Source organism: Carcharodon carcharias, chromosome 1 (genome assembly GCF_017639515.1).
Source record: "Carcharodon carcharias isolate sCarCar2 chromosome 1, sCarCar2.pri, whole genome shotgun sequence".
Taxonomy (NCBI): domain Eukaryota; kingdom Metazoa; phylum Chordata; class Chondrichthyes; order Lamniformes; family Lamnidae; genus Carcharodon; species Carcharodon carcharias.
In genome coordinates, this window is record NC_054467.1 from 46,631,289 (window position 1) to 46,775,467 (window position 144,179).

Consider the following 144,179-nt stretch of genomic DNA (forward strand, 5'->3'; position numbering starts at 1 on the left):
AGTTTCACTCTTGTTGAGATGAACATTGCTTGGCAGTTGTGTGGTAGAAATGTTACTTGCCACTTATCAGTCCAAGCCTGAATGTTGTCCAGATCTTGCTGCATATAGACATGGACAGCTCCAGTATCTGAGATGTAAATAGTATTGAACACTGTGCAGTGAACATCCCCACTTCTGACCATATGATGGAGAGAAGGCCTTGATGAAACAGCTGAAGATGGTTGGACCTTGGACCCTACCCTGAGGAATTCCTGCAGCGATATCCTGGAGCTGAGATGATTGGCCTCCAACAACCACAACCATCTTCCTTTGTGCTCGGTATGACTCCAACCAGCAGAGATTTTTCACTCCAATTCTGCTGGTGCTCCTTGATGCCACACTCAGTCAAATGCTGCCTTGATGTCAAGGTAAATCACTCAGCAGAGCTGCCTCCTCCTTTTAGTTGTTTAATTGTCCACCACCATTCACAAATGTAGGTAGCAGAGCTTTGATCTGATTCATTGGTTGTGGGATCACTTAGCTCTACCAACAGTATGCTGCTTCCGCTGTTTCGCATGTTTTAGACTTGGGTTGCAGTTTCACCAGTTTGGTACCTTTTTTTTTTTAAGAATTGCCTGGTGCTGCTCCTGGCATACTGTCCTATATTCATTGAACCAGGGTTAGTCCCTGGCTTGATAGTAGTGGTAGAGTGAGGGATATGCTTGGCCATGAAGTCACATTTTACTTGAATACAATTCTTCTGCTGCTAATAAGCCCAGTGACTCATGGATGTCCAATCTGTTCTGAATCTATCCTATTTAGCACAGCAGTAATGCCACATGACATGACATAGGGTATCCTCAGTACGAAGATGGGATTTGTCTGCGTAAGTACTGTGTAGTGTTCATTCCTACCAATACAGTCATGGACAGATGCATCTAAGTAGGTTGATGAGGACAAGTTCGAGTATGTTTTTCCCTGGTGTTGGCTCTCTCACCACCTGCTGCATGCCCAATCTGCCATAAACATCCTTCAGTACTTAACCAGCTCAGTCAGCAGTGGTGCTGTCAAGCCACTCTTGGTGATAGGTATTGAATTCCCCCAACCACAAGTATCCCCATAACATGCTATACCTAGGAGGCAAACTACCCATCCCCCGCCCAAAAGAAACTAATTCAGAAATACTTTGGGAAATTATTCTGCCCTCTGAAGGCAATGAGGTAAAGCTCCAAAGTACACCATTACTGATTAGTTCAGCTAATTTAGTAGCTTAACTTATAACTGGATAATGTCCTCTTCACAGAGGAAGAAATCAACAACATATCCACCCAGCACACATCTCAGCAGTCTGCTTTCCAGGAAATTGTGTAAAACATGAATTTCTCAGATTTAGCCTAACTCTGCCTAAGGATTTAAAAATAATAGCTCCTACTATCCCCATCACTCCTTAAATAATCTAACCACTGGATTCAATCCAATTCTATCATTTTAAAATTCAAAATAATTTCCCTGTAAGCCTTCGGTTCTCTGAAGTAAACTCAGATATGGAGAGGAAGTCTTACATAGAAATATTCCTCCGAGTAATATCCCAAAATCCTATTTGTCTTCCTACAGCCACCTCTGACTGCTTGTGCGCTTTTAACAAGTTATTAACTCAAGTGTCTCCTAAAACTAAAAGGAATGTGCAGGACGATATGCTTTTTAATATTAAAATAGTTTTGAAGCATTACAGAATCTATTTTTCTAACACTAGCCACACATTGTTTAGGATAAAAACAGAATTACCTGGAAAAACTCAGCAGGTCTGGCAGCATCGGCGGAGAAGAGTTGAAGTTTCGAGTCCTCATGACCCTTCAACAGAACTAGGTGAATCCAAGGAAAGGGGTGAAATAAGGATGTTAGGATGTTTGACATTGAACATCTCATCTAGGCTTTTGATTTTCCTCTATGCTTCCCCACTATAACTTCTGTGTTGCTCTTCTGAGACACTAAATTAACTCCACTGTTTCCATGTTGTCAGTGCACCTGGACAAGTTGCACCATGTGATGTGATGTTGACATAAAAAAGCATGACTCAGAATTATAACATTGGAAGTAGGCTTAAAGTACCTAAAATGCATGCCACGTAAAATACTTAATATTGGGCTGTAACTTCCTCGGAGTGGCAATCAGCGTCAGATTGCCACTCCATGCCCACTCATCTATGCCAAATTCCTTCCGTGCCTATCTTGCCTGACTGTCCAACAAGGTCGGGCGAGATCCAGGCAGCACAACTGTATCCGAAGCCCAGTGTTGAAGTCCACCACCGTTGAATTGAAGGAGGACATGCCCCCTTTTTTATTGCACTACCTGCTGTAAAGCACAGGTCAGCTTAAAAGGTCCCAATGAAACTGACAGGCCAGGGAGAAGGCAAGTGAAAAGGATTTGAGGGGTGTGGGGGTCAGGGTGTGTCTGAAGTTTGGGGGGTGGGGGGTGAATAATGGAGGGCTCCCGTGGAGGGGGGGGTGGTCAGTGAGTCCTGTGGGGTCAGTCTGGACCTTTACAATAGTTACCCAGAAGTTAGAAGAAGCTCTAATTCTAACTTTTTCTGGGTAACTATTGGTATAACCCCAGCGGAACCATCTGAAGTTTGCAATTTAAATAACATTTTGGATGGTTCCCAGTGCAGCGCAATTGTCCAGAGAAAGTTAGCAAACCCTTACCTGGGAACTTGCCTGAGGAATTCCCCAGCACATCTTTGGGGTACCCCCCAAAACCAACACTGGGGAGCGCAGATGTTGATCTATTAAAACAATACACAGGTATATAATCCAATAGTTTATTGCACATAAAAGATCAGAAATAATACACTGAATATTTACATGAAAATATCTGCACAACTACTCTTTCTGACATTCTATTCAATCCTAGCACCACTGAACTGAATAGATAACAATGACAATGTAGCGCGTAATATAAAGTTCGCTGCACTTGCAAAGTCCATTGCATTTTACTTGGAAACCTCCAATTCTGTGGAACAGATTTTGTAATTACTTCCTTTTCTTAAAAATACACAGAAGCCCATAGCTCAGGACTCTGCCTCAAATTTTCTATACTGCAAAGTTGCTACTTAAAATAATTTGTCAGGAAATTTAAAAAGCTATTTCTGAGCAAATTAGACAAGTTTAACTCCTGTTTAATAAAATTATGATTCTGACAGTGCTAAAACACCGAAGTCAAAGATCAAAAATTTTATGTACCACAAAATGGCATCATGGCATGCATGCTGAGTGTTTCATACATCATGTGGCTTCCAGAACAAACTGCAAACCAACAGGCTTGGATTTATGTACACAATTCAAGTGTCCGAAGGAGATGGTGTGAGTAAAGGTAGTTTAATATTAACACTGAAATGGACAATAATGACAAATAAAAGATACCTGTGTCAGCTAGATCTATTATTCTAGAGTCACGTTCTAGAACTATTTCTCATGCAGAAGTGTTTTCAAAGTTCATTTTACAACAACTTTATTAGGTATTACAACAGGAAAGCTACTTACATAAAGTAATTATGCCGAGCATAATTAAAACTTGCTTTTCATTAACATGCTATTTATCAATTTAGGAATTTGTTTTTATAGCAAAATTCAAAAATACAGAAGGACAAATTTAGACAGCTAAGACATTAGAAACATAAACAAACTCGAGGTTTGAATTCCTGTCAGTCAACTGAGGTAGTTTTAACAAGCAACAGTTCTCAGAATTTGCCAAGTTTAAATTCCCACTTAAAATATAAACTTACTTCAGAGTTTTCTATTATTGAAAATAATAAACTTTGAGAATCTTTAGTTCTCAATTTTTCCACATTTAAAAATTTATGTACGAGACTACGCTTTAACAACGTGTAGAAAAACCCAGTAAATGTGCTAAATGCCAGGTACAAGAACTTAATAAACTGAGTTACTACAGAATTAAACTGCAGCATTTGTTTCACTTTCACTCAAAGGATGCAGAAGAGTGAATGAGAAAGCAATAATTTTAAGGTGCAAGCAAAAATCAACATAGTACAACAGTACTCTTCCTGGATCTGGCAATAATCTAGGTGGATAAGCAAGAAAACAAAATAAGTTGCTCAAGTTGTTCTTACCGAGACAGGTTACACAGAAGAGTTTTAAAAATGACCACATGCACTCTTAAAAGATTAGATTACAGATCAACAGACTGACTGAACAACGAGAACATCATGACCTGCTCCAACTACAGCATATTTTTAAAAGGGACAATCAAGGCACTGGTACACAAGTGTAATCATTGAGCAAGTACACTTGCTACTTCAGCTCTCTTTTCTCAATGCTACTGACAACTGAAAGCTAACCTTCAGGTTGAATGGTTTACTTCAAAAACACCAATATTATACTTTAGGACAATGTATTCCACTCAATGGTTGACATTCTGCATCAAATGATACAACAGTGGATTTATGCAGCTAATGGCCAAGGTGGATTGGTACCTCAAATAAAAACTGGGGTTAATTAAACATTAATACAAATTTAGAACTTAATGAATTAGTGCCATTTACCCCTACAATATTTAACCCTCCAAGTAATGAGAAAAACCTCTGAAGCTTGATTTGCATAGGTTTTGAATTAACCTTTCAATACATAGAGGATATTAGTGAGTAGCAGAGGTATGACCCCCAAGCTGTGGTTGACCTTGCCCTTTTGCAAAACCCATGTTCAGCTGGCCCGGCTAATAGTACCTGGAAGGGTCCTGTGCTCAGGTTTATGAGTGATCATTAACAGTAGGGGCAGAGGGGCCACAACCTCAGAGGACAATGGCTGGCTGCTGCCAGGTGCAGAATCCTCTTGGAAGAAAATTTCTATTCCCTTCAAACACAAGTGAAGAAGGCAACTTGAAACCACATCATGCTTCCCTTTTCCCTAGCCAAATATGGTCAATACAAACAGTTTTTACCAAGACAACAGCATGAATGGCTCCACTTGTGTCAACACCTATTCGATATGGACATCCATGAATTGCAGGTGGATCCCATCATGACTATTATGATGCTACTGCACACCCTCAACAGGCTCTAAGAGCAAGTATAAGAAAAGAAAAACAGACACCAAAAGAATTGCTGTTTGGAACGTTAGAACATTATCTCCAAGCAGGGGAAGCAGAAAATCATTCAAAAGATACACAGATTGTCAGTCAGTATTCTTGTTCTATGAAGCAAGGTGGACAGGAGCTGGGAAGTACCAACACAAAGATGAAGTCATTATCCACTCAGGTGGAGTGAATCATGAAAAAGGAGCCGCAGTGGCTCTTGATCAAAAACAATGCAAGCCTCTTTTAAGAGGGTGGGCTATTTCCATGAGAATTCTCAGTGTCAGAACAGCAGGTACACCTTCCAACTTGAGCATTATATAAGTATATACCCAACCCAAAGTGTGTTTGTTGAGGACCTTGAAGTTTTCTATGAACTAGATCAAGCAAGAAAACAATGTAGTTCTCAAGTTATCATTGACATGGGAGCTCTCAATGCAAAGGTAAGAAATTCTTGTGCACAAGATATTATTGGGCCAGATGGTCTCAGACAACTGAGTTGACATGTGGGTCGATTGTAAAAAGCAGATTGTTTTGACAGCACCAAAGCACCTGGTTTACGCATCACCCCAAGCAAAGCTGAACATGGAAAAGTCCAGGCGACCAAATAAGAAATCAAATCGACTTTATTACAATAAATGGACCTTTCAGAAACTCCATTAAACAGTCAAAATCATAACCTGGAGCAGACTATAACAGTGATCATGTGCCACAGGCTACCATAATGAACGTCAAATTGAAAATTCCTAGTGAAGTAAAAGGAAAGCCAAAGGCACTGGATTTTGAATGACTGAAAGACCCTGTCATTAAAGAAGAATTCTGAGTAGAGATAAAGAACTGCTTTACAGATGTAGGTGGAAGCAGCAATGAACAGAGAAGTGGAGTTTTAACATGTTCAAGGAGGTCTTAATAGAAAGTACGAAAGTTCAGGTTCTGACAAAAGCAAATCATTTCAAGTAAAAATGGATGACAGAAATAATCATGGAGTTGATGGGAGAAAAGAAAAGTGAAATGGTCAGAATTAGAACGTAATAGACTGAACCAAGAAATAAAACAGGAGTGAACTGAAGAAAAAGAAAAATGACTGGAAGTCTCAATTGAAATGTGTTTGTCACTGAAAATATTGCATCCTAAGGAAATTCACCAAGTTGTTAAATGAAAGTTTGGGAAAGAAAAGTTTGCAGTTCCACTGGATGTTTGAAAGTGAAGGATGGTTCAATTCTAATGGAAATGAAAAAAATCAGGGAAAAATGAAGTGGATACATAGAAGAACTGTATGACGATGACAGAGGACCTCAACCATCAATCAAAAATTACAACAGGCCCAGAAATTTTGCAAGAAGTGGGACTTGCACTGAAGAAGATGAAAGGGAAAGCACTGAGGCCAGAAGAAAGAAAAAAAAGATTATTGAAGCAACGGAAGAGCTAGGAACTGAAAAATCGACTATTATCGCCAACAAGATCTACAACACTGGCATTATCCCTAAAGATCTAAGTCAGTTTTTATCACTTATCCAAAGAAACCTGGTGCAATAGAATGCAAGAGACATTGAACAATCAACCTAATGAGTCATGTAGTAAAGATCATCCTCAGAATCCTAAAGGCTAGAGCTAGTGAGAAAATTAAATCAGATTTCAGACAGTGTGGATTTGTAAATAAAGGAACACGAAATACTTTTAAAAGCTCTTTTAAAAGCCTTGACAGAAAGGCAAAATGACCTCTGTGTTTTATTGATTATACTAAAGCATTTGAAAATCAAATATAATCAACTCACGCTGGAAGACATCAATGGGAAAGATCTTCGATTCATCAGGAATACTTACTGGAATCAAATAGCAATGAACAGGTATGAAAATGAGCTGAGTGATTGGAAAGCAATCAAGAGGCGCTAGACAAAGCTACGTTCTCTACCGGATTCCCTACACAGTAAATGTGTTCTGAGGAATTGAAGGGATGGAGGGTCATCAACATCCACTATACTAATGACACTGTACTTATAGCAACAAATGAAGGCTTGCAAAAATTAATCTATACAGTCATAAAAGGAATAGGTAGATATGGGCTTACACAACTGAAAGGCAATACTTGAAATCCAAAGAATGATTGGAAAAGCCAAAAGTGTTTTTACAAAATTAAGCAACATTCTAAGAAATGTCAGCTCGGATCTTGAAACAAGAATCTATGTACTAAAATGTTATATCTGGTCAGTAATGAATTATGGATGTGAAAATTGGAGCATCGGAAATGATGAAGAAAAGAAAATCTACAGAGCTTTGAAATGTGGTGCTTAAGAAGGATCCTAAGGGTAAGCTGAGGGGGGAGTGGAGGAGAACTAATAAAGAAATATTGCGTGAGGCCAGAAGAACAAGAGAATTCTTAAATAATAAAAGATGACAAATGGAGTTCTTCAGACACGCTATCTGTGCAGAAGGGTTGGAGTGCCTAAACACCACAGGAAAGGTTAATGGAAGAGCAAGAGGTCAACAGCTAAGGTTGCAGTTAAACAACATTAAAGACTGGCTTAACCAGAACTCCGACAAGATCATCCACTGTTCTATGATTGGAAAGTTTCAAAGGCCATGGTCGTCTAAGCCGCTCAGCCTGGCACTTAGATGATGGCATAGAGGACATTGAAGAAACTGCAAAATACAGTGTTCCAGCAAATAAAGCAGCCCAATAAATCAAGATGAACGCTTCAAAAGAAATATTTTGGCAATGTCAGAACATTCTAGATCAATTTTGATACTTCCAGTCAAATTCCACACTTGCCATGATCTACTGCAAAAGATGGTGAGGCAACATATCAGATCTCTTTCAGCGAGTGATTAGATCAACTGTAGCTCAAGTGTGCAGCTGCAACTAACTGAACTATAGCTTACCTGAAGTATTGGGTATGTCAGCAACTCAGGAGTATCTCTGTTCATATTTGAAATGAAACAATATTTTAAATTTGCTTTACACTTCTGAATTCTAATAACAGCAATTACATAATGCACTGTCACAAAATGTGACTAATTCAGCCTTTAAACTCCTTTAAGCGCACAATTAGGAAAATAAGAGAGCTTTAGTCAAAGCTGCTTTAATACTCCCAATAGGTTTGTGAGCTGCCTTTACAGAAAGGGGATGATCATATTAAGATCTATAATAGGAAAAAATCAAATACATTGGCTACTGCATTTCAAAACAGAATGTACTGGAGCAGTGAATGGTATAGTGACGAGATTTAGTTCCATGACTCAATGCAGACAAAATGCTTTTCATCTGAGTCCAGCCACTAAACAACAAGGAATCAAAGTATGGGGTTACTGGTCATCGAACTTAAGCAGCAACCAACGTCAATTCCATCTAGCAGCCAAATCCTGATCTTAATCTTTGAGTTAGGCAGCTGAAACCTCACCCTGGCTTCATACTGTGCAGTGGTATGTCCTATTTAGGGTTGACATGATCCATGCGTTTCATTTTCCATTGCAGCTAAGGTGGGTTTTCCAAATAGGAGTGGGCCTGCTTGCACAAGTAACAAAGGTAGGATCAAGGGCAATATTCAAACTATGGAGCATGGTTATGCATGTTGGATAACATATTCCTCACTGTCTTGATGCATATAAGTAATTATTGTGTAACAAATGAGTGATGCAAATATCCAGACCCAATTTAGCTTATAACAGTTTCTGTATCTGCTGAAGCAGAGGTTCCATGGAGTTAGGTATTTGGATTAAATTAAAAACTTAATGAGATGGAATATTAAAATAAGTCAATTTATGTTTGCTAGGTTTTAAGAAATGTTAGAAGTCGAGCCGTATTATCAGTAATCTATAATTGCTTGAGGCAAGAAAATCAAATGGTATGCTGCCCACAAAGTGGCACACCCAACATTTCTAGTTTTTAAATAATTTTAAAGTTTAAAGGACAAAACCTAAACAATCAAGTCTCCACTTTCTCCCAAACAATTAACAATCTATTTACTTTATATTAGAAATATTCTCATGCTCAGATATAGTATTTATTTATTGGAATGTTAAATTTAGGTTTAAAACTTGCTACATTTCTGGTTCCAGAGGCTCCCAAAAAAGTAACCCCTAAGAAAAACTGAAGTACAGCATTAGCTCATACACACAATGAAAATACCAAAATACCTAACAGCAAGATGAGCATCAACTTCAGACAAATGTTCATAGTGAATTTCACAACTTTTCCCACTTCATAATTCTCAGCATAAAATATGACCCCCTCTCTTTATGTGGCAATCAACTATAAGCTTAAATTAAAGTTTTGTATCAACAGAAGCCCTGCCCACAGCCTTTTCAGAACTAAAATAATCAGAAGAGTGAAAATATACCTGTCATTTTATGTAAAATATATAACCCTTAAGAGATGATTGTTCTATTAGTGAAGGCTGGATTAAGGGAGAGGGAGGACAGTGATATTTCTCCAGTTGATAATTTTATGAACAAAGTCAACATATGTACAAGATAGGGAACTCTAGCCTATTGTGCTAAAATTAATGGCAGAAAGATCATTTTCATGATTTTCTGTGCATTATTTCACAAAGGTGACTTATCAATGAGCTGACTATCCAGTTCCACAGGGAACACTATTGGCTTGAGTATACTATTGAACCTTTCCTGTCCCATCCACTCCATAAAGTATTAGCATATTCTGGGATAGTCATCGAACAAATTATTTGTAGCTTTTAATTGGAACATTCCCCCAGTTGGTTTTTGAAATGCTCTTGCGCCACTAGATAGATTTCTGATAAAGCAGCCTCTATGTGATTCTTACCAGCTGAGATTGTACCGCACTCATTTACACAAGAATACAGGTCTTGCTCCTCCCCACCCCAATTTTCATTATTTTTGTCATTCAACATCTCAGAATTCTCCACTAAAGTCAGTCTGGAGATTATTCAGCATGACTGCGTTGGTGACACCTAATAACCTTATTCATTAATTGCGAAATGGCAGTGTTACATTTTGTAAAAAGCTGATGTCACAAGATTAACCCCAATATTCCATATATGTTGCTTAACAGAAACTTGCATAAGTTGAGAAACCATTGTAAACAGCGCTCATTTAAAGAAGATACCCCGTAAAAGTTTTTAAAAAATATGATTCTGCCTTTGTCCCTTTACTTGGATAGACAACTAAACTCACAAAAAACTCATGTCAAACCATTTGTATAAAGTAAACTGCTAAATCTGATAGTTTTTTTGCTGTGCTTTTTTGCAGGATTGTACAGTATCCTAGCGATTCAGAAATGTAAAATCAATAGATGTAATTTCAAATTCTTCTGAATAGGAATGCTATGTATAATTTTTCTAATACTCAACTATGTACCAGTTAAGGCAACTGCTGAAGTGACTCAAAGTCAAAACACCACAGAAGCATTCAAGATGGCATGAGAGCCTGGTCAGTTCTTAAAGAGTCTGCCTCGTATGAAATACGTGCTTTTGTTGCAATCATATTTAGTGTTTAGTGAGTTTAGCAGATCTCATTTAAGTTCTGTTAAAAAAACAAACCTGAAGCACTCGTCGTTAAAATTTTTCACTGATGGATGGACATGTATCCCAGAAATTTTCTGAAAGATGATGAAACAGTTGCAGTTTGTAGGTAACCATTCATGTAGAAGATTACTGAACGCACAACATAGCTGGTCATCATTCTGCGTAATACTTGTTAATGTGTATAATTAAGTTTTCCAACTCCGTGCCATCCAATGCTCTCAGTTTGATTTTTTAAAAAATCCTTTCTGGACAAAGGCTGTTCTGAGGTTTTAGCTTATAAGAGTATCTGGGCAACATATGGAGAATGAGTACTTGCCACAGCAGCCAACAGAGGCAAGTCATTTGATTCAATCCTGCAAAAGAAAAGTAGAACTGCTCAGTTGTGTAAACAATATTCAGTATATAAAACTGTCTGCTGCAAGCCAAAAAGAAAATATATAATTTCAAAGAAAGTATAGCAATTCACGGGATGACATCTCCAATAATAGCCTTGAGTGACAATTACATACAAGTTACCTCTAGGGGCCTGTTTCCCCAAAATCAGTTAGTAGTTTGTGTAAGTACATATGGGACACCTTCTACGTGGCAAGACAACCTTCGCAGGACCACAGGCATTCTTTTTACACCTTTGGAGCGGATGTACGGCAGTCCCGAATTCATGTGAAATCGCATGAGAAGACATCGGGCGGGAGTCTCGATGTTGCTGCACTGTCACGCAAGGGTTGAAAGTGAGCCCACCAACAATTAAGGGGGCAATTAAGCCCATTAAAAAGATAACTGTCCAGAATTTTATGGGGCCCATTTGATTTAACGCTTGGCGAATGGACCACTCGGCCCGTCATCGTTTTTAATTGAAACTTGATACAGGGCAGGATAAAAGGCGGCCAGAACCGTGGCAATTTGACCAAGTGGGAGTTTAGGTGAGTTTGTTGGAGGTGTTTCTCACAGTTCATTGCATTTTCTATGTTTTCTGCATTACTCTTTGGGTTACAAGCTGAGAACCTCTCTGCCAAGTTCCCCCTTCAGCACACTATCCTATGCTATCTGTATTTCAGCAAATGGGGATTGGCTACTCTGCTGGAGGGACCTCCACTGAAGAAGAGGAAGCAGCCAGAAGGGAAAGGAGGCCTGTCTGTAGGCAGCATCCCACAGTGCAACCTGTGGGAAGACAGGTGCAGCCAGAGGTGGGCTGCAGGACCAGCAAGTGAAATACGGAAGGGTCTGCAGAAGGCACAATTATCCTGCAGCCAGAACTCCAGCTACCTGGACAGGTCTGGAGGTCCAGTGCCGAAGGAGGTTCCGCCTCTCTAAGGACACAGGTTACAGTGGCCCTGAACTTTAATGCCTCCAGTTCTTTCCAGGGCTTAGTGGGAGATCTACGCGGTGCTTCCCAATCTGCTGCATACAGATGCGTTAAGCTGGTCACTGACGCTCTGTTCAGACGGGTCAGCAACTTTATTCATTTCTGGACCAACAAAGCCAGCCAGGCTGAGTGAACCAGTGGCTTCACTGCAATTGCTGGGTTCCCCCGCATCCAGGATGTCATAGATTGCATGCATGCGTCCATAAAGGCGGGAGTGGATGAGCCAGGTGCCTTCGCCAACAGAAAGGGGTTTCACTCCCTGAACATCCAGATTGTTTGCAACCACAAGACTCGGATTTTGCAGGTCTGCGCCAGGTGCCCTGGCAGCTGCCATGATGTGTACATCCTGCGACACTCCCAGGTGCCAAGGCTCTTCGTCACTCTAGCTCGGTTGAATGGATTGGCACCTGGGCGAGAAAGGCTGTCCCCTGAAAAGGTGGCTTATGACTCCACTCAGACACCCAAGGGCAGAGGCTGATGAGAGGTACAATCAAAGTTGTGGCTCTACATGTGTGGTGATTGAGAGGAGCATTGGGCTGCTCAAGATGAAGTTCCGCTGCCTGGACTGATCAGGGGAGCACTGCAATATCCTCCTGAGCGTATCTCACTTATTGTCATTGTGCAGAGCGTAGCATACAATCTGGCTTTGTCGGGGGGCGGGGGGGCACTGGAGGATGAAGACAGTGAGGCAGCTCCACAGGCTGCAGGGGTTGACTCAAGTGATGGGTCTGAGGAGGAACCGGAGGTCGTCCAGGGTGAGGACGTGGATGGAGATGTCAGGATCGTTATGGGAGGCAGGGAGACCAGGAAGGCCTCGATTCTCTGTTCTTTCAGCTAGGCATCCAAAGCTTGAAAGTGAGGGCAAGGGTGACGCCTCCTTACTGAACGCTCCTGGTGAGGTCATCCTGTCACCCTCATGTCAAGTAACGACCTCTGAAATAAAAGTCTGCTGCCCTTCCAGTCCGTCGCAAGCCACTCTCCTGCCTAGCACTTATGAAAACAAAGCACAATCAGGCCATGACACATGAGATTTTTATATGGTGGTCCCGTTAACACATACTTTGTATGTAGTAGATATATGAAGTAAAGTTATATTGCCTGTGACAGCCCCTCTTGAGTTTACAGTGCCTTAAACTTCCACTTGTAAGTGCTGGTTCTTGGTGACCCCCAACTCCCTCACTGGCAGCGGTATTAGAGGCACCCCGCTGACTGTGATGTCCTGAAGCCCTTGACCTTGGCAGTTGTCCTCTGGCCAGCAGAGCCTGTGCAAGCACTGCCTAGGAGGGAGCATCCAGAGCCACATCTGGGCACTCCTTAGTTGGTGCGGTCTCATCAGATGCGAAGAGCACTGCCAGAGGGGCGGAGGAGCTGCTGCTTTCGTCCGGAACGCCGAGAAGAGCTCACAGATTCAACGTGCAGCTCGTCCGCCAGCATAAGGTTGGTTTAAACCTCCCTGCTCACCACTGATGGATGGGCACCTAGTATAGTAACTAGGTGACTCAACTACCTCACGCCTGTGCTGTTTTTAAACCCCACCCCTCCGGGTCCCCACTGAACATGGGGCTTACCATGCTCCTGTCCCTGCCGGCAGCACTGAGCCACTCTCAGTTTGCCGTCAGCTGCCCTAATTGGCCAGCTAGCGTGAAATCCAGTTTGGCTTACAATCCTGGGTGGGAATGGATCTTGCATCCGCTTCTGGGACAACCCATCCCACACACACAGCATGTGCAAAATTCAGGCCACAGATTCTAATCGAGGCCAACTGGAGGATTTGCTAATACAGTCCTGATCACATAAGCAAATCCTATTCTCATGCACCATATGTAGGATCATATTTTTGAAACAGTTTTAATCATTTTGCTAAACTGAAGTCATAGTTGGCCTTCCTCCTAAATTTGTGAAGGAAAATACCAACCTTTCTCAGTCCTAACAATTTTTGGGACCATTTATACACATTATGAACTAAAAAAAACTAGATCTGTATATTAAAAACAAAAGATGTAGGAACTAAATTTTCCCAATGTTAACCCTGAAACAAGCCTGTTATGAAAGATCGGCTCCAGGCTTGACAGAGTGTAATTATCATCTGCGTGCCAGGCTACAATTTGTGAAGCAATGGCCGACGCAGCAGGGCAAGCATTTTTTTTAAAAAAAACACAAAGGTAGTAAAGTACTGGAATTTGAAAATACAGTAATTTGGAAAACCAAAAATATGTCGTTTTCAAAAAAAAAAAATTGGTTGAGCACTTGAAGGAAAGAGACTTGCAGGGCTACAGGGATCGAGTGGGCCTGATTGAACTGCTTCGCAGGGAGCCAGCATAGACTCGAATGGCTGAATGAACTCCTTCAAATGACTCTATGACTATGTTCTTTTCAAAATAGCGAACATAGCGCAAAAAGAAAAACATTTTCATTAAGATACATAAATAATTTAAAACAAATTCAATCATAATACAATCTGCACAATTTTATAAATTACAACACCATAACTTCTACTGAAGTTTAGTGAATACTATTTAACAAAGACACAATATGTTTGAAGACAATGAGTATAATATACAGATTAATTCAAAGGCTCTGATTTACCCCAGCACTACTCCCAGTTCTTTTACATGCACTCTAGTGTGGCCTTTCAGGTATTCTGACAGCATCTTGCTTTTAAAATAAAGCTCTTGAAGTCTATCCTCAAGATGGATTACACACTGCAAAAGAAAGAAAAAGATGCCAGAAATTGCTTCAACTCTTTGGGACAAAAAATGTACTGGGAAATTAATCTAAACACTAACCAAGGTTTGATACAGGTTTAACATAATTTCCATACTTCTCAATTCTATCATTCTAAAACCTAGTGCTTGGTTTTTTTTTAAAAAGTGGCCTGTGGCTCAACTTTTAGTTATTAGTGTACATGTACTTCAAGATATCTTTGCTCCTCTACCCAACCTGGACTTGCACCTTGCAAGGAATAAGTGACCTTCCTTTTCTCCCTACCAAAAAGTACTACCTCACATTTACCATTGTTGAACTTCATTTGCCAATTATTTGCCCATTCTGCAAGTTTATTAATGTTCTCCTGCAATTTGTTGCAGTCCTCAGTGCTGACTATCCCCTCCAATTTGGTGTCGTCAGTAAATTTAGAAATTGTGTTTTCCGATTCCAAACTCCAAATTGTTGATGTAAATTATGAACAGCAACTGCACATTTCCTTGTGGGACACCACTTCCCACCAATTGCCACTCTGAATAACTACCCGTTACTCTCACTATCTGCTTTATCTCAAGGCCAGCTAGTAATCCATTCTGCCACTTGTCCCCCAACTCATTATTCTCTAATCTTATTCATCAGTCTATTATGGGACACCTTATTGAAGGCCTAATGAAAATCAAGATAAATTAGATTTACTGCATGACCATCGTCTACTTTCTGTCACCTTCCCAATACATTCAATAACACTAGTTAAGCAATATTTTTCCTTTTTGAAGTCCATGCTGACTATTCATTGTTGTATTTTTTTGTTTTTATAAGTCTTTCCTTCAGTTGGGTTTCCATTATTTTCCCCAGATTCTTCTGCGAGAATGCAACCTATCTGGACATGGACCTTCATCCTCAGAGATTGATTAGCTAATTCAATCCATTTCTTTTTATTTTAAATGTGCTTATTTCATTGCTCATCACATCATTCAATATCATGCCTGCCTGCGCTATCATACTGATAAATAATAAAGCAAAATAATTATTTAATATTTCTGTCATCTATCATTAGCTGTTGTAAGTATCTAGTTCATGGTTCATGTTAATATTTTAGAGGTGGTTTTTACTTCTGTTAACCATAAGGTGACTAAAATGCTGGGCTTTAGAGATTGCCCGAACACCTAAAGAAATGGCATTTCAAATATTACCCATGTTTGTTTAATAAAGTCAGAATAGAACAGAGGGTGCTATATAAACAGGTGGGCTTACTTAGCTAAAAGAACTGGAGACAATTCTTGCAAGAAGTGCATTCCAGAGATGTCTTTGTTTAAATAATTGGTTTAAAAGCATTCAATGAACCATGGAAAGTTGTAAAATCCATTTACTTTGCCAGATCAAAGATGAAATTGCAAATGAGGGATAATTATCCTAAAAGGTCAATTTGAAGACATCCCAAGGCAGGCAATGTAATCGTGGAGATGGGTGGAGCTTAGATAAGCTCTTGTTTAAATTTATCTGCGTGTTTGCTGAGTTAGCTTCAGCCTGGAACTGGTTTATGCCGTTTTCAGCCCACTGAGAGAAGATAGCCAAAGTAAATGACAGTAAGATAGACCTGTACTATAAGTAGAGCGGAAAAACTAGTTTCTTCATTCACCTCATGAATGAGGCAAGGCTTAATCTCACTTTGAATTTTGTGAGGGAACAGAAGCTGGAAGATTGCCTGGTTTTAAACTAGTGAAATAATCTACAGTGGTCTCCAGAGAGACTTGTGACGAAGAAAGCAACAAGCAGATTAGCTTGGAAGTATAGAAAAGTAACTAGAACAATGGACTGAGGGATCCACAATCAAGAGATGGTAAATGAAAGTTTTACCTGAGAATAGCTGGAGCTGAGGAGAATTCTCTAGAGGCCCGTGGTATACTTATGGGTGGTCCCTACAGAAGTAACTAACTTTTAAGATTGATAAGAGAATTCTTGGGAGAAATAAGTAAACCTGAGTGCATAACATACATAATTATAAGCCATATTGTTAATAGTACTTGAATTGTTCAATTCTTTTATGTACAATAAAGTTTGTGTTTTGTTAAAAGTGAAATCCGCGATGTAGGTCTATTGTTTAAAATAAGGTTCGGATTTCTCATTAAATGTTAATGGTCTTTAAATCGATCGTAACATTGTTTTTCCCTTAATGGTCCTATTTCCAAATCAGTCTCCTATTTTCATTGATGTGCGTGTAAAATCTTGTACTATTTTGTTTTATGTTCCTAGATAATTTAATTTCATAGTTCCTCTTTGCCTTCCTACTTGCTTCTTTGACTTCTCTCCTAATCTCTTTGAATTTGCTCTTGTCATCATGTATTCCTCTGCTGTCTATGTACTGCTACATACCCCTCCTTAACCATAAATTGTTTCCTTATGACTTTATTCATCCATGGAGTTCCACTAGTGTTTAGTTTGTTCTATTCTTGTAGCTTAATGTATTTTTTCTGCACTCTGATGAACACCATTTCAATTGTTGTTCTACATCATTTGCCAAAATTGTAGTACATTTTATTTTTCCCTAAGTTCTATCCTCAGCCCCTCAAAATCAGCTACTCTCCAAACTATTAACCTGGTTTTCATCAAACTTATGTCCTTCTCTATTATTGTAAAGCGCATTATATTATAGCTATTGTGTAGACGACCCAACTTTTACTTCTCTTACTTGCTTTGGTGTATTCCCCTTTGCTAGATCCAGTAGCAAACCTTCCCCTTGTTTGTCTTTTTACATGCTTGGTTTGAAAGAAGTCCTGTACACATTATAGGAACTCCATTTCCTTATCCCCTTTACCCATCTCTTCTGTCCAATTAAATCAGGACAGTTGAAATCTTCCATTAATTATTTTTTAAAAAAAAAACTCATTTCTCTAATTTGCATACTTTTCCGCCACCTTCTTTCCGCTATTAGACTTCACCTATGCATGTGATGGATCCTTTATTATCTTTTATTTCTATTCATGTGGATTCTATTTTTGCCTTGCTGATAGTTACGTCCTTTTTTCTATTGCCATTATTCTATCCCTAATAAGTACAACTATTTCATCTCCCCTTTTCCCCTCTTTTATAAAATTGTTATACCCTGCAATATTTAATTCCCAGTCCTGATTTTTCTGTAGCCATGTCTGAGTAATCGTTGGGAGTTCCTCCCAACTCGCAATTGCCTCTAGCTCCCCTGTTTTATTACAGACACTGTGCATTACTGTACAGACATTTTAACTCATTTTAATGGGATTTCCTTTCACTTTTTTTTAAACAATCTTTTAAACTCCTGTTTTATAACTATTCTCTTGCTATCAATGACCTCTGTTGCTTTATTCTTTCCTATGCTCTCCTGCTCTGCTTTGTTTACATTTAGTTTATTTACATGTCTTATACATTCCTCCCCATCACCAATCCCCACAAATTACTAGCTTTAAGACTTTGCCACCTCCCTATGTTCCCTTCCCACTAAAACACAGGCCCACCCCAGTTCAGGTAGAGCCCATCCCATTGGTACAGCTCCTTCTTGCCCCAGGATCCAGTGATAAGTAGCCTTTTAGCCATATGTTAATTCTCAAGATCTGTTTGCTCACATATCAATTTGCACATGGCTCGGGCAATAATCTAGAGGTTATTACCCGGTTTTTAAATTTGGAGCCTAACCCATAAGATAGCAACTGTATACTTAGAAGAGTCATTTAGCACTAGCTCTACCCTTTTGTCTCCAGACAAACCAATGCATGTTACGCAATGGGCCTCACCCTGTAGCATAGGTTGCCATGGTAATGCAGTGTAGACAAATTCCAACACATTATATAGCAGTAACTTGCTACTTACATAATCAGGTGGGAGTTGTAGTTTGTAGAGTTGAAGAATGGACTGGAGCAGGGAGGACACAAGGTTAGAGACCAATACCTCTTTGCCCAGTTTGTTGTCCATTACTTTCCTCTGGCTTGTAGCCACTTGGACTGACCACTTATCTGTGTCTGCAATAATACAGACAGATTCTGCAATGGGCTCATCTAAAACAGGGTTCTAAGGCAAAAAGAGTTGGAAGTTCATAAAACAGCATTTAATATTTTGATTTTGATAAATTGTTTTAAAACAATGTAAATTATAAAATTCCATTCAAAAATTGAGAATCAAAATCACAGATGGCTGGAAACCTTAAATCTGTAGTAACTGCTAGAATATTTGTAGAAATACAGCACCAGCATGAAATGAAACTGCCAAACTTTTATTACTTCACTGCTCTATATTATTCTGCATGATCAGCTAATCTGCTAGCTGAAAGCCCCTCACACACATATACAAATTATTCCAGCCCCTGAACTTCAACAGCTGCTAAAAATGCTCCCAATGCCAATCAATTCAGGCATCTATACACACAACTATGGGTGGGAGCTATAGGCAGTCTAAACTCATATCCAAAAATCCCACTGGCAGCCTCTGTAGTGCTCTCAACAAAACAGACAACTTTAAAGTTAACTGATTGCCTAGCATTGAGCTGACCAAATATTGAATTCTAAGATAACACCTGCAAATAGCCATTTGGCATTGAATTCATCATGTGCTCAGAAGAACACCAGCATGTTTTAAAACATGCTAGTTCTCTAATAATGTTGAAGTGATAAGTCAGCATAATTGCTGGGAAGATAGCTGAAAAGAAATGCACTCTAATAGTCATAGCTGGAGGGTCACTGGATGGCACTGGGTGGCATTTTTGGCTGGCTCTCAGTCTTGCAGCACATCAGGCAGCTGGAACAAGAGGTGGTTGGGTGGGTGGGGCGCGAGAGATTTGCAGCAAATTATCTGTTCTGGCACCAGTTTACTGGGAGGAATTCTGAAGAGAAATTATGTAGGCAGATGGGGAGAAGCAGCACATTTAAAATACTGCAATTTGCAACATAATTTGGGAACTTTTACCCGCCGAAGGGCCTGTTCCATTATGGTGTATAACTGAGGTTATAGGATATGAGATGTGCCCAGCGTACATTTGCTATTTCCCCTATATTTTGTACATCTAAGAGATAGATTTTTGGGCCTAATCCCATTTTTGATCATCATTTTATCTACTGGCACAGAATATAGATGCAACATTTTAAAATGCCCATAGTTTATTCTCAAATTTGTTTGCACATTTTGATACAGGCAATTTCTTCCTTTCAGAAGTTATCTATATAGAGGCTAGTAAGAAATAATCTGAAGAGCACAATATGTTGACAGATGGTAAAACAGCACTTGCTAGTGATATTACATCTAACACAACACTTACTTGCACAGCATGAGCTAAATCTGCCATTAGACACTGTTTCAGCTTCTCATCAGAGCTAGTTCCATGTAAGACCAAGTCTGGGACATACTGAGAACAATATCCGCCAAACAAAGATTTTCCAAAATTATTGATACTTGGCCTGCTGCTCATTTTGATGCTGTAATACAACCATGGGGGAAAAATTGTATTTAAAAGATATACATTTGATACATATGGACAGACATGTACACAGCACCATACACATCCTTTTGTAGGAACATCCTTGTTCAATATTTAATATGGCATTTTACCACACCGCAACTTTGAATTCAGATTGCCTTCTTTGGTTATTTTTGCACAATTTTCTGTCCTGCTGTCAAAGGCACACCCTCCCAGAGAGATGCCCGAGTTACTTATCCATGAGTTCTCTAAATGTGTGCAGCCTTTTCAATCCTATAGGATGTCAAAGCCCAAATGTATCTGCTCCTCACTCAATGTCCACATATATACTTTTGGAACTAAGCAATTATCAGCAAAGGCTAATTTTTTCCTTTCCTCAGTATGAATGGACTAATTATTGCACCTGAATTGTTGTTGCATCCGAGGTCAGCTATATGAGATACTGGGAATCAAATCTGGGGTTCTCTTGTCTGCAGGGCATATAAGCATGTAGGGAGATACCTTGAATCACAAGATGCTCTGATGATTTGTTTCATCAATAACAAATTTGAGTTTTAAGTTGCAAATTAACATAAGAGAGGATATAATGAGAGGCAAGCGGGCAGTGGGAATTTTATGGGTATTGTAGTGGCGGCTGTGCATAGGCCCCATGATGTGGTAGATCGCATTAGTGCAGATATTAGACAAGTATGTAAACAAAGTCAAAAACCTGGAACTCCCTCCCTAACAGCACTGTGGTGTACCTACACCACATGGACTACAGCGGTTCAAGAAGGCACCTCACCACCACCTTCTCAAGGGCAACTAGGGATGGGCAATAAATGCTGGCCCAGCCAGTGAAGCCCACATCCCATGAATGAATAAAAAAGTGTGGTTTCAGTGGGGGATTTATATATATGAAAATTAAGAGATGAGCATCTCAAAAAAGGTAGCTAATTTCATGTGTGTTCAGGTCAGTTTTCTGCGGCAGTATGTCCTAGAGCCAATAAAGGGGCAGGCCATATTAAATATATGAGTAATGCACCAGATTTTGTTAACAGCCTGAACATTTATCAAATAACATGATCATATTATTATTGCTATGTTTGAAAAGGAGAAAGCCAAGCAGCTAAGATTCTAGATTAGGTATGGCTGATTTTAATGGGATGAATCCAAGACTATCAACAGTAAACTCTAAGTGTGTTAATGGTTAAATTAACTGAAGATCAGAGGGATAGGTTAAAAAAATAACATGACAGGGAACCAGTTAATGCCCCAAAGGTGCATGAGTTATAGTTTGCACAAAAAACAACCATGGATCACTAAGAGGTAAGGAACAATATAAAACTAAATGACAAAGCATATAAGGATGCCAAAAAAGCACTGATTATGGTGAATTGCGGAGATACACAGAGCAGCAAAGGGTGACAAAATAGATAGTAAGAACTACAAAAAGGGAATAGGAAAAAAAACTTACTAGGGATATCAAAAATCAAACTTTTTATAATAACTAGGAAAAAAGAGATTAATTAAGAGCAATAGGGGCTCTTAAAAGCTTGAACATTGATCAGCATAGATTTTTAAAGGGTAGGTCATGCCTGACAAACCTGACTGAATAGAGAGTGAGTTTGTGTGTGGGGGCATGTGCAGTGAGAGAGAGTAATAGCAGGAGTAGGTCATTTGGCCCATCAAGCCTATTCCACCATTTAATAAGATCATGGCTGATCTGATTGGGCCTTAACTTCACTTTGCGACCTGCCCTCCATAACCCTCGATTCCCTTGTGCATCAAAAATCTACCTAACTCAGCCTAGAGTGTATGCAATGAGCCAGTCTCCACTGTTCTCTGGGGAAGAGAATTCCAAAGGCTCACAACCCCCAAAACAAATTCCTCCTTACCTCCATGTTAAATGGGAGACCCCTCATTTTTAAACTGTGTCTTCTAGTTCTAGATTCCCCAGGTGGATTATATATAACAGATAACTAAAGCTGAAGCTCCTGGAATTGAAGGCAAATTATTGATCAGTGTGGAGATTGATTGAGTTGCAGGAGGCAGTAGGGACAATGAGCAGGATGTGACTCATGTGGTCCACAAGGATGCACTGGGGTCTTTCAAAACATTAAAGGGGAACAGACAGGGTAGAGAAAGAGAAACTAATTCCACCAAATGGGGAATCTTGAACTAAGAAACATAGCCTAAAACTTAGAACCAGGTCTTTCAGGAACAAAGTTAGGAAACATTTCTACATCAAAAAATGGTGCAGATGTTTGGAACTTTCTTTCACAAACAGCAACTGACGTTAGGTGAGATTGATATATTTCTGTGGAATATAGGTGTTGGGGATATGGACAGAGATGGTTCAATGGAGCTCGGTGACAAATCAGCAGTGATTTCATCAACTGATGAACAAGTGGCTAAATGATCTGCTCCTGTTGCTATGTTCCTAACTTTTATTCAAATTCGCTCCTGAAGTTAGAGCTATGATTCTAAGGGCTGATAGTCTTCTGCCACTTAAGTGTGTACTCCTGAACTGTCAACCAAGACAGTATGGATCAAGTTGTTGAATTTGGGGAAGGGGTAGCTAAAATGGGCCATATCACAAAACCTGGTCGAGTCAGCTTAGTTAACTCACCACTGACCAAGAACCTTCCTTGACTGTATGGATCTACAACAGAAACAGTATATTAATTTGTAACTATCACAGAATCAAATTATGGCCTCTTCTGGAGGATTTTTTTCCAGCCAATCTTTTGTAACCATATTTTTATAAATGTTCTTGCCTTGGTGTTGGAAGTTCAAACTCCTCCATGACATCTTGTCTCTCATTCAAAAACTCAGGTCCATGAACAGGCGAATCATGGGTCACATCTTCATCATCACTATCTCCAAGAGCACTGTCAGAACTTTCATTCCTGGGAATATCACCATCTAACCTTAAGGTAACTTTCTTCCCAGAATCCTCATCCTCCTTACAGGGGATGGCATCGGAGGCTCTGTCCCCATAATCCTGATTGCCAGAACTAGTGTCAACTGATTCAGGAGGTGGTATTTCCATAATGTCACAGCACAAAGTCCTTATTGTTTCAGTATTCTCTGAGCGGTTTTCTTCTCTTGAGGATCCAGACGTTTTGAGTGTTTCCTTTGGAATGGTGATGCTAGCAACCTGCTTAGTTAGTTCATCCACTGTGTTTGCTTCAATGCCATTGTCCTCAGTGAAATATTCAAAGATATTTGTGCTTCCTTCGCAGGAAGGGATTCTTGCATAACAATGTTTCTGCTTTACCTGCACTCTGCCTACAACCTCAGTTAGCTCTGGTTGCTCCTCAGCAGGTTGATCTACTCCATCTGTTTCTGGGAAGTCAATGCCTTTCTGCATTTGACTATTGTTGTCATTTTTTCCACCTTGGTGGTCCCTGAAACGTTCTAGTTTTTCTTCCATTTCCTTCCTTCTAATCTCAATATCTGAATCAGGTGATAATGAAGACCCAATCTGAAACAGTACTCTGTCCTGCAGGTGTGGGCTCCTTTGGCGAAGCCTGTCTGGACACTTCATTCCAGACGTAACACTGGAAGCTGGAGACCTTTTCACTGGAGGACTAGTTGTAGTAGGTGATGCAGAATGAGAAGATCCTTCAGTTAACCTGACTGCCTCATGGACAAGCATTTGTATCTCTGCGTTACCCAATGCGGCCTCTTTCACAGTCGTCACTGCCTCTCTTTTGTTCTCCTGAACAAACACTGTGACTTTTCTGCAAGTGTTAGCAGCATCAAATTTGGCACCATTCAAAACAGAGGAAGATTCACTGCACTGTCCAGAAGTCCACTTCTCACAGCCATCTGATTCAGTCTTTCTGCTGCTGTCTGTCTTGGATTTGAAATCTACTTGCGTTGGTTTGTCTATAACGATGATGTTTCCTTTCCTAACATTTGTTGGTGGAGTCACGAAAGCAAGGTCATCTTTATGAACAGTGACCACTACATATTCAGATTCTTCCACTTCTCCCTTCTCCAATGCAGTGGAGATCTTGGTTCCCGTTTGCAAGTTCTCATCTTCTGGTAGTTTCCCCTTGCGCATTAGCTGGTTCTCTTGAAGATCTGAGCACCTTATAAAGTAACTAAGGACATAAAGTAGGCGTTGAACTAATTCCTTACGCTTTCCGATCACTACAGTCCTGGCGAGCCTCACTGGAGAACCAATTGCTCCGTACAGATCACCTTGAAGGAAAGGCACAGAATTGCTAAGAGTTATAAATACCAAAGCAGAAAATATTCTGAGATACTTTGAAAATATCATACAGCCTTTTGGAAAATAAACCTGCCTCATGTTAAATGCCAGGCACCAATGAAACACACACAAGGGGTTCTCCCATGTCCTGACCAAGTTAGCCCTCAACAGAACAGATTAATCCTTAATTTATCTCACTGGTGTTTGTGTGACAGGAAGGGACAGAGTGTACAAACATTAAAAAACAGTAGCAAATAGGGTCAAAGGGGGAAAAATGGTAAAATGAATCACTCTTTACTTAAATGCATGTAGTATTCGGAACAAAGTAAATGAATTAATGGCACAAATAGAGGTTAATGGCTATGATCTTATAGCCATTACAGAGACATGGTTACAAGGTGGTCAAAACTGGTATCTAAATATTCAGGGGTGAGACTTTTCTAAAGGGACAGACAGGAAGGAAAGGGTGGTGGGGTAGCTTTGTTAGTATGAGATGGCTACTTCCATAGCAAGAAATGATCTTGGATTGGAAGCAGAGGATTTAGGGATCCTTGTGCATGAATCACAAAAAGCTAGCATACAAGTTCAGCAGGTAATAAAGAAGGCAAATGGAATGATGGCCTTTATTTCAAAGGGAATGAATGGAGTATAAAAGTAGGGAAGTCTTGCTAAAATTATACAAGGCACTACTTAGACTACACCTAGAATACTGTGAACAGTTTTGGTCCCCTTATTTATCTAAGTCTGCATTGGAGTGGCTGTTTTTGGCTGCAGCCATATGTTTCAGTTGGAGTTTGGTGACTGTGGGGCTTCGGTGAGAAGGGAGGAGATGCTCCTTTCTTTTTCTACCTTTCCGCAGAAGAAAAGCAGCAGCCTTGGTAAGCAGGAACTGGTGAGTAAATTAGAAAAATGTAATATTTTTAAACAAGTTGCTATACTTGGATTTAACTGAGAAGCACCAGGAATAAAGGAAATTAAGGGCCAATATAATGAAGTAATATAAATAATGCCAGGTAGAATAAAGTTAACATAAGGGAAGTAGAGTTAAGACATAGCGGGGCAGCTTAGTCGAGTGGAAGGCGTGTCCTGTAATATTCACAAAGTCATGGACACTACCAGTGTCCTAGCTGACCACATCTGCAGGAAGTGCTGTCAGCTGCTGAAATTTGGGCTCCGGGTTTCTGAACTCAAATAGCAGCCAGAGTTACTGTGGCACATCCGCGAGGCTGAGAGCTACTTGGATAGCATGCTCAGAGAGGTTGTCACACCGCAGCTTAAAGGCTTGGAGACAGACAGGGAAAGGGTGACCACCAGGCAGTCCAAGAGAAGTAGGCATGTAGTGCAGGAGTCTCCTGGGGTTCCACTCACAAATCGGTTTTCCGTTTTGGAAGCTGGTGAGAGCACTGGTTCCTCAGAGGAGTGCAGTCAGAGCCAGGTTTGTGGACCACATGCAACTCAACAGTACTGGAGGAGGGGAGGAAGAAGAAAGGAAGAGCTATTGTGATAGGGGCTTCATTAGTTAGGGGAATACAGGCGTTTCTGTGGCTGTAGACTTAACTCCAGGATGGTATGTTGTCTCCCTGGTGTCAGGGTCAAGGATGTCACAGAGTGGCTACAGGGCATTCTTCTGGGGGAAGGTGATCAGCCAGGGGTCGTGATTCACATTGGTACCAATGACTTAGGCAGGAAGTGGGATGTAGTCCTGCAATCAGAACTTAGGGAGCTAGGTAGAAAATTAGCAAGCAGGACCTCAAATGTAGTAATCTCCAGATTACTCCCAGTACCACATGCAAGTGAGTACAGGAATAGGAGGATAAGGCAGATAAATACGTGGCTGGAAAGATGGCACAGGAGGGAGGGCTTTAGATTCCTGGGACAGGCTCTTGGGTAGATGGCATCTGTACAAGCTGGAACAGAGTTCCTTGCAGGGTGTTTGCTAGTGCTGTCGTGAGGGCTTTAAACTAACTTGGCAGGGGTGTGGGAATCTAGAGAAAATATTAGAGAGGAATACCAGGGTGCACAAAATACTGGGAGGGACAGATATAAAGAATACTAAGTTAACAGGTAAAGTCAGGGCATGGGAGAAGCTAAAAATCTAAATCAGGGTTACAATGTTTGTATGTGAATGCACAGAGTATAGTAAATAAGATCGGGGAATTATAGACGCAGGTTGCTATGTGGAAATATGATGTGGTGATAACAGAGACCTGGCTCAAGGAAGGGCAGAAATGGATGTTAAATATTCCTAGGTGCAAGGTGTTCAGGAGAGAAAGGAAAAGTAGGAGAGGAGGAGGGGTGGCAGTATTGGTTAAGGAGAGCATTGCAGTGCTGGAGAAAGAGGATGTCTCAGAGGGTTCAAGGACAGAATCAATTTGGCTAGAGCTATGGAACAAAAAGGGCATAATTACATTGCTCGGCGTAGTCGACAGACTGCCAAATTGTGAGAAGGACATAGAAGAACAAATCTGCAGGGAAATTATAGAGAGATGCAGGTATTATAGAATAGTTATAATGGGGGACTTTAATTACCTGAATGAAGACTGGGACAGTGGTAGTGTAAAGGGCAGAGAGGGGCAAAGTTCCTAGATTGTGTTCAGGAAAATTTTCTGCAGCAGTATGTGTCCAATCCAACAAGACGCACCGTTAGACCTGGTTCTTGGAAATGAGGTGGGCCAAGTAGATCAAGTGTCAGTGGGGGAACATTTAGGAGATAGTGATCATTTTATTGTACATTTTAGGCAATCCAGAGTAAGAATAATTAACTAGACAAGAGCCAATTGGGGCAAGAATGGAGCTGGGCTGGATAGGCTGGAATGATAGATTGGCAGGAAAAACTGTAGCTGAACAATGGGCTACCTGCAAAAATGAATTGGTTTGGGCACAGTCAAGGTATATTCCATCGAAAGGGAAAGATAGGGAAAACAAGTCCAGAGCTCTCTGGATGAATCAGGAGATTGAAATTAAGATAAAGAAGAAAAAGTGCGCTAATGACAGGTATCAGATAGAAAATACAATTGAGAACCAAGAGAAATACAGAAGGTTCAGAGGGGAGGTGAAAGAGCATATTAGAGAAGCGAAGAGGGATGAGAAAAGACAGGCAGCCAACATAAAGGGGAATCCCAAAGTCTTCCATAGACATATAAATAATAAAAGCAGGGTAAAAGGTGGAGTAGGGCAGGTTAGAAACCTAAAAAGGCATTAATACATGGACAAAGGGGCCACGACTGAGGTATTAAATGAATACTATGCATCCGTCTTTACCAAGGAGGTAGATGCTACCCAGGCCCTGTTGACAGACGTGGAAACTTTGTCGCTGGAATGGTTCAGAACTGACAAGGAGGAAGAGTTGAATAGACTGTCGGTACTTAAGGTTGACAAGGCACCAGGACTGGACGAGATGCAGCCATGGATATTGAAGGAAGCGAGTAGAAATTGCAGGGGCACAGACCATAATCTTTCAGTCTTCCCTAAACTCAGTGGGTGGTGCTAGAGGACTGGAGAATTACAAACACTACGCCCTTGTTCAAAAAAGACTGCAAAGATAAGCCCATCAATTACAGACCAATCAGTTTAACTTCAGTGGTGGGCAACATTCTAGAAACAAATTATTTGGGATAGAATTTGTAGTCACGTGGAAAAACATGGGTTGAAAAAGAGTCAGCATGGACTTCTAAAAGGGAAATCGTGTTTAACTAACTTGGAGTTTTTTGAAGATGCAACAGAAAAGGTTGATGAGGATAATGCTGTTGATGTGGTGTACATGGACTTTCAAAAGGCATTTGATACCATGCCACAAAACAGACTTGAGAAAGTTATTGTTCATGGAATAAAAGGGACAGCAGCAATGTGGATACAAAATTGGATGAAAAAGAGGAACCAGGGAGTAATGGTCAATGGATACTTTTCGGGTTGGAGGAAAGTTTGTAGTGGAGTTCCACAGGGGTCAGTATTGGGACCCTTGCTTTTCCTGATATATATCAACGATTTAGATCTTGGCGTGCAGAGGACAATTTCAAAGTTTGCAGATGATACAAAGCTTGGGAGGATGCTGTGGAACTTTAAACGGACATAGACAAGTTGTTGGTGTGGCCAGATAGGTGACAGATGAAGTTCAATGTGGAGAAGTGTGAAGCGATGCTTTTTGATAGGAAGAACATTGACAGGCAATATAAAATAAGGGGTGAAATTTTAAGGGGTGCAGGAGCAAAAAGACTTGGGTGTATATGCGCATAGATCATTGAAGGTGGCAAGGCAAGTGGAGAGAGCAGTTAATTAAGTACTCTGGGCTTTATTAATTGGAACAGAGTACAAGAGCAGGGAGGTTATGTTGAATGTATATAAGACCCTCGTTAGACTTCAGCTGAATATTGCGTACAGTTCTGGGCACCATAGTATAGGAAGGATGTGAACACATTGGAGCGTGTAGGAGAGGTTTAGAAGAATGGTTCCAGGGATAAGAAACTACAGCTATGAGGATAGATTGGAGAGGTTGGGACTATTCTCTTTGGAAAGGCGGCGGCTAAGAGGAGATTTGATAGAGATATTCAAAATCACGAGGGGGCTGAACAGAGTAGATAGAGGGAAGCTGTTCCTGCTTGTAAAAGGATCAAAAGCGAGAGGGCACAAATTTAAAGTGATTTGCAAAAGCAGCAAATGTGACGTGAGTAAAAAAACATCTCTCAACAAATGGTTCAGGTATGGAATATACTGCCTGGAAGTGTGGTGGAGGCAGGTTCAATCAAGAGAGCATGGGATGATTATTTGAATGGAAACAATGTGCAAGGGTACGGGGAAAAGGAAGGGCAATGGCACTAGATCATAATGCTCATTTGGAGAGCTGGTGCACATGATGGGCCAAATGGCCTCCTTCTGTGCTGTTAAAATTTGGTGATTTTGTGAAAGATAAGCTGGCTTTGGAGGCAGTCCCGAGAAGGTTCATTAGGTTGATCCCGTGTATGGAGGGATTTTCTTAAGAGGAGAGGTTGAGCATATACTCATTGGAGTTTAGAAGAATGAAAGACAAACTTATTGAAACATACAAGATTCTTTGGGGGGCTTGACAGGGTAGATGCTGAGAGGTTATTTCCCCTTGTAGGAGAGTCAAGTGCCAGAGGGTTTAATCTCAGAGTATGGGGTTACCCAGTTAAGATAGAAATAAGGAGGAATTTCTTCTCTCAGAAGGTAGTGAATCTGTAGAATTCTTTACCGCAGAGAGGGCTGTACAGGCTGGGTCGTTAAGTATATTCAAGGCTGAGAAAGACAGATTTTTAATCAGTAAGGAAATCAAGGGTTATGGGAAAAAGGCAGGAAAGTGGATTTCTGGATTATCAGATCAGCCATGATCTCATTGAATGGTGGAGCAGACTCAATGGACTGAATGGCCTACTTCTGCTCCTACGTCTTATGGTCTTATGACCTTATGACCTCACTTTGCATAAATTGGCTGCTGTACTCCCTACAAAACAAGTGATTACACTTGAAAGTAATTCATTGATTGTGAAGCACTCAGATGACCTGGTGACGTGAAAGGCATACAAATGGAAGGTCACCCGGAAGCATGAAAACAAAGGTGGAGTTTTGGCATGTATCAAATCAGCTTCTTCCATCAGGCCACAGACTATCTAACCTAATGGGGAAAGCATACTAGGTGGAACGGATCTATAATCTTAATTATTGTAAAAAGAAATACTTGCACTCTGTCCAGCGTTTCTCAGTCAGTTCCCATTTAACTTACTGCTGCTACTACTTAAAAGACCAGTTCCACTCTTCCCGTATTATCTCGTATTCCCTCAGACAGTTTCCCACTTAGTCCACTGTGTCAGTGCTTCTCTTTCTCATTTGAACTGGCTCTGTCTCTACCCTGGGTGTTTTTTTTTGTGTGAAGTGCCATAGCTGCTCCTGTACTTCGAGCCTGCTGCACCATAATTGCACACTTTTCTCTAAAGCCCTGGATAGTTACCCGAATCCTGCAAAAAAAAAGCTACTGCCTTTACAATCTCCTTCTACATATTCACAGGATTTTAAAATTTGCAAAATTCTGAGAAACTCAGATTCAAGTTTGCTTAACTTGGTGTTTCTGTACTGAATACAGGAGATTTGCATCGCTACAGTTGCATTGAAATGAATTAAATTCATTTGCAGTTCACATTTTAACCGCCAGGGGTCAGTATTTTACCGCTACAAAATAATAACCAGTTGATGGGACAGGTGCAACTTGCATAAAGTATTACACAAGGAGGAACACCACCTTTCAGTGTTAAAAGATAATTAGTCTGTCTATAGCACAAACAACTCATAGCTATTTGGCCTGTTATAAACGTTACAAGGTGAGCTGTTAAGTTAATCATGCTAATTTGCTGAAATGTACATCATGGACGAGGACCCTATACAAAATAAATTCCTCAACTTTTTTTCTGAAGTAGTTATCATGCACCACAATCAATTAAGTCTTTCAATTTAATTTTTCAAACTTTTAGTAACCAAACTAATCTCTAAAGTTAGCCGCGGAATGTTAGAAACGTTCCCGAGAAGCTGTTCCCTACTCACTACACCAAACATAGGTCTACGCCACCCTTTAGATCTTAGGGAATGAGATCTGCCACATGCTTTAGAATATAGAGTCTGGGACTTGAACAAAGAGAGCCAATCAAGCAGAGTCACTCCATGATCGCACCAAAATATAACCATGTCAGCTCATGTTTTATTGATGGACAATATACAGAAATGGATTGAGTGGGTTAAACAAAAATAGGAAGTCACAGTATGCTTTATGAATGTTCTGTTTTGTTGACAGTCAAATAAATAGCTGTAAAGGTATCCACATTTTCTAACTGGACAAAAACTTTGCACTCACACACACATAGCTTTCAGCCCAGAGATCAGGTCCAGATAAAAATAAAGGTTTCAGGATGGCCACCATCCATCACATTTCCACCATATCCCTTACTATTTAATAGCTAAATACGTACTTAGAGGTTCAATGGTTTTAATTTTCAAATTCTCTAACCTACTCTCTACCCATTTTCTACTCCTGAGTTTCAAAGCGGACTAATCTATTATGAGAATACCATAGAACAGCTAACAATTCTGTGCCAGCTGAGTACTGCGTAGATTGGATTCCCTATGCTTGACATGAGATGAGTGCTCGTCATGCCACTGCTCCTCAACAGATGTGTATATCATGTTGATTTCTTTGAACAGATTTCTGCCATAAATTTTATGGCTGAGCAGTAATGGGAAGCAGTCTAAATTTAAGGTGATTATCCACAACTTATTCTTTCTACATTGCATATCCCTTACCTTTAATCACAACAGCCTATCATTTTGCTATTTGGGACTAATTTCTAAATGCAAAGACAGTTCCAATAAGACTAAGTTATTCAATTGTGAAAAATATCAGGGAACCTTACCAAGTTGTGCCCAGAGAGGATTGTATGGATGTGATTTTCCCAACAAGTCCACATTCTGTGATGCATGCTTCTCAAAAAAGGCTTTTATCGGTGGATGATCATTCGGCATAACAGTGGGAACCCAGGCAAGGTGATATGTGAGCACAGCTGTCAGCAAAGCTGAAAGGAATCTGAATTGGGGGAGAAAAGAAAAAAAGTTTTGAAAACTCTGATCACACTAGCAAACCAGCTTGTCTAACACTGGGATAGATGACAACAGAACAATGAGTCACCATATGACACCCTGAGGTAAACTGATTGCTTTGTTAAGAGACTGAGCAAACTGGTGTTATAGAGGCGAAGGGGAAATCTAAACAAGGTTCTTATTTTTGGGAATTTACAGGGTGACAAAGGAGTGACCATTCCCTCCAATAGTCAAGTCCAGAATAAGGACTCCATTTTGCAAGAAAAACAAAAGAGTAATGAGAATTAAAATGTACTGTCCCAGAAGGTTACAGGTATAAAAATTAATTCATGAGTTTAAAAGGAAAGTACTTATATGAGAAAATGTTTTTCATGGGATATACAGAAAAGGCTGGGAATTAGAATTAAAAAGACAATAACTGCCATGTCTAAAAAAAATATGGTGGTATAAGGCACAAAAGGACAAATGGCTGACACCTGTTCAGATTGCTGGGTGTTGTAAAATGCTCTTTTGCGAAAAAAAATCTCAGCTTAAAAGCACTCAAGGAAGAACATATTAAATATTCCAGCTCATTCCAATGTTATAACAAGGAAACTCCTGTTGATTACCAGCTACCGCCCTCAGTTAGCTGATGAATCAGTACTCCTTCATGTTGACCACAATTTTGAAGAGACATCAAGAGCAAAGAATGTAATCTGGACTGGGGACTTCGAATGTCCATCATCACAAGTGACAAGATAACCTCAATGACTGAGCTGGCCAAGTTCTGAAAGACACAGCTGCCTGACTGGGCTTGCAGCAGGTGGTGAAAGAACCAATGCAAGCAAAAAATCTTGTTCTCAGATGCATCTATGACAGTGTTGAAAGCAGTGATCAAAGCCAAGTCCTTCTGGAGACTTCCTGTTTTCACACCAATGCCACCCTCAACTACGTTCTGTGGCACTATCATTATGCTAAATGAGAGATGAAGACAGATTTAGTAGCATATAAATGGGCACCCACGAGCTACTGTGAGTCATCAGCAACAGAATTGCTTTTCACCACAATTTGCAACCTTATGTCCTGGCATATTCCTCACTATTAATAGTACTATCAAGCCAGCGGACCCACCCATATTCAATGAGAATTGTAGAGAGCATGTTAGAAGCAATACCAGATATACCTAAAAATGAGGTGCTAACCTACTGAACCTACAGCAACAGAATAAACCATGCCAGCAGCATGCTATGGATAGAGCTAAATAATCTCGCAACCAATGGATCACATCCAACCAAAGTTGTGCAGTCCCGCTATATCCACTTGTGCACAATTAAACAACTAAGAGGAGGATGCAGCTCCGTGAATATGATAATGCTGAGCAATGGCAAGACAGAAGGCATTTGCAACCTCTTCCAGCCAGAAGTACCAAGTGGGTGATCCATCTTGGTCTCCTCCGGAAGTTAGTAACCATACCACATGGGACTGCAACAGTTTATGAAGGCAGCACACCATCACCTTCTCAGGGGCAATTAAGGATGGGCAATAAATGCATACCTTGCTAGTGATACCTACATTCTGTGAATGAATAAAAGAAGTCTCTAGCATCACAGATGCCAGTCTTCAGCCAATTTGATTCACACCACGAGAGTAAGAAATGGCTGAGTCCACTGGATACAGCAAAAGCCATGGGCCCTGGTGCTTCTACTCGGTGCGTATCTGGGTCCCTTATTCCCCACCCTACTTAACCCTCTCCTTCAATCATGCGTGATATTTTTTCCCCCTTTCACGATTCATCAATCACAGAAAAGATAAAATGATAACACCGATTGTTGGTGTCTGGTTACAAATATCGCCTGATATATATGCAGCATGGGTCATTAATATTTAGAGCAGCAACAATATAATGCAGGGTTAATTTGATATGAAGATACCCCATAGTTATTTATAACACTGTGTAGATGATAACACGGATTTCAGTGACTGCCTCAGCCCTCATCAACATGTTCTGAACATTGCCCTTTATGAACACAGACAGTAACTCATATCTGGGGAAAAGATTCAATACTTGCACCAAGATAAACTGCACAAGATCTTTTTCATTAGGAGTAGATGATGATTTTCCCCTGCCTGGGTGCATAATATTATTCAATATAATTATTTCATAGAAGAGATGTAATTGGATTCTATTTTAATCAGTAATCTCACAGAGTAGAAAGATCAAATGACTTCTGAGCAACCAAGTAGAATGATTTAACAATATAAGTCTTCACCGTCAGTGAGAAGCATTGGAGTGCTCAGGTGCCTCTGTGCAACACAACTTTTAAGAGGCTAGAGACTGAATGGTTCACAATTGTGTCTGTTTTCTTGATCAGCCCATCTGAAGACTCTGCTTATTGCTGATTCTCACTACAATATATTTTCAATATCTACAATGCAACCCAACTTTATCATGATATTTCATTCCTTAAAAAGCTCATAAAAAGCACCAAGGTAGAGTGGGATAATAGGTAAGTAGACAAAAGGATAAGACTGAAGTAAATGGAAAAGGCTTTTGAGAATAATTTGGAGGACAAAACAGATTACCGATTTACTATGAGCCCAAATGCAATCCTGTCCTGGCAATTTCACCCCACAAAGCCCACTCACGGCAATCTCCCATTAGCAACAAAATAAACAGAACTCCAGCCACGATTCTACCCTTTGTTTGGAAGATAATTATTGATGACAAAGGCCACCTAGCCCAGCTTATCTCAACCTTCCAGGATGACATACGAACATACCTATTAAGAGGAGTAAGCCATTCAGCCCCTCAAGCCTGCTGTGATTTTGTTAACATTGCCTATATTATACTAGCGACTACAACACAAAAGTATATGATTGGCTGTAAAGCGATTTGGGATATTGTGAAAGGTGCTGTATAAATGTAGGTTTTGTCTTTCTTTCATTACATCTGGATGCAGTAGGCAGACTGTAACAATAGTGAAATTGGAGGCCCAATTCTCTAAGGATAATTAATCACAGAGCAATCAACTGATGTTAGGAAAGTAGTTACAAAGAAATCACGACATTTACAAAACAATTCAACTCTATAGCTAATACGACCTTATCATTCTGACTTCTCTGATGCCAACCCACAATATACCATAAATGGCATCAGCTCCTTTTACGCTAATGACGCTATCCCTAAGATTTGTCAATCAGACATCTACCAGCAGCTTAGGATAAATATACAGTAGATTGAATTGCTGAACTGAATTTTTCCGGACATGGTACAAGATACATAAATTCAGTACAGCCTTAACTCAAGAGCAGGATGGTTTCCCCTTCCCCCAAAAACAGTCATACAAATTGATTTTATAGCCCAAAATGGAAAATGTAATTAATAAGAAACTCCCAACAGCAAAAAAGTGACACCCATACTCCTCCAACAGCCCCCAACCATCTCCCCTCACAGCATTCAATCGGCTCCAAAATAGAGATTTCACATACCATTTCTAAAGCAAGAACACACTCCGTTGCTGCGCTGTTGTTCACCTTCGGGCAGTTTCGTGGCTTTCTGGTGGGCTTTTCAAAAGAAATTGGAACCACAGAGCTGCCCAAAGATTGGAAAGAGCAGCGCAACAACTTGCTGAAATTGACCTGACTGGCTTAAAAAAAAACAAAATTCAGAACTCTCAGGGTGACTGTTCCGATACTTACTTTTTTAAAAAAAGTCAGTTTTTCAGGTCTGCAGCTCTGCCTCTGGCCACTCAGTCTGGGGGACAATAAGAAACTCCATTTAAAGCAATGAGTCTGGGCTCCCCCACCCCCCCACCCCAGCCTCCGGTATTTGGCACCATCTGCACCCACCTCTTCCAGGCCCTGACAGGCCCCAATAACATCCAGGCTGCACCCCATGCCAAATTGTTTCAGTACAGTTAGACCAGTGGCATCTGGCAGACATGTCCTGCCCATAAGCAGGACAATCCAGTGTGGTCAATTACTAGCCCATTAGCCTACTCTCACAAGCTTGTCACCACTTGCTTTCAGCTCTCACCGTTGGCTAGCAGTACAGCTATTGTGAAAAAGAGAGTGCTGTGTGTAAGCCTCTGCTGCCAGTACATAACCTCTCCTTCACCAAGGCCCATGTGGTACCTCTCCATGGCGACATTGTAAACTAGGTACCCTGCAGTCCCAGGCTAAACTACAGGGGACTTGGAGGCGGTGTGGCCCACAAAGCATGGCATACAAGCCACCAGCATGTGGTTACACCCTGGTACCCACCAACCAGATCCCCAAGCTTTGGGTAAATAGCTTCACTGCTCTGTGGGTGTCTCAGGATAGAGGATTAAGGGAGTAAACCCTGATATAAAATCTGAAGTGAAGTCCCGTAGGTGGCAATCTGTCATCAATCAGGCAGCTTTGTGGTAACTCCTGCAGCATAGCAGATACCAAACAGCACAGGTTTCATTCTTTCCTTTGAGCAATACTAGCAGCGCTGATAGTGGGGGGACCCTGATGCTTGGGCAACTCAGGGTCTCCATATTATTTGCCCAGGCTTGTGCCCTGGAGAAGTCAGTCTAGCTTTGTGGTTTATGTTGGCAGAACACAGGAAGCAAGTTACTGGTAATAAGCTTTCGCTCGATTGGTATAGAGCGCGAGCACCAGGGGTTACTTCTGATGGCGGCAAAAGTAGTGTCTCGTTGGATAGTACCCCCCCGCCCAACCCCATCAGTTAGGTGCTGTCCCACGACTGCCTGCTTGCTTCAATGGGTCCTTTGAGCTTTGAAAGTCATCTCTCAACAGGTGGGTCGATAACCTATGAACCAAGCAAGACAAACACACTGCCAGTTTTTCACATTGCAAGCTGGAATGTAAGGACCATGTGTCCTGGCCTTACTGACAACCTTCTGTGGGTTGATGCACAGAAGATAGCTGTGATCGACAAAGAAATTACAAGGCTCAATGTGTATATTGCTGCGCTGCAACAAACTAGGCTCATTCAAACTGGATTCCTTAAAGAGAAACACCATATGTTCTTCTGGTAGGGGAAAAACCAAGACACAACATGTGGGCATGGAGTGGGTTTTGCAGTTAAAAACACGTTACTTGCGATGATTGAACCCCGCCCCCCCACACCAGGCTCAGAGAGACTTCTTACTCTTCGCTTCTCAACAAGCATAAGCCCAGTTAACCTCATGTACATCTATGCCTCGACACACATCTCCACTCAACATGTCAAAGCTCAATTTTATGAGACACTTGATAGTGCCATCAGCAGCATTCCCTGCACTGGGGTACTGTACTTTCTAGGGGACTTCAACACAAGGTACTGGAGGTTGCCAGAGCTATGCTATTACCATGGCTATGTGAGATGAACTGCTACTTCCAAACCAAGCCAGGCCACAAGTGCCCTTGAGACAGAGATCACGCCACCACCACCAACCAAATCTAATCACAGGGCGTACCAACCTCCATGTCCTCATAACTTGCAGCTAACGCAGCGCTGACTGTGGCACTGGTACACATCAGAGAGGTGGTCAAAATCAGGCGTCAGCTAAGAAAACTAGACCACTCCAAGAAGAAAGGTTGTCTTCAGGTCAATACTTGCCATACCACTCACACAGGAAGGACCCAGAAATTCCTCAACACCCTCAATTAGGCTCCTTCTGAGAACAATGTCAAAGGCCAGAGTGTCGTGCCAAAGGATCATCTACAACTTTGCACTCACTGCATACAGAAAAGATATCACAGGAATGCTGACTGGTTGAGAATTCTTGGACTGAAATGGTGCCAGTTACAGCAACCAAGAGGAAAGCCCTCGTGCTATCAAACAAGTCCCAAGCAAATAAAATGTAGATATTCTCAGAGCTATCAGGATCAGGTCTCATCATATCGCTCAGCACTGTCAATCAATACTGGTTGAAACTCTGCAATATCATATGACCGGCTGCTGAATCCAGGGATGCTAGAGTGATATGAACGAATCAAGAAATTATCAGGCCTAGCAGCAACCAAATCAGCTCTCTTGAAGAGAAAGACAGGGGTGATCATCACTGAACCTAGCAATCAGATGGATGGGGGGTGGGGGCGGCAGCGGCTCATTACCCTAAGCTCTACGCAACGGAGAACATGGTTACTGAAGAAGCTCTCGGTGCCCTTCCAGACTTTCTGGTCTTAGAGTAGCTGGACAGCAAGCCCACCAGAATAGAGCTCAACAAGGCCACTGACTATCTCACCAGTGGTAAAGTCCTAGGAAATAGTGGCATTCCACCTGAAACCACTGAGCAGAAAACTGGCACTGCTGCAGCGTCTCCATGAACTTGTGTCTCAGTTGGAAGGAAAGATTTGTGCCTCAAGACACGCACGATGCAAATGTAGTCACCTTGTACAAAAACAAAGGGGAACGCAGTGACTGCAACAACTGCTGAGGAATCTCCTTGTTAAATATTGTGGAGAAGGTCTTTGCGTGTGTTGCTCTGACCAGATTGCAGACCTCAGCGTCATGCATTGACCCTGAGTCACAGTGCAGCTTCAGAACTGGCAGATCAACAGGCGACTTGATTTTCTCACTTCAGCAATTACAGAAGTGCTGTGAACAGTGCAGAATTGTCTTCATGGACCTCATCAAGACCTGCACCTCGTCACTGGACTCTAAACTGTTGTGGAAAATACAAGACCCTCCTAACCGCCAATTCTTCTTTTCTTGAGAACATGCAGAGTTTTGTCAGTTACAATGGAGCAATATCAGATGCTGTCAAGATCAGCAATGGGGTAAAGCAGGGCTCCACATTGGTGCTAACTCTGACACATTTTTCTCCATGCTCTATTGTACACTTTCAGTGACTCAAATGAGGGTGTCTACCCGCATGCCAGAGGAGACAGCAAGCTGCTCAACTTGGCAAGACTGCACAGCAGTCCAAATTGCTTAATGTCTGAGTCTATGAGGCGCTGTTTACTGATGGTACCATGCTGGCATCCCATAATGAAGCTCACTTGCAATAGCTTGTGGATCGGTTCTCCCGGTCTGCGAGGAGTTTGGACTGAATCAGCGTCAGGAAGACGAAAGTTATGGGGAGGATGTAGAGACTCCACCTTCCATCAACACTGACAACCTCACTCAAAGTTGACGACAGCTTCACACCCTGTCCCTTGATGCTGACATAAGCACCAGGATTAACAAGACAGTTGCAGCCTTGGCAAAGTTGAGAAGTCAAGTGTGGATCAACAGCAAACTAATTGAAAATACAAAGCTCTCCAAGCTTGTGGTCTCAGCAGCCTCCTTTACAGTAGCGAGCATGGACAATTTATGCAAGCCAAGAAAGTGGCTGAACAAAGTCCAACTCCATTGCCTCAGATGAATATTGGGCATCTCCTGGTAAGACAGAGTGCCGAATATGGAAGTACAGTGTTCAAGGATCCCCAGCATGTTTGCCCTCAAGTCTGCAGTGGCTCCACTGGCTGGGTCATGTGAGCTAAATTGATGACAGCCACATCCCTGAAGACGTGCTCTATGGCTAGCTTGCTATTGGCACAAGACCAACAGGTCACCCACATCTGCAATACAGCCTTCAGATGACTGGGATTATGATTGATGCATGGAAGTTCTTGCCACTGACCAGAGTGCCTGGGGGCAAGCAGTCAGGAAGGGTGTGGAAAAGAAAAGCAGAGGACAAAATAAATAACCAGATGACAGAAGAAAAAAAAAATCAACTGACCTCAGACCAATGCTATTCATCTGTGCCAGCTACAGAAAGGATTGCCACTCACAACCCAGCCTCTACAGCCATAACAGACGATGTTTAATGTAGAAATGACATCTTCCCATGGTTCAGTCTATCGCTTCCCGTGACAGATAGCTGCTGTTATCCAAGTCTATGCTCAATCAAAATGATGGAAAAGGCTGCAGACAGTACTATCAAGTAACATTTACTCAAAAATAACCTGCACACACAGTTTTGCCAGGACCACTCAACGACAGTCTTGGTCTGACATGAACAAGAGCTGAACTCCAGAGGTGAGGCAAGAGTGACTGTTCTCGACATGAAAGCATTTGAGCAAGTATGGCATCAAGGGGTCCCAGTAAAATTGAATTCAATGGGAATCAGGGGGAAAACTCTCTGTGTGAGTCATACCTAGCCCAAAAGGAAGATGGTTATGGTTGTTGCGGGCCAATCATCTCAGCCTCAGGTCTTAGCTGCACAAGTTCAAGGCATTTTCAGCTACTTCTATGACCTTCCCTCCATCCTAAAGTCAGGAGTTGGGGGAGGGGGGGGTGGTTACTCCTGACTATACGCTGCTCAGTACCATTCATAACTCCGTATGTAATGAAGCAGTCCATCTCTGCATACAGAAAGACCTGATCAACATTCAGGACTGGGCTGATAAGTGGCACACAGCATTTGAGACACACAGGCATTAGGCTATGGCCCTTTCCAAAAAGAGAACAATAGAAAAGTCACAGCACAGAAAGAGGCCATTCAGCCCAGTGTTTGTGTGTCGGCCAAAAAAAAGAAAATAAAACTAGCTGCCCATTTTAATCCCACCTTCCAGCACCCAGTCAGTAGCCTTGCAGGTTACAGCACTTTAGATGCAGATCTAGATGCCTTATAAACGAGTTGAGGGTTCTGCCTCCACCACCAAACCAGGCAGTGAATTCCAAACACCCACCATCCTCTGGGTGAAGTTTTTCCCTCATCTCCCCTCTCATCCTTCTACTAATCACCTTAAATTTGCACCCCCTGATAATTGGCCTCTCTACTAGGGGAAACAGGGCATCCCTGTCTACTCTATCTAGGCCCCTCAATCTTGTACACCTCAAGCAGGTCACCCCTCAGCCTCCTCAGTTCCAAGGAAAACAACCTCAGCCTATCCAACCTTTCCTCATAGCTACAGTTTTCAAGCCCTGACCGCACTCTTGCAAATCTCCTCTGTACTCTCTCCAGAGCAATTATGTCCTTCCTGTAATGTGGTGACCAGATCTGAGAGAATTATGGCATTCAATGACATTATTATTGTCAAGCTCCTCATCATCAATGTCCTGGGGGGAGGGGTTCACCACTGACCAGAAACAAATAGCTGTGGTAGAAGCTGTGTATTCCGAGGTGAGCGACTCACTTGCTGGGTCCAAAATTGTCCCACTATCTACAAGGCCCAAGTCAGCAATGCGATAAAATACTCTCCACTTGTCTGGCTGAGTGCAGCTCCAGCAGCACATGAAGCTTGACACCATTCAGAACAAAAACAACTTGCATGATTAGTACCCATCCACCATCTTAAACCTTGAGTCCCTCCACCCACTGGTGCACAGTGGCAGCAGCAGTGTGTGCCATCCACAAGATGCACTGCAGCAACTTGTCAAGCCTCCTTCAACAGCACCTTCCAAATCACTATAAAACTCCAACATCGAGAAGGACAATGGCAGCAGACATGTGAGAACATCACCACCAAATCAGACACCATCCCGACTTGGAAGTATATTGCTATTCCTTCACTGTCACTGGTTCAAAATCCTGGCACTTCCTAATAACAGCATTAACGAAGCACCTTCACCACATGTATTGAGTGGTTTAAGGAGGTGGTTCATCACCACCTTAAGCGCAATTTAGGAATGGGCAATAAATACTTAGCTGGCCAGTGATGTTCATAATCCCATGAAAAGAATTCTAAAAAATGCTGCCACTAGAGAAAATCTAAATGCTTCAAATGTATGGATGGTTGTTCAGTGTCTGAGCCAAAGAAGCCATATTAACATTTTTAATATGACTAATGCTGTAACCATATAGGAACAGAGGGTAAAAATTGCCAAAGATGAAGAACACCATAGAAAATTTATCAACAAGAGTCTATCGCTATATAACTGAACTTTTTGAATACTTTAAATTCATTGGCATTGATTCAGAAAATAAGAGTACCATATACATACTGATTCTTTGACATATGCTCTATCAGCAAGGTGAAATCTCTGACAAAGTGATAGCATAACCGATTCTTCTCTGATGTGTTAAACATCATGGTAAGCCACACAGGTTCTATGATCCTCGGGACTGTGTAAAGATTGCATATAGTGGTCCTGCAAAGTAAAGAAAGAAATGTTTAAAAACATCAGCCATGCCTTAAAGGCATTTCTGGTCACAGAATATTACATATAACCTGCACTTAAATTAGTTGTAATTCATTTGCTCTCATCTTACAGATTTAGGAGGGGAAATGGAACTTCCCCCTGACTTTAGGAATGCAACAATTGTAGCTATCTTCAAGAAGGGAGGTAAATTATGCTGTGGAAACTATTGAGATATTTTCCTCTTGTCCGTAGCAGAGAAAATCCTGACGCATGCACTCTTGAATTGCCACTTCCAGTGGCTGCAAAAAACCCCACAGAGACGCAGTGTGGTTTTAGACCTCACAGAGGAACCTCTGACATGGTCTTTGTTGCCAGACAAATCAAGAAAAATGTTGAGAACAAAACCAGGAACTCTTCATTGCATTCAATGGACCTGACCAAAGCATCTGACTCAGTAAATTGCAAGGGTCTTTGAATTGTGCTCCAAAGATTTGAATGTTCAAAAAGCTTCTTCATAATGATATAAATGCAATTGTCTTGGGTGGGAGGTCTGAAAGAGACACCTTCAAAACCCAGACTGCTGTCAAGCAAGGCTGTGTGATAGCCTCATACAATTTACAATCTGTCAGTGGCTGTTCACCTCAAAGATCAACTACTCTCTGCTGAGTATTAAATACTGTCTAGGTGTAAATTCTTTAACCTCAGTCACCTCTGCCAAAATGAAACTGACCACCATAGACATGCATCATCGACAGTTTGCAGATGACTGCAGTGTCGTTGCCACGCTGCCCCAGATTTGCAAGTAGCTCTCAATCGCTTCAATTCTGCATACAATGGACTCGGGCTGTCTTTCAATGTTAAAACACCTGGTCAACCAAATATTCCCCCTCCCATCTAGGCTGACGAAAAGGTTCTGGAATATGTTGAGCACTTCCCATACCTTGGCAACCACCCCTTGCAAAAGGCCACCTTTGACGAAGAGATCTAACAGGCGGGTCAGCCTTTTACAAACTATGGCAGTGAGTGTTTGACACCAAAGATCTCTGCAAGTTAACAAAAGTCCTAGTGTACAGAGCAGTTGTCATTACCACACTCCTGCAATGCACTGAGGCCTGGACACTCTTATCAGCAATACATAAGAGTGCACGGAAAATTCCATCAGCAATCCCTCCGCCCCACCCTCTGGGTTCAATAGGAGTGCCAATGGACAAGCAAAAGTGTCCTCTTGAAGCCAGCTCCACAAGCATTCAGGCAAAACTCTTGCAAAATCAACTACAACGGACTGGATACTGTCCAGATGGCCAAAAAGTGGCTCCCCCACCAGGTCCTGTTTTCTCAACTCTCAAATAGCCAGCATTCCAGAGGAGGATAAAGAAAACATGCCAATAATGCATTGAAGCTGTCCTTGAATCTCGGCAGCATCAACATTAATGACTGGGAGGAGCTTGCTACCAATTTGTTCAGGATGGCTACACCTTGTCCATCAAGTTGCATCATGCTTCAATGATGAGTTTGATGGTACTCTATACCACTTTTAAAAAGCTAAGGACCCAATTTTAATTTTTAAAACAGTTTTCTCAACTTGTACTGTAGCTGTCAAATATTTGTGCACATACATCCCATGGTTTCACTGCTCCTGTACTTCCTTGAAGATGTACCAGTTAGTTTATATTGCCTCTCCTTATTCTTCCTTCCAAATAGAATCACTTCACTGCGTTAAATTTCACCTGCTATATAGATGCCCATTGCCCCAGTCCGTCTGGCTTCCTGAGGTCTGTTACTATCCTTGCCATTGTTTACTACACAAGTCTTTAAATCTAATCAATGGGTGCATCAGCAACAGAAATTCCAGATTAAATATTTTGCACCATAATGGCTCAGACTCTGGTGAATCTACTGCTCTGTGTAACCAACCAAATTACAAACCAGAAAGGGGTCCCGGTTTGGTTGGCTGACTTCAACTGGAACCGCGGTAGAAGCATTATACCTATCCCCATTCTCGGTGAGGGAGGGTGCATAACTGTCGATGGCTATACCCTGTTGTACTGAGTTTGTATAATTAAAACTAGTTAGAGAAAAGACATAGAACAGATGTAAACATCTAAATTAGCAAGGAAGACTGACTACAGAATGATGCCCCAACATGCAGAGACAAAAAAATATAAATATACAGCACATAAATCATTCATTTGCAAATTGCTTTCAGCACTGTATATTATACAGTTCATTTAACTATTGGCTACAATGAATTCTAAATGTTAATATCCCTTAAGAATACATGAACAGAGATAGCCATGAAACTGGGATAGACTTCAGAGATAACTGTTACAGCACTTTACTAACTATATATAGATGCTGTACAGCTCAAAAACTGAATAATCAAGCCATGGAGTTCAGGAAGTTCTAAGATTACACATATTTAATGGATCCCAGCCAAGTAAATAGTAGGACTCGGTCCTTGGATTAGGAAACAGAAATTTGACCAGTGTTCTCAAAGATATAGTCTATTTAGAAAGAAAGACTCTGAGAAGGATGTGGCTAAGTAAAGAAGTTAAAGATGTCGCCAGCTATCCTTCGATTTGAGGATGACATCTATTTAGGTAGCAAGTTTCTGCCATGAGTCTTCATATGCCTGAACAGGCCGATTCTCGACTCGCAGATCTTTAGGTAGTGGGCCAGGACATCCCACGAGGTAGTGGGATGCGGAATGCAGGACTTGCTTCCTTTTCTTTCCTTCTCTGCTGCCATTCTGTTATGCACCCTCCCTCACCGAGGATGGGGATAGTTGTAATGCTTCTACCATGGTCCCAGTTGAAGTCAGCCAACCAAATTGGGACACCTTTCTGGTTGTAATTTGGTTGGTTACACAGAGCAGTAGATTTGCCAGATCCTGAGCCATTATGGTGCAGAATATTTAATCTGGAATTTCTGTTGCTGATGCATATATTGATTAGGTTTAAAGACCTGTGTAGTAAACAATGATAAGGATAGTAACAGACCTCAGGAAGCCAGACAGACGGGTGCAATGGGCAGCTATATAGCAGGTGAAATTTAATGCAATGAAGTGTGAAGTGATTCTATTTAGAAGGAAGAATGAGGAGAGGCAATATAAACTAACTGGCACATCTTCAAGGAAGTACAGGGCAGTGAAACCATGGGATGTATGTGCACAAATATTTGATAGCAACAGTACAAGTTGAGAAAGCTGTTTAAAAAAAAGCATTGGGTCCTTGGTTTTTTAATAGTGAATTAGAGTACAAAAGTAAGGGAGTTATACTGAACCTTTAGTTTGGCCTCTGCTGTAGTAGGTTGCTCAATAATGGACACTAATATACGAAAGATATCAATGCAGGAGAGATTTACTAGAATGGTACCAGGGATGAGACACTTCAGTTCTGTGGAGACGCTAGAGAAGCTGGAGTGGTTTTCCTTAGAGCACAGAAGGTTAAAGGAAATATGCTAGATGTGTTCAAAATCATGATGGTGCAGATATGTGGTCAGAAGCTCCCCTTAGTTTCAAATATGACAACCAAGGCTGAACAGTTTGGTTCAGCTTCAAGCAGCCGCAGGGAGAGGGATAAACGGGCGGGCAGAGGACAGAATTTGTAGCAGGGATTCAAAGACAACGGTTTCTGTCTTCCCAATATTTAACTGGAGAAAATTTCTGCTGATGCAGTACTGGACATTGGAGAAGCAGTCTGACAAGCAGGGGACAAAGGATAGATCCTTACAAGAGGTAATGGTGTGGGAGCAGGAAAAGAAGCCATTCTAGGCTCTCTGGCTGTGATTAGACAAAAAAGGAACCAAACGAATCCAGCTGCACCCTGCTGGACAACGGTGGAGAGGAATCAAAGCAGGATGGTGTGGTCAACTGTGTCAGAGGTTCCAGACAGGTCAAAATGGATGAGGAGAGATGGTTTACTTTTGTCACAGTCACACAATGTCATTTGTAACCTTGATAACAGCAGTTCTGGTACTGTGGCCAAATTCATCAATGTAGGAAATCACATAGCACTAATAAATCCAGCTCTACAGATGAGTAATGCCCAATTGCAGATGAACAAAACCATACCAATCTCTTCATATCTCACCTGAATTCTCCCAGGCCCTCCATTACCTGGCTGATGTAAACCTGTACTCTCTGACTAGATTCTGCAATCTTTCTGCAGGAAATCATTGCCTACCAGAGGAAAAAGAAAAGGTTTTAAAGAATACACATTAAGACCTCTTGCTAAAAATGCTGATTAATGGAACGCTTTTTCCTCACTTTTATTACTCAGCCATCTACAAGACAAGTGCAAACAAAATAAAGATACTTCATTTTGCATTAAGGCTCCTCAACCTTGCCTCAAGTTATGAAAGAGGTCTTTATGGTGGAGATTTTCTTATTTCCTACGCCTGCCATCAACATAGCTCTGATAATGACAAGACATGGGTAGCTATGGGTAGTTCCATGAGATGAAGTCTGGCTAATGTAGCTGAGACCACCTGGACAGCAATTTATGCAAGGCCTTACAAGAGGGAATCAGGTTCATTCAATAAATCCAGAATGGATTCAACATTTGTAATATGGGATTTGTACACTTTACTAAAATTATGCACTTAAAAAAAATTAAGGGGGAAAATGCACTTAATATGCAAACTTGAAGTAATCGACAAACTCGAAAAGAAATCTAGCAATAAAATTAATAGGTTTAGTTAGAAAAGTGTGAGTGTAAAATAGTACTTATTTGGTACCTTCTCAATTGCACTCTTTAGTTTGTTCAGGTGCGTCTCAAAGAGAGGGAAATGTGAAAAAAAGAACTCCTGGAAAGTCTTGTTCCCCTCTTCCTTCTCTGGCAAAGAGAAAACAACACTGATGGCAATCTTCTTCCTCCGGATCATCTGAGGGTTTGAAGTATAGCTGTCATCTGCCATACTGAATGTCTCCTCAGCTGACCTTGTAAATAAGGACACATTAAACACAAACAAACCAAAATCAATTATGAAAATATGAACATATAAGCATATTGGTAATTTCTGCACCAGTGCACAGGGACTGTCAACTTTTAGTCACAAGAAATAGTAGACCACCACACAGACTGCTGAGCTTGCTCCGTCATTCAATGCCATCATGGCTGATCTTGGACTTCAATTCCACTTTCCCATCTACTCCCCATATCCCCAGATTCTCTGAGACACACAAAATCTATCAATTCCAACATGCTAACTTCCTGCTTTATTTGTACTATTACATCCAAGTCCCTTCGAACATCAACATTTACAAGTATTCTTATTTTCTATTCTTATGGCCAAAGTGAATAACTTCACATTTCCCCACCTTATACTCCATCTGCCACCTTGTGGCCCACTCACTTAATCTGTCTATATCGCTTTGCAGCCTGAGTTCTCCCCACAGCTTACCTTTCCAGCTAGCTTTGTATCATCAGCAAACTTAGATACATTACTCTGTCTCTTCATCCAAATCAGTAACAGACTGTAAATAGCTGAGGCACTGACCATTGTGGCATACCACTAGTCACAGCCAACCAACTTAAGAATGCGCTATTTACACCCACTCTCTGCTTCTTGCCCATTAACCAATCCTCTATCCATGCTAAAATATTACCCCCAACTGCATGGGCCCTTACTTTGCTTATTAACCTTCTGTGACACCTTATCAAATGTCTTTTGGAAATCCAGGTATACATCATCTACTGGCTTCCCTTTATCTATCCTGCTAGTTACATTCTCAAAAAAAAAACTGCAATAAATTTGTCAAGCATGATTTCCCTTTTGCAAATATCATGTTGACTTGTTCTAATCATACTATGCTAAGTGCAATGTTAATACTTTCTCAATAATAGATTCCAGTACTTTCCCAACAACTGATATTAGGCTAACTGGCCTGTAGTTCCCTATTTGCGCTCTCCCTCCTTTCTTAAACAGCAGTGTAACATTTGCCAATTTCAAATCTGATGGGGCTGTTCCTGAATCGAAGGAATTTTTGAAAATCATAGCTAACACATCCACTATCGCTGCAGTTCTCTCTTTCAGAACCCTAGGGTGTAGGCCATCAGGTCCCAAGAATTTGTTGAATGTTAGTCCCTTAAGTTCCTCCACTACCTTTTCTCTGCTGATATTAGTTACCTTAATTTGCTCACTCTTGTTTGCCCCCATGTTACCAGAAATAGAGGGTATATTAATAGTGTTTTTTTTTACAGCGTAGACAGACAAAATACTTATTCAAAGCCTGTCATTTCCTCATTCTCCATGATAATTTCTCCTGTCTCTGCTTCTAAGGAACCAACGTTTACTTTAGTTATTCTTTTCCTTTTTGTATACTTATAAAAGCTCGTAATTTGTTTCTATATTCCTGGCCAGTTTACCCTCATTCTATTTTTCCCCTATTTATCAACTTTTTAGTGGTCCTTTTTTGGTTTCTAAAACACTCCCAACCCTCAGACTTGCTACTGTTCTTTGCAACATTATAAGTCTCTGCTAAATTTAATACTATCCTTAACTGCCTGAGTGAGCCTTCTGCTGAAAAGCAAAAAGTCAGCAAGGTATTTTTGTTGAACATGTTGAATTGCTTCTTTTTAAAAGTTTCCCACTGTTCATTTACTGCCATATCTTTTAGTCTATTTATCCAATCAATCTCAGTAAGTTCTCCCCTCATGCCTATGTAATTAGCTTTAAGTAAGACATTCTTGCTTGTGATTGGAGAATGTAACTTTCAAACTTAACGCGGAATTCAAATGGTATTATGATCACTATTTCCCAGTGGAAATTTTACTACGAAATGACTAATTAACCCTGCCTCATTATACAATACTAGATCAAAAATAACTTTATCCCTAGTCGGTTCCATAATGTATTGCTCCAGGAAACTGTCACAAAAACAGTCTACAAACTCATCTTCTAGGCCACTCTTGCCAATCTCATTGCTCCTGTTGATATGAAGATCAAAGTTCCCCACAATTATTACATTGACTTTGTTAGAAGCCCCAGTAACTTGTTTAATTATTGTCCAACATACAATTACTGTTAGGGGGCCTATAAATGACTCCCACCACCATTTTCTGACTCTTGCTATTCCTAATTTCCACCTATATTGATTCTACTTCATGACCATCAGAGGCCAGGTCCTTTCTCACTATTGTCCTTAGTAAAGGATGACATATCAGGAATACCCCTCCTCCTTAATCATCCTGTTTTTCTGAAATATTGTGCACCCTATGCCAATTGGTGTGTGGCTCAGGCAACAATCCAGAGATAACTAGCTTTAATATGCTATGTTTTAATTTAGACCCTAGTCAATAAAGGTCTAGGGTTAATCAGATGAGAAAGTATTTCATATGAGAGTGAGAAAAAGCAATATGAAATACAAGATGCAATTCTAAATTGTAGCAGAAGGGGGGGTATATATGCACAAATCACTCAGATGGCAGGGTGGGTTGAGAAAGCAGTTAATAAGGCTTATGGGATCCTGGGCTTTAGAATAGAGACAGAGTACAAAAGCAAGCAAGTTATGGCGAATCTTTATAAAACACTGATTTGGCGTCAACTGGAGTAGGGTCCATTTCTGGGTAGCGCATTTTAGGAGAGGATGCAGAAAAGATTTATGAGAATCGTTCTGGAAACGAGAGACTTGAGTTGCGAGAATAGATTGCAGTTCCTCTTAGAGAAGAAAAAGCGGAGAGGGAGTTTGAGAGAGGTGTTCAAAATCATGAGGGGCCAGGTCAGAGTGAATAGGGAGAAATTGTTCTCATTGGCTTAAGGGGTCAAGAAACAGAGGACACTGATTCGGGGTGAATGGTAAAAGAATCAATGGCAACGCGAGAAAAAAACTTTTTACACAGTAAGTCATTAAGAGCTGAAATGCACTGAGAGTCTTAAAGATAGATTCAAATACAACTTTCAAAAGAGAACTGGATATGCACTTGGAGAAAAAAACTCTGCAGAGCACTGGGGGAAAGGGAGTGAGACAGAGTAGATCTTACATACAGCTAGCAGAGCCATAACAGGCTGAATAGTCTCATTCTGTGCTGTAACCATTTATGGCTTGCTGTTCTGATAACAACAATAACTTGCATTTGTATGGCACCTTCAATGTAGCAAAACATCAAAGCACTTACTGGAATCATATCAAACACTTGACACCGAGCCACGTAAGAAGATATTAAGCAGGTGACCAAAAGCGCAATCACAACAGCAATAGTTGGAAAGCTGATCAAGAATAATTCTAAGATCTCAAAGTATAACTTCATTTGTGTTTTAAGATTATTTCATGAACCATGTGGATAGTGAAAATATTTTCCAGTCTCTAACAACAATACTTTGAGGTCCACTTTCCACAGGTAGAGGTATTTTACCCCCAATTTCCACGAGATCACTGATTTCTAAGCGTTTTTAATCTGTAGGCCTTAATCATGACATGCTAGCCAATTTGATTAATTAAAAAAATGTTTTAATTTGCCATTCTTTTCCGTTACCAATTTCTTCTTGCAGATATTTTATTTTTGCTTATTTGACCAATAACATCTTGCAAGGTTACTTTACATACTTACCACCTGGGAAAAATGCCATTTTCAAGACTGGTAGTCTGATTGCGTAGCCAGCGCCGTTGGAAACTGCTGGCACAGCTACTGGAGGAGGAGGAATTTGGAGAAGGGAATGGTGTAATTAACAGACTGCTTAGGGATGCTGCAAGATGAAACATACAAAAACGGATTAGGATGCACCTCAACCATAGAATATTTTATAGAGATAACATAAGCATACAAATCACATAATAATTATACTACAAAACCAAGTCCTTTTCCAACTGCACTAGTGTAGCTTCTGAAATAGAAAATAATTGTCAACTTGGTGATTAAAATAAGGAGCCTCCCCACCTCAAAAACCAGAAAGTTGTGTAAATGATTAAGATTTAAACATGATACCTTTTAACCTAAGTTAGGAGTTTCAGACATCATCACTTTTACGAATGGTGAAAAACATGTTTTGAGTCCAATCAAGAGATTTTATAAATATCAGTAAGTCTACTAGTACTTTGGTTTTAAGTATATTTATGAACTTAGGTTCATGTGTTTGAAAAGTAAATTAAATATGTAATAAATACCTGACCGCGCTATTCCACTATCTCCATCTTCATTTTGACCTCGGCTTGGCATATCTACAGGCGTACTATGAGCTGTAAGCAGAAAGCTTCATTAGGGCCTTCACCACAAAATGCAATTCTCATCATAGTTCACTTCTGCTGCCACCAGTTAACTGGCAATTAATCCACAGGGAGGCTACATTTGTTAGCAATAATGGGAGACTTTTAGATCAAACATGGGTGCAGCGTCATTCTTACAGAAAAACAAAATCACAAGCAGCAATACAGTCAGATATCTAGAACAACGGTCTAATTTTTGAAACTCATTTACAGTTCATAAATGTCTGTTACAATGCACATATCTAACCAGAATGCAATCCAGATATTTTACAAGGGTAATTATACAGTGTAGAGTATGCAATATTATTCCCCATTTCCTGCAGTGAAACAAACAAACAAACTCCACCAATATTGTTCAAGCCAACATTTTTTTGAAAATCTTAGTTGCCCATTTGCGAATGTTTTTTCTTGGCACAGAAAGCTTTGTAAAAAGCAAAGCCATCCACAGAAAATGGAGCAAATCAAATGGCTATAATTCCTTTTCCTCATCCCTGCTGGAGGTCTGTACTCAGGATTTTGGCTGGATAGCACAATTGGAATCAGGTTCCATTGCTGCAGAAGAGCCATACACTCACTGACCAAGCTCACATTTGAAGAATGTCACCCGGGGAAATACTGTAGGTATAACGGACTGATGGCAGGGGCATCCCTGCCTTCAGGAGAGCAGCAACAGTAAAAGACATCAAAAGACAGAGGAACATAAATATCTTTTGCTGTTTCCTGGTGTTATGACTTCTCAGGCTCTGAGGCAGGTCAATAAAGTAGACTTTAATTGTCACCTGATCTCAGATGTGCTATTACTTGATCAAAACATTTAAACACAAAAGGAAGCTTTCATCAATATGATGACATTTGTGCCACAATGTTGCTCACTGTCATGTCATCCAGTGCCAAAGATGCAAGGTGGTGGTGTGTACCACATCATGGCAGGCTACAAGTGACAGAGGTCCCAGGTGCATACCACCCAGCATGATTGAGCTGGCAAAAAGATTTTAAAAACTTGCATATTATAATAATTACAGGACAACATCTTAAAATACTGAACAAAAATGCAGATTTCTATAAAAATTTCTTTCAATTAAGGAAATACCTCTTAAAGCCCCAATTTAATTGGGAAGTCCAATTTTGAGAATTAAATTTCAATCCTCACCTACCATCCCACTAACAAGCACCATTATTGAATTGTAAAATGCCATTCCTTCCAAGATTTTATTTAGGTTTGATCCTGTTAGACTTCATTTTTCAATTACATCAGTTGGAGAATAAGAATTCCACTCATGTGTTGAATTTATTTTAAGCACATTATCACTATCATATTTTGATAGTGTACAGTATATTAAGAAAATTATTCAAGTTATTTATCCTGACTGATGTGCAAAAACAAATTACGTAGGTTTAAAAAGGATATATGGCGGGGAAACAAGCCATTAGGCCCAACCAGTCCATGCCAGTGTTTATGTTCCACTCTTGCTTCCTCCCATCTACCCTCATCTAAATCCATCATCTACCAAATTTGTCAAACACTATTTTCCTTTTGTAAAACCATGACGGCTCTGTCTGATCATACTATGATTTTCTAAGTGCATTTTTAAGACTTCCTTCATAATAGCAGATCAAAAATCTTTCAAGTTAAATTTTGCTTTTGCTCAGGTCAGGATGCAATTTTTGGTTTTGTGTTCTTACCTATAAATTTTACTTTATTCCATTCTTTAAAAATTTAAGTTGCCTTTCTAATGCTAATATTGACACAGCCTTGGTCTTTATCCTCACAAGCAGGGGTCGGGGGGTGGTAGCAGTTTGCATTTGCAGAAACCACAATTTATGGCCTTGGCCCAACCATGAACAAAAGAGCCGAATTCCACAGGTGAGGTGACCGTGATTGCTTAATGGCATCTTGATGTCATGAATAGAGTGTGGCATCAAGGAGCTCTAACAAAATTGTAGTCAATGGAAATTGGGGAAAATTCTCCACTGGTTGGATTCATACCTAGCACAAAAAGGAAGATGGTTGCGGTTGTTGGAGGCTAATCAGCCCCAGGACACTGCTACAGGTATTCCTCAGGTAACTAGGCTGAAGGAAGTTCAATACCACTTTCTCAAAAGCAAATAGGGATGGGCAATAATTGCTGGCCTCAGTAGTAATGGCTCATATCCCACAAATAATTTTTTAAAAACTACTGCCCAATAATCTAGCCTTTCTTTCCTCTCTGGAGTCCTTGAACGAATTGTCACCTTCACATCCATGCCTATCTTTCTGCAATTCCTTGTTCGAATCCCTCCAATCAGGTTTCTGCTCACAAACAAACAGTCAAAATGACATTCTACATGACTGCGACCAGGGGAAACTATCCTTTCTCATCATTCTTGACATTTCTCCAGCCTTTGACAAAGCTGATCACACCACCCTCCTCTGATGTCTCTCTACAGTTGTCCAGCTGGGTGTGTCTACACATGCCTACTGCAGCCAGAAAATTCATCTGCAATGGCTCCTCTTCTCACTCGGGCACCATTATCTCTGGTCTCCCCCAGGATCCATCTTTGGCCTGCTCCTCAGCAATGTCACTTGAAAACACATCAGTTCCTTTATGCACACTGACTAGACCCAGCTATAACTTCCCACCACCTCAGTCAACTCCTTCACTACCTCTGATTTGTTAGACTGCTTGTTCCACAGAGTACTGAAGGAGCAGAAACTTCCTCGAGCTAAGCATTGTAAAGATCCAAGACACTGTCTTTGGGCCCCATGGAAATTCTGTTCCTATCTACTGACTTTAATCCCTTCCTGACAGCTGTCTGAGGCTGAACAAGACCATGTGCAACCTGGATAATGTCTCTGACCCAGAGATGCACTTCCGACCACATATCCTCTCCATCCCCGACACTGCCTACTTCCACAGCATAACACCCAACTCTGCTCCTCTTTAGTTCATCTACTGCTGAAACGCTCATCCATGTCTTTTTTACTTCCAGACTTGATTATTCCAACATTCCCCTGGCCAACCTCCCACCTTCTACCCTATATAAATTTGTGCTCATCTGAAATGTACTTGATCCCAACTTGTGCCTGCCCTGGCCTCGTTGACCTATATAGAGGTGTTAACTGGACCAGGGGCAATTTTAAAATTCTCATCCTTGCTTTTAAATCCTTTCATGGCCTTGCCCCATCCTACTTATAACCTCCTCCAGCCCTACAATTCTCAGGGACCATGGCAGCAGGATAACACAACACAAGTGCAGGACTGAAAATCGTAAATTTACATTAGATTTAGAGTATTACTTCACTGTAGCAAGTGATCGACATCCATAGAAGGTTTCCTGGAACAGAGGCTGCATTCTCATTTAAGAAGTCACCAGGTAGATGGCAGATTTCAAATCCTTGAAGGATTAAATCAAATGAACTGTCAGGCCTTTCTCACCCAAATCAAATCATATGATCTGGCTATGGATCCTTTCTCACCCTATCTGAATAAATAATTAGAATAAAAGCTTACAAAAGTAATTACATTTACAGGAATTGGTGAACTGAACAGAGTCAGCTAACACTGATTTGTAAACAGATCACACTTGATTAATATAATTGAAGCATTTGAAGAAAACACAAGTGCGATGGGCAAAAGGAATGCAATGAATGTAGTACATTTGGACAAGGTGCTACATAAAAGGCCTGAAGATTTAGGTTACAGTATTGAAGATATAGTAGCATGGACAAACTTCAGAGTAGGATAAATCTAACTCTGGGAGGAGGCTGATGGATCAGTAATTACCAATCATCAAGGAATGAAAGAATTATCAATAATAACACCTAATTACCATTCATCTGCTCACTGCTGCTCAGTTCAAGTTTTTTTTAATTCATTCATGGGATGTGGGCATCTCTGGCTAGGCCAGCATTTATTGCCCATCCCTAAATGCCATCTGGAAAAAGAGCATCTAAGAGTCAACCACATTGCTGTTGGGTCTGGAGTCACATGTAGGCCAGACCAGGTAAGGACAGCAGATTTCCTTCCCTAAAGGACAGCAGATTTCCTTCCCTAAAGGACATTAGTGAACCAGGTGGGTTTTTATGACAATCGACAATGGTTTCATGGTCATTAGACTTTTATTTCCTGGTTTTTTATTGAATTCAAATTCCCCCATCTGCTGTGGCAGTATTTGAACCCTGGGCCCCAGAGCATTACCCTGGGTTTCTGGAATACCAATCCAGCGACAATACCTCAACGCCATCGTCTCCCTGCATTCTGTCAGAACTCAGCTTACAGACATAAATGCTAAGACTGAATGCCATAGAATTGTTGCCTTTGACAGTAAGGCAGCATCCAACCAATTATGGTACTAAGGGGACCGAACAAAACAGAAGTCAGTGGAAATCAAAGGAAAAACCCCTCTAGTGGTTACAGGTATACCTGTTAGAGTTGTCAAAGACCAGATATTACAGTTTTAAAGTCACTGCAGGAGTTCATCAGGGAAGCTTTATCAGCTGATCTATCTTCAAGTATTTTAATCCATGACTTTCCTCCAGTAAAGTCATTGGTAGAATGGTTTGCTGATGATTCCACAGCTTTAAGTTCCATTCACAAATTTGTCCAAGAACAAAGCTTTCCATCCCAGCCTATAGCAGCACCTGGATAACCATCCATATTTGATGTGAAAGTAGCAGCTGAAATTTGAATTAAGTGTCAGGCAATGACCATCTCTGCCAAGAGAAAGTTAAGTTATCGCCCTTAGACCTTTAGCAGTAGCACCGTCATTAAGTCCCTCACATCCTGGAGACCACCACTGATCAAAAGCAGAATTGGGCCAGCCATATCAACATCATGGCTGCAATAACAGCAGAGGATGTACGCTGTCAAATAGCTCACCCTTGACCTCTGAAAGTCTCTCCATCATCTACCGGGCTCATCAAGAGTGACATGGAATAATTATGACTCACCTGGAAGGGGTAGCCACAACAGGACCTAAGCTCACCATTCAGAACAGAGCAGTTTGCTTTTTTGACACACCTGCTGTTGAACTCAAGGTCCAGACCATTCATGCCATGACTACTGTATGCATGATCTACAGCATACACTTCAGCAACTTATCAAGTTTACTTCAACAAATTTTCAACAACCATACTCCCCCCCGCCCTCCCCCTAGTAAATAAGTAACTAGAATCACCATTAAATTTTCCCTGCAATTTTTTTTCCTTGAGCACAGGCAGTCTTATCAATGTACAGTACCTGGAGTTTTTTTTTTTTGCTTTGCTACTGCACTTGCGGTGTTTAACCTGGAACAAGGTCTGTGTAATATTTTCCAGCCTGAAGCATAGCCTTGCGCACCTGCAGCTTAGCTGAAACATTGATCACCATTTGAGCACTTCTGTCCCGTGATCTCTACCACTGATAAGAACATGAGCAGTAACGTCTTGGGGAAATGAACACCTCCAAATTACCCATCAAGTCACACCATACTGAAATGAATAGATGTTGTGGTTGCTTTATTGTCACTGGGTCAACACCCTGGAATTCCCTAACTGACAACATTGTAGGGATGGTCTTCAAACAAGGACTGCAACACTTCAGTGAGAGCGCTCATCACCACCTTCTAAACAACTAAGGGTAAAAAAATGCAGCACAAGAAAGTAAAAAAAATGCTTGTCTTTTAAATGCTACGACTGCCTGCTGCAAAAGCCAAGAATATCAGGACGGAAGAACATACGACTTCAAAACCTTCGGCTATATTCACTAGACCATAAAAGTTTGAGAATCTAAAATGAGCATAGATTTGAAATGTATGAGATATTAAATGAGATGATCATTTTCATTTGAGCAGCAAATTAGAACTACTTCACGACAGTGAAGGAGGGAGTAATCTGAGGAAATATTTTCACACAGTTACTAGAATATTAAGTATACAATCAATCCCCTCTAAATGAATTAATTTAGCCAGGAGCATAAAATGCACTCAACATGCAGAATCATACAGTTTTTAAAAACTGTATCAAGTCTTTTACAAATTCAGTGTTAAGTGAAGCAGTGCAACTGGTGAATATGAATTTATTTCCCTCCTCCATCCAATATACACAGAATATGTAACTTGTACAATGGTTAGTCACACAGCAATCATTACATATTTGAATATTATGTAAAACTGTGAAGCAGAGCACCATCACTTACAGGCAAAAACTGAAAATCACATCCTAATATTAATCAATCCACCAGCTAAAATTATTGTGTATGCACAGCCTAGAAATACATAGGCAGAACTCATCAACAACTGAAGAGGATTACCCATTTTGCCAATCACTTAGAACATGCTCACAAATGCATCTTATTCTTGGCAATACCTTTTGTATATGAAGAAAAGGAATGTCATCACGTATGAAAACAAAATTTATTAAACCAAAGCAACGATTTTAAAATGTTCTGCCTTTGTATTCTGCTTTACATCACAGCAAAATGGGACAAGGTGCTTTTGTGTGGTCCATACTGTGCATAGCATTCCACACAAACCTGCAAAGAAAGACGCACTCCGGATGAGTTGGAGCGGGCCTGGATCAGTGGGACACAGTAGCAGTTTGCTACCACAAACCAGCAAACGACCTAATGTTAAAAGTGGGTGTAAAAAATAAAGTGACTACAATAGTAACTACATAAAAAACAAAAATTTCAATAGTAGCAATTAAAATGCTTGTATCAACCCTACCCAGGTTACTGCCAGCACGAGAGTTACTGCTACCATTCTGACTAAGACAGGGCTTTCCAGCGATGGCTTCTTGGGTGATGTATTCAAAACTATCTTGCAGCCTGCAAAAGATTAATCCAAATAAGGATTATAGAAAAGCAGATAATGGCATATTTCAGAACTTGTTTAGCTATTCATTAAAAAAATTCTCCTAATGATAAAGTATGTGCAATTGATCCATATAGGCCAGAAAGATTGAATATCAGTCTGAGTTAGAACTGCCTTTCTCAAAATTTACAATGCGGGAACATCTTGGGAGATAGAATCTATTATTAGTGGTTGATGATTCGAAGAACACCAAGACAACTTTTTTCATAAATAAAAATGAAGTATTCTAATTTTGAGGCATCAAAAGTGAAAGAAAGGTTAAGTTGCTTAAGTGTTTTATACCCATTCCCTTAGACTATAAGGCAGTTTTGCATACATTTTTAAAATTTATTTTATAAAGCTTTAATAATAAAAATTCAATTCAGCTTGAAGTAGTTTACTAGTTCTAATAGTTTAATTTAATCACAATTTTCAAAACACAAGAATCACAATAACAGTTGCAAAGAAAGTGCCTACACATTGGGGGCAAATGTGAAGGACTCAGAAGACATAGCCATGATACCATAATCAGCACAATGATATAGCTAAAACATTGGCGAGATGGAAACAGTTTGTTGGGGAGCAGGATTGATCTTTGATCAACTGAAAGATTTTGAGGCTTTCTACCTACGGAATAGATTTAGATACTACTGTGTTACCCTATTGCCAAACTCAAGACTACTCAGTGTAAAACATAGTGTTGAACTATACTAACAGAGTTAGTATACTAACTATGTTAAATTGATCCAACAAAGGCTATAAACTGCTGTAATGTTGAAAATAAAAGTTATATTGTTTTATCAAGCATTGTTGCTTTATAACAAACTACAGTAACAACAGTTCACAGTGAAGCAAACTGAGCACAAATTCCAAGTAACTGAAATGAGAAATGTCTGGTGTAATCAGGGAATTTTGATGTCCCAGACATTCAATCATCCTATGGTGATCCATCTAGCATTGAGGGCAGAACGAGTGAAGGATCTGTAAATATTAAGCGCAATTGTTTCCTTACACATGTTACCAAGGAAACTAGACATAATTGAATACTGCACCTAGTTTTTAGTAATGACCTTGATCCATTACCAGGCCTTAGGGTTAGCGCACACCTTGGCAACAGTGATCATATTATAAGATTTAACCAAGGCTACTGAAAATTTAATGCAGACCAGCCTTTAAGAGGGTTAAATTTACCTAGATGGCAGAAGATTTGAGGAAGACCCAATTGCTATTTTTCCTGCTTAGTAAAACTGCCAAAGTTGAAAATACACAGAAGGTTTTTAAAGTTATCTTTGTGCTAAAGGAAGCCATAAATGACTCAAGTTAAAAGAGCATATGGTAAAACAAATTTTGCCCAAAAGACAAACTATACTTAAGCAGAAATACTTACAGATTTAAGGAAAATACTCAGGAGAATGAAGCTGGATATTAAAATCAGCTCAAGGCAATGAAAGTGATTATCTAAGTAACTAATGTGACAGTGATAGTGGGGTCTTCTTTGACTAGGAGTCAGAGGGCCATCATGGACAACACAAGGCCACTGGAGGATTCTTCAGGGCATATTCAAGTGAATCCCCAGGATGCAGCAGACTTTTAAAATTATTACTCTGCATCAGTTGTTGCTACTGATGATTAGACTGGATTATCAGTAAATCATAGGACTGATACTATAATCAAAATCGTCAAATTAGATACAGATGTTATCCTGTATACAATTACTGATCTCAAAATGAATTAGGCACATTCATCAGAAGGTGCTCAAACAAATAGGGGCTGTGCTCAGTAAGCCACTCTCTCATACATTCAATAACTCACTGGGGTTTAGAATTGCTCCCATGGATTGGGCAAAGGCCCACGTGGTGCCTATATTTTAAAAAAGGGCATTAAGTCAAAGCTAGGAAATTACGAGCCCATTAATTTTGAATTGGTTATAAACATTAGATCACCAGAGGATGAAGGGGTCGTTAGAGATGCTCAGTAAGAAAAACTGGACATAAGGGGCAATTACAACATCTCAACATAGCTTTTGGAAAATAAAGGTTCTGGCTCACCAACCCATTTGAACCTTTTGCTAAAGTTACTAAGTTGGTGGGAGCCAAGCTGATACTGTATTTTGGTTTTCCAAATGCATTTGACAAGGTATTACAAAAAGACTACTAAATAAGGTGGAGGCCTGTAGAATTTGAGCCCAGAAATTAGAATGAATTAGGAATTATTGCATTCCCATTGAAGGTAGTGATTGTAGTGATTCTGCATGGGGATAAATCATTAATGGAGTCCCTTAGGAATTGGTGTTAGGTTTGCAGTTATTAATTTTTTATCACTGATAGACGAAGACATTGGAACTGTTTACGCATTTGTGGATGACACAGATGTGTGTGTGTATATATATATATATATAAATATATATATAAATAAGGGCCTTAGATGAGTAAAATAGAAATTCCAAGCAGATGTTCACCATGCTATTTTTTTTACTTCAAAAACTCAGATTCACAAAGCTTAGATGTTTGAACATTATAAATGTCAATCACCATATGCATTGTGCTGATGAATGAGAAAGCAAGTTTACAATACTCAATCATACATTTCAGTAAAACAATTCAATTATTACAAGTAATAAAAACCCTTATACTTTATTCAAAGTAGAGTCACAAGTAGTAGAACCTTACATATTTGAGCTTCCACCAGCACTGCCCATTCTGACAGAGAAAACCTTACTGATCATCAGCTGAGGGGGGGAACTAAAAGGGGAAAAGAAAACACTTCAGTCACTGCAATCTCTCATTGGTTATATGGTCTGCCAGAAATTGACACCATAAAATCAAATTCATTTTTCAGTTATAATGTTGACCTTTAAAGCTTTACAACACCATAATTTAAGGAAGAATCTCCAGTCAATACATTTAAGTCAAATTAACAAATGTTCACACTGATGTGACCAATGAACCAACCACCTTCATTATTTTGATAGTGTGCTGCAAATTATAGTGCACCATTTCAGCAAACATTTTTGTAACAAGGGATATTTTCTATGGAATTGAAATTTCCAATAAAGAGCACAAAAATAATCCATAATTTGACTCTTGGTCAAGTTAATTTTAAGAAAAGGAATGAATTCCTCAGAGGGCATCATAATGAACTGCAATGTAAAAACAAGAGCATAAGACCATAAGACATAGGAGCAGAAATTAGGCCATTCGGCCCATTGAATCTGCTCCGCCATTCAATCATGGTTGATAAGTTTTTCAACCCCATTCTCCCACATTCTCCCCGTAACCTTTGATCCCCTTACCAATCAACTACCTATCTATCTCGGTCTTAAATACACTCAGTGACCTGGCCTCCACAGCCTTCAGTGGCAACGAATTCCATAGATTCACCACTCTCTGGCTAAAGAAGTTTCTCCTCATCTCTGTTCTAAAAGGTCTTCCCTTTATGGTGAGGCTATGCCCTCAGGTCCTAGTCTCTCCTACAAAGGGAAACATCTTCTCCAGGTCCACTCTATCCAGGCCTTTCAGTATTCTGTAAGTTTCATGAAGATACATTCAGTGAAATAGCTATTATCTCAAAAACAATTACATCGATTTAAATTGACTGATTACACTGCTCTATTATTGTAATTGCAGCTTAACAATTAGAATCCCTTTCAAGTATTTTTCTTACCGTATGTGATGTATTTTCAATGTAGATCCTTTGTAACTCATGGCAACAGAGCCGAACATCATTTCCCCAAGCATGTTGACATCAGAAGCAGGACGAGAATACTGCAAACAAGAGCCCCCATGGACAAAACTGTACATCATTCATGCAGGTTAACAAATGCAGCAGAACCCGGTTTCCAGTAATAATGCTTTTATACTTCATCAGCTCAGATGGTGTCTAAACCAGGCGAGAAGAACCTCTCATTATTTGTTTTTGACAGTGGATGTAACCAAGTCAGGTGGTGATATCAGCTTAATCTGTAGTTACTCAAAAAGGAAATTAGAATCATAAAAGCTTAGCAAGTATTTAGTGAAAATTAAGTCTGGAGTTTTTTTTTATATTTCTAAATATTTAAGGATAAGAGTTGAAAAAAAATTGCTGTTCTCTTTTCACTTCCATCCCCGAGGGTTGCATTTAAGTGTGGGTATTGACAACCACACAAATTCAGTAATTTTTAAACAAATATTCTAGAGAAGTGGGCAATGCTAGCAAGGCCACATTTATTGTGCGTCTCTGGTTACACTGCAAGCATGGTGGTAGCCTTCTTCTTAAACTAGTGCAGGACCTATGCTGATGGCAATGACGACAACAACAACAACAATAATAATAGGTAAGGTAAGGAGTTCAAGGATATTAATCCAGCGGCCAATTAAAGAGTTGGAAAGGAAATAGAGGGTAACTTGCAATAAAAAGAATTGTTAATACAATAGATGTTATTCTAGATCACCCTTTTCTGAGAAACATTGTTGTAAACTGAGCTTACAGTTAATTTGGGTCTTTAAATCACTTCATGGGCTCCAATGTACAATGGTTATGGTACACCATGACCAAGGCTTTTTCACTCCAGTAGGCCATGTTCCTCTATTCCAGTAAACTATACCAAGTTATCTCCATCTGATAATGCAATATCCAATTTTGAATTTCTACTCAAGTTTATGGTCTATCTACAATAGCCAACACTTGCCATACAGTTTCATCTGCTTACCTGATACCTAGGCAGTTGCTCTTTGAAAGTACAGGTAGAGGAGGAATTTTGTGTGCAGGTACCACCGCTACCTGCATGGCAGCATTTTCCTTGCAATTTGGACAAACCATCTGAACTTTTCTAGAAAAGCAAGATAAAAGTTCAATTTCAGGAATCTTCATGCATAGTGTTGTTGGTTTATAAATCCATAATTTTTCTGATGTAGACTTCAGTATATTTAACAAAATGTTTGGGTAGGTATAAGGGAATCAGCATTGCTAGCTCAGAAAAAAAAACATGAGTTTTTTGTATAATCTTAATCCTTACAAAACTACAGTTGCGTTTCTGCAGCAAAATGGTATCAATCACAAATATATATTTTATGTTAATCTAAAACATGGAAAAAGCTTCAATATTTCTTATGGGTTTATAAGTGAAACAAAAATATTTCTGACCCTGGCCACCCAGATTTCACCAAACCATTTCAGTTCTCACTTTAGAATGTGGTGATTATCATTTGCCTTCTTCCTGACTGCCTCCTCTCCTTCCACACTCCCCACTCCAATAGAAATGTTTTATACTTTGCAAAGCTTAAGTTTTGTTACAGCCTGGATGTTTAATATTAGGTTCAACACTCGTATCATTACCAGCAAGTCGATATTAGACAGGACTATCACAAGATTGGTGGTTTGAGAAATGGGAAAATTCACACTTATACTCTAAGGAATGTGTTTCTGGATTGTGCAGAGTAGAGGTAGATTTACTTTGCATTTGGTTTGTGCTGTAACTAGATTCAAAATACTCCAGATTGGCTTAGGTGGAAATCTGTTCTAACCTTCATTATTAACATTCCCTTAAGAACATAAGAGTCCACAAAAACAAACCCAGCGATAGCACATTACAAATTGCCAGAAATAAAAAACACAATGGTGATGTGAAAGAAGAGATCACCTCTTGTCTCGAGCAGTGAGAAACCTTCACAGAAGGCCAGCAGGATGAGTGACTCACTTAAAGGGAGAGAAATTAAGATAAAATAGTGACGTGTCCCTACAACTGTACAGGCTGATCATTTGTCTTTAGACAAAATTTGTTGCTCATCAAAAGTTTTGAATGTTACACCTTTATTAAAAAGTATAATTAACTCCATTAGCAACCTACAATTCGCAATGAATAGGTTATAGCAAGATATTTAAAGTCATAATTTGACAAGACAGAGTCAACATAGCTTTGTGAAAGGGAAATCATATGTTATGACCAAGTGGAGGGGCAGCAAACAGGCTCCCCTCTATTCAACCTCCTCGGTTGGTCACAACAAAAGTTCAAGTTTCTTTTTCATGAGGGTATGCCATTTCCAATCAAAATATATTTAACTATTTAAGCTAGGAGCAATAAGGAGCCAAACAAACAAGATTTCTTTGAGTTAAAGAGCAAATTTATTAACCATTAAACCAGAGAGAAAAAATTTAAAAAGTCACAACACACACACAGCTATCAGAAATAAGGGAAGTTAGAGTTCAACAAAAAAACTAAAATAACATATGGTTAAGTGCCCTTTGATTTTCCTGTGGTGTAGATTTTAAATGTTGTGGCCGATTTAAGTTAGCTGGTTTCTTGGATGCGGTCAGATGTGGAAGATGTTGCAATTATTACAAGACATCGGTTTGCTGGAGGTTTTTGATAATTGGCTTCTTGAACCGGGTGTGACACACCTTTTTTTAAAAAAAGGGATAGAGAAAAGCGCAGCTTTTCAGCCCATTTTTTCTACTGATAACTTTCTGTGTCACTTGCAATCTCTCTGCAGTGGCTGTAGCCTGACCTGTTATACTTCACCCATTGTGCATTTCCAAAGGAGTTTGGTGGGTCTGTAGCAGCCACTGTTTCAATATCCAGCACTTTAATGCCTCTTCCTTAGTGACGAGTTTCAATGGATCTTTAAATTACAGAAATGTCTCTTCACATTCCCAAGGGTGTCTCATTTGCTTTTTCACCTTCACCTTGGAAGGTGGCCTTGCATTTTTAAGTAGTTTGTTCTGTCTCATTTCACGCTACAAAATTTCCAGTCAAAGTTGAAAAGTAATATTTTCAAAAATAAAGGGGCATAGCCTTGTGACATCATATTTAATAGAGTTCTTTGAGGAAGTAACAAGCAACATGGATAAAAGGGAATCTGTGGATGTGGTGTACTTAGATTTCCAGGATGCATTTGACAAGGTGCCCTATCAAATGTTACTACGTATGATATGGGCTCATGGTACAATGGGTAATATATTAGCGTGGATAGAGGATTGGCTAACTAACAGCAAGCAGAGAGTATGAATAAATGGGGCATTTTCAAGTTGGCAAGCTGTAACTAGTGGAGTGGCATAGGGCCTCAGCTATTTTCAATCTACATCAATGACTTGGATGAAGGGACCAAATGTGCGGTTGCTAAATTTGCTAATGACACAAAGATAGGCAGGAAAGCAATCTGTGAACAAGACATAAGGAGTCTGCAAAGGGACATAGACAAGTTAAATAAGTGAGCAAAAATTTGGCAGATGGAGTATAATATGGGAAAATGTGAACTTGCCCACTTTGGCAAGAATAGAAAAACAGTCTATTATTCAAATGGAGAGAGATTGCAGAACTCTGGGGTACAGAGATATCTGGGTGTCCTGGTACATGAATTTATGGTATGCAAATATAGCAAGTGATTAGGAAGGCAAATGGAATGTTAACCTTTATTGCAAGGGGAATGGAATATAGAAGTAGAGAAAGTTTGCTACAATTGTACAGGGTGTTGCTGAGACATCAGGAATAGTGTGCTGTTTTGGCTTTCTTACTTAAGGATATAATTGCATTAGCAATTCAGAGAAGGCTCATTCAACTGATTCCTGGGATAAAGGGAAGATTGGACAGGTTGGGCTTGTATCTGTTGGAGCTTAGAAGAATAAGAGATGATCTTATTGAAACATATCATTGCTGAGAAAAGAGACATGCTGTAAAAGCTTTTCGTCTTGCACTCGACAGATTCTATACTTCATAAGAAGAGAATGCTGATTGGTTGTCAAGTGGGCTGATTGGTAGAAGCATTGCCATGGAGAATGCACCAGGGAACAGTTAACTGCTAAGCTTTTGCTCAAATTCAAACCAGGCAGGTACACTCTGGTCAACCCTAATTGGTCCAGGCATTGCCATGATGAATTAACCAGGGAATGGCTGCCCCCAAACCTTTGTTTAGTTGAAAAATGCACAATGCATGGACATGCTTTTTTTGTTTACATAGGATAGGGTTCTGTGTGGGAATATATGTAGCTTCTAGCATGCATATGTGAGCCACAATGCGAGCCTGACTGATGATCTTAAATTGGTTGCCAGTGTGATTCTTAGCACAATCAGCATTGTTTACCAAGTGCTGTCTTCAGAATGACATCCAATGTTGGACACTATGTTCTGAGTTTTGCAAGCACAGGGTGTTGGGTACAGTCAGGGCTTCACCTGTTGAGAAGAGCCAAAGGGATGTCTGATGTGATCCACCAGTCATGAGGATGTATGGCCTACATACCTGACATCACACGGGCAATGAAATTCATATACAATAACATTACTCATTTGTGAGATAGGCAGAATGTCTTTTTGGCTTGGCCCTGTACTTTTGAAACAGAAAGCATGTCCATGCATTGTGCCTTTTTCAACTAAGCAAAAGCTTGGGAGACAGCCATTCCTTGGTTCATTCCCCAGGGTAACGCCTTAATCAGAATGTACCTGCCTGGTTTACATTTAAACAAAAGCCTTACACCTGTTAATAGTTAACTGCTTTCTCCATGGCAACACCTCTACCAGAGTCCACTTGCCAATCTCTTCTCATTCAGTATAAATTGTTGCTCCTTTTAGAATTGGTATTATTGTGAATCTGTCCTGATGAGTGCAAGATGAAAAGCTTTGACAGCATGTCTCTTTTTCCAGCAAAATACAAGTTATGTACTACCAAGCAACTATTTGAAACACCTAAGATCATGAAGGGACTTGACAGGGTGGATGCTAAGATGATGTTTACTCTCCTTGGCAAGACAAGAACTAGAAGACACAGCTTAAAAATAAGGGGTCTTAATTTAAGATGGGAATGAAGAGAAATATTTTCTCAGAGGGTCTGTGGAATTCCCTTCGCCAGAAGGCAGTGGAGGCTAGGTCAAACTTTTTTTTTCCACAAGGCTGAGTTTGATAAGAGTCTTGATTGAAAAAGTCATCAAAGGGTATAGGGAATAGACAGGAAAGTAGAGTTGAAGTCATTTTAGATCAGCTATGACCTTAACAAATGGCTTACCAGTTTTCAGGGGCCGAATGGCTGACTTCTGCTCCAATGTTCCTCTGTTCCTAAGACAAGAGTGAATGTGGTGCCCACCTGCCTACTATACATAGTTATGTAGTCCACATTCAAGTACTTTTTTGAATACTTGTAGCAATTCCACACTTGCTGCACTCCATATTTATGTTACTTATACTCATGTATCCGATTCCCCCTAACCTGTCTAGCTGTAACCGGAATAAGCTATCCATTTGGACCAAATCTAATCATTTCATAATTCCAATGACCTTGATCAATACTAATTTCTTTCAGGTCCTCAATCTCACTAGTTCCTTGGTTCCCCAAGATTTCAGGGAGGATTTTTGCATCTTCCTCGTTGAAGAGGAAGTATTTGTTAAGTTTCTCTGCCACTTCCTTAATTCCCATTATAAATTCTCCATTCTTTCCCGTATTGGGCCCACATTTGTCTTTACTAAAAACTTTTCCTTTTTACATACCTATAGAAGCTTTTACAGTGTGGTTTCATGTTCTAATTTCTCTTTCTTCATCATCAATTTCTTGGTTTTCCTTTACCAGATTTTAAAATGCTCCCAATCCTCAGGCTTATTACTTTTTTTGGCAACTTTATAAACCTCTTCTTTTGATTTAATGGAATCCTTAATTTCTCTTGTTAGCCATGGTTGGATCACTTTGTCTGCTGGGTTTTTGTGCCTTAAAGGAACATAAATTTGTTGCAAATAATGTATTAATTCTTTAAATGTCAGACATTGGCTGGCTACCATTATACCTTTTAATGTAGTTTCCCAATCTACCTCAGCCAACTTGCCCCTCATACCTTTGTAATTTCCTTTGTTTAAAGATCCTAGTTTCAGACTGAATTACATCATTTTCAAGCTTCATGTATAATTCCACTGTAATTCTTTTAAAACTTGTTTTATTCTCTTTGGGAATGAGAGAGAAAATTCCGCAGAACTTTTGTTCCAAAATTGGTCCATGTTTTTTTTTTGCCTCTTCTAGGGGACGTATTGTTGCTGCGTGAGGGAGGTTGTGGCAGTTCCATCAGTCGTGAAAAAAGTTACTGGAATCTATCATGGGCATTGACTGAGCTTTAGAACAAGTATGAGCTGATTATAGGGGCTCAGCATGGATTTGTAACAGGCAAGTCAAAAGTCACATGGTTGAAGTTTTTAAAAAGATCACTAACAAGGTCGATGGGGACATGTTTATAGATGTTATCTATATGGACTTCTAGGAGACATTTGATAATGATTTGTACAAAACATTCAATAAGTAGGAGTACGCATGGTATGCTGATTGATGGAATGTGACAAGTGGTGTTCCCCAGGGATTACCATAGATAATAATGACTTGCATGGAGGAATGTAAAATGAAGTTGTATATATAAGTTTGAAAATGACACTAAGTTAGGGGACATAGTAAGATGTGTGGATTGGACAGGGGAGTTACAAAGGGACGTATGCAGATTAAGGCAGTGGATAAAACGTTAGCAGCTGATGTTCAATGTGGGGAAGTGTGAAGTAACCTTCTTTGGATCCAAGACAGACAGACAGACAGATTCCAGTCTCTCATCATTAAGTATGAAGGAGTGATAGAATTCGGGTGTCCAGGCACACAAATCATTGAAAGCTAGTGCACAGATACAAAAATTAATCAAAAAAGCTTTTGGAATGTCAGTCTGTGTGTCAACAGCCTGAAACATAATGGGGAGGAAGTTACACTTCTTTTTGATAGAACCTTGGTGATATCCCATTAGGAATGCTGCATTCCGTTTTGGGCACCATACCTCAGGAAAGATTATTAGCTTTGGAGTAGGTATAACAGACACCCCATAATGAATAATGGGACAGGTTACATTAACATAGGTTGCATTCCCTTCAGATTAGAAAGCTGAAAGATGATCTGAGGCTTATTAAAATTTTTTAAAAGTACAGATACAAAAAAACTGTTTCCATGGTGCAGAAATCCAGAACAAGGGGACTGATACAATCTTAAAATTAAAGCTAAGCTATTCAGGAGTGAAATCAAGAAGCAGTTTCATAAAAAAGGTAGTGGGAATGTGAAATTCTGTCACCAGAAAGCTGTGGATTCTAGGTCATTTGAAATTTTCAAGACTGAGGTCAACAAAATTTTTATTAGGTAAGGGTATCAAGGATCAAAAATGGGCAAATGGAGTTGAGGAACAGACCAACTATTATATATATGAATGGCTCAATAAGCACAGGGGTTGAAAGGCCTAATCTTGTTACTATGTTTCTGAAGCGCACAACCAATCATACAGTAATGTTCAGTTTTAAACTGCCTTGAAAGGGGTGTGCACTCACTTCTCCAAATGGTCCTGTGAATATATTGTGCCTTAAGCCACCTAGGTCCCATTATCTAATTTTCTTCCTAACTAACAATCTATTCATCTTACTCTCCTCCTTTAAGACTCTCCTTAAATCCTACGTTTTTGGTAAACTTTTGGTATCAGTTTATTAAGATTTTGGAATGAATGTTAAAAGATTTACATAAATGCAAGTGAGTGAAGTAGCATTGAGGATGCGACTAACAAGCAAACCTTAAAGATCTAAAAAGCCTCCTAAAACATGATACTTGGTAAATGCCTGTCCCTTCAAGTTAGTCAAAAATTTTCATTTGGAAACAAAAAGACACTGAACACTTGTATTTCTAGAACCTAGTTCTCTTCTCACACAGTAAACCCATCATGAGTTGCTTTCATTTAATCTAGGCTTCAACATGTGACAGTTTTTCCTAACAAGTTTCCAGTGACAGGAATAATACTGAATCTTAACATCACTGATGAAAAGATCACAACTGGACATACAACCATCAGAAATCATATACAGGCAAACCCGCTTAATTGCAGCTGCTCAGGCCAACTTCACCGATGATGATAAAATGGGAATTTCTAAAGTGGGGAGCATCAAAAATCAAGGCTGGTCTGTCACGTAGCAACCTTGTTTTGCCTAAATTTGCCTAAATCATGAAGGAAAAATGCAGATTGAATTTTAAACTGTGAAGCACTGTTGTTTTTTTTAAATAAAAAGACCTCTTTCCAGTTCATAAGATTCAAATAGTTCACTATCTTTCAAAGTGATGAACTAATGCAAACACAGTGAGAATGCCTGTGTAACTAGCTTATGATTCAATTCCTTCTGCTCACACAACACTAGGTCATGCCGCTTCGTTGTTGAACCATTTTGAAAAACAATTTGACTTCCACACAACATTAGCATTAGAAACAATTAGAAATCGGACACATTGACCAATGGGTTTAAGAGAAATGGTTGCTTTGAAATGGGAATTTTAATTAAATAAGTTACAAATTAATATGATGACTGTACTATAGTTTTCATCTCTTCAAGCACTAATTCCACTTAGTTGACAAATTGAGTAGTACTGCAGATGCACTGAAAAGACTGAGTAGAGAAACCCAAGTGCCAATTACCTAGCTTGTTTTAAAGACGGAATAACTAAATTAACATTTTCCCCATTTAGTAATGAAGGGACACAACAGTTATCACCCATGTACACGTGTAAACTTGCATAACATAGCATTTTGTTGAAGAACCTGGTCAGAGAACACCAATTTCAAAAATAATTAGCTGGTCACCCTTTATTTTTTTCTTAAATCTTAAATCCATGTCCTCTAGTTACCAACCCTCCTACTAGTGGAAACAGTTTCTCCTGTTTTACGCTATAAAATCCTTCATAATTTTGAACACCTCCCTATGAAATCTAGCCTTAAAATGTCTCTGATCTAAACAATCCCAGTTTTGAAAGTCTTGCCACATAATCTACACCCCTCATACCTGATGCAATTCCAGTAAATCATGCCTGAATCTTTTCCAAGATTTGGTGACATCTTTCCTAAGTGAGATGCCCAGAGAATTGGAAACAATACTGCAGCTGAAGCTCGCCAGTTTTAAAAGGTTTACATAATGTCCTTGCTTTTGTATGCTATTCCTCTATTCATGAAGACCAGGATCCCATCTGCATTTTTCAGCATCTTATCAATTTATCCTGCCACCTTCAACAATTCGTGTACGTGAATCCTCAGGAGTCCCTAATCCTGCATTCACTTTAAAATTATAACATTTTGTTTTTATTACCTCTCCTTGTTCTTCCCCTCAAAATACATTTCTCATATTCTACCATGCGTCAGCCCATTTCACCAGTCTGTCTATGATTTATGACAATGTTCCTCACTGTTTACTACATTTCTAAATTCTGTGTCATCTGCAAACTTTGAAATTATGCCCTTTACAACTTAATCCAGGTTATTAATTGACAACAAAATCAGCAGTGGACCTAATACCACCCTTAAAAAAAAAACTCAGGGCATATAACTCTGAGTAAGTTTTATTAGGATGAGGGGGGGGGAGAGATTTTCCATGTTATAAAAATGGGCATGCTACAAGCTATAACACCTAGGTTACGGTGTGAGGATGCTATCTCAAACATCTGCCTCTGTACAGGAAAGGGTCTTGAATTCAACTTTCTAATCCCATGAACCATGAACATTGTTATACAAAAAAACTATGTAGAAGACCATTTCAGATGCACATCACCACCTCCCCTCTCCCACGCCATAGTTTCAAGATATAAAAAATGGTTAACAGTTATGTTAAAACATGTCTCAAGCATTTTCTTGGCAAAAGCATGTATTCTTAACTTGATTCAATGGCATAGCATACACAAATTGCGAAGGGATAATTCTGACTATAGTCATAACTCCAGAGTGAGGAATTTTATCATAGCATTGAGAGAACAGAAAGAAGGCAGTAGGGCACTTGAGTTCTTCAGCCCTTGAATGAAATAATGTTTTAAAATTCACTGCCAAGAAATACAACTTGACTGAACAATAAAACTTCAAACAGACCCGCAATTTTATCAGTTCTGATGAAAGGTCATCGACCTAAAACATTAGTCGTTTTTCTCTAAAGATGCTGCCTGACCTGCTGAGCATTTTCTGTATATTTTTCAGATTCCCAGCATCCACAGTATTTTGTTTTTATATTGCTGCAATTTTATTTTTTGCTATAGATTTAAATGCTGTGGGTACAGGATATCAATACTTGTTACAGGCTGTTTTCTACTGTACATATCCAAATATAAAACATCAAAATTAAAGTGACTGGACATTTAAAGTGAAAGTGGGGAGTACTGCTCACCTTATTTGGAAATAAATTTTGATGGGTTACAAGCTACAAAGACAGCAAAGGCAGAATAGGTTTTTTATGTGCAAAGCAAGTTTTTTTGGGGGTTTGGATAGAAAGTTGGGACAAGGTCGACTCCCTTCCCACTTGGGGATTGCTTATACATCAGTAAGTACACAGCATGTCCTGCACCGTAGAAAAGATTCCATGACGTTCCCAGCATACAATTCTCAAACACTCACCATAGTACTCATTCAACCTCATGACAGACTGTCGATGTATTACAAAACTGAAGAGTTTAGAAATGTAAGTTGAATCAATCATACTCTACGCACTATTTCATTTAAAGGGCATCTCCCACCCAAAAATGTCTTTATAGTAGCTGCAGGTGCTCAACATTTTTTTAAATAGTCGAGAAATTTTCAAACTGCAGTAGTTACCTGCACAGAGGCACCTTCAACTTTACGCACTGCTTTTGAGTCAAACAGGACATGTCTGCCTCTCCTTTCGCAATCCTGGTAAACAATCAGTCGAATCTGGTTAACGTCAAACTCCACAGGCGTCCAGCTGAAATGGAACAAACAAGGATGTTAAGAAAAAAAAAAGTAATGTGTGATATGTATTTATAACAGCTCAGCTAAGGGGAGAGAACTGAGAAGAGAGACATTGGAATAAGGGATTATTACCCACAGGAACAATCAGTTCTGAGGTACACAAATTATAGATTGGAAGTGTACATTTATGGGACGGTACAGTGTGGTTTAATACTTAATTGTACTTACTCCCCATTTAACCAAAATATCAGGTGAATACTAAGGAACATCCAGAGATACATGGATAATGAAATGGCTTTTTGTACATGAAAAGTTGCAGTCTTAATATTGTATATTGTTCTATATAAATCAATTGCAAAGATGTCATGGGCTCAAAATGCACCACGTATGCTGCTCTTGTTAAGTTTGAACTACCTACATGATATTTCAGCATTTAAAAGAAATAAGGCAGTTGACTGCAATCTTAATTGACTAGATAAATGCTGTCTTGAACTGCATTTGACAAACAAACAACTACAGCATTGTAGAAACTGCATAGTTAAATTGGGGTAATTGCTGCTTCAGTGAAATCCAGTTTAAAATTGAACAGATTGCAACTATTGGAGGCAGCACATTCACCAATAGCTGAGCAAGATCCATACAAACCAGATGTTACTTCAATAGTCAATATGCAGTGGATGTGAACACCCTGACCACTCATCTAGTTATGCTGTCCCTAGAGGAACTGGATTCTCAGTGTTACATGCCGCCCTGTTTACATAGCTTCATTTTTGCCTTCTGCAAACATGCCATTTGCAGCAAAGTGGCATAAATATTGCATAAAGGAACAAATCACCAATGTAATTTCAATGGCCAATAATGTAATTTTAAAAATTTGATTAAAATTATGACAAATCAAAGTTTACAACTTTGCACAGGACTATTTTAATTTAGCCATACACTAGTTATGGTCAAAGGTGTTATATCCACTGTATTATGTTAAAGCTTAAGTGATCAGCATGCGGACGTGAGAATAGCAAAAATGCCTGAAATTTCTTCAAGCTCCAGAAATTAACATTGCTTCATTTTACGGGGGTATTTTTGGTACATTGACACATTGCTCTTTCAACTTCATCTTTTTTTCCTGTAATTTTAACTGCCTGGCTCAACACCTGCCTCTGTACAGAGTAGGTATACATAGATCACTGTGGCTAGTTGTATAAGGCCAACCAAGTATGATCCTCACTTCCAATTTATACTTGATTCCGGGGGTGCCCTGCAGTTTATGCTTGACACCCACTGCTTGGCATGGTTCAAAGCAAAACAGGAGAGCAGATCGACAGCTCATGTACTTCACTGCTTGCCTATTAAATGCAACAACATTCAAAAGTAATTAATTCTGTGGTTAGGAATTGTTGTAGCGTGTCCTTAAGATGTAATAGACAATATATAAATGCAAGCTAGTCTTTCACAGCATACAGTGCTTAGCACCACGGTACCAACGTCCATTTTTAAATTTAAAAGTACCTCCAAATTCTTTACAACGCTTTTCTGCCTGTATTAGTCTCTCTGTTTGTGATGTTCCAAAACTATGAAAGACACCCCATTAATGTGGAAATAAATTAAAACCTGATTTTTTTTAGAATTAGGAGAATTAATTTGTCACTTTTCCCTGGGTTCTGTTTATGCCTTCCCCTCAATATTACCGTTGCTATTTCCTCACAACTTTAATCAGATTTGTTACCCAACACACCAGAAGCTCCACAATGAGTTAATCCTTTACATCCAAATTGGACCAATACCAAAAGCATGTGAACTAAAATTTATTCCATTACCAAGAGATTGTGTTAAGATCTACTGACCCACTGCGATTGCAGATTATTTCATCTAGAATTGAGAGATTAGCAACACCAAAACCAAACATTAAACCTCATGTGATATCCAAATGGTAAGTTAGTTTTCAAACCAATTCTTTAATTAATTTCTGCATTAAAATTACAGAGCCATGATAATCACAACAGCGTTAGTAAAGAAAAATTTAAAAAGAGCAGAATATAAACCTCACATGCAAAATGAACGTTTTCAGTCAATACATCAATTCAGGCAAAAGTCAAAGCAAGATGCAGGAGAAAATTTAACTATTAGCAATGAACTCTTCACCAGCTAATAACTTTATGCACAAAAGTCAGAATTTATTAGAATACGTATTTCACTGGCAAATGTGTCCCATCAAGCCTTCTCCAAAACTTTACCTGAAGTGGCTGTACTCCATCTTCCCACACCTATAGTTAACCACAAGAAACATGTCCTTGAGTGCAATGCAGTTATTATTTTAGCTTTCAACCATCCCAAAGCACAAGACTGTCAGATGACTTCCTCTGCAAAGCTCCTGCTGCTAATCTGACTGATAGGCACAACACTCCACTTTGAACAGACTAATATGGTACTCCCAGTGGAAGGCTACAATACCATTATGAAGTGGCAAACAGCCTGGAGCGTTACAATACCATAGGGCATAAAGCCGCTACAGTAAAGTCTTCAACTACTGTATGCAGTTACATTCTATTCTCAGGCTGCTGATAGCTGCCAAATTTACTGCAGGTCACAAACACTCAAAAACACCCTGAATTTTATTTCTGAACCAGTGTCATGAGAATGCAGCATCTACAATTCACTGACTTACTCACCAGTTCCTCAACATAGTTTTTGCTTATGATCAGATTTCACAATAAATGTTTCTCCCTTTCAACTGTTACAAAGCAGTCTCACAAGAGTAGGTTTCTATCACCTGGAGCCTTTCATTTAACTTTGTGCCCATCTTCCACATGTAAGGCCTGGCAGTGTACATGAGCAAAAAGAAAGGCTCAATTTTCTCACCCAATGCCCAGCAGGGGTGAGCTGGATAGCAATCGGAGTGGAAAGTGATTATAGTGCCTCAACTATTGCCCCTGTACAATAAGATAGTTCTGGATAGGCTGGGCATTGAACCTAGGACACCCTGGTGTGCATGGCTCAGTGCATCAGTCAAGTAGAATTATTGCATCACTTTGCTGTAAAACACTCAGGTTAGCATTAGAGTTGGGGAAGGGTTAAAATATGAAAACAGGATCATGTGATCATACATCCATGCTATTCTTTCCATGATTTCAACCTAGAACAAGCAAACACTTAACAGCTGGTTGGTTTTAATATGTGAATTCCATGTGAAGTTAAATTAAACAACTCAGAGTTCAACAATAAAATCACTTGTGTCATGCCTATGCAAACAAGATAGGCAGACATTTCATTACAAGTGAAAAACTGGCCGAAGTCGCCAACTATTCAATTTTAGTGCCAGTTTTATAATTATTCATTGCATACAAAGGAAATGAAACTTCCTTAGCTTGCTTATTTACTTTACTAACTCAAAATATTAGACATTAAGGGAATAAAACACAGGCTTTCAAGCACCCTGTGTAAAGTATTCGTTTGAATTTGTTATACAAATGAAAAACAGTGTCATATTATTTTTATCTCTACCTTCATTACCTCTAGTTTCAAGTATTCCAATGCATTCCCAGCTGGTCTCCCACATTCTACCCTCTAGAGATTTGAGGTCATCCAAAACATTGCTGCCCATGTCTTAACTCTCAGCAAGTCATGTACCCTTATCACCCCTGTGCTTGATCTACATGGCTCCAGGTCAAGCAATGTCTTGATGTTAAATTCTCATCCTCCTGGGCTTGCCCCTCCCTATCTCTTATCTCCTCCAAACCCAACGACCCTCATACCTGCATTCCTTTAATTTTGGCCTCTTGTACACCCCCAATCATAATTACTCCACCATTGGTGGCCATGCCTTCAGTTACCTAAGCCCCAAGCTCTCGAATACCCTTCCTACACTTCTCCACCTTTCTAGCCCACTTTTCTCCATAAGACATAGGAGCAGAAGTTAGCTATTCGGCCCATCGAGTCTGCTCCGCCATTCAATGAGATCATGGCTGATCTCCTCTGATAATCCTCAACTCTGCTTTCCTGCCTTTTCCCCATTACCGTCGATTCCCATACTGATTAAAAATCTGTCTATCTCACCCTTGAATGTGCATAACGACCCAGCCTCTACGGTAAAGAATTCCACAGGCTGACTACCCTCAGGAGAAATTCCTCCTCATCTCTGTTTTAAGTGGGTGCCCCCTTACTCTGAGATTATGCCCCCTGGTCCTAAACTCTCCCACAAGGGGAAACAACTTCTCAGCATCTACTCTGTCAAACCCCGTAAGAATCCTATATGTTTCAAAAAGTCACCTCTCATTCTTCTAAACTCCAATGAGTACAGGCCTAACCTACTCAACCTCGTCTCATAAGAAAATCCCTCCATCCCCGTGATCAACCTAGGTGAACCTTCTCTGGACTGCCTTCAATGACAATATATCTTTTCTTAGATAAGGGGGCCAAAATTGTTCATAGTATTCTAGGTATGGTGTAACTAGTGCCTTGCATAATTTTAGCAAGACCTCGTTATTTTTACACTCCATTCCCTTTGAAATAAAGGCCAACATTCCATTTGCCTTCCCTATTATCTGTTGAACTTGTATGTTCGCTTTTTGGGATCCGCACAAGGGCTCCCAAATCCCTCTGTGCTGCAGCCTTCTGCAGTCTTTCTCCAGTTAAATAATATTCAGCTCCTCTACTCTTCCTGCCAAAGTGATTAACCTCACATTTTCCCACATTATCTTCCATCTGCCACGTTTTTGTCCACTCACTTAACCTGTCTATATCTCTCTGTAGACCCTTTGTGTCATCCTCACCACTTGCCTTCCCACCTATTTTTGTATCATCCGCAAACTTGGCGATAGTACATTCGCTTCCCTCATCTAAGTTATTAATGTATATTGTAAATAATTGAGGCCCTAGCACTGATCCTTGTAGCACTCCACTAGTTACAGGTTGCCATCCCGAAAATGCCCCCTTATCCCAACTCTGTCTTCTATTAGTTAGCCAATCCTCTATCCATGCTAACACACTACCCCCCAAGACATGGGCTCTTATTATGTAGCCTTGTGTGGTATCTTATCGAACATCTTTGGGAAATCCAAATATATTACATCAACTGGTTCCCCTTTATCTATCCTGCTTGTTACTGCTTCAAAGAATTCTAATAAATTTGTTAGGCATGATTTCCCCTTCATGAAGTCATGCTGACTTTGCTTGATTAGATTATGTATTTCCTTTGTAATAGGCTCCAACATTTTCCCAATGACAGATGTTAAGCTAACTGGCCTATATTTTTTTTTTTGTCTCTCTCCCTTTTTGAATAAGTGTGTTACATTGGCCATTCTCCAATCCTTTGGGACTCTTCCAGAATCTAAGGATTCTTGGAAGATTACTACCAGTGCATCCACTATCTCTGTAGCTACTTCCTTTGATATCCTAGGATGCAACCCATCAGGTCCAGGGGATTTATCAGCCTTTAGCCCTATTAGTTTTCCCAGTACTTTTTCTCTAGTGATAATTGTATTTATTTCCTCCCCCACTTTTGCCCCATGATTATTTAGTATTTTTGGAATGCTATTACTATCTTCTACTGTGAAGATTGAAGCAAAGTATTTATTCAAGTCCTCTGCCATTTCCTGGTTCCCCATTATTATTTCCCCAGCATCATTCTCTAAGGGGCCTATGTTCATTTTGGCCTCTCTCTTCCTTTTTATATATTTAAAGAAGCTCTTACTGTCTGTTTTTACATTACTTGCTAGTTTACTCTCAAAGTTTATTTTCTCCCTCTTTAACCAAGCTTTTGGTCATCTGACCTAACATATCCTTGTGGTTCAGTGTCATATTTTGTTTTATAATGTTCCAGTAAAGTGTCTTGGGATGTTTTATTACATTAAAGGCACTATATATATCCATTTTCCAGAAAATGTGGCTTATTCTCCTTTCTCCAGGATGTGCTGAAATGTTATCACTTAATGCAATAATGTTCAACAACATAGCCTAATGCCATTTTAACAGCTTGTATTTATACAAGCAACTTAATCATAAAATGTCCCGAGGCGCTTCACAGGGGAATTTTAAAACAAAATATGTCACTGAACCAATGTGACTTTGGAACCTAGTGTAGGTTAGCAAGCACAGGGGGTATTTAATAGCAGGCTGCCATTTGGTGCGAGTTAGCACACAGGCAGCAGAGTTATGAACAAACATCATAGAGGGTAGAATGTAAAAAGCTGGCTGGAAATACATTAGAATAGTCAAATCTAGAGGTAATGCTTTTAATTCAAATAATTTCATGCATTTTTTTAAGCACTGATTTGCCAGTATTTATCATCCAAATAATCCCTTTCCTCCCAGAAACAGAAATTCCAGTACTAAAAGGTGAGAGCCCATGTGTTGGGGGTAGTACATTAACATGGATAGATGACTGGCTAACTAATAGAAGACAGAGTTGGGATACAGGGGGCATTTTCAGGGTGGCAACCTTTAACGAGTGGAGTGCCAAAGGGATGAGTGCTGGTGAAACAATTATTTATAATATATATATTGGATGAGGGAAATTCATGTACTATCGCCAAGTTTGCAGATGACAAGGAGTCTACAGAAGGATATAGACATGTTAAGTGAGTGGGCAAAAACGTGGCAGATGGAATATAACTTGGGAAAATGTGAGGTTACTCACTTTGGCAGGAAGAAGTGGAGCTGAATATTATTAAAGTGGAGATAGACTGAAGAAAGCTGCAGCACAGAGGGATTTGGGGGTCCTCGTGCATGAATCCCAAAAAGCTAGCATACAAGTAAGGCAAGGCAAATGGAATGTTGGCCTTTATTTCAAAGGGAATGGAGTATAAAAATAGCAAAAAGCAAAAAAAAAACTGCGGATGCTGGAAATCCAAAACAAAAATAAAAACACCTGGAAAAACTCAGCAGGTCTGGCAGCATCTGCGGAGAGGAACATAGTTAATGTTGAGTCCATATGACTCTTCAACAGAACTGTTGAAGAGTCATATGGACTCGAAACGTTAACTGTGTTCCTCTCAACAGATGCTGCCAGACCTGAGTTTTTACAGGTATTTTTGTTTTGTTATAAAAATAGCAAAGTCTTGCTAAAACTATACAAGGCACTAGTTAGACTACACCTAGAATACTGTGTACAGTTTGGGTCCCCTTATCTAATGAAAGATATACTGGCATTGGAGGCAGCCCAAAGAAGGTTCACCAGGTTGGTCCCGGGGATGGAGGGATTTTCTTATGAGGAGGTTGAGTCGGTTGGGCCTATACTCATTGGAGTTTAAAAGTATGAGAGGTGACCTTATTGAAACATATAGGATTCTTAGGGGGCTTGACAGGGTAGATGCTGAGAGGTTGTTTTCCCTTGTAGACTCTCTAGGACCAGAGGCATAATCTCAGAGTAAGGGAGCGCCCACTTAAAACAAAGATGAGGAGGAATTTCTTCTCTCAGAGGGTTGTGAATCTATGGAATTCTTTACCACAGAGGGCTGTAGAGACTGGGCCATTAAGTGTATTCAAGGGTGAGACGGACAGAATTTTAATCAGTAAGGGGATCAAGGGTTACGGGGAAAAGGCAAGAAAGCAGAGTTGAGGATTATCAGATCAGCCATGACCTCATTGAATGACAGAGCAGACTTAATGGGCCGAATGGCCTATTTCTGTTCCTACGTCTTATGGTCTTCCATTTGTTTATTATCTCAAATTTAGGTGCACAATGAAAACATTTGTTTCAAGTTCATACCTGGGTATCCTTGATTTTTGCTGTATTTGTTTTATCAATAACCACTCCCCCCCAAAAAAAAGTATAAAAATAAAAAGTAAATTGGTCAATCTGGCTCATACCTTCCAGAATTTAAACAATGTGATTTTCCCTACATTTATAGCCCGAGGAAAGTGCATTTTTCCAGAGGAAAAACTTTAAAGATAAAATTGTAAAAGTTTAAAATTAAGCAAAACTCCAAGATAAAAGCAAAAAACTCCAAGCTGCATTGATTTAATATTAATATCCTTATCAAATTGGATTTCTTTTGTAATGTCACTTATCTTACAGGATTATAATTAAATGTGTTTATGCCAATCTTTTTTAAATTTTCACAAGAGGCAGACAAAAAATTAGCAAAACAAAGCCCAGTGAAAAACTTCCCCATCTAAAGTAACAGATTAGCTGAGTTGTAATGGGGAAACAATCTGAACTGCCAAAGTTATTAAAGAACCAATCCAGATCTCTGCCAACAGGAAGAGACATGGTAGTTTGAAGATTTGCCACCGATCCCATGTTACTGGGTAAATCAGTCAAGTGGCATGTTTTAGAATTAAATGAATAACAAGCTCACCAAACAGGATTTCCTTCTGGTCTTGGATGATCTAGCCACCAACCATACAAGTAGTGCTGTATCTCTCATTACCTTGAGAATTAAATATTTATTTTTTTTTTTTAGGAACTTGTTTCTGACCTCCAACTTAAAAAAACTTCAGTTTAATACATTTTTCCCCCTTCTAAATACCATTTTATGCCATATTGGAATGTAAAAAATATGGCCATATGTATAAATTAATTACATAAATTTCCATTATAGTACATGCTAGCTACAATGCAATCCCATCATGCAGCGTGACACTGTGGCAGGTAACAAGTTTGGCCCTGAGATTGAGCTTCCAACCCCTCAACCGCTCCATCACTAAGACCACCTACTGTCACTTCTGTAACATCACTTGTCTCTGCCCGGACCTCAGCTCACCTTCTGCTAAAACCCTCATCCATGCCTTTATTACCTCTAGATTCAAATATTCCGATTTCTCCTGGATAGCCTCCCAGCCACTTTAAAATTATTTACTTTTTAAAAAAAAAATTCCTCCATGGCCTCACCTCTTCCTATCTTTAACTTCCTCCGGCCCTACAACCCTCCAAGATCACTGCACTCATCCAATTCTGGTCTCTTGTGCATTCCCGATTTTCACATTCCACCATTGGGAGCCATGCCTTCAGCTGCCTAGGGCCTAAGCTTTGGAGTGCCCTCCCTCAGCTGCAAAATTTTGATCGATAATGCTACTATGAAGTACCACGGGATACTTCACTATGTTAAAAGGCACTCTATAAATGCAAATTGGTGTGTTTCTCATTCTACCACATTAGGTCCCACAGCATGCTGTAAATTACAGTTACAGGTTAAGCATATTCTCAGAAATGGAATGGGAATATTTGAGGAAAATATTCTTGCACACCAATCCCAAAACAGGCATGGGAGCTTTGGCTATAGGCCATGAGGAGTTTTCCGTAGCCCAATGCCTGACACAGAAACCCAAGAAAGGCAGAAGAAATGCTTTAAAATCAGGAGTTGAACCATCATATGGAACAAATAGTAAATGATCAAACTGAGCAAATATTCAGTTTTCTATTCAAATTACATGCAAACGAACAACCTGGTTAGAAAGGGTGCTTACAAAATGTAAATCACTTTGCACAGCCACAGAAGTACTTCAATAGGTTTCAGTTTATAAATTATAAAAATATCAAATTCACGCAACAGATAGGAAACAAATAATGCAAAAGAACAAACTGTTTATTTTGACCATTCCAGCTGACCTCAACTTCTAACTTACATCATTCTTATAAAATTAAATACTGCAGAATACTAGTTTCTTCTTTCTCTGCTAAGTGCAGACCAGAAGAAATCAAATGCTTGAAAAATACAAGACTAATCACAATTTTTCACAACTTAAAAACACAAAAGAAATACCAATCACAGACGTGTTAAAAATCACATAACAGAGCCCTCTGAACCATCACATAGTGACAAACAAGTGAAAAATAGGGTCTTGAGGTATCAGGTATGATTTCTGACCTGTGCTAAGTTAGCTCATCCCAGCCCAGCTGAGAAAAAAAGGGCTGCAATTGGCCTCGACGCTCCTATGCTGCGCAGCAGTTTAAAAAAAAATCAACCAAGTTTCTCACTTTTTTTTACTCCAGTGACTGTTGTTCTAAAGTACAAGTGTGAGGGTAGGAAGGAACTAAGGAAGCAGTGATGTTCGAGTCCCAAAACTCTACTATCCATATCCTAACTCTCACCAAGTCTCACAACTATCCCCACTGACATCACACTACCTCCCGGTTAAGTGTTGCCTCAATTTTAAAGTTCTCTTCCTCGTTTCAAATCTATCCATGGCCTCGCTCCCCACTATCTTTATAATCTCCCCCAGTCCTGCAGGCCTCAAGATATCTGCATTCCTCTAATGTTGGCCTCGAGTATATATGATTTTAATCGCTCCTTCATTGGTGGCCATGCCTACAATTTCCTTGGTTCTAAACTTTGGAGTTTCACCCTAAAACCCATTTTCCTCTTTCAAGACTCTCCTTAAAACCTACCAGTTTGAACCAATTTTTGGAGGTTAGATTTTGTTCAATAAGGCTTTGAAGCACCTTGAACATTTCAAGCTGATGTTGTCCAGATAGTAAATAGACAACTGAGATATTCTGATGGCACAATTGGTAATTTTAAAGTCCTACAGTGGACCTAAGCCATATAGGTCAAAGTGTTAGGTTTGAACTCAGTCTGCCTCTAACTAGCTTATCTTCACCTCAATACCTGTGTTCTCCCACTTGTTGGATCTCTGCATTTGGCAGTAGATTCTGACCACTCCCACTGCACATAACTTGAAATTCACATTCCAGATCTTAGGGAATAAGCTGCATAGGCTTCATGATAAAAGCTAAAATAAATGAAAGCTCTACTTGTGAACATTCCAGATCACTATCCCCTTGTTGGGAAGTCAATTTTTGAGCATTGGGCAAGAACAGGGTCAAGCTTGGTAGCAGTACTCCCAATTCATTGAAAAGCTTGGTGACATTTTATGAGCTCACACATGGAGGATGGCCAATTGGACAAGGTTCTAGAGACTGCCGTACTTCAGACTTAATGGCTTAAGTAGATTTTTCACTTTAACAGGAAACCGTCCATCTTTTTCAGCAATCTTTACATTGCTACAGTAGTGCACCTATCTATATGCCTCACCTAATTTCACCCTTCCCTGCTTTCCCATAAACTGTAAAATCCTCATATTTCTTTGTTTTTTTATGTCCTCTAAACAACCAACCAATTTTCAACTGCTTTCCAACCCTCAATCATCTCCTTTCTCCACTATGACAAAGCATCACACATGTTGCATTTTCTCAAAAGAAAGCTGCTCAATGAAGATGAGATGGGAAGGAAGATCTTTACCAAAAAAAGGATACATTTTAGTGCAAATTCACTTAATTGCATTTTTTAAAAATAAAAAGCTATATAATTCAATAGTTTTAAAACGGTTCTACACGGGGCATTTAAAACCTACAATAGCAAATGTGCATGAATGTTTCTGTGTAATAAAAATCCAAAATAAATGAAGCTTCTGCAGTGTTCCTAACCAAGCACTTCATTAGTTAAGCCAGTGTTGAGTACAGCACTGCTCTGTCACCAGTTAATAGCTAATCACAGCATCACATGGTGCTTTCTGTATGGCTCCTCTAGACACATGCTTTTGTGACTCGCCCTGCAAGGTTGTTCAAACATTGGCTACAATAGCCTCTAACTGCTGTCATGTGAGTAGCTGTCATCTGATAGCTCTTAGCAACCTTGCTGATCTCAGCAGGGCACACACAATACAAATATATGAAACTTGTTTAAAAACATCTACAGTGTAGCAACAAACATGAATCTGCTGAAATGGATTATGGACTCAAGAGAGCAACCCTTTTAAAAATCAACATTGCATTTTAAAAAATCCTACAATGGTTCAGCAAGAAGCACAAGATAAAAATACTTGTGTTCTCCCATTCGTTGGGTCTCTGCATTTGGCAATAGATTCTGACCACTCCCACTGCACATAACTTGACTTTCACATTCCAGATCTTAGGGAATAAGCTGCATAAGCTTCATGATAAAGGCTAAAATAAATGAAAACTCTACTTGTGACACTTTTACTAGAAACTGCTAAAATTACAGCTAATCTTGGATTTAAGAATGGTGTGGTACTCAATTGCTAAAAACAAAAACTTTATTGCAAATGTTTAAGTAGCTCCACCAAAACGAGATGGAAGATTTATCCTGTACCACTCCACTCTACCACTGACCAGTCAATATGGAAAGACTGGTATTTAAATAGCACCTCATCACAGCTGGAAGCATTCTACCTTAAATTGCTTGGAAATGAAGGGACTATTTCCAAACAACAAGATCTGAAAGATAGCAATGAGATTCATGCCCATCTAAACTTTGAGGAAAGAATGTTACTGCAGGAGTTTAAACCATTCCCTTCCCTGCATTTTTAAAGATAGCTACAACTTCTACTACTTTTCAGCACTTTTAACATAGTAAAAAGGTCAAAAGGTGTTTCAGAGAATCATTAACAAAATTTGAACACTAAGCCACAAAGAGATATTCGGAAAGGTGACCAAGGGCTTAGTGAAGGAAGTAGATTAAGGAGTGATTTAAAAGTTGATGGGCTAGAGCGGTTTCAGGAGGGAGTTCCAGATCTTAGGTTCTAGATGGCTTAAGGCAGGGCCACCAAAGGTGGAGCAGTAAAAAGCGGTTGCACAAGAGGCCAGGATTTAAGGAATGCAAGTGATCTTAGACAGCTGGTGGGCTAGAAGATATTCGAGATAACGGGTGGCATTACCACAGAAAGATTTCAACACAAGGATCAGAATATTAAAATCAAAATGTGCTTCAAAGAGTAGATTCCAAAAAAAAACTCATCAGTAATTCCCCATAGGTGATGTTGTTTTGGATGTTCAACAGCATTCCATTGTTCAGTTTTTTGGGCCCTGAGATTAAAATTGTAACTACAGTCCTCCACATAATGAGCCAGTGATCTTAATTATATGAAACAACTACTTGCATTTATATTGTGCCTTGAATGTAATAAAACATCCCAAGGTGTTTCATAGGAATGTTAACATTTGACACACAAGGAGATCAGGGCAGATGGCCAAAAGCTTGGCCAAAGACACAAGTATAGTGTCTTGAGGAAAAGGTGGTGGATACATTTGATGTGGGGGTATTCCAGAGCTTGAGCCTAGATGGCGGAAGGCATGCACCAATGGTGGAGCAATTAATATAGAAAATCTGCAACAGGCCAGAATTGGAGGATTTGCAGATATCTTGCGGGAGTCGTTTGAATGGAGGAGATTACAAATATAGGGAGGACTGAGGCCTTGAAGGGATTTTCGAAATAAAGACAAGAATTTTAACATCAAGGGATTACCTAACTGGTAGCCAATGCAGGTCAGCGAGCACAAGTATGATGGGCAATTGGGGCTTGGCGCATATTAGGATTTGAGCAGAGTTTTGGATAAACATGAAGCAGGGTCAAGTAATTCCCTACATGGATGATTGATCCTTCGCTTCTTACATGGCTGCAGGCTGCAAGCAGCAAGCCATCTCCCCATCTCAGCTGGGGAAGATAGGTTGTGCTGAGAGATGAAAGAAAGGCAAAAGGAAAGGAAATAGCTGGAAAAAAATTGGAATTGCTTTCTCCAGCATACAAAAATAGCCCATTTTGATTAAGGATTACACATCTAAATCATTATACTGAAAGAGTTGCTGCATTTTTCCAGAATTTTTGATTTCCTGCCTTTAACTTACTTTTACTATAGCCTGAAAAGCACTTTTGGCAGAATAACGTAAGTAGAGATTTGAGGAGGAGGAAAGAAAAGGTGAGGGGAGAAAATCTCTAAAGTAGAATTTCACTCTTAAATTTTGATAGGAATTTTTTCTTTTCAAATGTGAAAAATTGTTTTGCTTCCTGTTCCCTGCTTTCACCACCTTGAGACTGATCAAGTGTCTCAACTAAACTTGCTATTCACAGCCCGTGACTCAAAGCATTTTGGATTCTTTCACAATAAAAGCCATTTTAATAATTAATGGTTGCGAACACAGATGAACTGCATTCACAGTTTATCAGAAATATAGAAAAGAGTAGGCCGTTTGGCCCTTCCAGCCTGCTCTGCCATTCATTATGATCATGGCTGGTCATCCAACGTAATAGCCTGCTCCCGCTTTCTCCCCATACCCTTTGATCCCTTTTGCCCCAAGAGTTTAACTCATTCTTGAAAACATATAATGTTTTGGCCTCAACTACTTTCTGTGGTAGCGAATTCCACAGACTCACCACTCTCTGGGTGAAGAAATTTCTCCTCATCTCAGTCCTAAATGGCCTATTCCATATCCTCAGACTGTGACCCCTGGTTCTGGACTCCCCCCATCTTCCAAGACATCCCTGCTCCTGTACTCAAATCCTCTCACTATGAAGGCCAACTTACCATTTGCCTTCTTTACAACTTGCTGCACCTGAATGCTTACCTTCAGCAACTGGTGTACGAGGACACCCAGGTTTCGTTGCACATTATTGCAGAAGAAATCAAAATGTAAACACTTGGGCAGATTCTGCTGTAGCAAGGCATCTAACAGCATCTATTAACACTTATCCCTCAGCTCAAAAATTGCCTACTTACGAAGTTGCTGAAACTGTGAGCTGTTAAGTGCACAGTGAGGAAAACAGGGCATCTAGGGCCTTAGTGACAAGGTGTCAGCTTAACCAAGAGTTAATGATTAGGAAATAACCAGCAAAAGGAAGAAGAATTAGAGCGGGTGAATTCTATGTGAAATTAGATACGGAAAGAGAAATATACGTAGGGAAAGATTACAAAGAGGAAGAATGACAAATAAAAATTAAAAAAAGGTCCATTTCAAAAATTTCCCAAAAAATTAAAAACCTGAAAAACAAGGCTCCACACCTGTCTTCAGTCTCTGCCGCAAACTCCAACCCTCGCCTGGGAACTGAGAGTTTAGTTCACAGCCTTGGTATCATATGTGACCCCGAAAGAAGCTTCTGACCACATATCCAGACCATCAATAAAACCGCCGATTTCCATATTACCCAGCTCATTTTATTCGTTAATGGGATATGGGCTTTGCTGGCCAGGCCAGCATTCATTGCCCATCTCCAAGTGCTCTTGAGAAGATGGTGGTGAGCTGCCTTCTAGAACCACTGCAGTCCATTTAGTGTAGGTACACCTAGTGCTGTTAGGAATGGAGTTCTACAATTTTGACCCAGCGATAGAGAAGGAATGCTATTATAATTCCAAGTCAGGATGGTGTGTGGCTTGGAGGGGAACTTGAAGGTGGTGTTCCTATGCATCTGCTGCCCTTGTCCTTCTAGGTGATAGAGAAGTTCTGTTTGTGAGGTGGCAAAAGAGCCTTGGTGAGTTGCTGCTGTGCACCTTGTAGAAGGTACAGACTACTACCACTGCGCATTAGTGGAAGAGGTGAATGTTTCAGGTGATAGATGGGGTGCCAATCACACAGGCTGCTTTGTCCTGGAAGGTGTCGAGCTTCTTGAGTGTTGTTGAAGGTAAGTGGAGAGTTTTCCATCATATTCCTGGCTTGTGCCTTGTAGATGGAGCCAAGAGGTGAGCTACTTCCTGCAGAATTCCCAGCCTCTGACCTCCTCTTGTAGCCACAGCTCCAGTTCAGTTTCTGGTCAATGGTAATGCCCAGAATATTGATAATGGAGGATTCAGCAATGGTAATGCCACTGAATGTCATGGGAAGATGGTTGGATTCTCTCTTGTTAGAGATGGTTATTGCCCAGCACTTGCCAAGCTGGAATCTAGTCCAGATCTTGCTGCATATTGACACAGACTGCTTCAGTATCTGAGGAGTCACAAATGGTGAACATTGCACAATCAGCAGCAAACATCACCACTTCTGACCTACCCTGAGGGATTCCTGGAGTGACATCCTGAGACTGACCTCTAACAACACAACCATCTTCCTTTGTGCTCAGTATGACTTCCAACAGTGGAAACTTTTCCACCCGATTCCCATTAACTCTACTTTTGCTGGGGCTACTTGATGCCACACTTGGTCAAATGTTGCCTTGGTGTCAAGTGCAGTCACTTGTACCTTACCTCTGGAGTTTAGCTCTTTTGTCTATGTTTGGTCTAGGGCTGTAATGAGGTCAGGAGCTAAGTGACCCTGGAAGAACAGCAAACTGAACATCCTGCCTTAGCTTCTCTGCTGCTGAAACACTCATCCTTGCCTTTGTTCCTCTTGGCTTCAGAATTCCAATACTCTCCTAGTTGCCCTCCCAAGTTTTACTCTTCACAAACTTGGTCATCTGTTCTGTGTTCTAATTCATTCCAAATCCCATTCACTTGTCATCCCCTGACCTAAACTCCATCCCAGTTAAACTCAACTGTAAAATGCTTACCTTGTTTTTAAATCCCTCCTTGGGCTCATCCCTCATCTCTGTAATCTTTTGCAAATATCTGCAATCCTGTAATTCTGGTCTCTCCAGCATCACTGATTTTAATTGATTCACCATTGGTGGTTGTGCTTCAGCAGCCATGTCCCTCAGCTCTGGAATTCCCTAACTAAATTCAAGTTGTTGCTGTAGTTAATTTTCAATGCCACAGGTTGATTAGCAATCAACAATCAGATTGTTAAAAAGGTTACCTGTGGGGCCAGTTAGCTCAGTTGGTTAGATAGCCAGCCTGAGGTTCAGAATAATGCCAATGGCATGGGCTCGATTCCTGTCACAGCTGAGGTGGACTTGGGACTTGCCTCCTCACCCTGCCCCTGAGAGTAAAAGGAAATCACTCTTGACAAAAACTACCAAGAAAAATGACTCAGCCTGAAGCATCAGCAGACAATTAGCTAAGGACCTGCCTTCGGGCAAAGCAATTGGATTGAAACGGAAAAGATTACCTACACTTGTAATTAATAAATATCTGTGGCATTTTCAGTTCGGGACATTGTGCAAATTCAGCAACTTAATGACATTCAATGCATTTCGATAGTGAGGCAGACAGCAGGATGTTTTTGCAAAGCCAATAGTATTATCGTGTTACACAGGCCTCAATTTTTAGATATTTGCATTTAAACGTGCCTCAGCTTAATTTGTAGTACCATTTACACCTAAATAGAAAGTGCCATTAGCCTCACCGTTTGACAGCAAAATCCTGCCTAATACCATTTAAAATAGATTCTATTATGCTACTCTGAAAAAAATCAGAGCAGCGAAAGAGTTAGTGGTTATGCAGACAAACACAAGTCCGTTCATCCGATGTAAACACAAACAGAAATTAAGACAGACTATTTCACCTCTTGCTAAAATCAAGGAAGGGAATAAAAATAGTGACAAAAACAAAAATTGCTGGAAAAACTCAGCAGGCCTGACAGCATCTGTGGAGCAAAAGGCAGAGTTAACGTTTCAAGTCCGTATGACTCTTCTTCAGAACTAAAGAGAAGTAGAAATGTGGTGAAATATATACTATTAAGGGGGTTAAGCTGGATTAAAAATAGTGAAACTCATTTCCTTTTTAATCTACAATGAAGTTAAATTTCTATATTGTTCCAAAGATTTCAGTGATACTAAATCTACCTCAATTAGCAAATGGCAACTTTCTAATAGACTGTTTAAAGAAAATGTCAGAGCTCAATATTAGTTAACTACAGTATTTTTTTTATTCACCACAATCATGTAATAATTTCCACTGTTGATTGTCCATTTTCTAAAAACCATTTATCCCAGACTCTCTTCCTACACTACTCCCATTAGATAGGTAAACCGTGTACGATAGGTAAACCATGTACATTTTGTGTTCTTCTTGAAACCGAAAACTGAAATACACAATAACTTGGTGTTAGAGAAAACATGTTCAAGTCAAAATGTAATTCAACACTCGAGCTCAGATTTATTCTGTGCAAATGTGCAGTCATCAATTCTACCTATCCACGCACAGGTCTTCTCAACAGGAAAGTGTTAAACATAAAACGGCTGAATTAGGATTTAACATGGCAAGGCGAACCTCAATCACTTCCCTTCCAAAAACTGGCTTAAATTTATTTACAAGATAAACAAACAGGGAGTCAAAAGAAGCATATAAATAGTTTTAAAAAGATTGAAGTAATCCACAAGAAATCAAAATACCAATTTCAATACATTTCTTAAATCAATTTTGTTATAAGGGTAAAACTGAAACAATGATTGAGAAGGGGTGATACAAAATTCCAACCTACCACATAGCAAATAGCAGTCCATTAGACGGAGATGATGAATTTGTTTATCCTTTTTTCAGTGTTGTATATCAACATTTAAGAAATTTCCCAGCCAAACAAACTTTCATTAGTTGGAGCACAGACAATGGTAAAACATCCAGCAAATTCACAAATCCTGAGAATAAATCTGGCCAATTTTGGGTGTTGGCTACAGCCATCCATGCATCCCCATTCCCTGGGGTAGTATTAGAACAACGTAACCAGTGCAATTGCATAGGTCCTCAAGTGGGCCCAGGGAGAGAGAGAAAAACGTAGTTCCCAAGCAGAGCAAGCATGGCCAACACCATCCCTGCACCCACTTCCCAGGACAAAATACAGCTGGTGAAGCTAATGTCTATAATCAGATTTACCCCATCGAGGGTCATAAAATGCACAGAAATATCCATTTTGTCACAATACCATTATCATCCTGAAAGTCACATCTTTTTCAACAAGCCTGCAAGATTCATATTTTGAACATTATGGTCCAGATCTTCTGCGAAACAAAGCATAAGGCAAGTTTAAATGCCCAGTATGAATGTTAGTGAATAGGTAGGGCGAAGCAAGTAGTCGGGTCAGGTTGGGGTTGGGGGGGTTGCCAGTGCGAGCGTTTGGATGGTCAGTTCTGAAGCTACCCAGGAGTTAGGATTTTTTCTGTCTAACATTACCTGAGAAACTATTCAAGTAAGCATAGAGTCCGAAGTCTCTGACTCTAACTAGGGCCAGACTTTTGCAGAGGGACCCAGAGAGCAAATTTCTTGTCAGAAGTTTGAACTTCCCAGTTATTTCCCTCAGAGGTCAGCCCTTCGGGGCTTCCATGGGGTCCCGACATGCATCTTGGGTCAACGTTTTTTTTTCTCTCTCTCTTCACCCTTCCCAATTACTGGACAGAAAAGGCAAGCAGTATTTATAAAACCGAGCTCATTTGCATGCTAATTTGTACTTAATATAAAATCGAAGCTTTTTATAACTGGGCAAGGCATGGTACTTATAGTTATACATGTACACGTGCGCTCATCAGGCACTACGTATCTTTAGCCAGAGAGTGGTGAATCTATGGAATTCATTGCCACAGAAGGCTGTGGAGGCCAGGTCATTGAATGTATTTAAGACTAAGATTGATAGGTTCTTGATTGGTAAGGGGATCAAAGGTTACGGGGAGAAGGTGGGAGAATGGGGTTGAGAAACTTTATTGAATGGTGGAGTAGACTCGATGGGCCGAATGGCCTAATTTCTGCTCCTATGTCTTATGGTATCGATAAAAACAACATACAACCTCCTAGTCAATTGAGATTATTTCTGAGCAGGTGGATTCAACCGAAACAAATTATGGGGAACGGCAAGGGAGGCAAGTTCAAGTATTGTGACCAGTTGGCATCGACACATTGGAGCTTGCTACAGAGAAAAGGTGGTTGCGATGCTTAAAACGTCAGCCTCAGTGATAGCACACATTTCAAGGTCAGAAGGTCGTGGGTTCAAGTACTACTCCAGAGACTTGGGCACAATTTTGTATGTTATTTCAGTGCAGTACTAAATGCTGCATTGCCAGAAGTGCCATCTTTAAAATGATATTAAATTTACCTCTCAGGTGGATGTATGGCACTATTTGAAGAGAATAGCCCTTCCCAGTGTTCTGGCTTACATTTATCCTCTAATGAACCATCATTAAAAGGGTTTATTTGGTCAATTTTTCATGTTTCAGAGATCATTGCTTTAAACATAAAATTTCTCATAGGTGGAGCAGTCAAAGATCAATATACAGAGGATTCTCAGTGAATTAATACCTTTAAATACATTTAAAGGAGTCAGTTTCACACCAGTACCATCATGAAAACATTGTACATAAACTGTAGGGTGAGTGAAAGTAAAGGGGATAAAATTTGTTCACATCTACTCCTCTTTCACCTGCCAAACACTTCTGCACGTTTGTGCCAAAATGCAGGCACGGAAGTAAACTACATCTAGAGAGCCTGCTTCAGCAATCAGTTTGCAATAGCATATCTGTATAGTGAGCCGAAATTGTGACATTAGATCTCTACTCATGGCCTACCCCTCATGCTAACTTCTGTTGCATGGGAACTGTCGCCATCCCAGTTCCAAAATGGAAACTATCTTCTTAATGCCAGAGATGAATTACAGCCACATACACTGATTGCCCATGACACTGCATTGGAGAATAACCACCCAGTACAATCTCAAACTAAATGGAGTCAGGGTTTGTAGGATACTTACAGCAAGCAGCACAAGCATCAATCATTCCCAATTTCAAAGCGAATTATTCTGCCCTTATTTTTTTATATTTTCAGTATAGATTTCTATATCTACATGGCAATGGAAAGAACCTCCCTTGAGAGCTGTAATTAGTGTGGCAAGTTGCTAAGGGCAGTTTACACTTTAGATGGAAAAAGTGGACAGAAGCCAATGGAAACAAACATTAGTTGATTTCTCAGTGCTACAGAGACATGTCAGAGAAGATGGATGATGCTGTTTCTCAGTCTCCACTTTTCCCTTTCTGCTCCTCTTTCCTTCACTCTTTTGCATTCCTTTTCTTGCCTTCTAGATGGGAGATGGTGGGTTGCATGATAAGGAAAGAATCACAAATTGCAGTCTGCGTTTAGGGTGGGGGCTCAGCTGGGATTCAATGAATCTATTCAATCATTCGCACTTTGCTACTCCCAAAATATCCCTCTTTCACTCCCCTTACTGCCTTACAGCAGCATAGAATAAATTCAGAGATAAAAACAAAAAAACTGCGGATGCTGGAAATCCAAAACAAAAACAGAATTACCTGGAAAAACTCAGCAGGTCTGGCAGCATCGGCGGAGAAGAAAAGAGTTGACGTTTCGAGTCCTCATGACCCTTCGACAGAACTTGAGTTCGAGTCCAGGAAAGAGCTGAAATATAAGCTGGTTTAAGGTGTGTGTGTGGGGGGCGGAGAGATAGAGAGACAGAGAGGTGGAGGGGGTTGGTGTGGTTGTAGCGACAAACAAGCAGTGATAGAAGCAGATCATCAAAAGATGTCAACAACAATAGTACAATAGAACACATAGGTGTTAAAGTTAAAGTTGGTGATATTATCTAAACGAATGTGCTAATTAAGAATGGATGGTAGGGCACTCAAGGTATAGCTCTAGTGGGTTTTTTTTTTAATATTTTATATAATGGAAATAGGTGGGAAAAGGAAAATCTTTATAATTTATTGGGAAAAAAAAAAAGAAGGGGGTAACAGAAAGGGGGTGGGGATGGGGGAGGGGACTCACGACCTAAAGTTGTTGAATTCAATATTCAGTCCGGAAGGCTGTAAAGTCCCTAGTCGGAAGATGAGGTGTTGTTCCTCCAGTTTGCGTTGGGCTTCACTGGAACAATGCAGCAAGCCAAGGACAGACATGTGGGCAAGAGAGCAGGGTGGAGTGTTAAAATGGCAAGCGACAGGGAGGTTTGGGTCATTCTTGCGGACAGACCGCAGGTGTTCTGCAAAGCGGTCGCCCAGTTTACGTTTGGTCTCTCCAATATAGAGGAGACCACATTGGGAGCAACGAATGCAGTAGACTAAGTTGGGGGAAATGCAAGTGAAATGCTGCTTCACTTGAAAGGAGTGTTTGGGTCCTTGGACGGTGAGGAGAGAGGAAGTGAAGGGGCAGGTGTTGCATCTTTTGCGTGGGCAAGGGGTTGTGCCATAGGAGGGGGTTGAGGAGTAGGGGGTGATGGAGGAGTGGACCAGGGTGTCCCGGAGGGAGCGATCCCTACGGAATGCCGATAAGGGGGGTGAAGGGAAGATGTGTTTGGTAGTGGCATCATGCTGGAGTTGGCGGAAATGGCGGAGGATGATCCTTTGAATGCGGAGGCTGGTGGGGTGATAAGTGAGGACAAGGGGGACCCTATCATGTTTCTGGGAGGGAGGAGAAGGCCCTCAACCGTGTCCGGCCCATCTCCCGCGCATCCGCCCTCACTCCTTCTCCTCCCTCCCAGAAACATGATAGGGTCCCCCTTGTCCTCACTTATCACCCCACCAGCCTCCGCATTCAAAGGATCATCCTCCGCCATTTCCGCCAACTCCAGCATGATGCCACTACCAAACACATCTTCCCTTCACCCCCCTTATCGGCATTCCGTAGGGATCGCTCCCTCCGGGACACCCTGGTCCACTCCTCCATCACCCCCTACTCCTCAACCCCCTCCTATGGCACAACCCCTTGCCCACGCAAAAGATGCAACACCTGCCCCTTCACTTCCTCTCTCCTCACCGTCCAAGGACCCAAACACTCCTTTCAAGTGAAGCAGCATTTCACTTGCATTTCCCCCAACTTAGTCTACTGCATTCGTTGCTCCCAATGTGGTCTCCTCTACATTGGAGAGACCAAACGTAAACTGGGCGACCGCTTTGCAGAACACCTGCGGTCTGTCCGCAAGAATGACCCAAACCTCCCTGTCGCTTGCCATTTTAACACTCCACCCTGCTCTCTTGCCCACATGTCTGTCCTTGGCTTGCTGCATTGTTCCAGTGAAGCCCAACGCAAACTGGAGGAACAACACCTCATCTTCCGACTAGGGACTTTACAGCCTTCCGGACTGAATATTGAATTCAACAACTTTAGGTCGTGAGTCCCCTCCCCCATCCCCACCCCCTTTCTGTTACCCCCTTCTTTTTTTTTTTCCCAATAAATTATAAAGATTTTCCTTTTCCCACCTATTTCCATTATATAAAATATTAAAAAAAAACCCACTAGAGCTATACCTTGAGTGCCCTACCATCCATTCTTAATTAGCACATTCGTTTAGATAATATCACCAACTTTAACTTTAACACCTATGTGTTCTATTGTACTATTGTTGTTGACATCTTTTGATGATCTGCTTCTATCACTGCTTGTTTGTCGCTACAACCACACCAACCCCCTCCACCTCTCTGTCTCTCTATCTCTCCGCCCCCAACACACACACCTTAAACCAGCTTATATTTCAGCTCTTTCCTGGACTCGAACTCAAGTTCTGTCGAAGGGTCATGAGGACTCGAAACGTCAACTCTTTTCTTCTCCGCCGATGCTGCCAGACCTGCTGAGTTTTTCCAGGTAATTCTGTTTTTGTTTTAGAATAAATTCTGTCAATCTCATGGACATTGGGCCTACAAGAGCTCCTGCTGGTGCATTGCAACTAAATATTTTTCATAAGAAACAGATCAGATAGGTTCTATGTCCACTTCCAGAAACTCAGCAGGAATGCAAACATCCTGCACTGTACTGTACTGTAATTCCCTCCACAAAACACCATCTGTGACAATAATGCAACGCTGTATTAAAGTGAAAGACATGTGACATATCCTGATTGCTATGGAAAGTAGGAGATCCTTGAAGCAGTTGACTATTTGAGACACACAATCTATATGACTCAGCATTTTGAACTTCTTTCAATTTTGCCTTCTAATTTTTAAAACAAATAGGATTGAATTGCCTTTTTCTACAAAATGTTCTTCCATAGAAAGAGGGTGGGACATCAATGGGATATCACCTCTAAAAAGAGGGTGCTCATCAAAATAAGGTCAGGAACTTTTGGTCTAGACCATGCCCTTCTCACATGCCTTTCATTCCAGCTCCAAAGCATGTGATATGATCTAATCCAAGTACACAGCTAAATAAAGCAGCTATGTTACCAGGCACATCTTTTGCTTCGTTGCAATACACACTACTGAGAATAGAGGACAATTACCATCTACACACAAAGCCAAGTGATTGCATTCACCACTTGAAGAGCCATAAAGTTTTAATTATTTTAAATTTAGCCACAATATTCATACTTCATAATGTAGATTCAAAAAATACCTAGATTAAATTTGTTCTTGAAGTGGAGTTTCCTTGAGTTTATCATGAATTTGAATTTCCCATTAGAAAATAGAGTTGGATTCCTTCCAAGACAAAAAGGGAAAATAGAATTGCCAGTTTTAAAACTAAACCCAGTAATCAGCTATATTCCCGTTTTCTCTTGACTAGACTTTATTAGATGTTGTAATTAATTCTATAGCCAAAAACATCCACTGGCTCATGTTTGTGAATCACTATAGGGTTCAAAAACCAAAGCAATATCCAAAAAGGCACCAAATTCTAAAGGTGGATTATCTCGCCATCTAATTCCCACACTGTAGGAAAAAAAATTGTCATGGGTGTTCTCATTCACAATCATGAGCACTAAACTCCATTTTATGAAATGAACCTATTTTTGGCAGAAACAGGAAGAAGGTAAATATAGCAATACTATAATTGTACTGGAATATGCATCAGTTCTATCTTTTTAAATGGTCATAATCTGTGTCAACATATTTCTCCTGATTGAACACCTGGATGTTTAGTGGTTGATTTCAGACTCATTCTGCTTTGAACCACTGACAGCACAATTTGCAAGACAGCTCCTCTGCATTAGTATTCCTAAAACCTTCCCTTTTTATAATTGTGCAGGGAGCAACTGAGCATAGAGAGCCATTCATTCTAGCACCAAATGAATATTGCTTCATCCAACAGCTATCCAAAGGTTACAGCTTCATTTGTTAAAGGTTCATGTATTGCTCGTTATAAGAGAATTGCATTTGTGCAGCACTTCTCACGGCATTTTTGAACCAGGGTAGCACTGTTTAATTTAGGAAACATGGCAGCCAATTTTGTGTACAGCAAACTTCCCCGCAGCAATGTGATAATGACCAGATAATCTGTTCTTTGGTGATGTTGATTAAGGGGTACATATTGGCCAGGATACCAGGGATAACTCCCCTGTTCTTAAGAGTTTACATCCAAGTCTCAATTCCTCATCAGAAAGATGGTGTCACCAACAGTGGAACATCCCCTCAGTACTGCACTGGAGTGTCAGACTTCATTTTTGAGGTAAAGCCCTGTTGTAGTACTTGAACCTAGAACCTTATGACTCGGGGGCAAGAGTATTAGCAACTAAGGCACAGCTGACTCCCAGTGGGTGATTTAGCAAGGTAAGTGCACAATATTTGCTTTGCTACATAGAACTGAACTCTGCCTAGGTTTCTTAACATTGATTCGTAGAAAGGATCTTCATAAAGCACTTTTCACAACACCGAATGGCCCGAAGTACATCATATCTTTCTCTCTGACTTAGTATGTAGTTGGCGTTTCATCTAAAATATACTTACTGTTTCAGGTTTTATATGTAATATTTAAAATAGGCGAAGGGAAAGGAGCCAGGTATCTCTTCCACAGCCACTTCATGATTAAAATCAGCTTAAGGGACCTATATGATTCATCTTTGGCACGGGGCAGGTGTGGGAAATCGGCAAATCTTATCTGCCACCACTGACTGAAAGACTTAGCTATAATGAGAAATTTTAAAAATCACAGGACAACAATGCATATTTCACCTGGGAGTTACTAAAACATCTCTCCCCTTATAAAAGAATGTGAAGCATTTATCATCATGAACTACTTAACAGCTGGCAGCTGGGCAACAAGCTTAGAACCCCATTCTCTATTGTTTCCAAATCTCAGCAGTAGTACCACAATTGTGACAGTGGCCCTGGTCTAGGAACAGGAAATTCACTGTATCCAGACATCTGGCAGAATTGGGTAGCTAATCAGGAGCACGTGCCTGTGGGCATTAGATGAGCGCTGGACAGGATAAAATTAGCCAAATGGCACTGCCTACTGAGAATCACTTATGGTCACTTGGATTCAAAGTATCCCTCAACAGAGCCTATGGAACTGAACCACCTCCCCAAAAAGAATCCAATGCCATCCTGAGGGAAGAGAATTAGTTAATCATGCTGTACACAGTCAACTGAATCACCAAAAAGATGCTGACACCAATATTTCAATTCGTGCCATGTAAAATAGCTGACGCAGTCACAATATATTAGTCTCAATGACAGTACATATACTTTCAGGCCTCCACCCTTGAAAAGGTTGACTGACTTGCTGGGGTGCAGTATGACAGAATCCTGTTACTCTCCAGCACCTCACCTAACTGGCTTTAGTTCAAAACTGTGCTGGAGAATGAGTTTAAGCAATCAAAGTTCAGTTAACTAAACACAGGATAGGGATCAAACTTGGGAGCTTCTTATTATACTCTTTAATTGTTCACAAAGTTGCAAATTGGTCAACTTCCACTTTTTAAAAATAAGTTTTCCTCCTGCAATCAAAAATTTAACAAGCCATTTGTACAAAACAATAAATTAATATAACTACACATCGACTTATAACTTTGCATTCAGTTCATTAACTGAAAATGGCCCTTGAAAAGCAGATCTTGTAAAGTTAATCACCACTGCCGTGATAACCAGTGTGATAGCCTTGATACAGGATATAGTATTAACAAAGTTGTTGGAGTGTTGAGATTACTCCAGACTGGATTTAGCTTGAGAAATTAAAGTGGCTATAAATAAAGCTACTTGAAAGTACAGATTACAGAAGTACCACCAATATCCTTCCACTTCCTTCCCTGATAGTTTTAAGAATACTAATTCTATATGGACAATTTTCACATTCTGTATAAAACACAAAAATGAATAACTAAAAGCTACAGGGATGTTTCTTCAAGATCAAGGCAGTTCAACGGGTTGGATGTGCTTGCAGTGGCAAAGGAATGGTGATTGTTGTTCACCTCATTAACAGCTGCCCAAAGACTTCTGCAGTCTTATCAACAAACTTCCAATAATCCGCTGCCTTTTCTAGCACGGTGCCCTCTACCAGGATTCTGTGATGTCTGTGAACAGGGCAAGCAACAGCAAGTTTAGTCAACCATGCTGAACCAAGACAAACACAGATTCCAAACCAGGAAATATAAATTAGATTTAAATTATGTGGAGAAAGCAAAATAAAGGTTGGGAAATAAGATGGGATTACAGGAGAAAGATAAAAAGAGACAAACAGGAAAAAATAAAATAAAGAATTTTTTAAATATCTGAAACACCACACTTATAAAATAAATTTCTTAGGGTTGGGGAAATTGTTCAGCAGCAATTATCTTGCATTTATTATGGTGTTAAAAACTCACTTGCTCCTAACAGCATCAGCCCTAAATTTTTCAGCCATTCATAGTGTGGAAAAAGTGGTTAAATACTCCTGATACATGTCATTAGTGATTCAGTGTCAAGTCTACTCTGTAAAAGAGCAAGGTATCTCTGATGGTTACTTCTGGCTTTAATTATATGTGGATGCAGATTTATCCTGTAATAATGGCTAGCATGAATAGCCTCACTGTTATTACTGCAGCAAAATCCAATCTAATACCTTAACCATGTTGGGAAGCTACTGAAAAGAGACTCAGATAAACTACGTGGAAAGTCACAACAGGCACCTTTGGTATTACAACCCTCTTAGAAAATAAATTACTTGGACCTTTTTCAACACCCAGGGAAAGTCAGTTCCTTCAGGTGATCAGAAAATATTGGAGGGTGGGAGTGAGATATACACTAGGGAAAATAAAATTCTTCACATTGTTCCTGACACCCTGGTGTTCCTCTGAGAGCAACTCAGATGAAACAAAAGTGTAAGCTGCCTGCCTGTTAATCTGACAGTACAAAACCTGAAAAGATCATTTCAGTTCACAGACTAAAACCAGAGCTCAGAAACAAAATGCATAAGTCAATGCCTATATCTCTCAACTAATCGCACAATATCTTAGAGGAGAGTGCGAAAGGACCACCCTAGGACAGGCAGTCAGCAGCATGTAGAGGAGTGCGCGAGAGGAGGACCTGTTTCTACCTGTCAGAGCCGAAATGTGATGTCAAAGGAAAACAGGTAGGTGATTGGTGGGTATTTCTTCTGTGTTTCTTTTGACTGGCCAAGTGGTTTAAATCAGGAGACCTTATTACAGCTGAAAAGTACAGTTAAGAAATTCACTTAAAATATTTAACATCCAAATTAATTAATTAGAGATGGCTGGGCAGGGGATATGTTGCAGCTGGTGGACGCTGGTTCAATCCACAGTGACCACATCTGCAGCAAGTGTTGGCTGCTCGAGGAACTTCAGCTCAGAGCTGATGAGCTGGATCTGAGCTGCTGACACTGCGACACATCAGGAAGGGGGGAAAGAGTTACCTGGACAGTGTTTCAGTCACACTCCTTAGATTAATTACCTCAAACTTGGACCGTAGTCAGGGACTGGAGGGTGTGACTGCAAGTGAGGCAGATATGGGGATCCAAAATTTAGCTTTCAGGGAGCCTCAGCCAGTGCCCCTGTCTAACAGGTATGAGGTCCTTGCTCCCGGTGTGGACAAGGGCACAGACTGCAGGGAGGATGAGCAAACTGACTATAGCATCATGGTACAGAGTGCCATTCAAGTGGGGGGAGAAAAGAGAAAAGTAGTAGTAATAGGGGATAGCATAGTTATGGAAATAGACACTGTCTTCTGCAGCAAAGACAGAGGCTTGAAGGCTGTATTGCCTACCTAGTGCCAAGGTTAAGGACATCTCTTCTAGGCTGGAGAGGAACTTGCAGTGGGAGGGGAAGGATCCAGTTGTTGTGGACAATGTAGGTACCAACAACACAGATATGACTAGGAAAGAGGTTCTGCTGAGGTATTATGAGGTCAGGGCTAAATTAAAAAGCAGAACCACAATGGTAATCATCGCCAGATTACTACCTGAGCCATATGCAAATTGGCGCGGATAAATAAGATTAAAGAGGTAAATGCATCATTCAAAGATTAGTGTGGGAAAAATGGCTTCCAATTCATGGGGCATTGGCACCAGTACTGGGGAAGGAGAGAGCTGTTCCATTGGGATGGGCTTCATTTGAACCATGCTAGGACCAGTGTCCTGGCGAATCATAACTAGGGTTGTAGATAGCACCTTAAACTAATGGGGGGGGGGGGGGGGGGGGGGGGGGGGGGGGGGGGGGCGGGGAGGGAGGTGTGGGTATGTTCAACTGCAGGGAAGTTTTTAAAAAATCAAAAAGAAATGAGAGAGCAGAGGTGCAGGGTAGTGAAGAGGCAAAGGATAATCAAAGTGTGACAGGAAGGGGCAGAAAATATAAGCAGAAAAGTACAGCAAAAATCTGAACCAGGATGAGCAACAATGGTAAAAAGTCAAAGCTGAAGGCTCTTTACCCGAACACACGCAGCATTTGTAACAAGATAGATGAGTTGACAGCATAAAATGAAATAAATGAGTATAACTTGATAGCTATTACAGAAACATGGTTGCAGGGTGACCAAGACTGGGAACTCAATATTCAAGGATATTCGATGTTCCGGAAAAATAGGTAAAAAAGAAGAGTAGGTGGGTTAGCTTTGTTAATAAAGGAAGGTATCAGTGAGATGGTGAATAGTGAAAAAGGTGCAATAGATCATGATGTGGAATCAGTTTGGGTGGAAATAAGGAATAACAAGGGGAAGAAGTCACAGGTGGGAGTCATCTGTAGGCCCTACAGAGTTGCCTCACCGTAGGACAAAGTATAAATCGGGAAATAATGGAGGCAAGTAAGAGCGGAGCTACATTGGTCAAGGGTGATTTTAATCTGCATATTGACTGGACAAATCAGACTGGCAGCGGTGACATGGAAGACAAATTTGTAGAGTGCATCAGGGATTGTTTCTTAGAGCGATATGTTGCAGAACCTTCCTGGAGCAGGCTATTTTAGATCTAGTGATGTGTAATGAGGTGGGATTAATAAGAGATATCATAGTTAACGATCCTGTACGGGGTAGCGATCACAAAATGGCAGAATTTCAAATTCAGTTTGAGGGCAAGCAACTCCAGTCTCAAACCAGTGTCCTCAGCTTAAATAAAGGCAATTACAGAGGTATGAAGACAGAGTTGTCTAAAGTGGGCTGGGAAATAGACTGAGGGGAAGGACAGTGGATGAGCAGTGGTTGACATTTAAGTAGATATTTCATAATGCTCAGCAAAAATTTATCCTGGTCAAAAAGAAGGACTCGATGAGAAGGATGAACCACCCATGGTTAACAAAGGTGGTCAAAGAGAATATCCAATCAAAAACTAAGGCATACAAAGCAACAAAAGCTAGTGGTAAGACAGATGATTGGGAATATTTTAGTAGCGGATAAATAAAAAGCTAACAAGGAGGGAGAAAATTAATTATGAAAGTAAACTGGCAAGAAATATAAAAAACAAACAGCAAGAGCTTCTACATGTATATAAAAAGAAAGTGGCTAAAGTGAGCATGGGACGCTTGGAGGATGCAACTGGAGAATTGATAATGGGGATAGGGAAATGGCGGATAGTTTAAACCAATATTTTGCATCGGTCTTCACTGTGGAGGACACTATAAATATCCTAAAGATATGAGATAAGCAAGGAGCTACTGGGAGGAAAGATCTTGTAACAGACTCTATCACAGGGGACAAAGTATTTGACAAACTAATGGGACTCAAGGCAGCCAAGTCATTGGAACCTGATGGCCTGCATCCAAGGGTTCTAAAGGAAGTGGCTGCAGAAATAGTGGAGGCATTGGCCGAATTATTCCAGAACTCACTGGATTCTTGGAAGGTCCTAGTGAATTAGTCATAGGAGGTCTACAACACAGAAAAAGGCCCTTCAGCCCATCGAGTCTACGCTGGTCAAACAAGTACCTAACTATCCTAGTCCCATTTTCCAGCACTAGGCCCATAGCCTTGTATGCCATGGCTTCACAAGTGCACATCCAAATATTTCTTAAATGTTATGAAGGTTTGTGCCTCTATCACCCTTTCAGGCAGAGAGTTCCAGATTCCCAGCACCCTCTGGGTGAAAAAATTCTTCCTCACATCCCCTCTAAACCTCCTGCCCCTTACCTTAAATCTATGCCCCCAGTTATTGATCCCTCCACCAAGGGGTAAAGTTCCTTCCTGGTTACCCTATGCCCCACATAATTTTATACACTTCAATCATGCTCCCCCACCCGCCCCTCAATCTCCTCTGCTCCAGGGAAAATAACCCCAGTCTATCCAATCTTTCCTCATAACTAAAACTCTCCAGCCCAGGCAACATCCCAGTAAATCTCCTCTACACTCTCAAGTGCAATCACATCCTTCCTAGGTTGCAGATTCCAGAACTGCACGCAATACTCTAAGCTGTGGCCTAACCAGCATTTTATACAGTCCCAGCTTAACCTCCCTGCTCTTATATTCTATGCCTTGGCTCATAAAGGTAAGTATCCCATATGCCTTCTTAATCACCTTATCTACCTGTCCCACTACCTCAAGGGACTGGTGGACATGTCCACCAAGGTCCCTCTGATCCTCAATATTTCCCAGGGTCCTACCATTCATCATGTATTCCTGTGCCTTGTTTGTCCTGTCCCAGTGCATCACCTCACACTTATCCGGATTAAATTCCATTTGCCACTGATCAGCCCATCTGACCAGCCCGTCTATGTCCTCCTGTAATCTAAGGCTCTCCTCCTCACTACTTACCATCCCACCAATTTTCCTGTCATCTGTAAACTTACTGATCAACCCTCCTACATTCAAGTCTAAATCTTTTATATACACCACAAACAGCAAGGGACCCAACACCGATCTCTGTGGAACCCCACTGGACACAGGCATCCAGTCACAAAAACACCCCTCGGCCATCACCCTCCGCTTCCTGCCACTCGGATAATTATCAATCCAATTCACCAAATTGCCTTGGATCCCATGGGCTCTTACCTTCGTTATCAGTCTCCATGCGGGACCTTATCAAAAGCCTTGATGTCCAAGTAGACTACGTCAAATGCATTGCCCTCATCTACACACCTGGTCGCCTCTTCGAAAAAAATCTAATTGGTCAGACATGGCCTCCCTTTAACAAAACCATGCTGCAAGTTCTTGATTAATCCCTGCCTCTCCAAGCGTAGATTAATTCTGTCCCTCAGATTTGCTTTCAAAAGTTTCCCCACCACTGAGATTAGACTGACCGGCCTGTAGTTCCCTGGTTTATCACTTCCTCACTTCTTGAATAACGGTACTGCATTGGTTGTCCTCCAGTCCTCTGGCACCTCTCTTGTGGCCAGAGAGGTATTGAAAATTATTGCCAGAGCCCCTGCCATCTCCTCCCTTGCCTCACTCAACAGCTTGGGATACATTTCATCCAGGTCTGGAGATTTATCTACTTTTACACCTGCCAGACCACTTAGAATCTCCTCCCTTTCTACGCTAATTTCTTTAATTATATCACAATCTTTCTGCCCAATTTCCATACCCACATCATCCCTCTCACTTGTGAACACTGACACAAAGTGTTCATTTAGAACCCTACCTCCGTCTTCTGGCTCCACACACAAATTACCATTATGGTCCTTAATGGGTCCTACTCTTTCCCTAGTTATCCTCTTACTCTTAATGTACTTGTAAAATAACTTTGGATTTTTCTTTATTTTACCTGCCAATGAGTCCCACTGCTCTGTCGCAGATTTGTGTGTGGATGGGAAAACCACTAATGTGACACCCCTATTCAAGAAGGGAGGAGACAAAAAGCAGGAAACTATAAACCAGTCAGCCTAACATCTGTCATTGGGAAAATGCTAGAGTCCATTATTAAAGGAAGAAATAGGAGAACATTTAGAAAAGCTTAACACAATCAAACAGCGTCAACATGGTTGCGAGAAAGGGAAATCATGTTTGACAAATTTGCTAGAGTTCTTTAAGGATATAACAAGCAAAGTTGATAAATGCGAACTGGTAGATGTAGTGTATTTGGATTTCCAGAAGGCATTCGATAAGATGCCACATAAAAGGTTATTGCACCTACAAGATAGGAGTTCACAGTATTGGGGGTAATGTATTAGCATGGATTGAGGATTGGTTAACACACAGAAGAGAGTGAGTCGGGATTAATGGTTTTTTTTCAGGTTGGAAAGATGCAACTAGTGGAATGCCACAAGGATCAGTCCCAGGGCTTCAATTATTCACTAGCTAGATTAATGACTTGGAGGAGGGGGCAGAGTGTAATGTATCCAAATTTGCTGCTGATACAAAAATAGGTGGGAGAGCATATTGTGATGAGAACATAAGGAATCTGCAAGGGGATATAGATAGGTTGAGTGAGAGGGCAAAAATTCAGCAGATGGAGTTTAATGTAGGAAGTGTGAGGTCATACACTTTGGTAGGAAGAATCAAAAGGCAGATTATTTAAATGAAGAGAGACTCCAAAAGAGTGCAGCAGAGGGATCTGGGTGTTCTTGTGCATGAAACACAAAAAATTAACATGCAGATGCAGCAAGTAATTAAGACAAATGGAATTTTGGCCTGTATTGTTAGGGGGTTGGAGTTTAAAAATAGGAAAGTCTTGTTACAACTGTACAGGACGTTGGTGAGGCCACACCTGGAGTACTGTGTACAGTTTTGGTCCCCATATTTAAAGAAAGGATATACTGGAATTGGAGGCTGTTCAAAAGAGATTCATTGGACTGATTCCTGGGATGAAGGGGTTGACTTATCAAGAACAGCTAAACAGGTTAGGCCCTTATTCATTAGAGTTTAGAAGAATGAGGGGTGATCTTATTGAAATGTACAAGATTCTGAGGGGGCTTGACAGGGTAGATGTTGAGAAAATGTTTCCACTCATGGGGGAGTCTTGAACTAGGGGACATAGTTACAGAATAAGGGGACATTTATTTAGAACTGAGATGCAAAGGAATTTCTTCTTTCAGAGGGTAGTGAATGTCATGAATTCTCTACCCCAGAGAGTTGTGGAGGCTAGATCACTGCAATTATTTAAAGAGGAGGTAAATAGATTTTTGAAATATCAGGGAGTTGAGGGTTATGAGGAGCTAGCATGAAAGAGGAGTTGAGGCCTGGGATAGATCAGCCGTGATCTTATTGAATGGCGGGGCAGGCTTGAGTGGTCAGATGGCCTGCCCTGTTCCTATGTATGTTCTTATGCATTTATACATTGCTTTTAATGTAGTAAAACATACTAAAGCATTTCACTGAAGCAATATGAAATACTGAGTCACAAAGAGAGGGTTTTAAGGATTGTCTTAAAGGACAAAAGAGGTAGTGAGGCAGAGCAGTTTAAACAGGGAATTCCAGCGTTTAGATTTTGGAACCTTGACAACTCAAGGCACAGCCGTAATGGAGGAGTGATTCAATTAAGAGATGCACAAAAGGAGGAGCGCAGAAATCTTGTAGGGCTCTAGGGCCAGAAAAGATTACAATGACAAGCAGTGATGCCACAGAGGGATTTAAAAAAGTGAAAATTTTACAACAGGCGTTTCAGACCTGGATCCAATGTAAATCAGTAAACATGGATCTGTCCAATTCACTTAAAACTGATATTATTGACACTCTTGACATTCCACTCCAAACACTTACTACCTTATGTGAAAATGTTATATCTGATCACCTCTCTTCTGAGGACCATGGTTTAGTTTCTCAGGATTCAACTTGCCAATATCCTTTAGGATCTTCAATTTCTTAATAAGGTCCCTTTAGTTTTCTTTTCTCTAGTCCAAATAAACTCATGCTCTGTATTTTCCCTGTATAGCTTAGATGTCTGATGTCATATTAGAAAGGTCATCCTTTGTAGCTCTTTATCTGGTGTCATGATGTTTGTCCTGCAATATGGTTACCAGATTTATACACTGTACTCCAAATAGGAACAAAATAATGTTATCTATAGGCTCAGTACAGTAAAGTCAGGAGTTACACTCCTGCAAAGCCTCGTAAACGGTGAAATCATGAAGGAGGAACATATTTTTCAATGGGACTCAATTGGTTAGGTTCCAGCAATGTGAGGGCAGCATTGGTTTGGGCAGTTACAGTACTCTACAATAACCTGTATTTCTCTTCACTAAAGCTGTTAGACCTGCTGTGCATACGCCACATTTTTGCTTTCTGTTTCCAACTTCCAGCACCAGCAGTTTTATTGACAATCCATTTAAAAATCAAGGCCAATAAAAAAAGAGAAAAACCCAGGACCAACAAAGGGCAAAATATAAAATTCCTCTCTGATTCCCCCCCTCAGGTCACTGAAACCAGCCAAGGTGGTCACATGAACTAAGGATTACAAAAATTTATAAAGACACTTACATTCTGTCCTTGGCAGGGACTAGTCCAGTTCCCTCTGAAAGTATTCCAAGAGTCAGCACTTACCACACCAGCCTGTATTATATTCCAGAGCCTCACTACTCTGAGAAAAGACAAATCGCCTAATATCCAGTCTATCTCTACTCTTAGTAAATTAACCAATCCCACTCTCGAGCTGTGCTCAAAAGGTGTACCTGTCAAAGAATCAGTGCAGACATTCAGACATTTCAAATGCGGATAAGCAAACATTGCTCAGGTGATGGGTGATGCAGTGTACAAAGTGCAGGTAAGTGAAACGCGAACAAGGAATGTAGATATAGTAGTCTAGGAGGAACACTGCGAGATATTGGATGGGATAGTCATTAAGAGGGAGGAAGTACTCGAAATGTTGAAATCCTTGAACGTTGATAAGTCACCAGGGCCAGATGGATTGTTTCCGAGGCTACTGAAGGAAGTCAGGAAGGAGATAGCAGATGCTCTGAGGATGATTTTCCAATCTTCACTAGATACAGGGGAGGTACCGGAGGACTGGAGAAATGCAAACGTAGTTCCATTATTTAAAAAGGGGTCAAAGGAAATGCCAAACAATTATAGGCCAGTTAGTCTTACATCGGTGGTGAGCAAATTAGTAGAATCAATCCTGAGAGATAGATTAAACTGTCATGAGGAAAGGCATGGGCTAGTCAGGGATGGTCAGCATGGATTTGTTAAAGGAAGATCTTGCCTCACAAATTTGATTGAATTCTTTGAGGAAGTGACAAGGGTTGATGAAGGTGGTGTAGTGAATGTTATGTACATGGATTTTAGCAAGGCATTTGACAAGGTCCCACATGGCAGATTGGTCAGGAAAGTAAAAGCCCATGCGATTCAGGGTAATGTGGCAAACTGGATAAAAGGTTGGCTTTGTAACAGGAAATAATGGGTAATGGTCGATGGATGCCCTTGCGAATGGAAAGTTGTCTCAAGTGGTGTTCCACAGGGCTCGGTGTTGGGACCCTTGCTGTTTGTGTTATATATTAACGATGTGAACGTGGGGGGCACAATTGGGAAATTTGCAGATGACACAAAGATTGGCCAAGTGGATAGTGTAGAGGATAGCCATAATCTCCAAAACGATATAGATGGGTTGGTGGAGTGGGCGGTAAAGTAGCAGATGGATTTTAACATAGAGAAGTGAGAGGTCATACATTTAGGGAGGTCAAACAGTTACAGGGATTATAAAATAAATGGGAATATACTAAGAGGAGTAGATGAAATGAGAGATCTTGGCGTACAAGTACACAGGTCCCTGAAGGCAGCAGTTCAAGTACACAAGGTTGTAAAGAAGGCTCTCCTTCATTGGCGGAAGTATAGAATATAAAAGTAAGGATTTAATGTTGGAATTGTATAATTGTGGTGAGGCCACAACTGGAGTATTGTCTGCAGTTCTGGTCACCATATTACAGGAAGGACGTAATAGCTCTGGAGAGAGTGCAGAGGAGGTTTATAAGAATATTGCCAAGGTTAGAAAAGTGTAGCTATGAGGAAAGATTGGATAGGTTGGGGATATTCCCCTTAGAACAAAGAAGGCTGAGAGGTGACTTGATTGAGGTGTACAAAATTATGAGGGGAATAGATAGAGTGGACAGGATAAAATTGTTTCCCTTGGAGAATTCTAGAACCAGGGGACATAGATTCAAGATAAGTGGCAGAAAGTGTAGGGGGGGACATGAGGAAGAACTTTTTTTTTTTTACGCAAAAGGTAGTGGGTGTCTGGAATTCGCTGCCCAAGCTGGTGGTAGAGGCAGGAACTCTAAACTCTTTTAAAAAGTACTTGGATCTGCACCTTAAGTGCTGTAAGCTGCAAGGCAATGAGCCAGGTGCAGGAAGGTGAGATTAGAAAGGGCACCTTGGTGTCCTCGGGCTGGCATGGGCAAAATGGGCTGAATGGCCTCCTTCTGTGCTGTAACTTTTCCAAGGTTCTATGGAAGTCACGAAAGACAGGACTTCACTGGAATTTGTGATGTTCTATCTCCAACCACATGTTTCCTCCCTCTCTCTACTTCTCCAATCAATCAGAGGTTCCCTATCTCCTGCATTGCTGCTCCTCCAATCACAACTGGATCTTCTCCTGCTCTCACAAAGAGACACTTGCACTTTTGTTGTTGGAATTTATGTTCAATCCTGTCTGCTGCTAGAGCTCACTGCTGTGAAGGCCCACAGTTTGGGAACCCTGGACTATGGAGAGGTGGAGGTCGGAATAAATTTTCATCGTTGAAAGTATTAAAACAAAATCCACCATTACACAATTTCTCTTACCCCTAGAAATATCTGCCATACCTCACTTTGGGAACCATTAGCCAATAAGCTTCTCTCAACCAACACTATAAAACATTAACTGGTCATTCATTTAATGAAATGTTTGGGAATTCATGGTTTCTGCAAACTTACTGTAGCAGTTGCATAGTGACTGTACTTCAAAAAGTCATGTGTGTGAAAACACTTACTGGATATTTCCTGGATGTGATAAGGCACTATATAAATGCTAGTCTTTCTTATAAGGAATGCTAAATTTAAACTATTATAGGATGCCTGGAGACCTGTCTTGTCAGCTACGTACAGCAAGAAAACAGCCTCTCTGCTGATCATTTGGAGCAGGTGGCTCTCCGTCACAAAATCTGCAGCATTGCCAGCTCCTCATCAAAGCATTCTAAAACAGCATTAGAAAATTCATTCCGAGCTGAATACTCTTCCCCACTTAAAAAGGAATGAGCGATGCCCTCAAGAACGACATCAGGCTAGCTTGTTTTGATTTAGGGAAAATAATCAAAACCAGAGAGCCAGTTAGGAATTACAGTTGCAAATATAAAACTTTCAGCAATAGCACTGAATTTGTAGTCTCTCAAAAGACTTACACAGGAATATGCCTCACTCACTAGTAATCAGTTTTTGTGCAAGAGCCCTACAGTTCAACCATTTACATCTGTGTGAATGCATCATTTATGGAATTTTTAGGTTGAGATTGAAGAAATACAGTTAAAAGTGTTTAACAACAAAACTCCAGAATGCAATTGTTTGCTTGTATTTAATACACTGGGTGCACTTCCATTATGCACTTCATAGCACCAGCTTGTTACATCCAAGGAGTAAAAACTAGCTTCCATGGGAATAGAATTTCTTAACATATCACAGATTGTTAGCAATATAACTGGGAAGTGTGATATAGATATGGAATCATGTAAAAAGAGATGAAATATACATTTTAGCTCATGAACATAGGTCTAAATGCAGATCAAAAAGACGACCATTCCTGGTTTAGAACATGTCTGAAGTACCTGTATAATCAGGACTGGGCAAATCAAATTGTATTTTTTTAGTTTGTGGAACTAAATGATTTCTTTACTGTTTTCATCCAATTTTCTTTCTGAAGAAAACCATACCACCACGACCCTTCAGCATTATATTAAAAAACTATGATATCAAATATTTTGAATCAGGAATATGAATCAGCCTATAACCATTCCCACAGACAAAGCCAATGCAGATCTGCTATTCTCACCAAGAAAAGTGTTGAATGATGCTAGAAAATAATCTTCTCACAGCTATTTTGCTCAACCTAGTTGAGTTTTCCTTTTCTCTTCTATTCCTACCCCAGTATAAATGTCAACTGAACCGGGGATCCAAGTTCAAGCATCTTACAAACTGCAATTGAGCTATAAAGGAAGCTGCTTCTATATTGCTGTTAAAAGTTATATTTGAGATTGCTTATTGTATGATGTGTGGCAACCCAGACTTATGCATTGTATAATTCTAAACCATTTCTCCTGACATAATTCCATCAGCGTGTGTGGCTGAAGCATGAGTAAGGCAGAGTGTGCTCTTCCCCTTTTACAGCAAATGGAATGCTGCCAGGCCTGAAATGTGTCCAAGAATGCTCAATGTTCAATCCTTAGGTTTGTCTCACACTTCATTTACGTACACTGATCAAAGTAGTATTTTACATCATTAGTAGCTAAAAAAATTACCTTACTTAAAGATGCAAGCATTTAAGACTCTTGCGCACACAACTGAAGTAGAAACGGATAGAGATAAACAAAAAATGATTTCAGATACTCGGGCATAAGCTCATAATGGGGACACAACATATGCAACAGGCCAGCTATCCTAACCTGGTCCAGGTTTGACCACAGTACAATAAACCAACTTATGTTTATATAGCATCTTTAATGTAACAAAATGTCACAAGACACTTCATTGGGGCATTATAGAACAAAATATATGACACCAAGCTACATAAGGAGATATTAGGGTAGATGATCAAATGTTTGGTAAAAGATTTAAGTTTTAAGAGCGTTTTACAGGGAGAAATTGAGAGTATGTTTAGTGAGAGAATTCGAGAGCTTGGTTAGGCAGCTGAAAGATATAACCAACTAATGGTGGCGTGATTAAAATTGGGGATGTTCGGGAGGCCAGAATTAAGCAGTTCAAATATGATGAGGTTGGAGGTTACAGAGATAGAGGAAGAGGAGGAGACGTGGAGTGATCTGAAAACAAGGATTAGCAATTTAAAATTAAGACATTGTTTGACCAGGTGCCAATGTAAGTCAGCGAGCACAGGATAATAACTTGAGGGCGATTTGGTACAGTAAGGAGATGGGCAGCAGAGTTTTGGATGGCATCAACTTTACAGGCGGTAAAAACATGGGAAGCCAGCCAGGATTGTATTAGAATAGTCAAATCTGGAGGCAACAGTCAGAGATGGGGGCTGCAGTAGCACATTGAGCTAAGACAGGGATAGAGTTGTGAGATTTTATGCAGGTGGAAAATGGACACAGTTGAAAATTCATCTCGGGATCAAATAGAAGGTTATAGAGTCTGGTTCAGCCTTAGGTCATTTCAAAGAAGGATGGAATCAGTGGCCAGGAAGTGTCATGTGTGGTGAGGACCAAAGACGATGGCTTCAGTCTTCCCAATATTTAATTGGAGGAAGTTTCTGCTCATCCAATACTGCATGTGAACAAACAGTCTGACAATTTAGAGAGAGTGTGGCTGTGTTGAGAGAGGTGAAGGTGAAGTAGAGCTGGTTGTTGTCAACATTCACGTGGACGCCTGTGTTGCCTTTTCAGATGATGCACCAAAGAGCAGCATGCGGATGAGTAATAGGAAGGGATCAAGGATAGATTTTTGGTAGAGCTGGAAGCTACATCACAGAAGGATTGTTTGTTACAAAGGGTGAAAGACAAATCTGAACTCAAAAGCTAACTTTTTGATAAGTTTCTTCCCAAACCATAACTATTGAGACAATAAATACAATTTTATTGGAAACCTGTTATTTTAAATGACAGCATGTACAGTAGTATTGTATTTTGTACTCAATGTGGTACAATGAATAGGAGGACACAAGGGTTTACAACAAAAATAAATTAGAGAGAAAAGGTATTAGGCAGGGTACAAGGTTTCTATTATTAATTACTATCTAATAACTGTTACAGGGACTTTGCACATACAGGCATTGAGCTGAGTTATGATGCACCTAGAGACAAACATACTGATGACATTCAATGACTATGTTCAAACTATGGTGGGGATCCAAAAGGAGGGAGGGACTGTGTGGGAGAGAGGGGCTTTGGTCCCTCATGGAACCAAATCACAATGAGGGGATATTAGTTTCAGGAGGGGGAGAAGGAAGTTGGTAGCAAACAAATGGCCAAATACTGCAAAAGCTGCATGAATATGATCATATCACAATATTTTCCCAAGAATGATTCCCCCAAAGACAGGAGGGATAATCAAAAGGCACAGGAAGATTCCTAGTATTCAACACAATCTTAGAAGGGAGCCCAAACCAGAGCCACAGCAAAAGCAAGAAACATCAGCGTACAGATTGGTGGATATCTCATATTAAACATTTAATGGTGAAGGGCTTACCCCAATACATACAGAGCTAACTTTTTAAATTAATTTTATTTCTAGTTTATTAAGTTTCTTTCACCTGTTGAAAATCTGGTGCCGTACAAACAAGTTACTACCTGTAAATTACAAATAATTCAACTCTCTCCTGCAATCCCCCATATAATTCCATTTATCGTTGCAGGCATTTTTTTTTTAAAAATTGAGAGCACAAAATCCTCAAACTAGCAATTTCATTGGACTCTATACTATTTTCAGGCCAGGTGAATCAATAGGGTCAATTTCAAATTGGTCCCTTTAAGGTGCTTTTCTGGAAATTATGGGTCAATCTGTACCTGGACATCACTGAAATGCCCTGAGTCAGCCAATGAAATCTGTGACACTGCTGATGCAGCAGGTCTATGCCTCCACTTTTCATGGATTATTGAAAACATTTAATGTGTAGCAGGTACTGTTAACTTAATGTATACATATTCTTGGACTCCTAAGCTCCATATCCATTTTTTTCAATTTGTACCTTGTGATGGTTAGAATCATGGGTTTTCCTAGCTGAACTAAAAAGAAATACTTAACAACTGGAGAAAATTGACAATCGTTCTTATCAACTTTCATTCTTGAATTCTGGTAAAGATAAGCAGTTGATTAAATTTTCTTAAATTCCCAAAATGCACTTACAATTTTTGGCAACTCTATCAAAGAAAAAATTCAAGGCAGAGTCAAACTTTCACTAAAGTTCATCTATAAGGCTCCAAAGGTAACTGAAGAATTTACAAAAGAGTGTACTACAATAGGTAATGCTTAGAGAATTAGAAAGTTTATTTTGAATTGGTAACACGGCAACAAATTCAGACACGAGATACAACAACGCTAAGGAGCACATTTTCAAACCATTTTTTGGGCATTAAAAGCTAACCTCCCACATGATCAACAAGCAACAATTTCCATTCTAATTACTAAATGATATCCATTACAGTATTGCGAAGCAGTCCAAACTATTTCTGCAGAGGTAGATAACAATTAATATTTCAGTCCATCTGCATTATAAGTAGAAAACTCAAAGTGCTTATCAATCTATAGAAATGGCGCAGGAGACTGATAACACTAATTACCATAAAGCTGGGGATTTCAGCTTTAGTATTTGATATTATTTATATAAAATTAACCACCCTTGTAGTGTAAATACATTTTGATCACAGCAAATACTTGTAACTATAAACTAACACCATATAGCAACAGCGATTAACTATAAACTAAAAGCAATAAGCCAGTACTTATTGCTGTCTTCAAGAGAATTTCACAAAGGAAACAAATTTGGAACGCCTCTCGCTTCTAATACCAAATGCTATCGAGACCCCAGCTCCCTCTACCTCCAGCCATATCCCCAAACACTCTGATCCAGCTCCCCTTACACCACACCAGGCATTTCACTCGACATTACCTAAACCCGGGACCCTCCTTGGAACTTTTCGAAGGCGACGCCGCATTTGCCCTTTTATTAAACAGCTTCTGCAGCAGGGTCGGAGCCATTTTGTACCATTTTACTGGTACAAAATAAAATCATTCGACAGCATTGTAGATAAAAGTTAAACAACTCCATCTAGACCCTCACTATCATGTGACTGGCGCTCGGCTTCCAGTCGCAGCGCACGCACCCATTGGACAACGCCCGACAGCTACCAACTTTCTGATTGGACGGGGGCTCGGACATGCGTTTGCTGATTGGGCGGAAGCGAACAAACGGGCGTGCTGTCATTGGACCGAATCCGAAAGCCCCACGCGTCCTACAATCACAGTGATTGGATGGCGCGGCGGCTGAAGCACGCCTTTCACACGTGGCTCCTGAAAGGTGAGAGGCTCGGGCTAGGTTCCAGATGTCTGAGCAGTTGTTGAGCGCTGAGCCAGTGTCCAAGGTGCTGCTGGCATCTACTTACATCTTAACCAGCTGTATGTGAACCATAATGTAGTAAACAACTGGCACTGTGTTGACAGGCAATGGTCAGATACGCTGTAGATATAAATAATAGAAATGTAATCAAAGGAAGGGTGAAGTATTCGGGACCTGAAAGGAGATGATTTTGTGGAGGCAGAGGGAATGGAAAAGTTACTGACTACTTTGCCACTCTCTGCATTGAAGAAGAGGATGGCGCCAATGGAACTGTAAATGAGGTAATGGATGGGATAAAAAGAGAGGAGACACTATAAAGTAGAAAAGTCCTAGTCCTGAGTTGCCACAACAACATACAATATGGTGGCAGCAGTTGAAGGACCCCAAAATCTCCAAAAATAAAAATGGAAAATTTGCAGTCTGACGTGAAAAAAAGAATGTGCCAAAACAGGAGACCACGGTGAAACAGTTGGAAAACATCAGAAAACCTCCAGACATGGAGGCTAAGAGGCAGAGAAGAAATCAATTGTGCAGCTCAAGAAGGACCCAAGAGATGGCTGAGGGGGACCTGATAGAGGTATATAAAATTATGAGGGGCATAGATAGGGTAGAAAGGAAGAAACTTTTTCACTTAGTGGAGGTGTCAATAACCAGGGGGCATAGATTTAAGGTAAGGGGCAGGAGGTTTAGAGGAGATTTGAGGAAAAATCTTTTCATCCAGAGGGTGGTTGGAACCTGGAACGCACTACCTGAGGGGGTGGTAGAGGCAGGAACCCTCACACCATTTAAGAAGTACTTAGATGAGCACTTGAAATGCCATAGAATACAGGGCTACAGGCTAAGTGCTGGAAATTGGGAATGAGATAGGTGCTTGATGGCTGGCATGGACACGATGGGCTGAAGGACCTATTTCTGTGCTGTATAACTCTATGGGTGGAATTTTTCGAGCCTGCTGGCAGTGGGCATGATAGATGATGTGTGTGAAAAATTTGGTGGGACATGCTTCACAATAGTGTGAAGGCAGGTCGTGATTTTCCGCTCAGCCCGCCAATGGCATTTCCTGCCATCGGTTGGTGGGAAGCTAATTGTAATACATCTGCATGTAATTAAAAGGCCATCCCACCAGGATCTTGGAACGCTCTCCAATCCTTACCACCACCACCACCACCCCCCCCCCCACTCAGCCCTGGCACAGACTTCAGGTCTGTCACCACTTTATTGCGGAGCAGTTAGTCTGCACACATTGTACAATCACCTCGTCAACACTAGCCATGTAGCAGTCACTGCTGGAAGTGCTCACAGCCCCTTGCAATCTCAGCATCCTGGTTTGGACCAGTGTCCCCCATGTCGCAGGTTGACAGGGCAGCCATGCAGCGCACTCATCTCTGGCCATCTGAGGAGTGACCAGCGCTCTCCCGGAAGCATTAAGGGGCAGTCATAAAGGGCTAGGAAAGGTGCTAAGTACATCCATGATTACCCCGTCTCTCTCTCTTTCATGCTGCAGGAGGACCACATCAGTATCATGGATCCTGGTGACCTAGCTGTATGCCTGATGGCCTACAGAGGCTGTAGAAGACGGAGAAAAAAGTGACTGAGGCTCCTGGCCGTGCAAAGGCAGGAGCAGCAACCTCATGAAGAAGGGGCAGCAGGGGCTCCCGTGCACGCTGCCCAGGAGTGACAGTGAGTTGTGGCTTGCGACTAGCGACACCCAAGGTCTATAGACGCCGCTTGTCATTCCTGCAGATGACTGAGAACCAGTCAACAACTGCACATGTCTAGGAACCTGGTGGCTCACATATGCCACTTATTGCAGGACTTGGCACCAAGGGGACATGGAGGGCATCCACTGCCAGTGACTGTGAAAGTGACCGCGGTGCTCAATTTCTATGCCAGTGGCTCCTTTCAGGGCTCTACAGGTGACCTCAATGGGATTTCACAATCCACCACCCACAATTGCATCCATGAGGCCATCTTCTCCATGGCACACAACTTTGTGAATTTCACCCGGGACCAGGACAGCCAGGATGCAAGGGCCATTGGATTCTCCCTGATCTCAGGTTTCCCACAGGTGCAGGGTGCGATTGACTGCACTCATGTGGTGCTCAGATCTCCGTCGCTACACTCGGTGGACTTCATCAACTGCAGGGGCTCCCACTCACTGAACTGAACTCACTGGTATGCGACTACCAGAAACGTATCCTGCAGGTATGCGCACGGATTCCAGTGAGTGTGCACGATGCCTACATCCTGAGTCACTCGCAGATCCTTGCAGTTTTCCAGGGTCCACAGAGGCTGCAAGGTTGGCTGCTTGGGGACAAGGGCTACCCACAGAGGCCGTGGCTGATGACACCCATGCGACAGCCTCAGACTGCAGCAGAGCGACGCTATAATGAGGCTCATGCAGCAGATCGCAGCTTGGTGGGGCAGACCATCAGGATGCTGAAGATGGGGTTCCAGTGCCTGGACCGGTCTGGTGGAGCCCTGCAATACAGTCTGCAGAGGGTGTCACGCATCATCATCGTCTGCTGCGCCCTTTACAACCTGGTTCTGCAACAGATAGAGAAGCTGGCTGAGGAGGAGATAGAGGAGCTGCATGTCTCCTCCAATGAGGAGGACGCCGACAGGGATGAGGGTGAGGGGGTCCTCGGTGGTGATGGTGACGGATGAGGCTCTCGCACTGACTAGATGAGGCAGGTGCACTTGGGAGGCCCTAATAGCTGCCCGATTTGTGAAGGATGATGACGACATGCAGTGAAGTGTTCCCGTGGATCCTCCCATCGCAGTTGTTAACGGTTTGACTCCAGTCTGGCTTACTGGAGCACCAATACCCTCTGTGAGAATGCTCCTGTCATGGAGATGCAGCGGAGGCCCTAATTGTCGTTCGATCACAGGAGGATGATGACGACATGCGGTGAGGACACTCCATATACCTTCATGTAGCCTCTGAGAATGTCTGATTCCAGTCTGACTGAGGGCAGCTCGCTTGCACTCCATGATCAGGGCCATCTCAGAGACGCAGCCATGAAGCTTTAGACACATCTGATACTGTGTCCGCCTTCAGCGCCTCAGCCCTTCAGGAGCTGGTGCACAGCATCACTGGTCGCAGATGCTGGTGTGATGGGGACCAGTCCCACCTTAAAGGTGCTGAGAGCACACTGAAAGTATAAGAGAAATCTGTGGCACCTGCCAACTACATTCTGGCAGCAATGACCAGCACCGCCAAGGTACAGGCATCAGTAATGTTTCCAGGGAGTGTAAGGCTGGACCATCAAGATTCACAAGAATAGTACCTGAACTGACAGCATTTCACCCTCAGGAAGGCTGGGGATGCTTTTCCTGAGAAAAGAGAAGACTTAAGGGTAACCTGATGGAAGTCTTTAAGATCCTGAAGGGGTTCAATAATCCATTTGGGAATTGATGAGAAACCTCTTTACCAAATGAGTGGTGGGAATGTGGAACTCAATATCACAGGGAGTGGTTGAGGTGAATAGCATAAACACACTTAGGGGGAAGCTAGATACATACATGAAGGAGAAAAGAATAGAAGGATATGCTGATGGGAGAGATAAAGAGGGGTGGGTGGAGGCTCATGTGGCCTGAAGGCCACACAGAGCACAGAGAAGAGGCCCTGGACTGAGACACCTGCCTTTTATCTTGTGCAGAAAGGTTTCACATCTGAGTGACAAAAACACTTCTCATCAGAACAAGGTACCATAGGCAGAGTTCTTAGGAGTTTATTGACAATAGTGAACAGTATGTACAAGTGATCAACACCCGTGACCAGGCTGTGCAACTACTTTTACCTAATTTTCCTAACCCTGACGGAGAAGAGAGTGACTGAGACACCTGGCTGTCTTGGTGCTCCCTGGATATCCACAGCAGAGGTGGAGGCAGCCTGCTGACTGTGACGCCCTGTCTGTGATGACTTTGACGGGCGTCCTCTGGAGGTCCGAGACTTGGAGGGCCCCGGCCTGCTTTCGGGGTCCTGCTGTGTGGCAGTGGCAACCTCCTTGACTTGTGACGCTGGATCTGCGGAGGTCACAGGAAGATAGGAGTCACCTGGGTGGATGGCCCCGGAGTGTGCACCTCCTGATCCTCCTCCCTATGGGTGCCTGAGGGCCCCTGGCTGATTCCGTGAGTTGAATGGGTAGCTGGAGTGAGATCGAGCTACCTAGCACCCCATTCGCGTACACACTGTTGTAGGCCAACTATGGCATCAGCAATGGTGTTAAGCCCACACACCGCAGTGCAGGAGTGATGTCCTAGACCAAAGGCTCCATGGCGGCTGCCGTCCTGCCAGTGTTGATCTCGGTGCATTGCAATGCCGGCACTATCACCTCAGCCTGAAGACAGATGGACTCCTCCATCATGCCTTGCAATCTGAGGAGTGCAGCAGACATCCTTTCCTGATGTTCCCTAGCTTTCCTTTGCAGCTCCGGCAACTGTGACATGACCGAGCCCAGAGGCTCATCATCTGACTCGGACTCAGCAATGTTCTGGCCTCTAGCAACCCTCCGAGTGCCGGGGACCTGGGAAGTCCCTGCCTCCACCTGCTGTGGATCAGATTGTGCGATGTGCTCACCAGTTTGTGATCCCAAGGCTGCTCAAAGTTAGGTCCCACCAAGGTGTGTGTCTCTGTGTTGCTGGAGGCTGTGACAGGACTTCAGGTAGGGTGCCTTCAGATTCCTCTTCAGAGGTTTATTCGGGTATTGGTTGGAGGCCCTGGGTCGTGGACTCTTTCGGCTGTTTGGCAGATGTGCCTGCAAAAGCAAGGAGAGATAAATAGTACATGGCAGTGGCCTGTGAAAGAGGACACATCACTCACGACATGGTTGTCTGATGGACGTTGCACTGCTAGATCTTCACTTAGTAGAGCACCGACGGCCTCACCGTCAGCATAGGACCGGTCCCGGTCAGCACAGGACCGGTCCCGGTCATCACCGGCTAGCTGGATGGCTCTGTTTTCGAATTCTGTCAGAACTTTGATTTCCGGCATCCCTCCACCTCTCTGTGACCTTTCCCTCCTGTTATGAGCCAGTTTGTCCTGCATGGATAGAGATGGGGAGAGTGTATCAAGATGCCTGCTGGGCCAGATGATAAGTATGCCTGTGTGGCTGGTGAGTGGTCCATTGGACGGGATGAGGACACTGACGGTGTGTGTGAAAGAGTGAACAGTGTGATGGGTTTGTGAGTGTGTGCGTTGGGAGTGATGAAAAGACTGACATACCCTGGCGGGGGGGTAAGTCATCCTTTTGCAGCATTGGGTGGCTGTCCTCCTCTGTAGGGCATTCGCACTGACCACTGCTACCACCTCCCAAGCCAGGTTGGTGACATTGCTACCCATCCTGCTTCCAGAGCGGGGGTAGAGCAAATCCAGTTGGGCTTCCATGGCATCTAGCAGTTGTTCGAGGGACCCGTCATTGAAGCAGGGGGCTGCAGTATTTTTGCCTTTGTTGGCCAGGTCTCCCAGGCAGCGTTGGTGAGCTAGTGGTGATGAGTGCTTTGCTGGTGGCTGCCTTTTAAAGATCGCGACCGGCATGATGCAACAGTGGGGTGATGGCGAGCAGGCGAATGAGAGCCCAGCTGCCATGGAAATGGCATTTCCTGAGAATGCATAAATAATGAGGTGGGCTCGGGAAGATACGGCGTGAAAACCCGTCATTTTCGTCGGCGGGTAAGACTCCATTTTCTCGCCTGCTACCGCACTTAGTACAATTCTGGGAAAATTCCACCCTATGACTCTATGACCCAACCATAGCACATGGAGGTTCATTGAAAGTACTGATCAAAAAGTAGAGTCAAAGAACCTAGCGACGATCAAGGAAGGGTGAACAAACTTTTAAAAAAGGCTTTAAAAAAGCTTCTAAACTAGGCGTAGTAACCAGGCAACACTGAGAGATAATTCATTTTTAAGTGTGTGGCTGGGAACACATCACAGCCAGGTATTTTTGAAGTGGCTAAATTCGATCCCCCAGTGACAGCAAAGTAACTAACTGGTCTTAACAATTATTTTAATGATTTTCCTGAGATTTGATGAAGGTTTGAAACAGCTCAGTAACCATGGCTTATATCCGAAAAAACCTGATCAGTGTGGGAAAACTCAACTGCTGCAGCACAGTTTTAAAGATTTAAAGCAAGCCTTTCCTGAGCAGAAAACAGTGACTGATTCAAAATTTACTTTGCCATAATGATTTGGGCAGATTTGGCCTAGACCAGACACAGATTTGGGCACTATGGAGGAGGAGATTTTTAAGATACAGAACTACCTCGGGATTACAGCTAAATAAAGCAGCTATGTTACCAGGCATATCTTTTGCTTCATTGCAATACAAACTATTGAGATTCAAGGACAATTATTATCTACCACAAAAAGCATTCACCACTTGAAGAGCCATAATGTTTTAATTATTTTAAATTCAGCTACAATATTCGTACTTTATAATGTAAACCCAAAAATACTTCTATTCTATATATATATATATATATTTATAATATAGATTATATATATAATATGTTTTTTTGTTACAACTGGGGAGAAGGGGTGAACTAGCCCACCTCTATTCAACCTTCTCGGTTGGTAACATTAAAGGTTTAAGTTTATTTTTTATGCGGATATGCCTTTTCCAAATCAGAATCTATTTAACTATTTAAGCTGTGAGCAATAAGGAGCCAATCAAACAAGGTTTTCTTGAGTTAAAAAAGAGCAAATTTAGTAACCACTAAACCTGAGAAAAATAATAAAAACACAATGTCAAGCATTTCACCCTCCTACAATCATTCGGGCCCACACACACACACACACACACACACACACACACACAAACAGGTATCAGAAATAAAGGGATTAGAGTCCAATAAAAAAGGTAAAAGAATATACGGTTAAGTGTCCTTTGATTGTCCTTGAGGTGTAGATTTTAAACACTGCGGCTGATTTGAGTTAGCTGGTTTCTAGAGTGCGATCAGATGTAGAAGGTGTTGCATTTATTACGAGATCTTGGTTCGCTGGTAAGTTTCTGGTAGAATTGGCTTCTTGAACCAGGAGGCACTCTTATTCCAAAATGGAGAAAGTGAGAGAGTGCAGCCTTCAGCTTATTTCTTCTGCTGAAGACTTTCTTGACACCACCTGTGTCACTTGCAATCTCTCTCTAGTGGCTGGGCAGCCTTACCTTCAAGTACTTCACGCATTGTATATTTTCAAGAGGTTTTGGGAGTGTCTGCCTGTGGCAGCCAAATCCAGTACCTTTCATTTTTAATGTCTCTTCCTTAGACAGTTATGAGTTTTGATGGGTATCTGGATTATAGGAAATTTCTCTCTCTTCACATTCCCCTGAGGGTAATTTGTTTATTCCTCACCTTCACCTTTCAATGTGACCTTGCATTTTAAGCAGTTTGCTCTGTCTCAGTTCAAATTGAAAATTTTCCAGTCAGTTGAAAGTTGAAAAATCATATTTTCAAAAATAAAGGGGCATAGCCTTATGACAATATATATTAGGGACATACACTTTGGTGTATAGGGCATAATGTTTTTTTATTTTTCATGGGATGTGGGCAGTTCTAGTAAGACCAGCATTTATTTCCCATCCCTAATTATCCTTTAACTGAGTGGCTTGCTAGGCCATTGCAGGGGATAGTTAAAAATCAACCACATTACTGTGGGTCGGGAGTCACATATAGGCCAGACAAGTATAGCAGCTTTCCTCCCCTAAAGGATATTAGTGAACCAGATGGGTTTTAACAAAAATCAACGGTTGTTGTCATGGTCACTACTACTGAGACCAGTTCTATGTTCCATGTTAATTGATTGAATTTAAATTCCACCAGCTGACATGGTGGGATTTGAACCCATGGCCCCAGAGCATTAGTCTGGTATGTGGCCTCAATTTAATGCCTTATCTTAAAGATAGCACCTCTGATATTGCAGCTGACATTCAGAATTGCACTCAAGTGTCAGCCTAGCTTTATGTGCTTTCCTATCTGCAGAGGGGCTTTAACCTACAATCTTTTGACTCAAGCGGTTAGAATCCTACACTGAGTTGATATGTAAAATTCAACTTGGCCAAAAATCAAATACTCTTATACAGTCCTTCAGAAGTTTCTGTTCATCTTTTATTCCCACTATGGAATATCTGTTCCAAAATGGTTCCATATTGTCCAATGCATTATATTTAGAATTCTCAGCTTTACTTATAATTCCAACCATGACCCCACCCTGTTCTTTTCTTTAGTCTCCACCAGATCTAATTACCTCCCCAAATATTCAATTCCTCTGACTTCAGCCTCCATAAACACCTTTAAAAAGCCACTCAAAATCCATCTCTTTGGCCAAGGTTTTGACCACACCGTCTACTCCTTCCTGGCTTAGGGTTCACTTCCTTTTCATCTTTTTGTGAATCATCTTGTTATTCCCCTGTAGTTATTTTTTCCTATATATCAATACAATGCATGTCCAAAACAAGCATAATAATTCTCAGAGGAACAACTTCCATGAACTAATATTCCAATTCTGATACAGTGTGATACAGGAAAGTCACAGACAAATTGATTCTAGGCTTGCTAATCAGGAGACCCATCTTCATTATCTAACATTCTGTGGAATCTAGTCTTCCGATATGCTATGTATTTGCGACATTTGCTGTTTTTATCATAATTAATGAATAACATTTGTTAGCATGTGGAAAGTCATCGGATGCAGTACTGATTCTTTACTTAAAAAGTTAACTTTTTCTACAGCCACTTTTTAAGCTTAAGTCCCCGTGAAAAACAATCTCAGTTAATCAGGGGTAGTTAATTATTTCACTATACTTTAGTTTACACCTTGTGGTTGAATCCTAATTTGTCAGACGTCTGGTCTGTAGGTAGTATGTCATAAATGATCAGCTGTCCTTTTTTACTAACAGGCCACTTGATGTTCATTCTTGATCATGCGCAACTTAGAATTATCAGAAAGCAAAGCATGATTTTCTTTAAAAATTTAAAAAAATAAAGTTCATGATTAAGATCATCAGGTTTTAAGTTACAGCCCAAAAGGAACATGGGAGAAGCAGATTTGTTGCTGACATACAGCAGGTTGTGGATGGAGAAGGTAAATGTAGTGTGATTATAGTCAAGCCCTGCATATTCAATGCACAATCTTCAAGCTTGCTCATGTTTGTATGCCAAAAACAGGAGACAAACTGAATAATGCTTTTACTCAAGTCTCAAGAGCTCTACATCAAAAATCAAAGTAGCATTAGGTAGAATGACACCATTCTAATAATGAAACAAATAGAAATGTGGTTCTCTAAAAGGAAATTGGCTGTGACTAAAGGGTGGCCTGAAAAGGACAATGCACCCAATGATCAAAATCTTGCTTTCTTAAAGTAATTCAAAATTATCCAGATGTTCTGTATATTAAGAAGATGCCTTTTCTATTTCTGGCCAAGATAGGATAATTTGCGTAATTTGAAAAATTACAAAATAAAAGTGAACAACCAACCAAGAATTTGATACAAATGCCTTCTTAATACATAAAGCAGACTTCTACACATTTAAAAAAAAGTTGTTATGGCTGTCCAGGAGGAAAGATATAAAAGATATTTTAAAAAGGTGATCAATTTGATTTAAAATATAAACATCAAGGGATGATTGAAAATTGACAGACAATAACAACTCATGTTTTATAAACCTTGAATGGAGCAAAATGATCCAAAATGTTTTGCAGAGGTGACAACTGAACACAGACTAGTGCTCAGTGAAAGATTAAGGGAGGCGACTAAAGGCATGCTCAAAGAATTGAATGTTGACTAGATGTTTGAAGGAGGGGAGAAGGGGTAAATAGTTGGAGATATTTAGGGAGATTGTTCCAGAGTGCAGGGCTGTAGACTTTGTAAACCAAGCTATAACAGTGTAGAATGGAAAAGAGACCAGAGCTGCCAGACACGAGGCACGTAGGATTTACATTAAAAAGGATCTTACAATAAAGGGATATTTCAGAATACTCAGACTAGATACATTCAAACGAGAAAGAAAAATTCCAAGGTATGGATCCACTATCCGTGGTTAACCAAAAAAGTAAAAGATAGTATCAAACTTAAAGCAAAAGCATATAATTGCGCAAGGATAGGTGGCAGGTCAGAAGACTGGACAGAATATAAAGAACAGCAAAGAAAGACTAAAAGATTAATAAGGAGGGAAAAATTAGTATGAGAAAAAGCTAGCTAGAAATATGAAGACAGATAGTAAGAGTTTCTATAGGTATTTAAATAAGAAAAGAGTTAACAAAGTGAGTGTTGGTCCTTTAGAAAGTGAGTCTGGGGAATTAATAATGGAAAAAGGGAGATGGCAGATGAACTGAACAGCTATTTTGCATTGGCTTTTGCTATAGAGGATACAAGTAACATCCCAGAAATATCTGTAAATCAGGAATTGGAAGGGAGGGAGGAACTCAGGAAAATCACAGACACCAGGAAGCGGCTAGTGAGATAGTTGTTGCGTTGGTTTTAATTTTCTAAAATTCCCTGTGTTCAGGGAAGGTGCCATTAGATTGGACAATAGTAAATCTACCCCCTTTATTCAAAAAGGGTTGGAGACAGAAAGCAGGAAACTACAGGCCAGTTAGCTTAACATCTGTCATAAGGAAAATATTAGAAGCAATTATTAAAGATGTTATGGCAGGGCACTTAGAAAAATTCGAGGCAATCCAGCAGAGTTAACATAGTTTTGTGAAAGGGAAATCATGTTTAACCAATTTGTTGGAGTTCTTTGAAGGAGTCACATGTGTTGTGGATAAAGGGGACTTGGTGGAAGTACTGTATTTAAATTTCTAGAAGGCGTTTGATAAGGTGCCACATCAAAGGTTATTGTGGAAAATAAAAGCTCATGGTGTAGGGGGAACATAGCATGGATAGAAGATTGGCTAGCTAACAGGAAACAGAGAGTTAGCAAATGAGTCTTTTTCTGGTTGGCAGGATGTAATGAGTGTTGTGCCACAGGATCAGTGTTGGGGCCTCGGCTTTTTACAATTTATATAAATGACTTAGATGAAAGGACCGAAGAAATGGTTGCTAAATTTGCTGATGACACAAAGATAGGTAGGAAAGTAAGTTGAGAAGAGGATACAAAGAGTGAATGAAGGGACATAGATAGGTTAAGTGAGTGGGAAAAGACCAGGCAAATGGAGTATAATATGGGAAAATGTGAAATTGTCCATTTTGGAAGGAAGAATAAAAAAGAAGCATATTATCTAAATGGTGAGAGATTGTAGAGCTCTGAGATTCAGAAGGACCTGGGTGTCTTCATGCATGAATCACAAAAGGCTAGGATGTAGGTTAAGCATGTAATTAGGAAAGCTAAGAGAATGTTATGGTTTATTGCAAGGGGAATTGAATATAAAAGTAGAGAGGTTGTGCGTCAGTTGTACAGGAACTGGTGAGACCATATCTAGGGTACTGTGCACAGTATTGTTCTCCTTATTTAAGGAAGGATGTAAATGCATTAAAAGCAGGTCAGCAAAGGTTTACTAGACTAATACAAGGAATGGGCGGGTTGTCATATGAGGAAAAGTTGGACAGGCTAGGCTTATATCCACTGGAGTTGAGAAGAATAAGAGGCAACTTGATTGAAACCTTTAAGATCCTGGGAGGTCTTGACAGGGTGACTATGGAGAGGATGTTTCCTCCTATGGGAGAATCTAGAACTAGGGGTCACTGTTTAAAAATGAGGGGTCACCCATTTAAGACAGATGAGAATTTTTTTCTCTCAGAGGGTAGTAAATCTTTGGAACTCCCTTCCTCAAAAGGCAGTGGAAGCAGAATCTTTGAATGTTTTTAAGTCAAAGGTAGATAGATTCTTGATAAACGAGGGGGTGAAAGGTTATCGGGGTAGGCAGGAAGTTATAATCAGATCAGCCATGATCATAATGAATGCCGGAGCAGGCCCAAGGGGCTGAGTGGCCTACTCCTTCTCCTAATTCATATGTAAGGAGACTGAAGTTGCAGGGAACAGCAAGGCTATTGTGGGACTTCTGGATGCAGGCAAACATTTTGATTACAATGCTTTGGAGGTCGTTTATAATAGGGATGATAGAAAAGCAGGAATTAGTGCAAAATAGAATGTGAGACAGTGTAATTTAGAAGTTGGAGATACTGAATTCAAGAGGTCAGCAGGAAAAGCTTTGGAGGAATGTGGGGTTGAGGTTACATTCAGATCAGCCATAATCTTATTGAATGGCGGAGCAAGCTCGAGGGGCTGATCCTAATTCATATGTTCATATTGATACCTGACAAAAGCATGGATCACTTCCAGTGATGCTGGAAGTGAGGTAAGCATAAAGGCAAGTGATATTTCAGGAGTAGAAATGTCTCCTTTTGGCAGTGGCTAAATTGTGGAGTTTGAAGCTAAGTTGAAGGTTAAATTGGACACTGAGGAGATACACCATTGGAATCACCCTGTGCAAGCAGCCAGAGAGGAAACTGGAATCATAAGACTGGATGTGGTATTTTTTGGTGGAAACCAAACAGGATTGCTTCACTCATGCAGCTCAAAATTTAAAATAGGTTGTTCATTAATAATTTGAAATTGGATAGGTACAAATATACATGAGAGGTTAAGTGCACTGCACTGGCTCTGAGTGTAATTTCTGTGAGTTTGGTAAGTAAGGGAGTGAAATTTTAAATTTTAAGGATTAATTACTTCTGCAAAATCTCATACTGCTTGCTACAATTTGGCATTTAACTTAAATTTACTGTTTAAAGTTTTAGGCTTGGGCAGGGCTAATCAAGCTCTCTGCTGGGGGGCAGGTGACATCGGCAAATTAAAAGCTGGCCCAATCTGGTTCTGTAACTGCCACACAGTAGAGTCATCTGAATTCAGTAGTTTATATAAGAGAGGTTAAGTGTACTATCATGGAGTGCATCTAGTTCTGAGTATAATTACTGCGAGTTCAGTGAGGAGGGACACTTAGCCTAAATAGCCAAGTGGTTATGGCACTGGGTTTGTAACCCCAAGATCAAGAGTTCAAATCTCACAATGGCAAAACTATGTAACTTCATCTGAATAGGAACAGATGGAAATGTGTTTGTGCTCAAAAGAGTTACAATTTGGGCTTGGCCTAAATAGCCAAGTGGTTATGGTACTGGGTTTGTAACCCTAAGAGCAAGAGTTCAAATCTCACAATGGCAAAATTAGCTTGGCCTAAATAGCCAAGTGGTTATGGTACTGGGTTTGTAACCCTAAGATCAAGAGTTCAAATCTCACAATGGCAAAACTATCAAGAGTTCAAATCTCACAATGGCAAACTATGAAACAATGTAACCTCATCTGAATGGGAACAGATGGAAACGTGTTTGTACTTGAAAGAGCTACAGCAGACTATTTGCTTGGCCTAAATAGCCAAGTGGTTATGGTACTGGGTTTGTAACCCCAAGATCAAGAATTCAAATCTCACAATGGCAAACTATGGAACAATGTGACTTCATCTGAAACAGATGGAAACAGGTTTGTACTCGAAAGAGTATCAAGAGTTCATATCTCAAAATGGCAAACTATGCAACAATGTAACTTCATCTGAAACAGATGGAAACGTGTTTGTACTCGAAAAAGTTACTGGGTTTGTAACCCCAAAATCAAGAGTTCAGTGAGGAGAGGAGGGGAGGGAGGTGCTCTTTTTCTCTCTCTCAGCTTCTCGGAGACCAGGAGTTGATAAGTTGCACAAGAGGGCTGAGTTTGAAAAATATCCAAGAGTGACATCACATTAGAAACACAAAGTTACAAACTCCTTAGGGAGGAAGTAGCTGAAAATTAGAAAAACACATTATTTTTTAAAGAAGTAGCTACTTAAAATTAAGCAAGGAACACAAGCAATAGGGAAGTAAAGTTAAGTCAAGGCCAGGTGAACTAAAGTAGTATAAGTAAATGCAAGTAAAATACAATTAACATAAAGGAAGGAAATTGAAGCTATGACAGGACAACTTAGTCGTGTGGAATGCATGTCCTGTAATATGTGGGAAGTTATGGATGCTACAGATGCCCTAGGCAACCACATGTGCAGGAAGTGTCACCAGCTGCAGTATCTTGAGCTCCAGGTGTCGGATCTCCAATGGCGGCCGGACTCACTGTGGCACATCTGCGAGCTACATGGATAGCACATTCAGAAAGGTGGTCACACTACAACTTAGGAGCCTGGAGGCAGAAAGGGAAAGGGTGACCGCCAGGCAGTCTAAGAGAAGTAGGCAGGTAGTGCAGGAGTCTCCTGGGGTCCTGCTCACCAATTGGTTTTGCGTTTTGGATACTGGTTCCTTGGAGGAGACCGATCAGAGCCAAGTTTGTAGCACCACAGGTGGCTGTGCTATACAGGAGGGGAGGAGGAAGAAAGGAAGAGCAGTAGTCATAGGGGATTCATTTGTTAGGGGAACAGACAGGTGTTTCTGTGGCTGTAGACGTGACTCTGGGATGGTATGGTGCAATGGTCAAGGATATCACGGAACAGCTGCAGGACATTCTTCTGGGGGAGGGTGATCAGCCAGAGGTTGTGGTCCATGTTGGTACCAGTGACTTAGGTGGGGATGAGGTCCCGAAAGTGGATTTTAGGGAGCTAAGGAAAGAGATTGAAAAGCAGAACCTCAGTAATCTCAGGATTATTCCCAGTCCTACGTTCAAGTGAGTATAGAAATAGGCGAATTGAGCGATTAAACACATGACTGGAAGACTGGTGTAGGAGGGAGGACAACAGATTTCTGAGGTATTGGGACTGGTTCTAGGGAAGGTGGGATCTGTATAAGCTGGACGGTCCTGAACAGGACTGGGACAAATATTCTCACAGGGAGATTTGCCAGTGCTGTTTAGGGGTGGGTTGGGGGGGGTGGGGTGGAGAGGTGGGTGAAGGTTGTAAACTAGATTGACAGGGGGATGGGAACCTGAGGGCAAATTCAGAGCAGGGAAAGGGAGAGAAAGAGAATTAGTGAGTCACTCTGAAAGATAGAAGAAGCACAGGTTAAGGAATGCACAGCCCAGGACTTTGGCAGCGTTAAAAGGTTTATATGTAAATACAAGGAGTATACCAAATAAAGTTGATGAGCTCTGAGGGCACAGAAAGATACATGGCAGCATGATACTATCACTGGAAACTTAGCTTAAAGAGGGGCAAAAATGGCAGCTCAACATCCGTGGATTTAGAGTTTTCAGGAAGGATAGAGGAGGAGAAAAAATGTGGGGGTGCAGCACTATTGGTTAAAGAATAAATTACAGCTGTGAGGAGGGATGATATTCAGAATGAAGCATAAAATGAGGCCATATAGGCTGAGCTCAGAAATAAAAAAGGGGCAGCCACACTGCTAGGAGTATACTATAGATTCTCAAATAGTGGAAGTGAGTTAGAAGAGCAAATATATAGGCAAATTTCTGAGTGCAAAAACAATAAGGCAGTAATAGTTGGAGATTTCAACTATCCTAATATGAATTGGGACACAAACAGTGTGAAGGGCACAAAATTCCTGAACTGCATTCAAGAAAACTTTCTTAGCCAGCTCTTAACAAACCCAACGAGAAGGAGCACAGTCCTAGATTTAATCCTAGGAAATGAAGCTGGGCAAGTGCATGAAGTAGCAGTGGGGGACCATTTTGGAGATAGTACAGTTAGATTTAGCATCATTATGGAAAAAGACAAATATAGGACAGGAATAAAAGTTCCAAATTGGTGGAGGACAAATTTTACAAAGCTGAGAGTTGAACTAGTGAGAATGGACCGGATACGGCTATTAGAAGGGAAAACAGTGTCAAATCAGTGGGAGGTATTCCAAAGTGAGACTCTACAGGCACAGTGTAGACATGTCCCAAAAAAGGAAAGGGGTGGGACTGCAAAATCTAGAGCTTCCTGGTTATCCAGAAGTATACAGGGTAAGATCAAGCAGCAAAAGAAAGCTTATGACAGTCATAAAAAGCTTAATACTGTGGAAAGCCGTGAGGAGTATAGAAAGTACAGGGGTGAAGTAAGAAAGGAAATTAGGGAAGCAAAGAGAGGATACAAAAAAAATTGGCAGGTAAAATCAAAGAAAACCCAAAGATATTTTACCAGTACAGTAAAAGCAGGAGAATAACTAAGGAAAGGGTAGGACCTATAGAGATGTGGGCAGAGTTCTCAATGAATACTTTGTCTCTGTCTTTACTAAGGAGAGGGATGATGCAGACATTCTAGTTAATAAGCTCTAGTTAATAAATTCTAGTGAAATATTAGATACAATAAGCATTATGAATGACTGACATCCTTGAAGGTGGATAAGTCACCAGGGCTAGATGGATTGAACCCCAGGCTGTTAAAAGAAGCCATGGAGGAAATAGTGGATGCTCTGAGGATCATTTTCCAATCCTCACTAGATACAGGTGAGGTATCAGAAAATCTCAACAAAATCAGCATTTTTAAGGGAGCTTCAAAATTACACTTGCAGGAAAATGCCAATTAATCTGGTACATTTTGCGCAACACTAAAGACTACGAACCTGCTAAAGACTATGAAGACTTCATCAAACCTACTGAGATGTAACCAACACCCCACAACGGAAAGGTGAAAGATTCCACACTACTGAAACTAAGGAAAAGCATAATTGAAGGATGGCCTGATTCAATTCAGCATGCCTACGTTCACTTGAGACCATTTTGGCCTTACTGGGATGAGCTAGGCATCTCCCGGAGAGTCATTTTTTAAAGTTAGGCAGGTCATCATACCGAAATCTTTGTGACCAGATATTCTTCAACAACCTCATCACTCACACATAGGCACAGAAGGGAAGAGAAGACTTAAGGAGAGACAGTCTATTGGCCAGGTAAGAACAATGACATTGAAGCTATCGTCAAGAAGTGCGAGGCATGTCAAGAGCATTTGCCAAGTCAGCGCAAAGGACCATTGATCCCACATGAAGTTCCTACCCATCCTTGATCAAAATTGCATCCAACCTCTTTTATGTCCGTAGCACTGACTTCTTTGTTATCATCGACTATTTTACCAATTACCCCATTATTCAACAGCCGCACAATGTGTCAAATACAACTGTCGTGTACACTGAGTGCTACTTTCAGTTTATTTGGTGTGTCTAGGGAGATCATTACGGTAATGGTCTGCAATTTATTGGTAAGCCATTTCAGAAGAAATGAAATAATGGTCACACTACTTCTTCTCCTCATTACTCTGACAGCCTAGCTGAACAAATGATTTGCACAGTGAAATCCCTAATTCTCAAATGTGGACAGACCAAACAAGATCTATACTGCATTGTTACATTTGAGAGCGATATCTTTAAGTGCAACTATTCCATCACTGGCAGAGCTCATGCTCGGCAGACTAGTATGTATGAATTTACCTACTGTCACCCATTCTACTCTCTCAGAAACTAGAGACCAACTTTTAAAAGTATTGTCTGTGGAGGTTGAATAATTCCTTGAGGGTATTGTATTGATGATATGTCCTTTGTGCCATTGTATTGGGTAATCAGCGTTAGTCAATGTCCAAACCCTTTTGATGAGTCACTGTGTTTTCACTAAATATCTGAATTACTCCCTTGCTGCCCAGCCCTGTACTGCTGACTGCAGCTTATCTTTTTGAAATTTATAGTTCAATCATGAGGTCAAAACATGTCCGTGGGTTTGAAATTATATTCCATAAATTTCCCAGTTGGAGGGGATTTTGATCCTACACAAGCCCACAACATGTTTACATGATCCCTTTTAAGTGATTAGTGACTTTATATAATTATAAAAACAAGACAATGACTACTCTGTGGGCAAGTATGGCAGTTGTTCAATGTCCAGCATGGCCTTACAAATGGCAATGAGTGTACTGAACAGTTAATGCTTTCTGGTGCTGGCTTAAAGGAATGTTAACTGGGATGCTTGGGGAAATCTACTGCTTTTCTTTCATTGGTCTTTTGTGATCTCAATGTCCAGCACAATGAGCAAGTGGGGCATCTGAAATGCAGCACTCCAGGTAAACTAACACCACTCTGCAATGTTACACTAGTTTATGGATTCCTTTGAATCTGATAGCAGAAATGGAGGATATTTGATACAATGTGCCAGTGTCGGCTCTTTGAAAACAATGATTGATTTAGTCCAGCACCTCAGAATTTTCTCCCATAACCCTACAAATTAATCCTCTTCCACTGTGTCCATTTGCCTTTTCAAAGGTTCTCTATAATCTACTTCCGCCACCCTTTCAGGTAGTGCATTTCAGACCTTAACCGTTCCGTGAATAAAGTTCTCCTCATTTCCGCTCAAGTTCTTTTGCTAATTATTTTAAATCGATGACCTCTGGATAGTTACCCACCTGCCAGAAGAAATAAAAACAGAATTACCTGGAAAAACTCAGCAGGTCTGGCAGCATCGGCGGAGAAGAAAAGAGTTGACGTTTCGAGTCCTCATGACCCTTCGACAGAACTTGAGTTCTGTCTCAAGTTCTGTCGAAGGGTCATGAGGACTCGAAACGTCAACTCTTTTCTTCTCCGCCGATGCTGCCAGACCTGCTGAGTTTTTCCAGGTAATTCTGTTTTTGTTTTGGATTTCCAGCATCCGCAGTTTTTTTGTTTTTATGCCAGAAGAAATAGTTTCTCCATCATCGTTGGCTGCCCCTAGATTCTAGGATAACATCTACTCATGGTCATGAGTTTCTGGCATGGGTCTTCATGTGACTGAACAGGATAATTCTCAAGCTGTGTATCTTTGGACACATGGGACAGGACATCCCACATGGTAGTGGGATTCCACAGTGCAGGTTTTGCTTTCTTTTCTTTCCTTCTCTGCCGCTGCTCTGTTTTGTCTTTAAGATGTGTCACAAGTTGTTGCCATTCTGAACGATTGGTAGTAAGCTCCTCCCAGCCATTAATGTTGATGCTGCTGTGCTTCAAGGAGAGTTTCAGAACGTCTTTGGAGGGTTTTCTTTGTTCTCCCCTGGAACACTCTCCATTTGTGAGTCAAGAAAACAGGGCCTGGCCGGGAGATGGTTTTCAACCATCTGGATACAATATTCAGTCCATCAAAGTTGATTTTGCAGGAGCTTTGCTGAATGCTTTTGGAGCTGGCTTCAAGAAGGACACTACAGTTTGTTTGATGGTCCTCACACTGAATCTGGGGGATGTGGTGGAGGCATTGCTGATGGAATTTTTTTATTGTTCTTATATGTCACTGACACACAATCCAGGTCTCACTGCAGTACAAGAGGTCATAACAACAACTGCTCTGTACAATAGGACTTCTGTTGGCTTGCAGTGGTCCTTGCTGTCAAATACTCACTGCTGTAGTTTGTAGAAGGCTGAACTTGCTCAGCTGTTTCAGTGTTGGATGATTTCGTCAATGGTGACCTTTTGAGAGAGGTAGCTGCCAGTGTATGGGATGTGTTCAACATGTTCCAGAGCCTCTCCTTCAAAGTATGGTGAGTGGAATATTTTGCTGACCAGGAATATTTAGTTGTTATATTATATTTGTTTTGGCAACATAAAAGGAGTTTGCAGAATTGAAGAGATCAAGAGTGGCTTGCAAATTTGATGCGGAGTGGGCAACGTCACTGCAGTCATCTGCAAATTGTAGATCATGGTGGTCAGTTTAGTTTTGGCATGGAGGCGACTGGGATTAAAGTTTTTTCCATCTAGATGGTATTTAATACTGACACCAGAGGGCAGTCGATTTTTATTAAGATACAAAGCCACTGTCAAGGAGATTGTAAATGGTATGGGGCTTTCACACAGCCTTGCTTGACCCCAGTCCGGATTCTGAAGGTGTCTGTTTTGGGTCATCCCATCAATACAATTACAATCCTATCATCATGAGGCAGTTGCAGGATTGTGACGAAGTTTCTTGGACATTCAAATCTTTGGAGTACAAACCACAGACCCTGGTGATTTACTGAGTCAAAAACTTTGGTCAGGTCAATGAATGCAATGAAGAGTTTCTGGTGTTCTTGACATTTTTCTTGGATTTGTCTGGCAACACAGACCATGTTGGTGGTTCCTCCGGAAGGCCTAAAGCAGGCCTGTCTAACCTTTTTGTGTGGGGGGCTCCGCACACACTGGGGGCATGGCGAGGGTGAGGCAGATGAGCAAATTTTAGAAAGATAAGGTTTGAGAAAACATTAAATGGGAATTTAAAAAAATAGCTGATGTATGAAAAGAAACAACTTGCTGAGCAAATAAGTCAGAACAATAAATTGATAATTTAAAAAATGAGTAATGAATAAAGACGACCATTAGTGTGTGGAAGGGTGAGAGTGTGTGCCGCCTCGCTCCCAGTCTCAGGGTGCTCATTCACTGACCTGTGAGAGTGCCTGTTGGAGTGTGGGGGTGAGGGTGTATGAGAACCCTGAGCCTGGTAGTGAGCCAGACACACACTCTCCCCTCCCTCTCTCTCTCTCACACACACCTCACACGCACTCACCCCCATCCACCCTCCCTCACTCAGCTACCCATCCACCTCATTACTCAGCCACTCACCCACAGTCACTTACTTATTCACCGTCCCTTATTTACTCACCCTCACTCACTTACTCATCCTCACTCGCTTACTCACCCTCCGTCACTAAATCGGCTGGGGTGGTGGGGAGGAGGGAGGGAGGTGAGATGAGATGAGAGCAGAAGAGAGATCTGGAATGAGGCTTGAGGCCTGGTGGCATCCGAACATGGATGCCCACCAAGGACCAGAGCAACCCAGAGAGAACCAGGGAACAGCTGGAAAAATGCTGGGAGAACTGGGAACAGCTGGGAGAACGCAGGGAACAGCCAGAGGAATACGGGAAACAGCTGGGGGAGCATGGCCGAAGTCAGGCTAGTGCACCTGGAGCTCTGGGAAAGCAGCTGGAGCCATGGGGAAACGTAGTGAGCAGAGGCCCCATCTCTATCTTCACAAACTCTCAGTTGCCGGTGTTCGCTGCTCCTCCAATCACAACTTGTTTCTCTCCCATGTTTGCTGCTAATAGGCTCACTATTGAGCCAGTTAACAGCAAACATGGGTGAGAAACAGACTGCGATTGGAGGAACAGTCCCCTGCAGAAATCTTCAAGCTCACTGACACCTCTTACCGAAATTTCAAAAATTGTTCAGGGGCCACATGGAAGGGCTTCATGGGCCACATTGCAGCCCACAGGCCATGGGTTGGACAAGCCTGGTCTAAAGCCACATTCTGTCTCTGGGAGGAGTTCCTCAGCCATGGGAAGCAGGCAATTCAGGAAAATGCACATCAGGATTTTCCCTGCTATGGATAAGAGGGAGATACCTTGATAGTTTCCACAGCGTGATTTACCTTGTTCCTTGAAGGTAGCCACAACTGTTGCATTCCTAAAGTTGGGGTGGGGGTGTGGTTCTTTATCCTCTCAAACATGGATGGATGGAAGTAGGATGAGTGCATGGCATCCTGAGGTGAGCAAAAATCTGCCAACTTTGAAGACCTCAGCTACAATACCATTGGGGCCGAAGGTTTTGTTGTTTTCATCCTTTTGATTGCTTGTTGCAGCTCTGCAAGCAATGGTGTTTCAGCCATGGAACTCTTCTCCATGGACTTCCACCTTGATGTGAAGGACTGGCTTAGATGCATTGATGATCCCCTGAGCAATGCCGTCAGGAGCTCTTTGCTCCTGGTAGGGCTGCTCATGGTGGCAAGGTCAGGTTGGGGTGGGGTGAGGTTCCAGACAAAAGTGCAACCCAAAAATTCATCAATGGCAGAAAAACTGAAGGTGACTATGCATCTCACAGGCCGCAAAGCTGGAAGAAGGCTGCAGCAGCATAGTGTTCCCAATCATCCAGGATTGACAAGTCATCAAAATCTGATCACCAACCCATAAAGATCGTGTGGATAATGATAGTGCCCCAAGGTCCCTAAGTTAAACAAAGTCACATACAGGCCTCTACCAGGGTCAATTTGCCAAGTGCTATGGTGATGGAGATTTGATGATGGGGACAGCGGCTGTGAGCCTAGAAGTCCTTAGTTAAGAATCTGTACTCAAGCAGCCGATGTATGAAGGTCAGTGGATACCTGTGTTGGGACAGAGGTGTCTTTGGGCAGCAGCATCTGTGACTGAGAAATCCTCCTCGGGATACCCTCTGCTCACTCCAAATGGGGACAGGGTTAGAAAAAGTGCCCTAAAAATAGGCTGTCCCACTCTCTCCTGGCTAGGGAACCATACCCTGCAGGGTATTTGTGGTCAAAGAAATAAAACTTTAAATTTTGCAATTTGGAATGTTAGAGCACTCCTAGATAATCTCAAGAATGACCATCTGGAAGGGAGAATTACAATCGTATCACGAGCTATCAAGACTCCAAATTGACATCACCGCCCTTGGTGAGACCTTCCTTCCTGGGGAGTGGCAGCTGAAGGAACAAGCACGGGGAAACTGGAGAGGAAAGGCTGACAGCGACCCTCTTATCCACAGAGTTTGTTTTGCCATTTGGAATAGGACCTTGTTTGCACTACCAGAACTCTCCAATTGTATAAATGGAAGACTCATGATACTTCACCAACAGCTCAGCTGCAACCAATATGCTGCTGTCATCAGTGCTTATGCCCCAGCACTTGATTCTGATGACAGTGTTAAGAAAAAATTCTATTTTGAACTTGATCCCTTCTGGGGGGTCTTATTTCTCTGATTGGCCATGACTCTGATATTTGGAGCAGAACCATTGGGACAAATAGGGTGGGAAAACCCATTGATAATAGTGTCCTCCTGCTGAAAGAGTATGCTCAGTATGGCCTCATTATAACAGACACCTTCTGCCAGAAGGACAAATACAAAACCACATGGAGGCAGGCTAGATCAAGCAATGGCACCTCCTGGATTATGTCATTGTTTGGGTCAAAGATCCAAGCGATGTCTATATCACATCATGTGTGAGATTGATGTTTGCTGGACAGATCATTGACTTGTTTGACCAGTGATGACCATCCACCTAGCGCCAAGACATTGCAAGGTCAAAAAGTCCAAGAGGAAGAAGATCAATATCTCAGCTCTAAAGCAACACTACCAAAGAGAGGAATTACAAGTGCAGCTCACAACAAATCTGGAAAATCTTCACATATCCAACTCAATTCCAGAACAGTAGGATCAAATAAAGTCAGCTGTATTAGACTCCTGTGCCCAGACTATCAGTTCGAGCCGGTCCATCAGGACTGGTTTGAAAAAAACAACATTGAAATATCTCCCGGAGGTACCTCACACAGGAAACAGAGAGTAGGAATAAATGGGTCTTTTTCGGAGTGGTGGGCAGTGACTAGTAGGTACCACAGGGATCAGTGCTTGGGCCCCAGCTAGTCACAATATATATCAATGATTTGGATGAAGGAACCAAATGTAATATTTCCAAGTTTGCTGATGACACAAATCTAGGTGGGATTGTGAGTGGTGAAGAAGATGTTAAAAGGCTTCAAGGTGGCTTAGACAAGTTGAGTGAGTGGGCAAATACATGACAGATGCAGTATAATGTGGATAAGTATGAAGCTATCCATTTTGGTAGGGAAAACAGAATCACAGAGTATTATTTAAATAGTGATAGATTGGGAAATGTTGCTGGACAAAAGGACCTAAGTGTCCTTGTACATAAATCGCTGAAAGCGAGCATGCAGGCGCAGCAGGCAGTAAAAAAGGCAAATGGTGTGCTGGCCTTCATTGCGAGAGGACTTGAGTACAGGAGCAAGGATGTCTTACTGCAGCTGTACAGGGTCTTGGTGAGACCACACCTTGAGTATTATGTGCAGTTTTGGTCTCCTTACCTAAGAAAGGATATACTTGCCATAGAGGGAGTGCAGCAAAGTTTCACCAGACTGATTCCTGGGATGGCAGGACTGTCATATGATGAGAGATTGGGCCGACTAGGATGATATTCACTAGAGTTTATGAGGATGAGAGGGGATCTCATTGAAATAAAATTCTGACAGGACTGGACAGATTGGATGCAGGGATGATGTCTCTTCTGGCTGGGAGTGTCTCGAACACGGGGTCACAATCTCAGGAAACGAGGTAGGCCATTTAGGTCTTAGATGAGGGTGGTGAACCTATGGAATTCTCTATCATAGAGGGCTATGGAGGCCAAGTCACTGAATATATTTAAGAAGGAAATAGATTTCTGGACTCTAAAGGCATCAAAGGGTATGGGGAGAGAATGGGAGTATGGCACTGAGATGGAGGATCAGCCATGATCATATTGAATGGCAGAGCAGGCTTGAAGGGCCAAATGACCTACTCCTGTTTCTATTTTTCTATGTTTCTATGGAACACAGCAAGAGCCCTCATTGCCTGGCCGAACAACCCAAAGTTGCAAGTAAAGAAGACAGCATTCCAACAGCTCAAGGCTGACACCCAAAGACAAATCCAGAAGATAAAGGAGACATGGAAAAAGAAAGTCTGAGAGATCTAACAATATGCTAACCATGAGGACATATGAAGGTTTTTTGAAGCCACCTGGGCCATTCATAGACCAAAATCAAATGGACAAAATTCTCTTCACTCACAGGATGGTGTTTCTCTTCTTATGGAATGATAATGGCATCTGTCAACGTTGGAAAAAACATTTGAACAACTGTTCAACCATGAATGTACCATGGCAGCTGATACTCTCCAGACTGTTCCCCCGTACACTGTGGTAGAATAAGTTTTTCTATACTTGCTCTATCAAAAACGCACATGATTTGAACACCTCTATTAGATGTCCCCTTTAAGTTCTCTGCTTGAAGAAGGACATCTCCAACTACCCAAACTCTTCACATGATGTCCTCATCCCTGGTACCATTCTAGTAAACCGTCTGTGTACCCTCCCCAAGACCTTTTGTGCAAAATACTCTGACTGAAGCTTAACTAGTGAATTGTAAAGATTTAGCATGACTTGTTTGTATTCAGTGACCCTACTTACAAAGCCAAGTATTCCATACTCTTTCTGAACTGTCTTATCAACTTACCCTGCCACCTTTTGTGAATATGCATATGAGGTCTCTCTGCTCATGCAACCCGCCCTTCAAATAGTGCCAATTAGATTATGTTGCCTCTCCAAGTCGTTCCTCCCTAAGTGCACCACTTCTAGCTTATCCACATTAAATTTATACTTGTCATCTGGTCTGCCCAATTCATCAGTCTAAATAAATCCTCCTGAAGTCTTAGTAGTAACTACTAATCTTCTCACTACTTACTACATTGCTAAGATTGTGCACTTGTAAAGTTTGAGATTGTACTCCCTATGCCAAGTCTGAGCCATTATTTAAGAAAAAGCAGTGGTTTAAGACCTTATTGCGTCCTTCCCTCCAATCAGAGAAACATTCACCACTATTCTCTACCTCTTAATCCTTAGCCAATTATGAACCCAAGTTACCAACATCTCTTTAATCCCATGTTTTTCCCTTTTCCAAATAAATCTGTTACATGGTACTATATCTTTTGAAAGTCCATATATACAAAATCTATATCACTACTTACAACAACCCCTGCTATTTCATTCATGTTAGCAGGGATAAGTTTTGTCTAGTTTTGAGCCAGTACTTGTGGTGTGAGTCCACAGCATCACTTATGCTGTGCACCCTGTTTGCTGGACATTGTATGTCCATTTTCAAGGTCATAGGCCTGACGTAGTAAATGGAACTATGGCAGTGCAGCAGCTTTGAATGCAGCAATTAGTGCAGTGTGGAGCCAAAAAGACCAACATCCTGGGTATGGTCTGAGACCTAGTCAACCTATCAGTCTTCCAGCAGCAGTTGGGGTGTTGCATTTCACTTTAGCCCTGGGATAGTGCAGTGAGGATGTGGGAAGAATGAGCTAGGAGACCACCTCTGATTTCATGATATCAACTGGAACGTGTTACAAAAACTGAATCTTGGTAAACCTCTGTCCTGGCTCGCCTGTAATGAAAGTATGTGCTGAAATACCGAAGGGCTGATGGCTCCATTATTGTTTTGTGTTGACCAGTAAGGATGACACTAGATTGGCTGAATGTTATCAATGAAAAACTTTTCTGCAAGTACTCCTTGCGTGGAGACTCAACCAATTCAATAATTTAAAATTAGAAGTCCTAATCAAACAAAAAGGAAATTTACTAATCTAAATCACAATATTGTCTGTGTCATATAATCTATGTTAATGAGACTCTAATCCCCGCAGTGCCCACATGTTACAGAAGGCTCTAAGCCTACCAGTAGACACTGTGTGTTCCCTCTCCAGAACCATCCAGGTATGGAGAAGAATGCAGAAGAGAGGCAGGAAGCCAGAATGACTGTTGGCACCATGATAGACTCTTAATTGCAGAAGTCGGTGCTTTTAGTGTGGGAGTTGCAAAGGTCCCAGTCCTGATATCTCCTGATGAGGGATGGTGGCAAGCTTGTTAGATAATGCTCCTGAAAAGTTCCTAGAGGCACTTTGCTAGGTTGAGGCATTATATAAATGATATTGTTGATTGCAAAAGTTATGGTGGCGATTTGATCTATAGTCTCAGTTTTATCCCTGTGCTGTACCTGCTGTTGAGATTTTGCATGAGGATGTTAGCGTTTGATAAGTTGAAGAACAATTAATTTCCTTTGGTAATTTTAAAGCAATGAAATATTTACATGACTGGAAGAGTTTCCTGGTCAATCTTTACTGCCTGCTATCAGGATTTACAGACTGATAATTAACCTGTTTGGCCATGCTCTGAATGCACCTTCCATGGCCATCGATTCCTGAAGGGGGACTTGAACTCAAAGCTTCTGGCCCAGAGGTAGGGACGTTACCAATGCACCACCAGACCTCCAAATACATTATACCAAATTGAAGGAAGTACACATAAATCACCATTTCACTTGGAAGGAGTGTTTGGAGCCTTGGATGGTGAAGAAAGGAGGTAAAAGCACAGGTGTTGCATCTCTTGCATTTGCATGGAAAGTGGGTGTTGGGGGTGATTAAAGAATGGACCATGGTATCAAGAAAGGAATGGTCTCTTTGGAATGTTGAAACGAGAGGGGATGGGAAGATTTGCTTGGTGATGGCATCACACTGAAGAAATGGTGGAGGACCAGCAATGGGCCAAATAGCCTTCTTCTGTGCTGTGACAATTTTATGATTCTATGATTGTACTTCTAAATCTAGCAGTAAATGAACATATAAGCCGACAATGATGGACAGGTAAAGATCCTTTGGCCAATCCTGCCTGTTCCACACAATTTTGATACTTTGAAAATCACAATTAATTCACACCCCGCCCCACCCTATCCCACTGAAAACCAAAATAATCCTTCTCCGACAACTGGATCAGAATGACTCACTGAAACCCACAGCATGGGGTTTCAAAGACTGATGGGGGAGGAGATTTAGGGAGAGGGGCTGGATGTGGGGTGACAGGAAACGCTGAGGGGTTGCGGAGAGGAAATTAGAAGGCAGGAGAGAAGGAAGTTGTAGATGTGCTAATTAGTGTGATTACTGAAATTTGGTGGACAGAAATATCTTTACCCAATTCAAGTCAATTTAAAACAAAAACAAAAATACCTGGAAAAACTCAGCAGGTCTGGCAGCATCTGCGGGGAGGGACACAGTTAATGATTTGAGTCCGAATGACCCTTCAACAGAACCAAGTAAAAATAGAAGAGAAGTGAAATATAAGCTGGTTTAAGGGGAGGGTGGGACAAGTAGAGCTGGCTAGAGGGCCAGTGATAACTGATAGGTGGAGATAACCGAAAGATGTCACAGACAAAAGGACAAAGAGGTATTGAAGGTGGTGATATTATCTAAAGAATGTGCTAATTAAGGGTAGAAAGCAGGACAAGCAAGGTACAGATAGCCCAGTGGGGGTGGGGTGGGGTGAAGGAATCGAAAAAGGCTAAAAGGTAGAGATAAAACAATGGATGGAAATACATTTAAAAATAATGGAAATAGGTGGGAAAAGAAAAATCTATATAAATTATTGGAAAAAAGGTGGGGGGAGAATCGGAAGGGGAGTGTGGATGGAGGAGAGAGTTCATGATCTAAAATTGTTGAATTCAATATTCAGTCTGGAAGGCTGTAAAGTGCCTAATCGGAAGATGAGGTGCTGTTCCTCCAGTTTGCGTTGAGCTTCACTGGAACAATGCAGCAGGCCAAGGATGGACATGTGGGCATGAGAGCAGGGTGGAGTGTTGAAAAGGCCAGCAACAGGGAGGTCTGGATAATGCTTGCGGACAGACCGAAGATGTTCTGCAAAGCGGTCACCCAGTCTGCATTTGGTCTCTCCAATGTAGAGGAAACCGCATTGGTAGCAACGAATGCAGTAGGCTAAATTGAGGGAAGTGCAAGTGCAATGCTGCTTCACTTGAAAGGAGTGTTTGGGCCTTTGGATGGTGAGAAGAGGGGAAGTAAAGGGGCAGGTGTTGCACCTTCTGCAGTTGCATGGGAAGGTGCCATGGGAGGGGGTTGAGGTGTAGGGGGTGATGGAGGAGTGGATCAGGGTGTCCCGGAGGGAATGATCCCTGTGGAATGCTGCTGAGGGGGTGAAGGGAAGATGTGTTTGGTGGTGGCATCATGCTGGAGTTGGCGGAAATGGCGGAGGATGATCCTTTGAATGCGGAGGCTGGTGGGGTGATAAGTGAGGACAAGGGGGACCCTATCATGTTTCTGGGAGGGAGAGGAAGTTGTGAGGGCGGATGTGCAGGAGATGGGCCGGACACGGTTGAGGGCCCTGTCAACCACCGTGGGTGGAAAACCTCAGTTAAGGAAGAAGGAAGACATGTCAGAGGAACTGTTTTTGAAAATGGCATTATCAGAACAGATGTGATGGAGGCGAAGGAACTGAGAGAACGGGATGGAGTCCTTACAGGAAGCGGGGTGTGAGGAGCTGTAGTCGAGGTGGCTGTGGGAGTCGGTAGGCTTGTAATGGATATTGGTGGACAGTCTATCACCA

General features: G+C 41.0%; 1 protein-coding gene across 2 annotated transcripts; it reads right to left on the reverse strand.

The window, feature by feature from the left end:
* Nucleotides 1-2,783: 2,783 nt before the first annotated feature.
* On the reverse strand, nt 2,784-115,081 carry LOC121276373 (folliculin-interacting protein 2-like). Of its 2 annotated transcripts, XM_041184712.1 has the most exons (18): nt 114,909-114,948; nt 90,604-90,652; nt 72,470-72,596; nt 62,586-62,705; nt 61,562-61,662; nt 60,568-60,639; nt 57,773-57,873; nt 50,990-51,061; nt 50,436-50,571; nt 46,624-46,825; nt 45,978-46,066; nt 41,749-41,895; nt 31,682-31,851; nt 22,828-24,262; nt 19,910-20,066; nt 18,472-18,669; nt 14,515-14,630; nt 2,784-10,918 (listed from the first exon to the last, which is right to left on the reverse strand). In XM_041184712.1, the coding sequence occupies exons 2-18, from the start codon at nt 90,606-90,608 to the stop codon at nt 10,840-10,842; spliced, it is 3,327 nt and encodes a 1,108-aa protein (XP_041040646.1). In that variant the 5' UTR covers nt 90,609-90,652; nt 114,909-114,948; the 3' UTR covers nt 2,784-10,839. The 2 variants fall into 2 exon arrangements, with proteins under 2 accessions (XP_041040646.1, XP_041040639.1); XM_041184705.1 differs by lacking the exon at nt 90,604-90,652 and having other exon boundaries at nt 114,909-115,081.
* Between the last annotated feature and the right edge of the window lie 29,098 nt (nt 115,082-144,179).

Excerpts from the sequence above, each read along its gene's own strand:
- LOC121276373 (XM_041184705.1), bottom strand. The coding sequence starts at position 114,997 with ATGGCTCCGACCCTGCTGCAGAAGCTGTTTAATAAAAGGGCAAATGCG. Across the intron at positions 60,640-61,561 it reads TTGAAAATACATCACATACG|TTCCCCCCCTCAGCTGATGA; the intron begins GTAAGAAAAATA and ends TTCCCCTTTTAG. Across the intron at positions 51,062-57,772 it reads TCGTGCTGGCAGTAACCTGG|CTCATAGTACGCCTGTAGAT; the intron begins GTAGGGTTGATA and ends TTCTGCTTACAG.